At 46.4% G+C, this 144,179-nt stretch overlaps 3 protein-coding genes and 1 pseudogene across 6 annotated transcripts; 2 read left to right on the top strand and 2 right to left on the bottom strand.

The window, feature by feature from the left end:
- Nucleotides 1-54,603: 54,603 nt before the first annotated feature.
- On the top strand, nt 54,604-70,780 carry LOC126522610 (chitotriosidase-1-like). The gene is made up of 6 exons (XM_050171382.3): nt 54,604-55,130; nt 60,030-60,282; nt 63,222-63,577; nt 65,276-65,593; nt 66,880-67,055; nt 69,792-70,780. The coding sequence occupies exons 1-6, from the start codon at nt 54,852-54,854 to the stop codon at nt 70,297-70,299; spliced, it is 1,890 nt and encodes a 629-aa protein (XP_050027339.1). The 5' UTR covers nt 54,604-54,851; the 3' UTR covers nt 70,300-70,780.
- Nucleotides 70,781-72,835: 2,055 nt separating this feature from the next.
- Nucleotides 72,836-140,138, bottom strand: LOC126522607 (acetyl-CoA acetyltransferase A, mitochondrial-like). Of its 4 annotated transcripts, XM_055066492.2 has the most exons (15): nt 140,009-140,081; nt 139,493-139,526; nt 132,900-132,956; nt 132,286-132,403; nt 127,132-127,227; nt 110,196-110,296; nt 106,236-106,328; nt 105,558-105,608; nt 105,253-105,354; nt 97,300-97,447; nt 89,351-89,464; nt 87,307-87,371; nt 83,890-84,047; nt 81,779-81,895; nt 72,836-73,160 (listed from the first exon to the last, which is right to left on the bottom strand). In XM_055066492.2, exons 3-15 carry the CDS (start codon nt 132,930-132,932, stop codon nt 72,884-72,886), a joined length of 1,473 nt encoding a protein of 490 aa, XP_054922467.1. In that variant the 5' UTR covers nt 132,933-132,956; nt 139,493-139,526; nt 140,009-140,081; the 3' UTR covers nt 72,836-72,883. The 4 variants fall into 4 exon arrangements, with proteins under 4 accessions (XP_054922467.1, XP_050027335.1, XP_050027336.1 ...); XM_050171378.3 differs by lacking the exon at nt 139,493-139,526 and having other exon boundaries at nt 140,009-140,138; XM_050171379.3 differs by lacking the exon at nt 139,493-139,526 and having other exon boundaries at nt 97,303-97,447; nt 140,009-140,138.
- Nucleotides 91,005-93,531, bottom strand: LOC129382475 (uncharacterized; annotated as a pseudogene).
- On the top strand, nt 114,323-116,506 carry LOC126522608 (uncharacterized). The gene has a single exon (XM_050171381.3). The coding sequence runs from the start codon at nt 114,532-114,534 to the stop codon at nt 116,404-116,406; it is 1,875 nt and encodes a 624-aa protein (XP_050027338.3). The 5' UTR covers nt 114,323-114,531; the 3' UTR covers nt 116,407-116,506.
- Nucleotides 140,139-144,179: the final 4,041 nt, after the last annotated feature.

The following is a 144,179-nucleotide window of genomic DNA, read 5'->3' as shown; positions in this document are numbered from 1 at the left end:
GTTCAAATAAAACCTGTTGCCCCAACGGTAGTGACAACAATATAAAGGGCCTTCATTTCTAAGTTTTATCGCATTAAAAAAAAAAAAAAGAAATCAACCGTTTGCAGATAACATAATTTTAGTCCTTGAGCTGGATTATTCTGAGGGGCGGACATTACCTACATGAGAAGTCGAAACACATATTCAAGTAATTAAAAAAAATCGACTAATTATGTTGTTAACTAATTACTTTGCCGTAGATGTGCAATTTACGAATTGTAGCCGGTGAGATTGCGTGGCGTATCCAGTTGGAATTAATTTCTAGAATGCTGCCAATTAGGAGGTATAGGTCATCAAACTTGCTCTAAAAATGCACTCTTGTTCCATTCACTTTTTAAACAAAACGCTCTTCCAAGCAGTGAAGCACAAATGTAACTGGAACGTCCATGTATTTCGCTGCACACACTGGGAAATATCTCGAAACTGCTGTCATCCTGGAAATTCATGACAAATGGATACATCTTGCAAGCTCACCGGCTGTAATTACTAAATTGCAATATGTACAGTAATTAATTAAGATGTTAATTATATGTATTTGTTAATTAGATTAATGGCTTGCGATTTCTCATTCTGGTAATGTCCACCTCTCCGAATATTCCAGCTCAATGGAAAGAATTATGGTATCTGCCACAGGCGACTTTCAAACATTCTATAAAACTTCAAAATGAGCACCATATATGCTTTGTGGTAATTATCTGTAATATTTCTTATTAAACGATGTTGCACTGACTTCATTCTTCGGTCACCAGATTAATATACGATACGTTTTCATGGTGCTTTATTTATTAGTCGATTTTTTTATCTTGTGGCCTGCGAATAACATTGGCTTTAAAAAGCCTCATATGCCGCAAACAGCAGCAACAACAATCTGCTGTCTGCAGTAACGATCCGCACTTCGACGTATTACGCCATCCGACACTGCTTCTAAAAACAGTAAGGCACCAGCAGGGACACAGTGTATGTCGGAGACCTCGAAACCTCAATGCAGTCTGGCGCTGTCCTACTTTTTGCTTTATATTATTTTTCTTAGCGACTGACTTACAGAAAGGGAGTTGATACAAACTACAAAAGTGATCGCCTACGAAGCAAGACCGCTGGTTGCTCCTCTTCGTACGTTTCGCTTTCTTCCTTTCTTTCTTTCTTTCTTTCTTTCTTTCTTTCTTTCTTTCTTTTTTTCTTTCTTTGTTAACCTCGATCACTGAGCGCTTTCGGACAAGTGTAGCCTACACCTAGTAAGTCACGTACGAAGCGCGTGGCGTTTTCCGCGTTGGAGCAGCATTAAGAGCAAGACGTGGTGGAAACGAGTCAGAGTCATGCCTCAACTTAATCAGCTCTTCTATCGTTGTACGCCAGCGCACGCTGCACTGAAGCCCGCCCGAAAGATGTGTGCGCGCGTGGGTCGCTTGCTCCTGATCCTTCAGGGATACGTCTGCCAAACTTGTTGCTGACGTCATTTCAAAACGACACCGACGTGGCCAGTAGAGGAGGGTGGAAGGAAGAGTGCTTGTTACTGGAGACAGGGGGCTGATTGTGTTGACGGGGAGAGGGGAGGGGGAGTGGAGGGGCTTTGCCCCACTTTGAAAACTAGCATTCGCGCTTACGCAGAACTCTACCGGGATGCATTTTCGGAGTGTCCTTCTACGCCCGAAGGACGAGTCTCAATGTGAAAGTTCTAGGGAGCGCGACTTGTGTTTTCGTAAGTAGACAGATCAAAAGCGCGACGGCGGTTCTCGGCTGACAATAATGAGTGTGAATTGCCCTGGCGTTCATAGGAGAAACCAGGCCTGTGGCGCACATGCATGACATGCATGCATACAGCGGAGGTCGCTAGGACGGAAGGCGTTTCTTACACTGAAGTACACCGTTTAGATTATATTTAAACGGAAAGTAGAAGTCAAGATTATTCCTCGTCTCTTTTTTTTTTTGTACTTGAGCTGTTTGCAATAATCAACGATCACGACATTGAACGTCATTCAAAAATAATTTTGATGATGTCATCAACGAAAAATAGAGACAAGCTCGTATGCGTTGTAACCATCATAACAAATACAGAGCAAAAAATGAATAGACAGTCTCATAACTATATCGAGCAAGAGGCAGAACAGCTCTTATCATTCCAGAGGGAACCTGTTTGCGGGAGATTTCAGATAGTGATAATTAACCAATTCTGTGGGAGTAAACGCTGATTGAATGTTACTTACACCTACCCGTTCTGAAACGTGCGGGATCAAACTGTTGCAGTTCATGTTGATACTTGATTCACTGGTTCAAGAAGCAGTGTCAGCACCGCCGAGTCCATCTGGCACGGAGGTACAATAATATGTCGCGACCACTCTATCAAGGTTAAGGCCTCTTTAGGCCATGACCATTTCTCTCACTTCATTCATATGGCTAAAAGCTCTTAGCTCAGTCATCGCCTTTTAGAACCAATATCGGATCATTGCGTCGCGTGCTGTTCACTGAACACGATTCTTATATGTTGTCGACCCTGCGTGCGTTCTCCAGTCGCGACGACGACTGCCATCGGTCCACCGAAATTGCTTTAATAAATGTCCTGTTCACTGGTTTTCTGCACATGAAACAGGCTAGTACATCAATCCAAAGTTTAGATCTTTAAAGAGGTCGAGGTTCGTGCACGTTGGTGTACTCGCTACTTCCATGCTAGCGCCCAGGAATACAGGGACAGTAAAAGGATAAACGCGGACGCAGAGCTGACTTCAAAGCAGCGTTTATTTCATAGTCGGCGCATGTATATGGAACGATCACAGCTCTCGCAAGAGCATTTCTCCTACTTGTGTTTAACATTGATCTCAATACGAACAGACGATGTAGGCATGTGTATGTTTTCCACTAATCGTCAAATCATGTGTTAAATCATATATGTTCACGCTGAGTGCTTTATTCAGCCTCCGGTGATAGGGAAATGATGCGTACAGGAAATTATCCGGAAATCTGGGACTGATCCGATGCTGCAGGAAGTGATACGGTAATCTGGTATCGATCAGTCTCCACAAATTTCATGTATGGTCGAGAACGCATTGATGTCACGCTGGGAAAAAAGTTATTGTCGACTATGTAGAGGTCAGTTTGCTGAAGCTTTGTCAATGCACCCTGAAAAGAACTTCAGTTTGTCCTAGTTGGTGTTTACTGCATATCATATTGACCGCAAATAAAGACGGGGACAGCGGAAGAGAACACAAAAACAACACGGGCGGATAGTGTTCCCTTCCGCTGTCCCCGTCTTTATTTGCGGTCAATATGATATGCACCCTGAGAAGGCACAGCCATTTCACGCTCGGGAAGCGCACGCAGTCCTGACGCAGCTTGCACGAACATTTAATAACGAAAATAACAACGAATTTAAGAACGCGTTCCTGTGCGGACTAGGCGTTGTCTATGAAACATTTAAGCACGCGTTCCTAAATTCATTATTATTTTCGTTATTAAAAGTTCGTGCGAGCTACCCCTGGTGGTCTCGCATGAAAACCGTGGCAGTAGTACACAGGCGGTTTGTGCCCGCGGAAGTCCACGGGCCAAACGGCTTGAGAGTTTTGCGCAAGAACAGATGCCTACCGGACATGCAAAAGCTCGTTTATCAACAGTAACGCACGCGATGGGTACCCTGTAAACCTGGTTTACCAGGCTGGCCAAGCCGAGGTAACCGAGATAACGGTCTCACGTCGGCGGCCAGGTGCAGTCAGGGCGCCGCTGTGCCTCCGCGTTTTCGTTTGCTCTTGCTGGGCTTGGCTCGGTGCTGTATATGTTAGCGCTCGCCTTACTGACGTCTTCGTTAATATGTTTGCAGATGCGAAGGCTTCTGAGTATTAAGCCTTCTGAACGATAATATATGACTGCGGGACATAACAAAAACAGATTTGACATTTTTTTTATATGTGCGTCTAGCACAGCCACGGAACGCGCATATACATGATCTTATCAGCTCTACCCTCAAACGCCACCTTTGACACCTTTGGTTTATTTTTATTTCTCTCCTTTGCTGATAACTGTTTTTACATTCTCGGCTCTCCTGTAAAGCCTTCGTATAAGTATAGTGCCGCATATATCACGTTTATCATGCGCGTGCTAATAGAATATTGAACCAGTTGTTTCAGTTCGCAAAAGGATGGATAGGTGGGCTAGTTGGTAATGCATTATAATAAAAACTTAGAGTGCTAAAAACACAAAGGACGTAGAAGAGCGCGTGTGGTGTGTGTTTCTTCTTCTACGTCCTTTGTGTTTATAGCGCTCTAAGTTTTTAATATAATGTTTCAGATCGCTCCCCCAGTTTTATACAAAAATCGTGTAAGACTGCACACAAGCATAATTTTGACAATAAATGGTGATAACGGCGATGATAGCGCTTGACAAACGCCCTTAGGAGCGCTGCTGGAGAGCTCTGGAATGATAAGTCGGGGATGCCTTTCGGCGGTATGCCATTCGTGCCCCTGTGTCTGGTTGAATGCTCGACGGAAGCAATTTTTGTGGTCGTTGCTGTTATTGCTGTTGCTGCAGTTGTTTTATTTCGAGGAGCATACCGTATTAGATTTAGAGTGGCAAGTTTGACACGCGCTGAAGACACAATACATTATATGTCTGACGAGGGTTTGAACCATGCGCACCTTACCGACCTGTCATGCGAAACAGAAACGAGTAAATAAAGACGATATATCAACAGAATGGAAGGGAACTGAAGATGTGCACGGTGTGCACATCTTCAGTTCATGCATTCTGTGCGGGCGATTCTTGTGCGGGCGATTATCATGAAAGTAAACATATACTATCGTTCAAGAGGCAGTATGACTGGAACGTACGATATATTAAAGAGATAATATCGCTACAGATGATATAGTGGGCCTGATCACTACTCTCAAAATTAAACGACAACACAGGACAGTGGAAAGCGAGAGGAAAAAGATAACTAGCGTAACTGAATGTAAGATAGCAGGAAGACAGAACAGACGGAGTTCGCGATATCAAGCACTACAATGCAATACGATACGATATAATACGACTAGAACATAATTTTATTCTTGTTCTATATATGCAAGAAGCTGGCAAAAGCTGTTATAAGGTGTTACTGGATTTTATTATAAGTTGATAGACTAGGGCAGCGTGCGCTCGCTTCCGCAACTTGGTTAAAAAATAAAATTCAAAATCAATTGCACAGGAACCCTTGCGGATGATTGTAAATTTCAACAATTAGTCCAAACGAGCGAACGAAGGAACGAAAGAGAAAGCAGCGAGAGAGGAAGCTAACGCATGAATGAACGAACGAATGCACGAACGAACGAACGAACGAACGAACGAACGAACGAACGAACGAACGAGCGAGCGAGCGAGCGAACGAGCGAGCGAGCGAGCGAACGAACGAACGAACGAACGAACGAACGAACGAACGAACGAACGAACGAACGAACGAACGAACGAGCGAACGAACGAACGAACGAACGAACGAACGAACGAACGAACGAACGAACGAACGAACGAACGAACGAACGAACGAACGAACGAACGAACGAGCGAACGAGCGAACGAGCGAGCGAGCGAGCGAGCGAGCGAGCGAACGAACGAACGAACGAACGAACGAACGAACGAACGAACGAACGAACGAACGAACGAACGAACGAACGAACGAACGAACGAACGAACGAACGAACGAACGAACGAACGAACGAACGAACGAACGAACGAACGAACGAACGAACGAACGAACGAACGAACGAACGAACGAACGAACGAACGAACGAACGAACGAACGAACGAACGAACGAACGAACGAACGAACGAACGAACGAACGAACGAACGAACGAACGAACGAACGAACGAACGAACGAACGAACGAACGAACGAACGAACGAACGAACGAACGAACGAACGAACGAACGAACGAACGAACGAACGAACGAACGAACGAACGAACGAACGAACGAACGAACGAACGAACGAACGAACGAACGAACGAACGAACGAACGAACGAACGAACGAACGAACGAACGAACGAACGAACGAACGAACGAACGAACGAACGAACGAACGAACGAACGAACGAACGAACGAACGAACGAACGAACGAACGAACGAACGAACGAACGAACGAACGAACGAACGAACGAACGAACGAACGAACGAACGAACGAACGAACGAACGAACGAACGAACGAACGAACGAACGAACGAACGAACGAACGAACGAACGAACGAACGAACGAACGAACGAACGAACGAACGAACGAACGAACGAACGAACGAACGAACGAACGAACGAACGAACGAACGAACGAACGAACGAACGAACGAACGAACGAACGAACGAACGAACGAACGAACGAACGAACGAACGAACGAACGAACGAACGAACGAACGAACGAACGAACGAACGAACGAACGAACGAACGAACGAACGAACGAACGAACGAACGAACGAACGAACGAACGAACGAACGAACGAACGAACGAACGAACGAACGAACGAACGAACGAACGAACGAACGAACGAACGAACGAACGAACGAACGAACGAACGAACGAACGAACGAACGAACGAACGAACGAACGAACGAACGAACGAACGAACGAACGAACGAACGAACGAACGAACGAACGAACGAACGAACGAACGAACGAACGAACGAACGAACGAACGAACGAACGAACGAACGAACGAACGAACGAACGAACGAACGAACGAACGAACGAACGAACGAACGAACGAACGAACGAACGAACGAACGAACGAACGAACGAACGAACGAACGAACGAACGAACGAACGAACGAACGAACGAACGAACGAACGAACGAACGAACGAACGAACGAACGAACGAACGAACGAACGAACGAACGAACGAACGAACGAACGAACGAACGAACGAACGAACGAACGAACGAACGAACGAACGAACGAACGAACGAACGAACGAACGAACGAACGAACGAACGAACGAACGAACGAACGAACGAACGAACGAACGAACGAACGAACGAACGAACGAACGAACGAACGAACGAACGAACGAACGAACGAACGAACGAACGAACGAACGAACGAACGAACGAACGAACGAACGAACGAACGAACGAACGAACGAACGAACGAACGAACGAACGAACGAACGAACGAACGAACGAACGAACGAACGAACGAACGAACGAACGAACGAACGAACGAACGAACGAACGAACGAACGAACGAACGAACGAACGAACGAACGAACGAACGAACGAACGAACGAACGAACGAACGAACGAACGAACGAACGAACGAACGAACGAACGAACGAACGAACGAACGAACGAACGAACGAACGAACGAACGAACGAACGAACGAACGAACGAACGAACGAACGAACGAACGAACGAACGAACGAACGAACGAACGAACGAACGAACGAACGAACGAACGAACGAACGAACGAACGAACGAACGAACGAACGAACGAACGAACGAACGAACGAACGAACGAACGAACGAACGAACGAACGAACGAACGAACGAACGAACGAACGAACGAACGAACGAACGAACGAACGAACGAACGAACGAACGAACGAACGAACGAACGAACGAACGAACGAACGAACGAACGAACGAACGAACGAACGAACGAACGAACGAACGAACGAGCCTTTTCCTTGCCGTGTCCGGCCCCCGACCAACCTCGAAAAGTCGAAAGAGCCAAAGAAAGCCATTCGGTATAAAACAAAACACCCACATATTACTTCACCACTATATACATAGAGCGCGGTATACGTTCTTGCTCGCCGCCAGATGGTACGGCAGCGGCGGCGGCGGCGGCGGCGGCGGTGCGGGCACTGACCTTGCGCCACATAACGGCGGTGGCGTCATCGCGAAGACTCCAGACGACGCTGCTTCCGCACGTAAAGTTTAGAAGCGACGGCCGTGGCGGGATTACTTTTGCGGAGCTCCTTGCTCGCCGTCGCAGATAGCGCCGTTTCTCGAACGATTGTCGCCCCCCTTTTAATTCGTTCGAACACCCGCGGCTGATGGCAGTTTAAGATTAGGAACGAGTCCTGGTTCTGCGCAGTGCACTAGCCTAGAGGGAATAACACCACACTACGAATGCCGTATTTCGTATTTTTTTTTCTCACTCCTTTAGACTATTTCTTCACAGGTTCTTCATTTATTGTTATTGTATTTCTTTAATTTTATATACCGTCCAAGACGGTTATCTCTTAAGTAGCACGGAGTCTCAATCAACTCACGTAAAGCAGGTCCAACTATAGAGTGCAGTGGTTACAACATGAAACACTGAGATACTGTGTCGCAGTATCGTTGGCAGGGAGCATGCCGCTTCGTGTTTCTGCCGATGTGCCCATGGGGTTCCTTGATTCATGGGTGGCATGAGATATGGCATAGGATGTGGCATGATGATGCAATAATTGCCATAATAATCATCATAACATAAAAAAATCATCACCAATTAAATACTCTTCATAAGAAATATTGATAATCGCATTAACGTCACTACTCATCTTCAAAGGATGAATTAGCCGCCAATTTTATATGTGTATGGTTTAATTTTAAGAATTGCAATAGTGCAGTGGATTAGAAAAAACATTTGGATGCTTAGGATTTCTTCTGCATGAAAAAGAAAATAAACGTGTATTACCTTATCGTTGTAGAACTGTACTCGATGCTGCTTTGTGGTGAAGAATATGACCAAAATAATGGCGTGTGTTCTCCTACTCCAGACGTATGGTACTTATCACAGGTTTGTTTCTGATGAAAAAAAAAAAAAAAACGGTCGAACACGTTGTGTAGATGACACTGTCGTTTATAGTAACGATAACGGCCAGTGCCCATGGATGGTCCCATATACGGTCTCATACGCACTGTCTCCACGAGCTAGCACAGATTAATGCAGCTTGGTGAGAGATGGAAGTAAGACGGAATTTTCAAATTGCTTTAGCTAAACGCACCTTTTGTGATTACACGTGTATGAAAATTGGCGCGAGGACTTCGAAATAAAAAAAAACATTGACCGAACCAATATGGCAGACCTTGGGCTAGAGTCGTAATGAAACGCGTCAACATGGATGCGGGCAGGGAACATCATTGCTTCCGCCCTCCGTTTCTCGCACCATCCAAGTTTTCAAAACGGGTGTCTCAGCTTAAACTGTGCTACCAGTGTGAACGCGGCCATTTTGATTAGGGCAAGTTACCTGTGTTGGAAAGCCTTCTTGCGACGTGTTGCATGTCGTAAAATTCATCAGGCTGCTGCGGTTTCGCTGAAGTTACGACCAATAAGATATGGCTGCGGTCGGCCCACGCTCAACAGCCGCAATCTAAGCATCCATCACTGGCACTCAAAGTTTCAATAACAGAGTGCGCTTCGTCAAGACGTCGTTGCACGATCCGGCAAACGAAATACTCCACAGCGTCCGCTACATATACACGCAGCTGTTGAGCGCGTAAAAACAGGCCCAACTAGAAGACAAAGAGTCGGGGCGTGCCCGCATGCTAGATGAAGTGTATCTAATAAACTCGCTCCATCGATCGCATCAGGGCTCCACTCGATCCTTTCAATCCGTTCGCAATCATTCAAACAAGACCCCTACACGTGGCGTGTATTCTTCTCAGCAAGCACCGGCAGTCGCTGTCAGGGCAGTCCTGCACGGCGCTCTCGGAATGGGCGCATTCCATAGCAGGTGCCAGAGCACTAGAGGACAGGTGATCGAAAGAGATAACTGCAACACCGTTGCCGCAGGAATAAGAAGAAACACAAGCAGAGAAGAAGAAGACGAGGTAGAAGTGGCGCATCGTTCTCGATCCTCTCTTCGGCCGTTAGATGAGGCACGCGGGTCCATCTCGATTAAACCCTGCTGTGCGAATCCTGTTTCTACAAAGGCGCGGCGGCCACTGTAGATAAGCAGCGGCGGGTGTGCGTAGTCAACAGCTGCCTCACACCGGACCCCGTGTGCGAGATTAGCCCGACGCGCCGTTCTCGCAGATTTTCGTTTCGTCACCCGGCGCGTTAATTGGATGGCTTCGAGGGAAAGAAATCGCGGCCATCAATTTGAGTCTCACTTTAGCGTGCTTGCGTGCGTGCGTGCGTGCGTGCGTGCGTGTGTGTGTGTGTGTGTGTGTGTGTGTGTGTGTGTTTGTGTGTGTGTGTGTGTGTGTGTTTGTGTGTGTGTGTGTTTGTGTGTGTGTGTGTGCGTGTGCGTGTGCGTGTGCGTGTGTGTGTGCGTGTGTGTGCGTGTGTGTGTGTGTGTGTGTGTGTGTGTGTGTGTGTGTGTGTGTGCGTGTGTGTGTGTGTGTGTGTGTGTGTGTGTGTGTGTGTACCGCCGCTGTGCTGGCGCTGTCGGTTGCCGCTGCTGTATTTTGTCGTGTTTTGTGCTAAATGATGTGCGCAAGCTTGGCATAGCAGTTCGGGGGCGAAAATATCTGGAGTCATCCTCTCAAACACTGCAGTTTCATCATTCAGTGTCAGCTTCTGTTTGTTATTCATTCAAGGTGCAACTCGTTAGATACAAATTATATACAAGCAAGGGTCCCAGAGTCAGAGACATGCGCCGGGAGTCGCATTCCGAAGACATGTAGAATATTTTCTTTGTGTCAGAATAACTAAGTAAGCCTTTAAGTACAACATATTTTATACATATAAAGCACTGCGCTCACATATAGGTAAATCTGGACTGCACAGAAGTCATAGTCGTAAACGCTACGCTTACCATAAACTACGTGTGATCACACAGTGTGTCAGAAGGCTCTCCGTCTGTGCTGTGCCCTCTTCAGTGCATCTAGTGCGAAAGCAGGTCACTGCCACAGTGCCCCACCACAATTTCTGCCCACAATGAGGCATTTCGGTGAGACAATTTACCAGAAATGAACTATAAACGCAAAGCCAAATCAATATATTTCAGGAATGTAAGGAGGGCGCCATGAACCTTGTCGAGTCGAGACGCACAACCACTGGTGTACACTGACGTTTATCACTGCGAGGGTCGTACAACCACAGGCCAAGAAGATGACAGCCCCTCAGCAGGACACTAGAACTTCGCGATTCGTGAAAAATAATATAACGAGATAGCATGCCTCATCATTAACTGCATAGAAACGTAACAAGTGGCTCATTATCGAACTTGGTCTGAGCGAGAGTGGTCGCTTCAATGGGCATCGCCATTTTTCTCATCACAAATTTTGAAAGCTAAGCTCTCGATTCCCCGCCCCTTCCCCGCTCGCACCCCCCCCCCCCCCCCCCCCCTCCAACAACGCCCTAAATTGAGTCTCGTGCACGCGCACCAACGTTGGGGCGTCGAAACGTTCGAGACCCACATTGTAAGTTCTATCATGTTTTCAATGAGCCACATTTCGCGCAAGAAAGAAAAGTGAAGTGCGAAGTAAAGACTAAACAAAGTAAGCTGACGTGAACACTTCATCGGCCACTGAGCATCTCATCACGCTTGGTCAGCCCAGCGCGTATATCCGAATTTGACCAGACAGATTGGGTCTCATCGGGTCTTGCACTATACCTTCCTCGGGATTCATCGCGATTGCGTAGCGAATCGCCTCCTATGTGCGGGGACGCGTGCCTATATACCTACCCGACCCACGGGGCTTCAGATCACCCCGGCGCGCAACGGGCGAGCTCCGGAGAGCGGCGGGATGCCGCACTCGGCAACACAGATAGGCCCGCTTTGCTTACTGTCTCAAGGTCTATCCTTCTTCGTGGGCTCACGCGCCGGTCACGTTCCACGCCCGTGCGAAATTTCCGCGGCGTTTACACGCACGAGTAGCTCGCGTGTTCCGGGTCTCGTGCAGCTCCCGGCACTCTTGTTTTCCGGGCACGTAACGCACGATTCGTGCAACGTGTTTTGCAGTGGCACGCGCCCTCTTCAGACGGAGGAAGACCAGATCCACCGTGTCTTGCCAGCGGGCTTCGCAGAAAAACGCTTGCGCTTGAACCTATATACTGGTACGCTGCGTGCGTGACGCCGATCGTGAATTCACTGTTTCTGATCTCTGGAGCAACCAATAAAACACCGGAAGACACGAATGCCCAGCGTCCGATTAGATTATACCGTCGTGCGGAAGTGATTCGAGGCCACGTACACTCGTTCCTCTCCCTCCCGATCTGTGTTTTGCGTTTCGGCTGGTGCTCTCAAAAAGCGATCGAGAAGCTGCCATTGCAACGGAAAGCATGCATCGCATGCTGAGCGTGCCGTGGGCCTCTTTTTCATAGCAATATTTCGTCACAAGAGAAAAAATAACCATAAATTCGGACCCCACGCGCTGTGAGTCGGTTTAAGCGAAGCTCTCATTAGTGCGTCCGAAAAAAAATTTGTTCTTGTTTAGCGACCGTTTGCATGTTAGTGCGCTCGACCAAGTTGGACGCACTTATTTACCGGCCCGACCTATACGTGTGGCCCTCGAACATGCGCATTACACGCATCACAACGAAGTAATGACGAAAAGGTTATGTCGACGATCATGACGACGACAGGGCGTAGGAAGAAAATCTGGTGATCAGTTGACCTTAATAATGCTTCGCATAACATGAAATTTATATTTGCGAGTTAATACGTTCTCTTCCTAGCCTTTGTGACTCTGATGGGCGTCGCACTGCATATTCTGTGACAGAACGTAACAACCGCACTACGCCCCCACGTTTATTACTAGTGTGAGCAGGGGCAGGCATGTATAGAATTTAGTACCAGCGTTGTTTGCCTACCGCTCCCCCTAAGAGCAGCGAGTATTTGCTTTTTATGCTTGGGGAGACATTTTGTGACATTTTGACGTGGCTGCACTGTCCTTGCAGCGACACACTTTTTTTTTATTTATTCAGTACCTGTATCGCCAATAAGGCATTACAGAAAGGGGTATTTCATTCGAAATACAATACTTTGTAGAAGAGTATTTGTACGCTCAAAGCGCGGTAAAAAGCATCAACAGATGCAGTTAGTACAACATCAAGCGGAAGAAGATTCCAGGCGCGTGCTATCTGGACAAAAAAATAATACCGCGAAGCGTCACCTTTAAAAGCAAGTTCCTTGACTTTCGAAGGGAGATCCTTTCTTTGGTATATATGCGAAGGTGGTTTCATGTATTTCTCTCGACTAGTGCCCGTATGGGAATGATATATGCTATAAAAGAATTTCAAACGTAGGTTTCTCCTGCGAGTCTTTAGGTCCGACCATTGAAGGGTATGTTTAGCCTCTGTCATGCTGAATTTTCTGTCATAGTTTCCAAGGACAAATCTAGCAGCCCTGTTTTGTATTTTTTCAAGTTTATTAATTAATCCCGAGGTGTAAGGGTCCCAACATACACATGCATATTCGAGCGTTGATCGTACATGTGTGAAATACAATTGTTTCAGACCTTTGAGTACGGGACTGCAATTACGCCTCAAAAAACCGAGCACCGACGTCGCTTTATTCGTTAAATAATTTGTGTGCCCAGTCCATCGCAAGTCCGAGGTGAAGAAAACACCTAAGTAATTGAATTCCCTTGCAGTAACTAAACTAGCCTCAAGGATTTGATGCGTGTGCTATTGGTAGGAGCGCTTCGTTGTAAAGGTGACGCGCATACATTTGCTCACATTTAGCGACATTTTCCAACGTGCACACCATGTTGCCACAATGTCCAAATCATTCTGCAAAGCTACGTAGTCACTAAGATCGTTAGACTCTGTATGGGATACAGTCATCGGCAAACGTTTGAAACGATGACGTAATGTTATCCGTAATGTGATGAATGAACAATAGGAATAAGAGTGACCCCAGTACTGATCCCTGGGGTGCTCCGGAAGTGACTAGGGTCACCGTGACTAGGGCCCTAGTGACTAGGGTCACTAGGGCCACCGAAGAAAAATCACTCAGAACAACAGTCTGCTGCCGGAAAGAGAGGTATTCAGCAATCCGTTTGAGCCATCCAGATTATAAGCTCTAAGTTTTAAGCTCTAAGATTATAAGCTCTAAAATCCAAGAAAGCCCAGTCAACAACTAGTCGCCGGTCAATAGCCAGAGCCAAATCATGTGCGAATTCTACCAGCTGTGTAGCATATGAAAATCCGCGACGAAATTCGTGCCGTCTGTCATTTAGAAGATTACGCTTTTCAAGATACGACAGACGCTCCACTGCGTCACGATGACTGACGTCATAATTTTAGCTCCGACGTAACCAGGCACCGATAAACGTCATGAGACGCTGAAGAGAAATACATTTGCTCTGTTGCACGGAGTTTGGTCATACGACAACCGGGGATCGTGGGGCGGGGGAGGCCAATTCCGCAGGAATGTACGAGTGATATACGGAATGTACACGGCGCCCCCGTCCCTGTGTGTATGCGGCGTACACGAATATTTCACAGCGCGGCAGGGTCAAAAACCGTCTGGCCAGGCATGAACGCATATTCCTCGCGCTGAGTTGGACGTGTGCCGCCTGCCACGCAAGTATAAATCGCATAGGCGTGGGTGTATTGAAAAAGTAGAACTGAAGGTACGCAATCAACCGGAACGTGTAATTCAAAGCGTCGGTGGAGGCCAAGTTTGCGGCCTTTCAAAGGTCAGGGCCTCATATTGAAAGGCACTGCGGACGATCTTCCAGAAACGCGCGTTAAAGACGAGCGTACGCCATACATTACGCACCGTATAGGTGCCGCGCGGTAGTGTCCCTATGCGTACGAATGGTTCTTGTCGTAATTCAAACGCCAACGCGGAGCGTGAACTTCTTTTTTTTTTGTGTGTGTGTGTGTGTGACTAACGCAAGGACTTTTGGCGTCGTGACATTGACCTCGTCCAATCCGCACCATGATTCTTAATTACCCGTGCTGCAATCGTTTGCTTCTGTTTTTTTTTGTAACAACTGTGCGGACGGCAACCCTCTGCAATCCACAAGACGTGCACCATCTAGAGTCGTCGTTAAAGTTACTATTAAAAAGACAATTCGATATCAACGCAAGTGAGATCCTTCAGCAATTATTACATTTACAATTAGACTTATTTAATGGTAAAAAAAATAGCTTCCTGCAGGCAATGTCAAGTGCCGGCCGTCCATCGTACAGTCTGTTGTTTTTCGTCCATTCTTTTACCTATAGCTACGCGTATACAAAGGTTATTCTATAAAGACTAAATGTGGTGCTCTAAAATCTTTATTTCTGAAACTTGTCATTTGGCAGTTTTATCCCACTTAATATGCTCCCCATTAACATGCACGCGTCGCGCCGTTTCTACCAAATGTAGATGCCGAGAGTGAAGCCACTTTTTGATACCTACATAAAGTTGTATTCAATGTCTTAACTGTCCCTTGTTCCATGTCTTGTCCCATGTCAAAGCAATTTCCTTTTCTTTCCTTTCCCTGAAGCATCGCAACCGATTCCCTTATTCGTTCTACAGTGGAGAAGCGGCCCTCTGCGGCTTTTTTTTTTTTTTTTGTACTTCACGGTAAAAAAAGGCGTATTTTTGAGATCGAACAAAGGGTTTTTAAGACATTGGAGGTGATTTTTAAGTAGGTGTCAAAAATGACTTCACACATGTTATCTAAGCTAGATAGAAACGGTGGGACCCGTGAATTTCACTTAGTGGGGACCATATAGAAAGTTATAAAAGCGTTGATGAACACTTTTCAGAAATGAAGATTTCAGAGCATCAGTTTTAGTCCTTATTGAGCAACCCCATCGTAAAGGTAACAATCAAATATTCACTGTATTACAAATCTTATGCGGTATTACTCGACATGAACAAACTTCATTGTGTCGCCTGCGAGTAGGCGTTTCTTTTTACGAACGCCCATTTATTCCTAATTGCAATGGCCGAAAGTGTCAATTGTAACGCATGTGGCGTAGAATAAACTTTAAAACATCTCATATGCGAGTGTCCATCATGCAAAGCTCAGAAGCTTGGCTTTCGAATAATTTGAGACCAACTGGCAGCTTTTCCTTTTTCTTAAATGCGTGTGTAGGAGTAGTTGGAATTGTGAGTGATGCCACCTACTCTTTCTGCCTAAGACAAACAGTAAATAGCAACTGTAGGCCGGCCCAAACAAACAAATAAGCAAACAAGACAAATTGTTCATAGCAAATGTGCGCCGGTTTAGCAAACACACAAACAAATGAAGTCGAATAATACAGTAAAATGCAAATAAAGGACGGGGACATGCTAACGGGCAGTTCACATTAAGGTTAAAGTGGCCCATTGTGTGATGCAACGCACACAACATCAATTAAGATTACAGAGCAGTCGCTTGCAGTTGACTAGTATCTGCCCGCAAGGCAGTATAGTGTACAAGGTCACACTACCGTATGCGACTAGATCAAAATCAAGAAGTACTTCGCCGAAACCTTAAGCTGCAGCACAGTGATATTTCGCAAAACACAAACTACGCGAAACACGTTACATCGCTATACCCGTGTCTTCGTGCCTCTGCGATATGTGCAAAGCCGCAAAGGGGCTGCTGCGTTTCTTGAGATCAACTAGCCTATACGACTACTTGTGAATTGTTGCGAATACAACTATAAACGCTTCAATTCGTGTGCGCGCGCGCATAATGTGAATGTCTCTCCTTGTCCCCGTCAAACTACCCGCTTTCTTGTGGTAGAGAATCAAAGCGGGCTTCCTGGTTAACTTCCCTGCTTTTCCCTTATCACTTCTCTCTCTCTCTCTCTGTCCCATCTCTCTCTCTCTCTCTCTCTCTCTCTCTCTCTCTCTCGCTGTATCTTTTTTTCTCTAATACCATCTCTCCATAGTGCTGATGGTAGCAGGCTGACCATTATCGAAATAAATGACCATCTCTATATTTCAGCGAGCTCACGGAAAAAAATACCGCAATATCTGTGCTTTAGCTCATTACGAAGGGAACAGTCAGAGCCCTTCATCAATAAGCTCACAGCCTATAAGACCAAATCGCTTCACAGCTGTGGCTAGGTGGGCCTGTTCGCACTTTATGCATGCAGACGGCCTTTCGCAATAGCGCACATAAGATGAGCGACACCGGAAGGTATGGCTTGACAGACACGTCGCTGCTTGTGTCCAGTAGTGTGTTCCTTTATTGTTCCTGTTATTTCATGCCCTATTCCTCAAAGCACTTCACAAGCACCTTGTTCAGAAATCCGCACGGGCGTTATGAAACGTGTTTACAGCGACAAGGAGGACGAAGACTTACACACGAAGCGCACAGGCCGGGCGCAGGTGCTACGCCCTCATTCCACCTCATGTTAAAGAAATTGGGTATTTATGGAAGCCTGGACATTGTGGACTAGCACTTAATGAGATTGCAGACAGACTGGCGACGCCATCGCTTGGTGGGTCAGTAGGTTTCTTTGTACCTAACCTTACGCTGCTGGCGGTGACAAGATTTTGAAGACAACAATTGCTCGGTCGAAAAAGAAATGAGCGCCTCCTTGCTCCACCGGATGATGGACATTTAGCATTCGCCTGGAATGTCCGGTCGTGTCCCTACTGGCGGTTCGAAGATTCGATTACCCTAATACGATGTGAAATACCGCAATCACGTACATGAGTAGGTGTGGGTTCACACCATCGAGCTTTTGTGCGTCATGTGGGGATATAGAATCACAGGACCATTTCCTCCTCTATTGCTGAAGATATTGTTCCGAAAGAAAAACATACTAATAGCAACCCCTATCAAACCTGGGCCTTCCTCTTTCAGGGGTTAATATCTTATCTTTGGTGCAAGTGCCCCTGGTCCAGCCCAAAAGGAAGTGTGACGTCATTGCCACGGGGAGACTTTCACGTTAAACAGTTTACTCATTATTACCATTAGATCCCAATTTTTTTCTCACCATCTCGCAGCTTCGTAAAAAATTGGCATCATCACTTCTCAAAAGAAAACAGAACTACAATCATTAATATTTACGTATAGGTAGTACCAACAACTCAGTTAAGGGGAAGCAAGGACTAAATATACGTTTACATTGCGAACCACGGCCAACCCCTCCTCGCGGGTACGTGCCATGTGTTGAAGGCGGCGACGACGACGACGACAACGACAATCACAACAACAACAACAACAACAACAAAAAAGAAAGGTACTGCGCATTTCGTGTGCATGTCTTCATCTTCATTTACAGAATAATGTTTCAAAATGTAAGTCATCGACGAGCCAAGGTTTCAGCAGCGATACACTGGGGCGAGCATGTTGACCCCCACGGAAGCACACATGGCGTTGCAGAAAGACTCGAGGGCTGCGAATTAACATACGCTACAAGACGGATAGATCGTACTGTTGTGTACGATCGCTTGTTGTCCTTCGCAGTGTACTACGCGCTTCACTTGTCTTGAAAAACACCAGCGAACCACCAACTCATCATTATTGAAGGCTCAACGTAGCCGCAAACTGTTGATAGTAAGCTTGAATATGTAACGGGGATTATCTATTTACATACTGCTCGATACAGCTCGGTTTATCTAACAGCTAATGAATTTAGTTCGTCGAGACGGTTTTCCGGGCGTCTAAGCAAGTTTACAATCACAGCGTTTTTACGACGCTACCCGGTTCTACAAAGAACATATCCCGAACTCCGCGACCACCTTAAGAATTGCACAAGATTACTTGGACTGGATTTCAACGTGCTGCCTTGCTTGGACTCGCGTGCCCTTTCAAGGCTGTTGCCGGCGTACAATCCGAGTCGACATCAACGCCAACAGAAGCATGGCTAGCGCTCGCCACAGCGGACCGGACAGGTCATTGGCACCGGCCGTTGCATGTGGAGCGGTGTTCTTTCGTGCATCGCAACCCCTCCTCTCCCTCCACCTGGGAAACACAATCCCCCGGCAGGGACGTTGTGCCGTAGCATCCAGGTGACTTAATTGACTGCAATACGCTCCGTGACTCCGTGGCCCCTCGGGGCGTAATGGGGCGCTGCATTTACAAGACATCCGCACTTTAAGCATCCCGTTCGCTCTCTACAACCCCCCTCCCCTCCCCATCCCCGCACTTCACTCTCTTATCTTTCTAGATATGTCGTTTTGTTCGTAGCGGCTCGCTCCCTCTTTTATTGCCTCTAGTGAGTCCTTTGATCTCTCGCTTCCTCGTGCATTCTTAATTTGCACGAGATAGCGTACGCACTAAGCGAAACTAATGGCGGAAAGGGCGTAGATGCGACCAACAGCCAAAGAATCGTATGCAACACCGTTCTCGCTTTAAATTCCGGCTTGCACCCCAGTCGACGACGCTGTTGATGTATATTTCCTTGTCAGCATGAGTCACTCACTAGAAATGATAATGATAAAGAACGAAATGTCTGGATGCACTTTCATCAGATGACAACGACAACCTTTTCGTCATTGTAATTTCGCTGCCGGGTGAACACTCTTGCGAAAAACAAGAACAAGATCCTCCGCTGTAAATGTCACGCTCGGCTGCGAGCGATTCGACGTGGAAAATTGCGTTTTGTGAAACAAGCCCTACAATAACTAGAGGAGGCATTCGGTTGATCACTAATGCTGTTCAACTTGCATTTCTGGGATCCTGGGACCATGTTTCTTCAAGGTGCATTTTATCCGCTGCTTATTATACCTTCTCTATGCGGCTGATTCCATGTGCCTAGTTTTACAGGCGCACGAAGATCCCTTTTTGCGCGATGGAAAGAACACTTCCCACAAATATAGTGAGAGAAAACCAGGCGTCACCGCTCATTAAATTTACGAAAGGTAGACCCATATTTCCTAATACGTGACTAACGGCTATAGAGTTAAACAGAGCTCTAGCCAATAATAAATGCTGATATCACCCGATGTGCACTGTGGCAAAATAAACAGGAGCGTTAGAAATAGCGTCCCCAAGCGGCATTGCGTGCCCAAGACCTCACATCCCGCTTGCATTATTTTTTGTACGCTTGCATTTTTTTGTACGTCTGGCCGATAGTGTCCCCTAACATTGGAACTAGCAATTCTAATATCCCCTAATATTTACCGAGACTCGTTGTGCCTGTCTTAGCTGTACTATACCAACTGGCCAACTCCAATCACCAACTGGCCTACACAAACACTCTACTATGTACTACACCACCTATAGGTTAAGTCGATGGTCGCCATCTTCATTAAAAGATTGGAAGGGTAATATATGCCTCCTGGTTGCTACGCTCGGTGACACTAGACATCGCTATCAATCTGACTGTACTGCAGGACACAGTCTTTCCAGCCTGCTGTTAGGCTTCGGAAACCGAAGCTGCCCCACAACTGCTGATTTTTTTATCCCGTCACTGCACAGAAATTTTTTCCTACCTCGGCTATATTTCCCTCACCTTCGTATTTCATTCTGCGCTATATGGTCGATGCTCTCCTCGCTAGAGCTACGCAAGGCAAATTAATTGCAAGGCTAATTATTTACAAGGCAAATTTATTGCTCTAGCGTTGCGCCAATCCTGTTTACAGGACGACTTTGTCAGTAGTACAATAGGTTATGGGCAGAGGAGGCCTCCGCAAGAGCCGCTAATGACTGGATACCCATCTGAATTCTCTGCCAAGTTGAAATAGTCTGCAAACTAGTGTCGACTCTTTTTGATAATATTTAGTGGTACACACTTTTATGGGATGTATTTAGTTCAAGTCAAATTTTACGCCCGCGTCAGGCATATGACCGAAGCAGCGCATTCCATCTGCTCGCGTGCCAAACACTAAATTGAAACGCTATACACTGAACTGTGGTATAGAAGTTACAAACAGGCGTGAGGCTGCTCAGAAAGGCTGGTCAACGTTTCGAGAGGAGGACATATGTCTTCGTCAAAAAAGGTCGTCCTGTCGAAACGTTGCGCAGCCTTTCTCAGGCACCTTATCTCTAGCTCTCAGGCACCTTATATAGCAAACGACATATACAGTCACTGTCACGTGACAGTATATGTCGTTTGTGTCTCACTTCAACCTCGTCTGCTTAGCGCCTTACCTTTTGTCCTTAACACTTTACGCCTGTTAGTAACTTTTACACCACAGTGTGCTGCTCCATCAGTCGGCTTCCATCTTGATTTTCGGTAAACACTAATCTAGAACACCTCCGCGCATTTACGCAGCCAAACAATTGCTGCTTCTATTCAATCCGCGAGCAGCTACCCTCAAGTATAGCCCGGCTAGGAATACTGGGAACACGACTTCGGTCGGTCAGCCTGTAATCGCGCAGCAACCGCTGGCAATGTCAAACTTGTGCGTAGCTCAGGAACGCTTCCTTCTGAACGCCCTTCCACTTGTTTCGCACGCGTGCAATGACGTCACATGTTGCAATAAAGCGACTATTACGACCCCCGCGCATTCTTGACCACACAGTCCGAACGAAAGCACGAGGACTCCTGCTCCTCCGGGCGAAGCTCTCGCTCCGTGCTCGAGCTTTGCCCGAGAGGAACCGGCAATCAAGAAATCGTCCATAACCCTTGCTCTGGCTTGGCCGTAGTTCTGAGTCCATCGGTCGCTTTGCGGAACCGCCTATGGGTGTGCCAAAAGACAACGCATTCGCGGCATACAGAAATTACATGTAACCCTTTCAGTGACGCCGAACACGCACGTAAGCGCAGTCGTAAGTATAGCTGCCATAAATGTACCTTAATTTCTTAGTGGGTGGTGCCGTGTTTCAGCGCAATATATGCTGAGCGCATTTGAGACGCACGTTCGGAGTAGAAGCAGGATGTCTCTCCTTACGGGGCGTTCCTCCTTTATATGCCTGTGCCGTGTTATTTCTAGTTCCACAATGTCTATATACACGCTATGCTATCACTCCCTTCGCCGGGCCAATGGCGCGTCGTGACTATTGAGACATCACTCGGCCTCGTTCACACACCGCACTTGTCGTGTTCCCCTTAATTTGGTTTGTCACTCAGAAGAAGAACACAATGGCCTCCGTAAGAGCTGGTTTCGTTCGTTTTCTTGTGTTCTCTCTCACTCTCTCTATTTTCTACCTCATAAACCGTGGTTGTCCTCTGCTTTGTTAAAGCTGCAGGGACACCAAAGAGACGCACTAAATACGTTTAGATTGAGTCATCGCATTAGATAGAGATTGAGGCATTAAGTCATCTTTCAAAGCACAGCTTCGCTTTCTTTAGTGCTAATAGGTTCATGATTAGAAGGCAAAATGAAGGTCGTAGTCCCATTTCCTGACTTTCGCGCCGAAATCTCAGCGTCGGTACGTCAGTGCAAAGTCATGGATTTCAAAAATTTTTTTTCGCAATTCGGCCTGTTTGTGGCTCACTGAAGTCCTCGAAACTTGAGAAGTTCCGTTTTTGGCTCTCTTAAAATAGAATGCGGTTCATGCTTACCAATGAAGAATTAGGTAGGCCAGAGAAGATGCCGCCAAAATTCTTCACGTCATGGCAAGCTGGTGTGCGAATTTCAAAATGGAGTCGCCACCCCTTTTTGCGACATTGTTGGCCTACCAAGACTCTCATGGTGAGGGGTATTTTCTGTTATGGTAGAAGGGTAATCTACTGGTACATCACAACTGTGACTTTAATACGAAAGCGTTATACGCCCCATTACGCGAAAATCCGGCGTCGTCGGTGGCGTGACCGGGCGATGGTACCAAAAATGGCCGACGGCGCAAAGAGTAAAAACACGTCAAAAAAAGCTCGAATCGACGTCAAATTTCTGCAGACGGATTTACAGATTTCTGTAAACAAAGTAAACTACTGGCTTTGGAAAGCAAATAGGGTACATTTCGGTCTAGGTGGGAATCGAACCCGGGCCTCCTTGGTGCGAGACGAGAAGCTTCTCCGACGTCACTACGGCGCCACGGTTCTGGCTGACTAAAGGTGTGCCTAGTGCGTGCGTCACACACCCACCGAATCAACAGAAATAACCTTAGCGCATGTCGAAAACATCAATCGAAAACATTTAACCAAAGCGAATATAGTGCTTTCGCATTCCCACACGTAAGCACTCTTAAGAGTCTCTGCCGAATTCTTTATCTTTATAGTCCCTTTTAGCGCGTGCGCTTCTCAAAAGCTGACATCGAGGACATACAGTAAGGTTAGCACACACGCGTTAATACCCTAAGCACAACACAGGTACACTTACCGAGCGATTACGATTGCGACTCAATTTTTTTTTACTATTGAGTGATCAGCAGAAAAGTCAGCAAGCACTTGCCAGAGATGTGAGTGAAGCAATGTTGGGCGAACTCAAGCTGCTTGTCCTCATTGTCATGGCAGCATTTGTCAAGCAGCATACATGATATATTACGGACCCTTACATTTGAATAAACGAATATAGACACTTAAACTATTTGTCACATTCGTTTTTTTTAATGATTTTCCATCGCGAATAAGCACAGCTTCATTAATGCACGAGACAGCAACTGGAAAGTGAAAATACATGGAGCATACACATCGTGCTAGAGGAGCTCATTCCTCGTGTATGACAACAGCCATAACGCAGACAAATAAATGTGAACTCGAACTTGTTTCAGGAGTGCTTTAAACACGACGAAAACAGTACATTCGCCGTCAGTGAAATCTCCGCAATATCGACGAGCAGTAATGATATAAAATGATATATATATATATATATATATATCATTTTATATCATTACTGCTCGTCGATATTGCGGAGATTTCACTGACGGCGAATGTACTGTTTTCGTCGTGTTTACCATTAAGAGATTTCTCCCACTCTGAAACGGACACATCAATACATAAATGAATGACCTATAACGAACATGACACAGTGAGCTTCAAGATGACGTTATGCATCTCAAAAGGGAATTATTATAATCGCAAACTTATGCATTTAAAAGCGGATCCTAGGCACACTGATTGCTCACCTTGGTGAGACATTACTCGTGGCCCAACTGTAAGGTGCCAGGGCTGCTCCAGCCTCGTCAACCCCTGATGGCGATAGTCAAAAAGGGAAGCGAAAGTGCTTTGATAAATACGTTCTAACAACAATGATATATTTAGAGCAAATAAGTTCGTTAAAAATCTAAATACTATTGGATAATCTGAGTATTACTGTAATGAACGGCCGACTGGGTCGGTGTTCTTCAGCCAGCATTCTATAATCTTCTTGTCTTAATCATTTCTCCTCTACTGCCCTCCCCCAGTGTAGGGTAGCCAACCGGGCTCAAGAGATAGTTCTTTTTTTCACGAGAGAGTTCTTTATTTGCATAATAATAAGGTTACAAATGGGGATTATACATACATACAGAGGGAGGTCCCATAGTCAACAGACTGTACAGGGGACCTCCCATTACAAATGAGTAGGATATATAAATACAAAGCAGCTATATGAAAACACAAAAGACACCATATTAAGTTAGTCACTAGCTTACGCTGTAAAATATTTAACGACACAAAGCACTTATTAATAAAATGATAACGATCAAATTGTTATATTGAGTGCAAAAATTTACGAAGGTTTGATTTGAATGTGGAAAAATGAGAGGATATCTTAATATGACACGGTAATGAGTCCCGAAGTAGTGTGGCTGAAAAAATAGTAGTAAATTTACCATAATTAGTTCTAGGTTTTGGTAGTAAATAGCTGTTGGTAGAAGCGAAACGGGTAGACGTGGAATATGGATACTGGCTGGTAGTAATTATAGGGAATGGGAGCTTTCCGTTAACAGATTTATAAACAAGTATTCCAAGTGAGTATTTATTTAGTTTCTGTAACGATAAAATGCCGTTAGATCTGGTGAGACAGATCTAACGGCAGTTCTGGTTAACGTCACTGCCCTTCATTTATCATTTCTTTTCCCACTCTCTATACACTCTACAAAGCCTAGCTACAAAGTGAATGTGTCAGTGCAGTTGATCTGATTCACTTTGCATGTAAAGAGACAAAATGCGGTCAAGCCACGTGGATAGATGGAATAGGGAAATTGGCACGTGTTATAAAAGCACTAGGTATACATATATCCCGAGTGCAGCAACAAGAACAGCTCTAGAAACTTGGAAACAAGAGCGACGTAAAGAGAGAGAGAGAGAGAGACGAACGAAGAAGAGGGAGAGCATGAGGTTAAACAGAACATAAAATTCGGTTTGCTACCCTACGCTGTCGAAAATGGGAGAGGGAGGTTGAAAGGTAGAAAAGTACAGAAAGAGAGACAGAGACGCTCAGACACGCGATCACAGTTAGCCACGATCACCACACAGGATCGCAGGGCAGTGACCAGCACAGGCTAAACCCGCTTGCAAAAGTTTAGACGCACTCAAAAACTGTGGCAGTGCCTTCGCCGAACCTCTGCTGCGATCATTTGCCGACCTAAAACCGAACCAACAGAAGAAATGTTTGCACTGGTCCAGAAGTGCAGGCTCACGAACAAATTCCAGCCGCGGAGCTACTTTATTACACGGTAATGTACCGGCACATGCGAACGTTCGAATATTTACGTTACCATTCGCCAGCGTACTGTCCCTTCAGCAATGAATCGAACTCGAGTCCTAAGTAGGCAAGCGCTGCATCAGGCGGCCATTAACGCTTTCAAACACAGTTTATTCTCAAGGGCCATCAGGCCCATTATGCTCTAACTGCAGCAGGCGCGTTTTGCCTGCAGCGGCACAGAACGGGAAGCCAAAGGGTCAGAGGGAGCTCAGAGCGGCCGTTACCTGAGACGGAACTATTTATTTCTCGAGGATGGGCCGAGTGAAATGACCATCACGCTTTTACTGCAGCCACAATTCGCTGCGCCTTCAAATTCACTTCGTAACGTGACTGGTAGTTTCGGGGCCAGCGTCGGCAGGTCCGATCTCAGATAGCGAAATGACGCGAAACTGTCGTCGATTAGCGCATCGTAACCCCGACAGCGATAATTCTTTTGCTGGGAGGTCGAACGAGTGGCGGGTGTTCCCGGAGAACGGACAGAGCTTAAATGCGTAATTTATCACTGGGAGGTCGACGAATTACGTCGCAATAATTTCGGCAGCTCTGCATGACACGTTCCGCACAATCCATCATTCGCCGCGGCATTTAGGAAGCCTTCCGTGCATACAAAGCTACGCGCTCGAAATACGAAGCGCAGAAGCCACGCAACCATGGGCGGTCGAAAGAACAGTGCCTATGACCCTGTGAGAATATCAACGGCTTGATAAACTCTACAAAGAAATTAAAATATGTATAAATGCTGAATAATAAAAGCCATCAGTAATTACGATGGAAGTCGACCGGTACTGTAAAAAGCCATTCTTTGAGAAAGCGTTACCGTGTCCACTAGAATAGCCCTACGTGAAACACACCGGTCGCTCGTCGATGTCCGCTTCTTTTCCGGGAAAAACACTTTGCATAACCCCATCATTCAGGGGTGGGGGTGGGGTGGGGGGGGGGGGGGAGGCAGATTTAGGCTATAAGAACTGCGCGATAATTTTGTTACCCGAGAATCGGTTCGTGCAATTAACAGCTCAAAGGTTGTGCGCCGAAGACTGTTGTTTAAAGAACGTTCCGGAACTAGTTTTGCTGGTAGAACCTTGTTTATGGAATTAATTTCTTGCATCGTTAATACACTACTGCTACTGTTCGTTTAATTCACGCCAACTGCTTTTAACATTTGCTGGACGGCAGAGCCTTCACAGAAGAAAGAAATAGTATGACCCGTCGCTTATATGACCCGTCGCTTGCGCTGTGCAAGCTGGAAACTTCGTGAGCTGGAACTTCATATGAGCTGGAAACTTCGCAGGGGCAAAAACCATTGTCACGATCCCGTACATCTTCTTCAAGTGACGCACAGTGTCGGAAGTTACTAGATTCCACACCTCAATCACGGAATCTAACTGCTGAACAAAATAAACCCTGCGATAGCCATGCTTTCCAATCTTTACTGTAGATTCAAATCGTTCCTTTCTAATATAGCGGGCTGCGCATAGACGGATACACCTCCCCAAGCCTTTCTAGTAAAGGCCAATGTATTTATGCTCATGAGTAAATGAAGTATGTGCTTATTGCCGGGCGCCTCTTCTCTACTCGTGTATCGGCAGAAGCTTGCACGCTGGGAAATTTACTGCTCTATTCACTGTCGCAATTACAGTGTGTCTAAGCGGCGGCGCAACTGCCCCAGAAGCGCAGTCGCAATGATTCGCTTAAACTGCGAACGCCATTAACTGAATGTTTTTCGCATTAAGCACTCTGTAAGCACTTGCCAAAAAGTGCTCGTAATTTCGTTTGCTGCGTTACCCCTAATTACAGGCCGCAATACCTTGGGATTATCTAATGAAACCAAAACAAGAAGAAACCATATGCAGCATACGTTGCCTTTAAAAAAATGGAATAATAGCTCGCCGTTACGCAGGATGGCCACCCTGCCCATTCCAGGCCGCCCCTCACGTGCACCTCTGCCGTTATTTGTGATAGCATCGGTAATTTCGCTTCCAGTTCAGATGCAGGGAGATCACAAACTATTGGAATCAAATAAGTGAATAAATTATGAAAGTTCTTGCCCGTGAATTGATGTTTAACGCTGTAAGTGAGAGTGCGACGCCGCCTCACGCGCGTTCATGTGACTGTTAATTAAAACAAAACGTGTAATGCGCCTGACTTGCTGTCGCACATTTCTTCTATACCAAGCCGAAAGGTAGAGGGCACCGACCTACGTCAGTTTCGCAGTGGTTGGCCGGTGACAACGAGTAATTTAGGATTGAAATACGGGTTTGTACACCTCTTCCCATTCTTGCTGTTGGTGCGTTTAAAATAGGTGGGCGGGAAGAAGAAAGCAGTACAGCAGGCTTTAACATTTCCGTCTGCTCTGAACACCGGTACTGCGACAGCAGCCTTCTCCCACAGTAAACAGCAGCAACTTCTTCTTGCTTGCTTATTTCTCAAGGTTTACCCACCTCTCTCTGTTCTTGCTCTCTGTGTGGTCAAACTATGTGCGGAGGAAAAAAAAAAGAACCACCATGGTCGGTATAGCGTAAAACTATTCCAATCTGTTTTTATTCCAAATCGGCCATTAGCTCTCCATGATAGGTCAAAATGGCTGCCCATGTGGGACAGGCGCCCGCCCATATGGGCTGGACCCGAACCAATCTGACCTGTCACGGACGACCGATTTGGAATAAAAAAAGATTACAATAGTTTTATGCATAGCTTTTAGCTTTCTTTCTGATTTATTTATTTATTTATTTATTTATTTATTTACGGTGAAGGTGCATTAAAAGGTAGGTGCTGAAGGTGCTGCGGTGCATTAAAAGGTAGAATAAAGTGTAATGAAAGCTGCAAAAAAAAAAAAAAAATCGCACTACACTCTCTGTAACAGTCACATGGCCCGTATCAACCAAAGTAAGCAAGCCACAAGTTAAAAAGCGAACTGGTCGTATATTAACATTCCTGCATCATGACTGCGTTTCATGCAAATGCCGCCTAAGGGGGCAAATGGCTCACCGGACGCGGTAACAAAAATATTAGGTAAATTGTTTCACTCACCGATTGTGCGTGGAAAAAAATGATGACTGGAACATTATGCTGCAGCACTTAATTTCTCTAATTTTCTTGTTATTATCCATTTTTTTTAAATAGTAAGTGGGACCTTTCAGGTACTTTTGGCGATCGACGTCGACGTTGCCACGGGCAGAAAGAAAAGCGTGAAAAATTGTGACGGGTTTGAAATGGATCCCAAAGTAAACATTTATTGGGAGTATTAAAACTAAGGTTACGATGGAATGAATTAGTTGCAGAACGTCCGGAACGACTTTGAACTGCTTGTAACTTGTTAATGATCCCACATGCAGGCAGCGTATCCTAGAATGGGCCGCTCGTTGGTTGTATATAAAGCACTGTTTTCACAACATTCTCATGCGGATGTCTATAAAGATGTTCAGTTTCGTTTCCTTTTTTCAGGTGGTTGTGTACTACGGCAATATCTTGTCACAAAGAAGCCATCACTGTTACTCTCAGGCAGTTGTTTTATCAATGTCAACGTTATGCACATAAGTCTTTTCACCGTCAGTAATACTGTGCACACTTAGTTCTACCGAGGTAGAAGTGTTTTAAGATGTTGTTGCCACGCTGTGTTCAGAGCTACCTGAGTTGCTGTGCGACGCGTGCGTATGCAACGTTTCTAAAGTGTCTGCAAGAGCCTAAACAAGTATTCTGCCAAGCTCGCGTCTCTTCATTCAAAGGCAGCGCACAAAGGAGCCCGCTATAGTGATTCGGCTCGTGGGTTATAAACCAAATTTCCGAAGTGTTTTGCATGCGTCTAGCCGTAAACGTTGCCGTAACAACCATAAGCCTTGTTAAAGATCGGTACTGATATTAATACATAAATGAGTAATAGGCATACGAAACAGTAATTATCGCTCAAGTTGTGCGTGACATTGTCTCGGCCACTCGCCGTGCATGTTGACTGGTAAACCGTGGTACTGCGAAACAGAAATTAACATGGAGCATAAGTATGTTGTAAAAATGTGGAACCACGCAGTGCGTGAAAGCGCAGCTGCGACCACATGGGGCCCCATTGCATTGAACCCACACGGACCTCGGAAACGGAAGGGCTCAGCCCAACTTTCAGCTTCCGTTATCGTTACGCAGGACGGACCCAATATTCGTGCCAATTGTGTAATCATACTTCTATAAACTGGGTTGTGCATGAAAGAGACGGCCGAAGGAAAGGACAAGACGATACGAGAGCAAAATATCCTCCATTTCGCGCTGCTGTCGTGAAGTCATCTCTTTCGTCGGTGTGTTTCAAGCGTATGAATAAGAATAAGTACGGACACGCCCGGTTATAGTTCTTGACTGTGTGATCACTGCGCTAGGGACTATAGCCCGCTTAGAGCGAGCAAGGGAGTGCGCGCAGTAACTCTATTGTTGCCTTCTTTCCTAGACGCCTGTTGCGTGTCGCCACCACACGTCGTGTAGAAGCGGGCTCATTGCTTCCGCGCGATGCACCACGTAAAGCAGAGGGTGTCACTGCGCCTCGGTTCTCGGGAACGGGAGGACAACCCATCCAACCTTCTCAGCATCCGCAAATGTTTTGAGTCGCCCACTTCAAGTACACTACCGAAAAATCTGCAGCGCTTCCCAGAGAAGCTAGTGCACTTGGCTGCGCCGGCATTCTATAGATAGCTATATGCTTAACTTTCCTTTTTCGGGAAAGCCAATCTGCGCATATCCGTTTATTCATCGCGTAAATCGACGTCAGCACGCGTATGAGCATGTGGAGTGATATATGCGCCCAATACAGGCACTTTCAAACGAGGTGATTAGACCTTATGCACCGAAAATTATAACGGGCTTATATTACTTTCCCCGAAAGCCAATTTGCGCATATCCGTTTACTCATCGTGTAAGTTTGCGTGCGCACCTGCATTACGATGAGGAGTACTGTTAGCGCCAGACAATCGCTTTCCCGAGAAGTGTTGGACCACGATGAGCCAACACTGTAATGAGCTTTAGGCTCACTTATTTTTTTTTTTTATTCGGAAGGCCAATCTGCACATATCCGTTTATTCGTGCGGGGAATATGCGTACTTGCGCGCATTCGCACAAGGAGTGATGTAGGAGCTGAACCAACGCTAGAATTTACAGAGAAGTGATTGAACTAGGGTGTGTCAACATCGTAGTGGACTGGCCTTATCTTTCTTTTTCTCGGAAGGCCAATCTGAGCATATATGTTTGTTCACGTCGTGAATAGGCGTACACCCGTGCACACACAGGGAGCGATGTGTGCGCTGAACCAGCCCTTTCCGAAGACGCCATTGGACATGGCTGGGCCAACATTGTAATGACCCATATAGGCTTGCCTTTTTTTTTCCCGGAAGGCCAATCTGTGCATATCTATTTATTCATGGCATGGATCGGTATACGTGTGTGCATTAGCATGGCGAGTGCTGTATGCGCCAAACCAGCACTTTCCAGAGAAGTCACTGGACCTGGCTGGGACGACATTGTAATGGCTATAGGCTTAGCCTCTTTTACAGCTAAAGAAACTTTGTGCGTAACTGTTTATTCATCGCGTAAATTGGCTGGAGCTCATGTGTTAGCATGGCTAGTCATGTATTCGCCGAACCAGTACTTTCCAGAGAAGTGATTAGACATGGCTGGGCCGACATTGTAATGGATATATAGGCTGAACCCCTTTCTTTCAGCTAAAGTCCATTAGCGCATAACCATTTATTCATCGCGTAAATTGGCTTGAAAACATGCATTATCATGGAAGTGTGCATGCGCCGAAACTGCGCTTTCCAGAGCAGTGATTGGACCTGGCTGGTCCGACACTGTAATGACCTATAGGTTTATCTTTTATTTGGCGAAAGCCTGTGTGCGCATGGCCGTTTATTCATGTGAATCGGTGTAAGCTCGTGTATTAGCATGACGAGTGTGTATGCGCCGAACCAGCAGTTTCCAAAAAAGTGATTGGATATTACTCGACCGACATTGTAACGGCTACAGGCTTAGACTTTACACTGCCTACGAGGTTGCTCCTTGTTACGAACTGCATTAAGGCTCTCTTCACTGCCGGCTTGTTTTCCCATTTTCAGTATGCATCCATTCTACATCAAAATGAGTTGGATGCACCGCTTAAAGGGGGCGACATCTATCTAATATTGCTTTAGTAAAAAAAGAAAACTGATGCCAGGACACCTCAAGTGCACTAGTATCAGTGCACACCCACTCATCTTAAATTACCTCCAGGATCGGCCCATTTATAGAAGAACAGCATCGTCAACTCAAATTGATCAGTAAAACGGTGTCGAAGTTAAAGAAATTACCAAGAAAAGCACAGAAATAGGGAAACAAGCTTGCTTAATTAGAGCGAAGACGCCCTCTTTCAGTTTATTATTAGAAATAAGAAACTGAAAGAGCTGCAATATATACGCTTTTTGAATGAAATTCAAGTCAGAAACTGAGACTGACTGTATGCATGGTTCTCGGTTTCGGCAAAAAGCACCGCGCAAGAAAAAACCGCTAAGTTTCTGTAACCCAGTTCGCCTCACGAACGGTCAGTGCTATGACATGCGCAGCTTCAAAAGTATAATATGAAGCTCATTAGCCAATCAGAAACGCAGGACCCTTGAAACATGCCTACTTTCACAGACTGAAGAAGACATACGAGCGGGAACATTAGGGCAACGACCGAAGTAGAAACGAGTGCACAGGACAAGAGGGCAAGGAAAAGGAACAGGAGAATTTTCCTCTCGTCTACTCACTTTTACATCGATCCTTGTCCTAAAATTCCCGCTCGTCCGTCTTCATTGTATAGCCTGAACCATATAGCTGCACATCGGCTAGTCCCAAAGAAGAACCGCTTTCTTAAAAGGAAAGTGCGCCGTAAACAAGCAGCACTCAGTTGGACGTCCCTCGGGAGGGGGCCAGAATGTCTCCGCTCGCCCGTCAAGAGCGCATCTCTAGACGTCAGGAAGTGCTCGGATATCGAGCTCGCAAGAAACCCGTAGAGCAGCGTGGCATGCTTTCTTTCTTTTAGTCACTGGGATGGGAGGGACACACGCAAGAGAGTGGGCTGTCTTTCTCAGTCGCGAAGACGAACAAGGCTGCGTAAAGAGCATCCCGCTAGATGCGCCCCCGGGTGTAGTTAAAAAAAAAAAATAGAAGCGACAGCTCATGCGGCCAGTTGATGCAAGCTAGAAAACAACGTAAAAGAGAAAGCAGCACAAACAAACGAGGCAAGCCTCGACGAGTAGACACAAACGGCACCAACACCCACGCCACCAACAGCGAGGGTTTAGCGACCAGTGATCCTTCCCGCTCGCCAAGGAGCGAGTCCCAGCCCCTGTCACCTTAGAAGAAGGGACCCGCCGTTTAACGGATGCAGGAAGTTGCCTGGGAGGGTACGTGTCATCAACAAGGGCATTCGCTCCCATATACACACACCCCCTCCTCCGACTGTAATTTTTGTTTTCTTCCTCAACAGCGCGTTAATGTCATTTCTTTTTCGACACGGCGAGCGCGGTCGAGGACAGCCTCGCAAGCAAGGTGTGGCACAAACGCGTGTAGCTTGGAACAGGGTTCTTTATGTTTGTTCGAATTGCGTGTGCCCCCTACGGGATAAGTCGCGGACGTCTTGTGCGCCGTCATGTACGTGTCGCACGTGAGCCGAAAGTCTAAGTGGCGACGGCGACGGCAAAAATGCACCTGGAGTGTCCATATAGTTGATATCGCAATGAAAAGTGTCTCCATTAAGCGAAATTTCAGTTTCGAGCGCCGACGACAGTGTACTAGCAAAAAGAAAAGAAAAAAAGAACGCGGGCAAAGAAAAGATCAAGCCCATGTAGTATTTACGCCCGGCAAGCACCCTACCTCCTTCCTCGATGAAAAAGTTAACAGCAGACACGTACAACACTCAAACCGCGCTAAAGGCTGGTAAGTTTCACAACTGAAAGAGAGAGAAAGAGATTTTATTGAAGGAGAGGCGGAGAGGTCTGTCTGAGCTAGTATGCTCTAGCCTGCTACCTTGCACAGAAGTAAGAGAAGAAGGGAAAGAAAAGAATGGGAGGAAGGATGATTACGAGATTGAAGGGATGCTAGCACGCACGGTTTTGCAGCACTTTCGATTTAAGATTTAAGGCCCACATTAATGTTGTGGAACTGCACCACAACATCTCTCAGTGAGCTTTGTTGCATATCTTGTCAAGCGACCACTGACGCAAGAGCAGGTCTTCAAGACATCGATACGCATCAAAAGAATAAACTGGTGACTGGCACTCGTTCACGGGCGTACGAAGGCGAACAAAGTGCGAACTTCGTGAGTTGTTACAGAAGAGCTGCAATGAACGGCTCCAGTACGACAAGAGCCTATAGAGCGGATTTAGCATCCACGGCGTTTGGAAACCAGGAAGAAACGCATGCATTGAGTTCAGTAGACGTTTCAGCATGCGCCGAATCGCCTCTGTGTCGTTAGTTTCCGTCCCTTTCTCACTGAGAACGCCACTAGGTTCGTCAGCTTGCTTGTTCTTCTTCTTGTGCAAAGGAGCGGCGCGGAGTGGGGTGGTGGGCGCGGGTCTGGAGGCAGCGAAGGCCATTCCACATCCGAAATGGCCGGTTGTGAAGAATTGAAATAGGCAGCACACTGCATGCAGCAAGCGAAGATGAAAAAAACGAAGCAGACAGGCAGGAGATAACAATGATCTGGCACCCATCTGACGAGCCCACATGGCTCAACAAGAGCGCTCAGAGCCGTTAGATAAAATTGGCCGCGACTATAAGGCTGCCTTCACGCATTAGTTGCCCAAGAACGCTCCCTAAAGCTGTCCCCGCAGCCTGTCGCGTACTCTTCTCCCACCCTCTATTTCCACCCATTTAAGATCCTGCACGACTACCATAAAACAAAATGGTCGTAAAGTCAGTTATGTACTTTCTCTCTCTCTCTCCTTCATCACCCCCCCCCCCCCCGTCTGTACCCCATTACTTTTCGAGGCAGCCTGAGCGACGCCGCAGGCGACCGTGGACCTAGCGGGGTCAAGGCAGAGTTCAAAGGTTTAGTCACCAAGAGGTTAGATCGTAGAGGGAGGAGCGGCAGACCTGTGGCCGCGATTGTTACAAAGGAGGGCGCGGAGGCTGCGATGTATACGTCTACGTTTAAGTGCGCTAGGCCGCAGACATTTTGAGCCGGGACACGATGTCCGCTGGCGCCGCTGGCGCCGCTGGCTGACAGGTCGTAGCAAATGTGCGCCGGACGAACGATGACCATAAACGCCTCTCGTGCGTGCTCCCTGCGCGCAGAAGCGAGGACCGACAGCCTCCGCGAGGGTGAAACGCTCAGAAGGGTGCCTGAAAGCGCCGCTAAGTGGCTGGATACAGGTTGGAAGACACACTGAAAAAGGGTGCCCCTCGTCGCTTTACGCTGTGAACCGATCAACGGTGCGCGAGAGAAGGAAGCCCCGTGCCTTGAGCCGCCGCTTCGAGAAGTGGACGAAAGAAAGTCTCTGCCAAAACGGTGGCTCCTGGCTAGGGTGGCCAATTCTAGCCAACCCTGTCCTGAGCACTATATATATCTATATTCTCATTCTTCTGATTATTTCCGTCTCATGATCCGGATCCGCCGTCACTTAGGGCAGGTAGTGACGGCGGATCCGGATCATGAGACGGAAATAATCAGAAGAATAAGAATGGGCTGGGGTGCGTTTGGCAGGCATTCTCAGATCATGAACAGCAGGTTGCCATTATCCCTCAAGAGAAAAGTGTATAATAACTGTGTCTTACCAGGACTCACCTACGGGGCAGAAACCTGGAGGCTTACGAAAAGGGTTCTACTTAAATTGAGGACGACGCAACGAGCTATGGAAAGAAGAATGATGGGTGTAACGTTAAGGGATAAGAAAAGAGCAGATTGGGTGAGGGAACAAACGCGAGTTAATGACATCATAGTTGAAATCAAGAAAAAGAAATGGGCATGGGCAGGACATGTAATGAGGAGGGAAGATAACCGATGGTCATTAACGGTTACAGACTAGATTCCAAGGGAAGGGAAGCGTAGCAGGGGGTGGAAGAAAGTTAGGTGGGCGGATGAGATTAAGAAGTTTGCAGGGACGACATGGCCACAATTAGTACATGACCGGGGTTGTTGGAGAAGTATGGGAGATACCTTTGCCCTGCAGTGGGCGTAACCAGGCTGATGATGATGATGATGATGATGATGATGTTCTGGCTGAGGCTTAGCTTGTTTCGGCCATGTGTGCGTCAATTTTCTGAACGATGACTAAGTGGCGGTCATGGACACGCGAGCACGAAGTTAACGTTAAGAGCTCAAATGCACTAGCTGCACTAAATCTGAACAGCACCAAAGTTGTACTTTGAAGGCAATGACGAATCGCCTTGATGATCGTCTTTGCGGCGTAGAAAGGTTTATTATTATTATTATTTGTTTTGAACACATATACACATATACACAGGTATCAGGAAAGGGAAAGCGAGGAGCAGGCTGGCAACTGCCACCGGAAGGGGCACAACGCCTGCCTACTCCTCTGAAGGGAGGTGACAGAAACACAGAAATGGAAGATAGGAAGGAGGGGAGGAAAAAGGAAAGAGGAATGAAGAGCAACAGGACAAATCTAGAGACCAAAGTAGAACACTGCAACAGGTAAAATCTAAAGACTAAAGTAGAACTCTGCAGGCGTAGTTAAAGTGACGCCGCGTCGAACAGCCTCCACAATTATCAACCGCATCCATGGCTAGTTCGCTATGCGGCTAATTGTGTTCTCCACGATGAGACGCCAAGTAAAGCTGCACGTAATCACCGTTTCACCGGTAGTCGCTTGAGCCACGGGGTAACGCGTCATTGCAGTCATCAAGTATAAAACCTTTAATAAACTTCTTTAGTGAAAGTGATGTTGTATCTCCGTATTGCCATTTAGTACGTCCTTGTCCTTCTTTACTAAAAGTGGTACTGTGCCTATGTGATACTTTGTACGTACGTCATGGTGTTTATAAACTTATTTAATTTATTTATTTATTATTTTTATTTAGACAGACGTCACAAACCTGCGTAGAGGCATAGGGTCAGGGGGGCATATGGCACAATTTATCACAATATACAATCAATAAAAAGATATCGATGCATAAAAGGATTCAAATATTGGCCCTAAGCAAACAAATTTGCATATTTACAGAAAGACGTAAGACAAAAAGAAAAGAAAACGAAAAGAGAATGAGCAGATAAGCATTGCATAAAAACAGCAAGAACAGCAAGACGTAGTACATAAAAGCAGCAAGCTACTTTGCGTTGAGACGTTATACAAGTGCTGCGTAATGTTAAAAGAGCACATGCCATAACGCGTGACGATGCATTCAAAACGTAAACGTAATGGGATTGATAAGTACCCGTGTAACAACTCTGTCCTACGCACAGTGTGGAGAAAAATGTTTGACACAATTACTGCAAAAGGCATCATGATTTCTGAGCGACGCAATGCTACCCAGAAGGCTGTTTCAGAGACGGATAGCGTGAAGCAGTGGTGAAAAGTTAAATGCGTGCGTCGCGCCATATATGCGGGCACAGCTGAAATTATTGTGCACCCTGCGCGATGTGAAGACGTGGGGTTTCAAGCATGGTAGCAATAATCCGTCAGAGTGAATGAATTTATGGAATAATGACAACAATGCAATATTGCGGCGAGTACTCAATCACTACTATCAGGTCGCCTTCGCTCATAGTGTTCGCCGCAAGCATTTCCCGGCAAACATTGCGGTTGCATAAGCTGCAGTTGCCGGGAAGCGGCAACTGTAGCATACGAAGCAGGAAGTGACATAACTACACTTTCATATGTAAAAGAAGAATCCGCCTAGAGACTGATCTTACTTGTGTTTTGATAGCGCTATGGAAAGGCCACGCATAGTTGACTCCCGGAGAGCAGCGTGAACACGATGAGCGGCGCCAGGAACAGCAACGTCAATATGCACAGTGGTGTCGTGCTCAGGCTAGCTAGAACGCAGCGGTTCTAGCCTAAAGCAAGCCATGCATAGTTAGCACACCTGAAGAGCAGCGCGAATACGATGAGCGACGAAAGGAACAGCAACGTCAATATGCACAACGACGTCGTGCTCTGGCTCGGCAGGACCCAATTCGAGGCTACGTCACATTGGTCTATTAGATCAGGCGATACCACAGCTCCACTGGCGAGCCAACTTCAAATTGTGGATTGGAGCTTGTTACATTCTATTGACGCAGTTTATTGACTCACGTTTAATTGCAGAAAGCGCAGAATGTCTAGGGAATGTCCTTTGTTGTAGGAACGTTCTTCCAATCACCTCATTTTATCATCTATCGACCATTTAACAATTTATTGTTTGTGGAGAAGTTTCATCCAAATAAATCGCCCACAAGGTAAGATGCATTCAGGCTGCACTGATGAGCGCGAGCCTGACGGACAGCTTCTTTACATCTAGAAACTTCCTGAATATCTACGCACCCAATGTACTGTCCAGAAATTGACGGGAAAAAATGATAACTATAGTCTCGAATGACTAGCCAAGTGAACTAAGGAAAAGGTTTGCACGTGGTGCGGCTAGAACAAACATAACGATGTCGGGCAGCATCGCTCCTACTGGAAATCTTCTAATGAGTTGGTAAATCAAAATTCTTCGCTCATTCGCGCACTCTATAGCATTTTATGCAAGCACAAAACTAGCAAGTTTTAGTTCCTACGTCTACATGAACGCTTTTTAATAGTTTTATTTGTGCTAGTTAATTGTACTACGACGTCTTTATTCTGCATAACTTCAGTATATCATTACGCTAAATCTAGAAAGCGAAGTGGACGTAATTAGGAACTGTACTTTCCTCATGTACTTTCCTCCACCTTGCGGGCTTCCGCAGATCTGAATTGCCATATATTTAGGAAGTATTATCCCAGGTACCCCTCCGCACTTGAGCTCTTCAGGACCTCAATAAAGTTGTCATGTCATGTCACGAGCAGTGGCGCGAATGCGACGCAATTCTGACGGATTTTGGCACAGGGTCGTCGGAACAGCTTTACAGACGTTAGTGACACGAGGCCAGCCGAGGCGGCTAAGTGGCAGTGACCCTCTGCTGCTTAACGTGAGGTCGCGGGTTCAATTGCTGGTCTCGGCGGTCACATTCACTTTGGAGCGCCAGTTTAGGTGCAGGTGAAAAAAAAAAACACCTGTGGTCAAAATTCATCCAGAACTCCACTACGGCGTGAGTGTTGATTCAGATCCCCAAATTGGGAACGTTAAACTTCATGGCTTATTTTTTTATTATCATTAAACACGGGATGCGTGGCGCATGGAAGCAGTGCTGTTACGACTTGATGTGACAGTGGCGACAGCAGGATTTACTCGAAACTGTCTTGACCCGCATGCAGAAATGATCTCCTCGAACTCAGAGAGCGCGACCTACCTGCATTTCTCAACCTCATTCTATGTCGCTCTTTTTCCTTCTACGCATTAGCGGTCCCCAACCAACGTGCTTCTCACGTCATGCGTTTTTCATGTTTCATTTCTTCGCCGCAGGTGGGATCGCGCCAGCTCTTTCGTACAATTCGTATGTATCCCTTTGTGGTCATGAGCATCCCCAGAGCTTCGCAGTACTCGGGCGTCTACAGACGGAGGCGCCGAAGCGGGACATTCCACGTCCACGGTCAACCGGCACTCTAAACGCAGGGAACGAAAAGCTAGACATCAGAGCCTTTCAACCGCTTGACAGCCCGTCTGCTCGCATTAGACGGGGACGAGGAAGCTATGCGCGCGCGACGTGGTAGCGACGGCAGGCACGGCGCCCCTATGCGACACATCTCGGGAGACGCTTTTAGACAAAGATACATAGCTTCATCCTCGTGCGATCTTTTATACTTTATCTTTAACGAAGAGGGTGAGGCTACCATTTTGAGAGAGAGAGAGAGAGAGAAGGCAGGGACATAATTGTTTTGAAGGCTCAGGATATTAACTCAATATAAGCTACCGATAGGACTTGCGGAGTATTAGTCCGTCATATGTGTGTAGGCGAGGGCACTTCCGGAGCTCGCCGTGAGAACATTAGATCGGCTGGAATGCCCTGAGTGAAGTGCGCCATTCCGCCTGTGCGGAAGGTATGGGTGTGCCGGCGCATTAACGGTGTTACTGACATCCATTGCTATGAGATGCGAGAATTGTAAAAACTAAGGTGATTCGAGCCATCGGGGTTAACTTCCAGTATAACCGGGAAGCACGTGCAGTTTCTACGATCTCTGAAACGAACAATCGTCAAACTCGACGACCAATGAACGCGCCAAATTTGGGGCACCGATGGGCTTTGTGCACACCGCAAACGGGACCAGCGAAAAGCGCAGGACGGGCTAGCTTTCGCAAACGGTTCCAAGTAGAGCTGTGCGAATATTCAAAAATTTTGTATACTTTTGGAATATTATACATTTTATATATATATTTGTATTCCATTCGGAAACCAGGTGCTACTTGAAGTCCTTCGAATAATCAGTTTGATGCGAATATTCGAAGCAAACCGAATATATTCCTGGCCTTACGGGAGCGGACACGAATCTTTGCGCTTGTTTCTATCTAACCTGCGAAACGTGCGCCTGATTTTACACTACCAGCATGGCGTAATTTAGCACGCTAGTAAGGCTCAACCGCCGGCCGACTAAGCCACCCAGAAAAGCCAACCTTTCGGCGACAAGAGGCACGGGTTTGCGAACAGCGAGGGCGCAACTTAGCGCAACGAAAGAAAATGGTGACGATTGCGCAAAGCTGTCCAATCGAAATAAATATACTTTTCTAGAAAGTGCAGATCCTAAATGGGCCGAACCACGGCATCAATCCTCATCCACGTGGCCTCACTACGCCGGACATCCCAGCTATCACGCACAGTCTAAAAAAAGGGGGGAAAAAAGAACGCAGCCGTCTACGCAGATGAAACAACTGTAGGTTGCTGTACGGGAGGTATCGGGCAAACGGGCTGGGAGGACGACAGAAGAGACGAAGGCACAGTGCTACTTCAAAACTTTGCACGCCCTTCTTCCGGGACCAAATGAACGCACGAACCCGCCAAACAGCATTACCACGTCACGCGGGAGTCGCCCAACGTTCCGGGTACAGAAGGATAGCGAACGGGAGCGGCAGATAGGCGACGGCGGCAAGCGAGACGAGAACGCTTGAATCGGCATAAAGACAGCTGAGAGAGTCCGATGAACTCGAAACAAACTTCAAAACAACAGACCGATGGACTACTTGGTATTGCATATTATATGAAGGAATGGACGACAGAAGATCTTCGTCCTGCGTGCCCATTTGCGATATACCTCACGTGATGCGATACAAAACTAATCCATCAGTCTGTTCTTATGCAGCTGTATTGCGACTCTATCTAGCCTCAGGGCTGTATGCGAAACCGTTTACTCTCGTATTTTCGTATACGCAAGAACGTGCGAAGCGAGCAGCCATGAGAGATCGTGTCTGCGGGACGACGCAGCTGTTGGGACCTGCCACGCCCCCGAAATTGGCATCCTAGGGACCGGTGGTAAACTCAGCAAATTATTGCCGCAGTCACGCCTGTGTCCGAGCTTAGCTCTCTGGCTTGCATCTTCGTGCTCCGAGACGTTACTTTAGCTGGGGCCTCGCGCGTTAACCAGTTGTTTAGTTGATCTAATGGCGATGTAATTGAGAAAGCGAGAAATAGCTTTGTCGATCCTTTGCACAGCTTCACCACCGTGTTTCATTTTCTTTCTTACTTTCTTTTTTTTTTCGTTTTCGTTTTGTTGGTTTTCCCGTTAAGTGTACTGAGTACTAAGACGTGGACTCAGTGCGGCGAGCGCCGAGTCCACGTCAACGGTAATGTGACGACGTAAAGCTGTCGCGTGGGTTTTAATGTCGAGCTATAGTGACAGTGTGACGACTCTGGGTGACTCAGTCGCCATGACGTTCTACTCCTAAATGTGAAGTCGCGAGTTTGGTTCCAGTACGCGTGTCGGCCTGATTTCAGCAGGGACAAATAAAAACGCCCGTTGTATTCATATTTAAGTCTTCATCGAAGAACCTTCGGTAGCCAGTAATAATCCGAAGCCCTGTACTATATATGAAGTCTCCGATAATCCAGACGCTACTTTTGGACCTTAGTAACCATCAACAGATTTGTTTCCAATGTAAAACTTACTCGATGCTATGTCACCGCAGTTTGGTGTCTTAGTATAGTACGAACAGGTTGAAATAGCTGAATTTTTTTTTTCTTCTCCGCAATCTTGCTGTTCACGGCGGTGTAGACCACGCTCTGTTTGTGAGAAGCGCATATGTCTCATTATGTTCTTCGTCTTACGGAGCTTTATCTTCAATCACTAGGCGCAGCCAGACCATCGCCACCAGCGTCTGCGTAAGTTCGACGCCGAAATAAGCTTTCACAAATAAAATTGCTCCTCCCCGCGAGTGATTTGAATAACATACCTCATGAAAAATGAAGTTGGTAGTAAGAGTAGAAAAGTGCAGGGCAGTCGCAACGAGGAAGGGCTGTACAAGCGCTAGCGGGGTATACACGAGAGTGGACTATACGTTGTTCGCGCACGCAATCAGCGGGTCGCGAAGCGCAACCAAAGGCATCTACTGCGCAGGCAAAGATGGCGACGAGAAAGTTGCTTGACTCGTTAGCTCGCATTATCCTGTTCGGGGAGCAGCGCGCAGTCTTCGTGACAGAAACATGCAATCGCAACATCTCAACAAACGTCTGCGGCCAGGACGGAAGCGTTGCCCGTCGCCTCGAGCACGAAGGGAAGGCACGCGCACGACCCATGCATGCACAGTCATATATACGAGGCGGGCGGGAATCGTGTGCCTTGCGTAAGTAAATCCGTGCAGTGCTGTGGAGAGTAGAGCAGGCGTCGATCGTACGGAAACCAAATACACAGACCCAAGGAAGCGTCAGCTCCCATTTGCATTAATTAAGGTAAGAAAAAATTAACTTGCCGAGTCTCTGCAACCATTAACCAGCATACTTTGCGAGAAGGATACATCCTCTTGCCCACAACGCGTTTTAAAAGGGTCGATAGACAATGCTTCGCACGCGAACTTATAGTATCTCCGAAAAAGCAGTGTACTGCGTTAAGTCATTGTTCCCAGGGTGTCTCCCACAAATATTTAATCAGCTATTACTTATGTGAATCTTATCAGAAATCTTATGTAAACCGCACTTTTGTTTTATATATCTAAAACGTTATTCAGTGATTATCCGTTCATTCAGTGCATTTCGCGAAGGTAGCAATGTTCTTATTGTTTGCTGTATTGATAATCTTGATCTACGCGTGTTATGCGCTCGTTGTAGAAGTTTGTGCACTGTGCCAACCATGTACGAGCAACTGAGGCCCTGTCAGGCGCGAGATTTTGGTCGCGGTTGGCTCTTCTGAAAAAGAAAGAAAGAAAGAAATGAAGAAAGAAAGAAAAGAAAAGAAAAAGAAAAACATAAAAGAAACGCTTCAAACTTCACATTCTTTCGTTAGGAAACTACTGAACCGTTTGAAATGGAATCCGTCACAGCTAAAAAAAGATACTAAAATTGTCGTAACCCTTGGGATTAAGACCCCTTGGAACCAAAACCAGTATCCTCAAGTCATGTTTTTATGCTAGAACTGTTCGTGGGAGCCCAAGCCAGGCAATCGCGATCCTGGACATAATATTAGTGAAGACTACCAGCCAATAGCAAACGGCTGACTGCACGGCTGACTGCATATATATATATATATATATATATATATATATATATATATATATATATATATATATATATATATATAATCTATATATATATATATATATATATATGGTTTGCTATGGTTTCCAGAAAGCTTTATCGGCTAATTGGTGAATCAAGTTTTGTAATATAGCGAGTGCAAACTCAAAAGAAATTTTAACCAACAGTCAATCATCAAAACACAAAACTTGATTCACCAATTAGCCGATAAAGCTTTCTGGAAACCATAGCAATCAACAGAGTTTACGCACATCGATTCAGTGTTTGTCAAACTGGAGCTTTCTTTCTACGCGGAACATTAAATACGGAAGGCGAAGGTTAAAGCTCCCTTACAACTCTCTTAAACCTTGTGGTTACAGATACCGTTAACCAACATTCGATATCTCCTTCTTTATTACCTTTTTTTGATAACCTCGCTTGCCACGAATCTGCAGCATTATTCCCGTCCTTCATACTAAACAGTAGTAAACATGCAGCTTTGCCTAGGCGCCTGTGATGAGAAAAAAATTTTTTTTTTTCCGTCGTGAAACGCTTTTCGGTTCGGTTAGCATATATGGGGTCGCTTGCTAAAACCGCATGCAACGTAAACATGTTATACTATCATCGCTTATATCTTAGCAACCGTACTATACCCGGCCGCATCACTCTGCTATCGTACTGTGTCGCGTGCGCACATGGCACCGTTATCGCACCTCGCATGACGCAATCGGAGCTAAATTTAGCCTCTCGCTCGGCGTTCAGAGAAGGATTAGCTCGGCAGCACGTTTATCTATCCGAACGAGAGTTGTCGCGTTTTAGAGAGCTCACTCAGCCACAGTATAGGTATAACCCACTACATACTAAAGAATTGTGCTCATCAGGATAAAGCTTACAAGTGCGGGGGAAATCTGTTGCAGAAATTTGACGGTTGCTCAACTATGGCTCCCCCGCGTTCGGCACGTAGGGTTCAGAAATGGTGTAAAGAAACTCAGGCTACAAGACAATTCGCGCTCACCACATTTGACCCCGGCGGGTCCGCTGCGAATAGGGAAATAGCACGATCGCAAGACTAGACCATGCACTAGCCGTATCATAAGTTAATCATGTAAGGTTTGCAATGCGTAAACAAATGTCACTTGTGTATTTGGTTATGCCACTTCTGCACCTACCCATACACACTCAGCAACATGCACAGTGCATTTCACGTACCCCACTGCGGCTGCGTCCCCGATACAGGCTACCCGATTGTTTTTTTTTTTTTTTTTTCAGGTCGAAGTCTTATTAGGGAGTTTGCAAAGTGCCGAACAAAAAAAAAAAAGCTGTGAAAAGGAAAACGAGAGAAGAACTAATGTGAAAAGAACCAAGCACTCCAAAGCATTCCATTGTTGTGTTGTGCTTTACTGTATCTGAGGACTATTTTGCAGAATTACAAGACAAGCTCCAAGAATCGTTCCAGACTGGTGCTGATTTCAAGTGGCCATCTGAAATCCTGTTTTCTTGCAAACAGGCTTGTTTTTCTTTAGTAAACAATGTTTGCCAAGTACAGATTCTAACGTTTCTTGTAATAATAGCTTTCTCTCAAAAACAAGCTGCTGCGCATGAAAGACTCGAGAACGATTGGTCGCTTCTACATGTGGCTACAACTGGCAAGTAACGCTCTTTATCGTGATTGGCCAGAAGAAAAAATGACGACAGTCAAAAGCAGACTGATTTCTTGTCCTATAACGAGCATGATACTTTGCGAGTACGGTACATATATGATGGGCCGCGTGACGCCTACTCTACAAATTCCATAGCGCTGCACGTTTTTACTCAGGAGGGCCACAGGTAGAGGCGTCGCTGTGCAGATCAGCAACGAGGCGGCGGTTACTACACGCGGTGAAATTTATTGCCAGCAAAATAGTACAACAAATACCTGCGGCGATATCTCGTAAGTGCATGCAGTACGCGGCGTCCTCGTGTAATTGTGCACCGAACGACCGGTGTCGCCGTGGTGTTGCGCATTCGCTGCTTAATCCTGTCGGAATCGGCAATAAATACCAAGCAAATTGCCGCCGCTCCGACCGACGCTTTGAGCGGCGCCCGCAGCTCGACGAATCATGCCCCTGCCTATCAGTAAGTCGTCCGAAAACGAGGCGGCGTTGCCATAGGAAAGCGTGCGGAGCTGCCATAGAAGGTGCATTTCTCTCGCGATACCTCTCCCCGGCTTATCCGACCGTTCGGTAGTTTATAGACACGATTCTTATGATACCCCGGAGTCAGTGGGGCTTGGGAGGCTGCCATTCCGAAAGCGCTGGGCTGTTACCGTCCCCATCTTCCCACACTTGCGCGGGACGGCGCGCTTTTTCGTAGGCTTGCACGACTATCATTTCGTTCGAGAGTTCGCGCTCAGCAGCGCTCGTGAGATCTTAGAGCAGAGCATTTCGGTCTTACAACGACGGGTGCCGTAGGAGCTCTTTTACTGCCTCAAAGTGGCGCAAAGCGTTGAAACAACCGACGGACAGACGGATGAACTGAAAGAAAGAAAGAAAGAAAGAAAGAAAGAAAGAAAGAAAGAAAGAAAGAAAGAAATGCCGTCTCAGTATTCGTTCCTCTGGCAACCAAGCACGCTATTCGAATTAGGAATTCAAAGGCATGCAGGCATGTAACGAAAAGAAGGAATAATCGCCACTGTCCGTATTCACAGAAACCTCTTACGCGAGAATCGTTCGTCATGTAATGTTTCTGCCAATCGTGATGCTGGACATATTATTAGCGAAGCTGACGAATCAATGGCAACGAGCCCTTACGAACGAAAAGCTTTGTGAATTCAGCTCCGGATAACAGCGATTCCTCCGGTTCTGAACTACAATCTTTCAGAGCGGACGCTGCCATATTCTCGAGAATGGAATGGAAAAAACTTTATTGTTCTATATCTCAGAGAGATTGGCGGTGGGCCGGTGTCTTCATGTCTTGAGTCCTGGCCGCTTCACAAGGTCGGCGCCCCTATTCCAGGGCACCGCTGAGTCTTGCTGCCTCGCAGGCGTGCTGCACAATTGCCCGTTGGGCTGCGAGCTCGCTGCTGGTGAGCAGACCCTCCCATTGTTCCGCACTTGGGTTATTTGCTTTATGGAATGCGAAATTACGCTTGCATTCCCACGTGATGTGGTATAACGTGGGGGTTGCCCCGCACCACGGACATGTATCCCTGTACTGGGTAGGGAACATTTTGTGTAGTGTGTGCAGGTTGAAGAACGTACCTGCTTGCAGTCTTCGCCAGCTGACTGCCTCGTGTGTGAGCGATGTGTGGGGTGGGGGGTATTTAAGTCTCCTTCCTCTGTAGCGGTTAAGTATTTCTGCGTACGTCGGCTCCACCGTTAAGGGGGCCTCTAGGGTTTCCGACTGCCCTGCTCGGTGCGTGAGTTCGCGAACTAGGCTGTCCACCCTTGAGTTGCCCTCTATCCCGGTGTGTGCCGGTATCCAGAAGATCCTATGTTTAATGTTTTTTTAGGATGCTCTGTTTCGAGGAGGATTCTCAGTGCTTCCTTACTAACTCTGCCTTGTATGTAGTTCCTGCATGTTGCTTTGGAGTCTGTTATCAGAGATTTGTTCCAGATTTGTACCAGAGATGGAGAATTATCAGAGATTTGTTCCTGCGGTAACCTTCAGCCGCCACTAGAGCTACGGCGACTTCTTCGCCCTCCGTTACCGTGCAGTTTCTCAGGGTCGCGCTGCTAATTGGTTCTTCCGTGTGGTCTACCACTGCTGCCGCGACTCTAAACATTCTAGTGTTGCAGTCCCATGGGTATACGGCCGCGTCTGTGTATACTGTGTTTTCTAGTGTGGCTAGGTTTCGTTCCACGTAATCTGCTCGTGCCTGCCTTCTGGCGTCGTGGAGATTCGGGTCCATGTTTCTCGGTAGGGGGCTAATCTGCAGTGTCTGGCGAACGCTGTCTGGGATGCTAGCTGCCCGATCCTCTATTCCGTCTGTGTTATGCCCTATTCTTTTTAGGAGCTTGCGGCCGGTGGCAGTCTGCTGGAGCCTGGCGATCTGTGCATTGAGCTGCGCTTCCACGAGTTCTTCGAAGATGTTGCTTAGGCCCATCTGTAACAGTTTATCTTTGGGCGTGTTTCTTGGCAGTTGTAGCGCCGTCTTATACGCTTTCCTTAGTAGCGTTTCCGTCTGTTCTTTTTCGTGCTTGATCATGTTGTGCTACGGGAGCGAGTACGTGACTCTGCTGACCACCAGGCTTCTGACCAGCTTGATTGTGTCTCCTTCTCTCATTCCGCTTCTTCTTTGAGATACCCTCGTTATCATTCGGCTTACTTGTTCTGTCGATTTTTTTAGTAAGCTGATTGTGTGGCTGCATGTCTTGCTCCTTTGAATCCACATGCCTAGGATGCGTATTATGCTCCTTTCAGGTATGTTTTGTCCCTCTAGTTTTACTATTAGTTCTTCCTTGGTGGGGTTCTTCCCCCTCTCAGGATTTCTGATGTTTCGGTGGAGCACGCCAGGCCCCTTTCTCTGGCATATTCTTCCACGCACTTGGCCGCTTCCTGCAGTTTTTCTTGCTTCTGTCCTAGGGAGCCTCGATTGACCCAGACCGTGATGTCGTCAGCATATATTGCATGCTGGATGCCATCAACCTTGCTGAGTCTTCGAGCCAGTCCGATAATTGCGATGTTGAAGAGTATTGGTGAAATCACGGAGCCCTGCGGCGTGCCTTTGCGTGGGATGGTAAAGACGTCACTTCGCAGATCCCCCAATCCCACCGTTGCCGTGCGTTTGGTCAGAAAGGCCCTCACGTAGTCGTGGATTCTCTTGCCGCAGTTGGCGTTGTTCAGTCCTTCCATGATGGCTTCGTGGCTAACGTTGTCGAGGGCCCCTTTGATATCTAGGGCCATGATAACGTTTTTGCCTGCTCTGGGTGACGTGTTTATGATTTCTTCTTTTATCTGTAGCAGGACGTCCTGTGTTGACAGGTTCACCCGGAAGCCAAACATGCTGTGCGGGTATAGCTCCTTGTCCTCCAGGTGGTGTGTGTCCTTGTCCTCCAGGTGGGTTTAGGTATCATCGCCACGACAGCGTGCTTCCATTCCTTCGGTATCGTGCCCTCTGGCCACAGTGTGTTGAGGTATGCTGTGAGCTGATCTATCGCCTCGTCGCTGAGGTTGCGTATTAGGGAGTTTCTGATCTTGTCGGCGCACGCGGCTGTGTTTTTGGTTGTCGCTATAATTGCCGCGTAAACTTCCTCTCTTGCAATCGGTCTGTCGATGTCGGAGTTCTCTGTCCCCAGATACTCCCCATCGTAGCCTTTGGGATTGTCTTTGCCGTAGCATTTTACACGCACTGCCTCCAGTAATTCCTCGTCGGAGCCTTCGTGCTGGTGGACCAGTTTCTGGATTGCTTTGCCGCTTTCCGTTCTCGTTTTGGTTGGGTTCATGAGGGCATTTAGTATGCGCCACGTCTTGGCTGTGCTGAGCGTGCCGTTCAGTGAGCTGCAGAACTGCTGCCACCCTTGCCTGGCCAGCTGTATTGCGTACTCTTCTGCCTTCTTTGTGATCTCTGCTATCTTCTTCTTGAGTTTCCTGTTTAGCTCCGGTCATTTCCAGTGTTTTGTGAGCCCGCGTCTTGCCCCCCATAGCCCGAGTAGCCCCCGGTTCACCTCCGGCGCTTGTTCTGTTCTATCTATTTCCTGTGTGTAGAGTTCTTGTATCTGTTTTAGTTGTTGGCTCCATTCCTCTATCGAGGTGATTTCCCTTTTTAGTTGTTCGCTGTGCTTACGGAAAGCGTCCCAATCTGTGATATGGGCTGTGCCGATTTTTCTTTTTACGTTCTCCGCTTCGATTGTGGTTTTCAGTACATAATGATCGCTGCCTAGGTTCTCTAGCAGGTTCTCCCACTCGGCTTGCTCTTCCATTATCGAGAACAACTTTCTTTGCGATGCGCACGGCAGCGCCTCTTCGTCGGCTAGAGCGTTGCCAATTGTACAGCTTCCGAGATACGAGCGCAGATGCCACAACTCTCCGAGTCTGCGTGGCGCACAAATCCCCGCACAATGTGCCAGCGCGAATGTTGCGCGATAGTCCCGTGGATATAGCGCGTCCAACTCCCAAGTGCGAGGACATGAGTTAGAACCCCAGACGCACCGGTTGCCAAAGTTTAGTTTTTATTTGTCCTATCCTCCTGAAAACAGAAGACAGAACACTGTTATAAGATGCTTTTCAGCTCCGTTCTTATTACCGTCTTGTGTGTGTTAAGATCGTGAATAACTCGTTTTTGTTTAAATACCGCAGTTAGATGCTGAAGGCCGCGTCTCCTTGCAGGTGGCAAAAAGAAAGAAAGAAAAAGAAAACCCCTCCTTATATTTCTTAAATGATTGTCATAGAAGGCGTGTTTATTGATCTAAGCACAGAAACGAACGTGTAACGCCTGGTGGTGCTTGCACGTTAATCGGTGCTACATTTCGTGTCACCTCGCGGTATTCGAAGACGACGACGCAGCAGCCTCGGTGAAATCGGTGTCAATTTTCACAAAAGATGGTCGCCGCAATGTACTTAGACCGTTTCCATACAGTTCCGCGTGCTTTATGTCCGGCATGAATGATTTAGGTAATCGCTTCCGATGTGATTTTGAAAAGGACTAAAGGCAAGGTACCTAAGTGAGTACCATGAATGAGAAGAGCATATGGGAAGGGTGAAGAGGTGGTAATGGAAAGGACAGACGTACGGGACAGAGGAAACCCTTCTACAGCTTAGGCTGAATTTCTTGGCCCGTTAGGCTAATATACTTACGCAACAGCGTTTACATGTGACGCATCCATTTCGTTCGTAAGTGCTCTTTGCCATTGGCTGGCTGGCTTGGCTAACGATATGTCCGCCATCGTGATTGGCTGAACTTTTCTCTTACGAACAATTGTAGCGTAAGACATTTTTGTGGATGGTGGGCCCTGTTTACGGCGATTTGCGTTCCGTTGGCGAGTGGTAGAAAGCACATAGCGACAGTCGTCTCATTTTTCTTTTCTACCTGAATGTGAACGCCACCGTTTACAAGCACCGCGCGACACCCGACTTAACTCATCTCAACCTACCCTCACATGTCGCATAAATTCAATTCACCTTGCTAAGGCATTAGTGCCGTTTACATGGATACGATGCGCTAGGAATTTGGGGTGTCTCAATGCGCTCCCTCTCCCGAGAGAGGACGCATCGAGGCACTCGATGCTACTTGCCGCATTAATGTACGCGCTCTCAGCTGCTGTCGCCGTTGAATACTGCTAGACCACGTCTCCGAGGCGTGGTCTATTGCGGTTACTTGTGGTACTCACTAGTACAATAAGCGTCGAGTACTTGTTGCAACGAAACTGGCGGCGTCACCACGTTAAATCTGACACCTGTTAAGAATAAGTTACTATCCGCACAATATGAACGAACTAATGAATCTTGGTTGTGAATAAAGGTGGCTGTAATTTGGGTTAGGTGAAAATAACGGGCAGAAAATTCGCCTCTTTGGCGCAAAGAAAATTACAAAGTAAAGTGCACCGGTATTTTGCCATATTGCTGTGTGGAAGGATACAACAGAGAATACGATAGAACACTGCAGGGAGTTAAAAACCAGGGCCGTATTAAAGAAACAAAAGATATTACGCTAGAATTGTTCGTAAGAGCAAGTTCCATCCAATCCTGATACTGGACATATAATTAGCGAAGGCGACCGGACAATGGCAAAGAGAACTTACGAAAGAAATCCTTTGAGAATTCCGCCCCCAGAGAGCATTCATGGGCGTTTATTTAATATTACGGTGACATTAAAGCAGCTTGCCTCTAATTAAATAAAGAGCAATACGAAGCAATTGCAGGGTCCATCATTTCGACAGCACCTCTCGAAGTAATGAATTTGAAAAAGGGGATGCCAGCGAAACACAAAGGACGCGCACACAAGGTGTTTCCCTGGTACCCCCTTTCTCAATTTCATCATGCACCAAATAACCCAAGATCTTGTACTAATGCATCTCGAAGTAAGTTGTTGATTTTGGTACCTTCAAACGTGGTTGATACCTACGAGTGCTGATTGATACCTACGAGGTTGAGTGCAAAGAAATTTAGAAATAACGTGGCTAGTAACAAACAAGAAATTGAGAACGAAATCGACAAAAAGAAAGAAGAATAATGATTGATGTGGAATGGTAAAAAAAAGAAAACTAGAAAATGAGCCATATTTGAATGTCCATGTCCCATTAAGCAATTGAAGCAGAGGTGTCACCTATAACAAGGTAACTTTGTTGATGAGAAATGAAAACAGAGAAATAGAAGAAACCATAGCGGTGCTTACCAATGATTACAATCGCTATCGCCGCCAGTGATACGGACCTTTGGCGAAACTATCCATAATATTTAACGGTACGAGAAAGATACATTGCTCCTATATATTATCACATACACTGAACGATACCGCTGGTGCTTTGAAACCAAATCTTAGGTCACGCGACTTTGACTGTCAAAAATTCTATATAAATCTATAAAAGAGTCCTTTCATCTGTCATGCATGTTGCCTCGTTAGCCGTGGCCTATGAAGCTATTACTCCGATTCCCTCATAGCGCAACAACGCCACGTTGCTTTTGAATTTTTCGGTGCTATCCTTTATGATGATGATGATGATGACCAATGATTTAATGTAAATAATGCTGCATGTCACCCTGAGCTTTCTTTTTTCTTTTCTTTCGTATAAGGAATTTCTCCCTCGTGCTCCTGGGAATGCAAACAGACAGGTGTGTGTCCAATCTGATGGCTGGAAGGCTTATCAGCGAACTCACCTCAACAGTGTTCGTCGTAAATGGAAAGTTTCGTAATAACATCTCCGTTATATGCGATTGTATAAGGATGAAGAATAACAGCAGGCAAGTACGGATAAATCCGGCCAAACATGACCACCACCACCACCACCACCACCACCACCATCATCATCATCATCATCATCATCATCATCCTATTTTATGTCCACTGCAGGCCGACCGCCTCTCCCTGAGATCTCCAATTACCCCTGCCCTGCGCCAACCGATTCCAACTAGCACCAGCAAATTTCCCAATTTCGTCGCACCCCCTAGTCTTCTGCTGTCATCTATAGACCGTTTTTTCGTAGGCGCCGCCATATTGTGAACGCAGTGGCGCCGCCTATGAGCAGCGCCATACTGGCTTGGGTGAAAGCGGTCTTTTGCATGGCAGGTATGCGCTCGGCGGTAGGTTCTGGCGTTTGTTTTCGCGGTCGTGCGGTCTGTTTAGTATGACGTGCGTATTCTACGTGGTGAACGGTTCTGTGAAACGTGCTGAAGTGGTTTAAGGCGTCATGGCTGGAATTTCTGCTGGCGTTGAGGTGGACAGAACACGCAGCGCGATGTGTGCGTGCATATTTGAGCCCACAATCAGCCTCGGAGATCAATTGTGTATTTCTGAATGTTCCGATCACTAATGTGACCTTATTGCAGTATTATCCTCTATTTCTAAGCTGCGGTTTAGGAGCGATGAAACATACGCGACGTTCTGCTACGACGTTCTGCTACCGTTCTGCTACGATAGGAGCTGTGATGTTATACTTTGACAATCGTTAAAACTGTTCGCTGCAGGTTACATTGCGTAACTGCTTGGTTCGATGGATAAGGTTTCCGCCCCTGAATAAAATAGTTTTGGCAAGCAATAGTAGCATACCTTACAGTCTGGATTAAGCTTGTCCAGCAAAGGGACTCTTTACGAATTGCGCAAGCGTCGTAAGCAGTGGTAGGTGCTGGATTACAGATATCTTTGTTCTATATACCGCATGGTCCAGCGGTTATATATTATCAGCGGTTATATATTTATGAACGTTGTGCGGCGTGACTATGCGAGGTCGTATTGCGGCGTTAGTCCGTTTTCTCTTGCTTTTTCGAGAAAGAGGATGATAACCGAATTTTTTTTTCGGTTGTGTTCGTTCCGTTCTCTACGACGCACTCACACGTATTGCGAAAATTTTGTCCTCAAAAGTAGGCATCGCATTCTTTTTATGCGATCCCTCTCATATATTATGGCTATATACAGGCCAAAAAGGCAATGCTGAAACGCACAGCTTACATATGTATCGTGCTGGTTCACCAACCGCAGAGATCGCTGTGTTGAGCAGCGCCATCAGCCTCATGCAGGAAGGCTAGCGTAGACACATGGTAATTTAAGCCTACTAGACTTGAAATGCGCGAGAACGATGCTGGTGCATCACAAATATTTGATAGCGCCTGCCGCTAGATGTTTCGTTGTTGCCTTAGGTTGGCCGTGCACGAGCATGCGCTCTTATGCTTTATGTTTTACTTCCTACGCCAAGTGATCAGATAGTGAGCAGATTTACCATTTCATGCTGCTAATACAGAGACACCGGTTTTATTTGTTGAATTAGAACCGATATAAGCAAAATAGTTCACAACACATACATACACCGTGCGTACACCGCGGCTGATAAAGCGCGTCACATTTTTGCGCCCCCAAGAGATATTTCCGCCTACTGTAGTTACCGATGCATCGAAAAGCTTCCCTGACGACCTTATATGAACGGACATGGTGTAAATTTCACAAAGTACCATCTAAAACATCTCGGAATCGTTCCGCAGCACGCGACAGCAATACTTTCAAGTAGCGCCGCGCCGGCTCGCCCAAGCCAGAAAGGAGGAAAGGCTCTCCGCGCGCCCTATCCTCCTCGCCCGATGAAAAGGTCTATACTGAGCTTCCCTTCTCTTGGTACCCATTCTGTCACCCTAATGGTCCAACGGTTATCTAATCTGCCCATTTCACGACCTGCCCAGCGCCATTTTTTTCTCTTACTGTCTATTAGAATATCGTCTATAGCCGTTTGCGCTCTGATCCAAACCGCTCTCTTTCAGTCTTTTAAAGTTATGCCTAGCATTCTTCGTTCCATCGCTCTTTGCGCGGTCCTTAGCTTGTTCTCAAGCTTCTTTGTCAGTCTCCAAGTCTCTGCCCCATATGTCACCACCGGTAAAATGCACTGATTGTAGACTTTCTTTTGCAATGATAACGGTAAGCTCCCAGTCAGGAGCTCACGTGCTCACCAGATGAATGCTCGGGGCAGAAAATTCCACTACAAAATTTTGGAAGCACAGACAAACTCGAGACAGTTAATTAGAATGTCCGCGGCCTCTTCTTCCTGTTCCCTTCACGAAAAATGATAATCTCGTCTGGCACTCTCTTCACTATGCTAGTTTTGTAACGGGATCAAATTCCCTGACCATTTCCTGCTGACTCTTCGTCGCTTCACCTCCCTGAGGAGGAAGGTGTACGTTCCAAGTTTCTGTGCGCAGCCGCTGAATGTTCTTTTGCTGTTATGTTTTAGGGGATCCGCACTGGGGCGCCCTCACAGGAACGTATGAAATACGGCATAGTAAACTTCGCTTGCGAATCTCCCGCCGTCTAAATTGGTAACAATACTTATTATTATTTTTTACATTCCGTTAATTTCTCCATCTCTCTCTTTTTTTCTTTATAATGCGCAAATTCTTTAAGTCGCTTCTGCAGGCTGAATCGTCCTCTGCTTTTTTTTTCGGCTCTTCTTCATTTCATGTTTTGTCCGTTCAATCAATGCATTCTGCCTTCGAACGCCACCCGATTCTTAGCCAGTCCCCCTTGGTAGGCAGGTGCGCCACAGTATAGAGGTCATCATCATCATCGCCATCGTCCTCGAGGACGCGCATGCTTGAGCGCACGAGCATTAAGAAGAAGGCGACGCCATTGCCCAGCGCCAGGTTCAACGCGCCTTTCTGCAGGAAGTCAAGGACCGCTGCCCCCCGAAAATGCCGAAGACGCACCACAAAAGCAGGACATGCCCACACCGAAGGGCGTGGGTGGAGAGCTCTTACGTCGACCCGACGACGGTGCCCGAGACCGACCTCTACGACTTTGACCGCAGCTCGGAGTCTAGCCGCAGCCGCGGTGGAGACGCCGACGACGCCCTCTGCTCCCAGCTCACTACCATCAACACCCAGTTCACCACGGTGGCCACGATGGGCACCCATGATCCACCGCGACGGCGCGTCATGGAGCTGGAAAGCCAGCTGGAAGACGCCACCGATGTGAGGCTTTAAACGCGATTCCGGGAATGGGACTAGCACATGTTGGCTATCAGCTAATACTCCTGTCAGACGGGCAAATTTAGTGTAACTTCAAGCGAGTTCACTTCACCGTTGGTGTCGTCCGCAGGCTGTCAGAGGGAAATATTTATTCACAATCGCTGTAGAACGCACTCGCACGCGAGTGCAGTGCGTCAAAATTACATTTGAGAAGAATTGGCTCTGCATCCATCCTTTGGAGATGATTAGCGACTTTAACGCGATTTGGCAATCTTCTTATCATGAGGGTGTAATTGGTGATACGTTTTATATGATGATCATTACGACAAGCCGCACATACCCAGTGACCCAAGTTGGCGTCAAAGAGGTTCAGCGTCGGCGGCGGCGTAACTGAGCCAAGTGGCACCAGCGATTACGCTGGAATCTTCGACGAGTTATCTATAAAAGCCGACGCGCTTGACCCGTAAATCAGCTTTTCGACGATCGCCGACTTTGTTATGTGTCTCAAATGCTTTGCCTCACTATATCGCGAAATGAAAACACGTATAGAGCTGCGCTCAAATTTCGCATTAGGGAGTATCGTAATCGTCGGTGAATTTTTCTTTTCCTGTGTTTTTTTTTTGGTAAATGGTGGTCGTCTGACACTTTATCGGCGACGACGCTTTGTTGCCCTCGGCACCTGCAAACGCGCAGCGCGCACTCGGCTGTTGAATGCACTGTCGTTTGCCTTCGTTCGTGGCCATTGATCGTGGTAATGTTATTTCACAAATATTTCCGAAAATTACAAATTTACAGTACGCGGTTAAGCTACCGATCGACACTGCCATCAATCCCAAATGAAACTTTGCTTCCATTTAGCTGCGCACCGCCAAATTTGCTCGCTGCGGCGAAATGTCTAACCCGCTCATAGTGTCTAGCTGAGTTTTTAATCGGCATCACATCAAACAAAGTTGTTGCATATATATGCATAGATGACGGAGGCAACCTGTACTCGGTGACGACCTAAGAATTCGGTACAAGCTCCCCCCCCCCCCCCCCCAAAGAAAAACGAAAAAAAAAAAAATTACCGACGATTACGTTACTTCCTAGTGCGAAATTTGAGCGCAGCAAATAAGCTGTTTCACCTTTTCGATAGATTGAGGCAAAGAAATCGAGCAACACATGTATGCGCTATCACAGAATTTTTTTTTTTTATTTTTCACACGTATTCCTTTAACAAAGACTCCACTAACAGTTCTTGACAGTCATGAAGGAAGCTTTGTGGTCGGAGAAATAGACTGATATATGTTCGACTTGGTACACCAATGCTTGATTCTCAAAGACGAGATCTATACAAGTGCCTCGCGAGGTTGTCACAGCCGTGGGACGCGTTACGAGCGAGAGGAACGGGATGTTCTCCCGCATAAGTGTTAGGAAATTGCTGTTTGTCTTTATGTCAACATTAAAGTCCCCCACTACTAACATCGGTGTGGATCGATGGACGGTTAATGCGAGTTGCAGGAAGTGCACGACGTCTTTCGTGAGTGCGGTAGGGGCGAAGTAGGCAGCTACTACCAGCAAGATAATTTCGCAGTGGCGAACGGCAGCGGCAATTTCGGCTCGGGCGGTGCACATATACAGATCCGCCGCCACCGATCTGGCTCTCTGATTGCCACCGCACAGGGCGAACGGCAGCGCCAATTTCGGCTCGGGCGGTGCACATATACACATCCGCCGCCACCGATCTGGCTCTCTGATTGCCACCGCACAGGGGTTGCATTGGAGGAGGAGCGAAGAAAGGAATTAAGTTCGAGCCGGCGCTTTGACAACCGGAGACTCGCAGGAAGAGGGGGGAGGGGGGCGGCGTGTACACCCAGCGGCAAACGATGGGGGCAGAAGCGCGCGCAGCAAGCGGACAACACGATAAAGGGAGGAGGGAAGAGATAGCAGCGACTGACTGATGCCGCTGACGCCGATAGTGAGTCAACCCCAGCTGCGGAGTTGGTTTCAGGGACAACGCCGCCGATGCCGACACAAACAATATGATACCCTCGCTTCCGCAGCGCTAAGAACCAGGTCTAGCCGTGGGAAGGTGGTCACGTATTCGTCGACGTGCCGGGGCCTACGTGAAATAACCGGCGCGTCGGCAACTGAAGAGCACCCTATCCGCCACACAAGAACAGGGGGGGGGGGGGGGGGGGACCCTTTCCTCCTCTTTCTGCATGGCGGCGACGGTGTTCTATGCAGTCACGTTATCTTGACTCTCTAGCGGCGTCAGCGGCATCCAGCGGTATCAGTCGGTCGCTGCTAGCGCTGGGGGGATGAAAGGGGGGCGGAGCTGGTTACGAGGCCGACGACAACGCCGACGACGACGCGAAACCCAGGAACGGACGCCAAAGAGCTGCGCTCTAAAACGCAGTGCACCTGCCTTCCGTGGCTCCTCCTCTCCTAAGCATAGTGCCCGAGAGAGGCGAAGAAACCGCTTGCCCCCTACTTCGTGTCGTCCGAAAGAGAGCCACGGCAGAAGGAGTCTGCTCACAGCTTAAGCGATATCGCTTTGCTAATGTAAATGCTAGGATTATTGAGAAACAAAAGCTCGGTGTTTTTAGCTGGAATATTATTTTTGGCTGAGTGCTAATCGCAGTCTCCAATAAATCTTGCCAAGAAATTCAGGATTCACTCATAAACGAGTGACACAAAGATAGACTCGTATGATGAAAGTAGTCGCCTTAATCGTGAGGGAAAACAAAACGTTTAACGGTATTGGAAAGAGTTCGAACGTGTAGTAACACTGCATCGGACTTGCGCTTTCCGGGTCGTGTACTATACGGGGTGATAACTTTTAAGTTTTATGGAACTTTTAAAAATTGCCTATGCCATTTGCATAATTATTGCCCTTGAGCTGGATTATTCGAAGAGGCCGACATCCCGAGCACGAGAAATCAAAACAAATACTGAACGAGTTAACAGAAATTGACAAATTCATTTCTTAATTAATGACTTTACGGCCCATACTGCAATTAACGAATTGTATCCGCTGAGTTTGTAAGACGTATCCACTTGAAGTGAATGTCCAGAAGGCCAATCGCAAAGATATTGCAGTCTAAAGTCATTCCGTTGGGTATGCGCAAACTAGAAATATGGGCCGATTTCAAAGGTAGTGCAATCAAAAAAACTAAGCAGTCGGACGCTTTTCCCCCTCCCTTCACTTGAGAGGTGATACGATAGTGTGTCCTGCGCAGTGAATCCGGCCCGTTATCACCCCCAGCTGGCTCAGGAGGAAGTGTTTGATCGATGTCAAAAGCTCAATAGCATGCCAACACATCTCATTCTTTCTCTCGCCTTCGTTCCTCCCGCAAAATACATTTGTTTAAGGTCGTGTGGCTTTATATTGAGGCATTTTATAGCACAGCTGGAGCGGGCATTATTTCTGTGTTATTTTTTTTTTTTTACTTCGGCGTTAAACCCTAAATAAGAGCGCTGTCTGCCTTCTCACGTAACATCCCGGCTCAAATAGCGCTCATCTTGCGTTGTGAAAAACCAACGGCTCGATGACCTTGCGTTCCTACACGAAGTTCCTACAGAAGAGAATCGCGGAGACGTGTCGTTCGCCGCTAATGTTTTCTGTCGCATCTTTTGTGTTTTATATTCCCGCGGTTTTTTATTGCGATAGCAGTTATATGGGCACTCCAGGTGCATTTCTGCCGTCGCCGTCGCCGTGAGTTCCCGTATGAGTGAAAGTGAGCCGGCGAACGCGGTTCAATCTCGCGTGCGCGAGCGAGGAACGTGGCGAGGGAGGAGGGGCGTTCTTCTCCGGCGGCTGCTTGGGCTGCTACGGTGCCTCGATGTCCTCCTCGCCCGCCGCTCCGTACAGAGTCAAAGCCACCTAGAAAGTGGAGGCAACCGCGGCGTGTACTACGGCGTTGGCCATGCGAATCGCGGACGCCGTAGTAGACGCATTTGGCGGACGCCGTAGGAACGCGTTGCCGGCGCTTGTGTGTCTTGAAAGCGATCTTCAACGTGGCCAAAGTGCGCGCCCGCGCGGGCCTCATCTTCAAAGCGATGTGAGATGTTTGCAGAGTGCGCGTAGAGCCGATAGCTTTCGTATGCGCTGTGCTTTCGACGTTTCGTTCGCGTTGAAGCGACAGATGCACGGAAGTCAATTGGCTCGCGGCTGCTGCCGCGATTCCTAACTCCAGCGTTTTCAGAGACTGTTTCCACTGTCATGAGGCGAGATCTGTTCATGTTTACCTGTGCGCATGTGACACCGTGCTGGCTAATTTAGTTAAAACACGTTGACGGGTTAGTTGGTTTGAATCCATGATAGAATGTGTAAGCGCGACTGAACAAAGACGTAGAAAGAAGCAGACACACAAAGACTGAGCCGTCGCTGTGTGTATGTTTCTTTCTACGTCCTCGTTGAGTCGTGCTTACACACTCTATAATTGTTCATTTAGTTGGTAAGCAAATGTTTCAAAGTTTTTTACGGCCAATAAAACTACTATCCTTACTTCGTACAGCTGTCTACTAATTGGCTATCACAATCGGTGCTTCGCCTTTCGGGCGGAACTGCGAATTTTGTCTAACGCTTCACTCCCTGTACTTTCAGGCCACCAACGGCATGCGTGCATCGATCAGCATGAACTATAGCGTTCTTGACAGGAAGGTACCAGGCGCTTTCCGCGCTAATAAGTGCGCGCCAGCTAGCTGACGTTTGTTGGTTGGGGACAAGATGAGCCCCGAAAGGGCGTAAAAGTTTCTTAGAGTGTACTGCAGTGGGTGCCTTCATAGACCTTCATATATATCCCCGCCACAATTTTCCCCTCTCACTGACAAGTTTTCCCTTGCTTGTATCTATATGCTCCCATATCAGCGGGCTTTCGCAGAACTGATCTGCCATGTCTCACTGTATACCCACAGCAGCAGCCGAGTGCGGCGCATGGCGGCGGCTATTCGGCGGGCCTGGCTAGCCTGGCTGCCGCACTGCGGAAGCCGCTGCAGTTCCGCTCGCGGTTCCACGACGTCGGCCCGACTATTCGGGCCTGGAGAGACCAACTGCTGTCGTTCGCGCGCCGCAACAGCACCAACATGTTCACGACGTTCGTGGCCGTGTCGACGGTGTTCCTACTGTTACCCCTGTGCGTGCTCTACTACAAGGTCGGAACCATGGCCGCAGGTAAGTGCACTACGGAGTCAGAAGCGACAGAAGACATGCGACTATGCGACAGAAGACATTAGCGGCGAACGACACGTCTCCGCGATTCTCTTCTGTGGGAACTTCGTGTAGGAACGCAAGGTCATCGAGCCGTTGGTTTTACACAACGCAAGACGAGTGCTATTTGAGCTGGGATGTCACGTGAGAAGGCAGAGAGCGCTCTTATTGGGGTTTCTTACAAGTGTTAACTATAAAGGGGACCCTGGCGCTAGTGTCTACGGGAGGCAAGTGTGACAGTTCATCCATCATGCGAATGATGCGTAATACGTGGACTTCTTTTTGCCACTGACATGTTTCTCCAGAAAACTTTATGTAGGACTAGAAGAAAGGAAAGCGAGGGGCCCGATATTTATTTGTCATGTGATAAGATGTCAACAAACAAAGACACCGAGGACATCATAGCGGAAATTACTTGTGCTTAATAATTGTATTAAAGAAATCATAAATTAATGGAAATGAAAGTGGATGAAAAGACAATTGGCCGCAGGTGGGGCAAGAACTGATGTCTTCACATTACGCGTGTGATGCTCTTATCAATCCGGCAGTATTGATGCCTTCATATAGCATGTGTGGGTACATTGAACAGTTTTCACCTAAAAAAGATCACGCACATGTGATGCGCCGGCAGCAGAGAGGATGTTCCACATCCACCGCCAAGGCTTGTGAGTGGTGGCGCTGGCTAACTCTCAGGGTTCTAGTAGTAATTCATAAATACCCCAGAAAGTGGACGGGAAAACGGCGCCGCGGTAACTCATTTGGTAAGAGCATCGCACGTACGCGTTATACGAAGACCTGGGTTCCTATCCCACCGGCGGCCAGCTGTTCTTTCATCCCCTTTCATTTGCATTAATTTATCATTTCTTTAATTCAATTAAGTACAAGCAATTTCCCCTATGCTGTCCTTCAGGTCTGTTTTTTGACATCTTATGATATGTAGGACTAGCCATTCATGTCAATGTCTTTATTAAATGCCGTTGAACTGTACTAATGGGACTGGCCTTCGTAAAGCGCTTCCTAAACAGCTTTTCCCTACTCCCCCTCCCTTTCGCGGAGATAAAATAAAGGTTTCAATTGATTTGATTTAATTTGTTAATTTGCCGGACTTGAACCTTAGCAGTCTTCGGTCTTTCTAAACTCATCCTCTTCGAGAAACTATTGCGCTGTGAAATCAGCAGTTCGCACATTAATTATGCATGTGCGCAGGTCCTTATAGCCTTCATGCGCTTAGAGAAATATGATTTCAAAACGTAATAAATAACGCTAAAAGAACAGCTGAAGCTCCAAGCACGAATATCGAACAAATCCGCGCACTGACCATCATTCCCATAACAGAAGAATGATCGTACGAGTTCTCTCTAGTAATTTTTTGTAAGCATAAGCACCCTGCGTGCTTGTATACAAGTGTCGTTGCGTCGGCATGAGTTTTAGAATGCCGACTAAATTGGGAAACTTCTATTAGTACTATTATTACGCACCCTTACAACAAGATCGCTCTCTCCAACGCGCGCAGATTCACCGGTAAATCTTTCCTGATCACATGATGCTACAGAATCTTACTCATACACCTTAAAAAAATTTAGGAGTTGATATCACCATTAGAAAAATTTGAGGGAAACTAACGCGAATGTCAAAGTAATACACACCAATGAATTACGCTTTGGCACTATAGCAAAACGGCCACTCTTACTGAATTCGGCAAGCAAGGAACAATCAACTTAAAGCAACAACCATGAAAGTAATGCTTTGAAACAGTACTTTATCTGTCCGAACAGACTTAGTGTTCTTTTTTAGTGTTACTTTAAGATATCGTGTGCGTGAGTGCGTGTACGTTTGTAGTTAAGCTCACTGTCGGCCGTTTATTTTTTATATATAGTTTTGCTGATTTCCGTTTGTTTAAGAATACATGACTATCAAGGCACCGAGGCTAAACGGGACGACACGAGTCACCTGACTAGGCCTCTATAGCACCATGTGCCGCTTGAATACAGACAGAGTAAAACCATCAGGATATTGACAAGAGGACAGCATTTTACAGGATAGCTTTCAGCAGAGAAACGAGACAATATCTATAAGATAGATATTGACGCACGAATACCATACACTATAAATGTATGTTCAATAAGAGGTTCTACAAAGAAACCACTAAAAGGTAGGCTAACTCATAGTGCAATAAAATTTCACCGACGATTACGATGCTCCCTAATGCGAAATTTTAGCGCAGCTTTATACGCCTTTTCATTTCTCTATATGTTTGCTGGCGCGGACAATCTTTCTCGTACGGCACGTTGCAAACTGAGCGAAGCCTGGCACAATTGCCTCGCTATTCTGGAGATCGCGAGAACCAGCGCGTGAGTGACCTGTGGGCGCGATTCATAGCAGCCGACGACGCGCGCTACTTTGGCGCCATCTCGTAGCCATCGTCACCACACTTTGCTTTTCTTCTCGTGTTTCCGCTACACTCTCCTTCTCCGCTTTCCTCCTCGCGTCTTTCATCCACTGCTGCGCTCCGCGTTCGCTTTGTCATATTTCGCTGTGCACGTTCACTTGGTTACGCCAACGCCGACGCTCGCCGCAGGAACGGGCGCCATCTGCGCTCTAAAAACAAAGTTATCATTAACAATAAGGGTATAGGATGCATTACAATGCCATTTCCACAAGAAATACTACATCGGTAAATGCATACAAGCGCTGCAGGGACAGTAAAACAGTTCTTCCTACAAACAAAACATTAATGCAAGCTTTTATCACAAGTAACAGCAACAACAAATATTTAATAAATAGCCTAACTCATGGAAAGAAAAACGATTTCCGAGCGCTTTCTAAAAACAGTAAGTGAAGATGGATTTCTATAGAAAGGCCACGCGGTCGCCCATTCGTGAATGTGCGCCGTTTCATGGCAGGCATGCATCGGAAGGGAATATTTTTCCGCGACGACGGCCACGGCATCGCTGTCCAGCTGGGCTTCGACGCGGCCACCTGCAAGGACTTCCACCCGCTGGTGGACAGCAGTCCCGCGCACGCAGTGACGCACGTCGTCGAGACGGAGGACTTCGTGCCCTACCACACTAAGGTCGTGAGCACGAACCCCATCTTCTGCGTGTACCAACACGACGTGTTCCTGCGCTTTCCCAACCTGCACTACCGCGTCGTGGACGTGCCGGGCGCCTTCTGCACCCACCTCATCTACCACGCGGCCGGGGTCACGGCCGACGGCTCCATCTACAGCAAGGACCCTACGTTTGACGAGACCTACCAGGCAGGGGGCGTTATAGGCTATAGTCTTACTGTTGCTAAGATGTAGTGTAGCATAAACTATCTGTGGAAGATCGTCAAATTCACTTCCCGGTAGACCTGCCGAGCTATGCCGCTGAGGCGGGATACTTATCGTCTAGTTCTATTGGTTAAGTGCTACTATTAGGTGTACGAGCCGTTGTGACGTATACATCACAGCGCCCGTGCACCTTACAGTAGCATTCATGTCTATATATGTCGGACTGCACTCGGCAGGCGGTATTCAGCCTCACCATACGATGAGACGAGACACGCGCTGATGCGTTCATTTTACCGCCACCTATGGTTGTGTACCCTGAGTTCTATTGCGCAGCCCGTGTCTCGCGAAGCATTGTGCGCACTGGAAAGTGCTGTTACAGCAAAAGGGAGTTCCACGGCGGTTTTCGTGCCGCCGCATGTCCGATGTAAAATGGAAGCCAGAGAACAGGCCGGCAAAGCATCCACGAATCGGTGTTATGACAGCTGGCCGTCGGAACACATCGGTTGACTTGGCGCATACGCCGCATATAGCGGCTAGTGTCGATGTAGTAAACGCACGGACACATTCGAATAATCTGAAACGACGCAGGTATAACGAAGGAAATGAACCGGATAGAGCGAAGCAGCTGCTAAGAATGGGGTGATTCCAGATAGTGGCAAACAAGACCTCTATAGAACCTCCCGAACGGTGTGAGAACTCTGCATAATACAGCTTCGCTGTCTTCGATGCGTGAGTTGCTCGGGTCTTCGTAACGTAAGCGTTAACGTAAGGGTTAACGTAAGGTAAATATAAACCTAAGTGGTTAACGTAAAGTAACAACACACCTCATGGTGGCAATACTTCCGCTTTTAGTCACGTTTTCGAAGCTGCAGGCAGAGGACAGCAAAATGACCACAGTTAGCCAATGCCACCGATAGATCCATGGAGCAGCCATTGCGTCATCGCAGCGACATAGCAGTTCTCAAGATGACTGCACTTAGGGCGCACGTGGTCGGACGTTGAAGTGAGGAGTGCGGTGTGATGAGGTTTCTGCACATGAAGCGGAGCTCACCAGGAAAAAATTTATCGTCGGCTCTTCGAACCGTGCAGACGCCACCAATTGGAAAAGCAACTGGATGGTCGGGATTCACTTAATACGGGTGTCGAGACGCGGCTTCAGGAAGTTGCTTATTTACTCGATTCTGGCGTAGTTGCTTTCGTGCACATATTGAATAAATGCCTGAACACTCCAGGTGACCACGTGGAAATGCTAGAGACATTGGTATACCAATGTCTCACCAGACATATGGTTTATCAGAGTTATCGGCACACCTATTCTGTCGCTGAATGGTCTTGTTACCGTACTTTTCGAACCACTCTCGCATGATTGTGGGTGTTGGAAATCGGTGGTTGAAATGGAGGTGAAATTTGCGAATACATACGCTATTTAAGTTATTCATGTAATTTTTTATAGCTTCGCTATAACTTCTTTGCGCGGTTTCCTGCGTCCTCTTGTGATCGGACCATTAAATAACCTTTGGGTATTGGTCCGACAAATGTTTACACTTCCTTCAGCGTTTACTGTGAATGTAAAAATGAACGATCAATGACTCGATTCGAAAACAAATACCGAAAAGTATATGGGTATCTATAGTACCGCGCACTTTCGCCTTTGTCGACAGCAGTTCCGTTTTCACGGCACAGGGCTTCCGGCAGGCCTCGGAGCTGAAGGGCGTGTACCCGCACCTGAAGGTGCTGCTGTCGTTGGGCGGCGGGCCGGACGAGCGGGACACCTTCCAGTTTTCCAGCATGGCCGGCCAGCTGAACCGGACGCGCGCGTTTGCCGACAAGGCGTTCTGGTGGCTCGTCAACCGGGGCTTCGACGGCCTCCACTTGGACTGGCGTCAACCCGGCGGTCACTGCGGCTCTCGTGCCGACAAGCAGAACTTTCTCGTGCTGGTCGAGACGCTGCGCGAGCGCTTCGGGCTGCGCTACATCATCACCGTCGGCGTGCCTTACCAGGCACGGGCGCTTCATCTCTTTGCAAGGAAAAACGCCCACACAGTAAAAAGTGTTACACCCTCAAGTGTGCTGGTGTGTCCCACGGCTAACGTCCTTACCCTTATTGTTACAAGAAAGAAGAACCCCGACAGAGAGCTTGAACTATATCCTCTGATGGGAGAAACCGTACTTGAAAACTGTGCCTTAATCCTGACCACTTGATGCGGACCGAAATATCCGACACCAGAGTATAACAGCGATAGAGCTCTGCGAAATTTTATTCCATGCAGTTGTTGTATTGTATACCGCAGGCCACCATCATGTTTACTTGGAAACGGTTCTTTATGTTCCAGAAGGGCCCGCTCTGCGCAGGCTCCGCCCAGCCAGGTGTCGCCTAGCAACGGAGGCGCGTCTCTTCCGTATACACCTGTGTATTATTTTCCCCATTTGCTCCCACGGTACATGTTCTTTTATCGTATGCTTCATCACAAGGCTTTGCACGGAGAGTCCCTGCTAAGGCGAGCGGAGCGCCGCGCAGTGCGTGGAGAGGGACAGGACGCAGTTAGGCAGATGTCGGCTTAGCGGCCGCATACCAACGAATGCCATATTTTCTTTTTATTGTGGCATGTCCATTTGGAGGTCGTGTCCATGGCTGGGCAGTGCGTACGAGGAGCGGGCACTTTTTATACGCACTGCAAAGCATATCTCTTTCCACCGCTTGCCTCAAAAGGTCGCCAAAAAGGATAACATTATTTTTTCCCCATCAACGATTTGATCTCACCGTTCGAGACTGGCGGTGTTAGCCATGGGACCTTATGGGTACAACATTTTTTACTGTGTGCACATGCATTTCGATTACAAAACTCCTTCTTTTTTAACGTCTCGCCGGAGTCGAAATTATGGAAATAAGACCAACATTCTCTGGGCTAGTAGGTGGCAGCCATATTTTGCCGGGGACTGCAAGAACGTAGAATGAACAGCCATGATGGCGATCGGCCCGTCCTTCTCGTATATGTTTGCCGCCAGTGCCCGCGTGCCGCGGGTTTGCCGCCATCTGCCCCGCCATCCAACCAGCAGTCCCTGCGCAGGGGGCGCAGACAAATGCTGACTGGGTCGAGGTTCAAGTGCGCTTGCTGCAATCGCGGGTGCGGGAGTGAAAGATTCCAATCTGAAAGAGCAGTTCACTGGGCGCCATCCTTCCTCCATCCATGGTTGGCGTAGTGACAGGGTTGCTTGGATTGTCCTGCAGTTCGATGACCTTTTGCGCAATCATGCATCTGACCCTAATTGTGAGAGTTCTTGGGCAGGAGGACTATCGCCACCGTGGATATCACCTGCCAGGAATAGCGGACCAGGCCGACTTCCTGCTGGCCACGACGCACGGCTTCCACGACGCCAGCGAGAAATATGCGCAGTGCCCCAGCCCGTACACCGCACCCTCTGCAAATTCCACGGCCGGCCGCTCCAAGAACAAAGCGCCCAGGTATCGCATAAACGCCGCTTGCTCTCGTGCACAATGCGCTGTTTCGGTTCAAAGACGCGATCTTAACGCTACAGCTTTAAGAGCCCCGTGCAGCAGAAAATCCGGCGTCCCGCGCCGGTCGTCGCTTCGGCAAAAAGAATTTCGAACCAAATTCCGAACCACGCATGCCCAACCACTCTTATACCAACATGGTTGCTCAGACTTTGTCTTTCATTCTTTGCAAAGTTATTACTCGGGATTTCGAGAACGGCAGCCCACAAACAAATGTGATGAAGAAAAAAACACCGACAGCGCATATCTTCTATGTTATCTCCTCTCAGGCCGAAATATTAAAAGTGCGAAACAATAACAGGAGATCGACCCACGCAAGAGGCCGAGTTTCTACCCGAAAGCTTGCCCTTCGTGCATAGCGTTCGCCGTCAGTGTTTCCCAGTAAATGTTGCGAATACATAAGCTGCAGTTGCCGGAATGCATGAAAAGCAATCGGGGGTCTTTGAATGTTATCGCGTTCTACTCTTAAAGGCGAAGCTTAAGCGTCCTCCAAATTTTTGGTACATTTCTGTTATGGGCTGGCAATAACGCGATAACGTTTTTAGGACACCGCTGCAAGATGACTCTGGCCGCGCTTTACCTGGCATCGATAATGGGTCACTGCTGCTGCGGGCCTACGAAATCGCGGTTGAGGCGTGTAGAAATGCGCAGAACTGAAGTATGAATGCGAGCCACCCAGGGAGGGTCAGTGCAGTGATCACAGTAGTGAGGGCCTGGCGTCCAACTTTTCGCAATTATAGCAGCGTCATAAAGAATTCTGCCGAGCCATCTGCCGATGGTGTTTAATTGCGCGTTGAAGCGGAATCTAGTTGAAATAGTAGATCACTTAGTGGAGTGTTTTTGCTCCCTCTAAAGAGTAACAGCACCAATACTATGTTGGCGGCCGCGAAGGGAGGCTTGGTAAGCCCGAAAATAGGCAAACATGACATAACGGGTGGCACGATGTACCCGCACCAGTTCCCCGTGACGTGATGAATGAAATCGGCCTATATTATGATCACTACAGGACGAAGGCCCCGCACCTTTCATCAATCTACAATTATTGCTATCTTTAATAATATTCCCGCAAGAATTACATTGTCTTAGCACGCTACACATATCCTCTCCTGCGCTTGACTGCATTTTCTTTGCCTTGTCACCATTCTGTGCAATGCCGCAGTAGGAATGGCTTGAGCAGTGCAAGCAACCGGACATAGCTTGTGATGCGACTACTACTAAGATTGGCCTGGTTCCAGACAGACCAGAGCGCAGAATAGTGGGATACGACGGTTGAAAAAAACAATAGGTTGCTTTTCATCCGCATGCACGACCGACATCGCCTGTTCATGCCGTTTAAGACTTCTATCAGTCACAACCATTGATTCAGGTGCGGCGACGATAGGCTCTAGATCCAATGGTATTTCAGTGCCCCCGACGAAATTATAGGAATAATGTCACCAGTCGACTTTTTCACTTCAGTAAATATAAATATAAATAAATTCAGTAAATATAGACCTTTTATCATACCGCTACCAAGTGCTTTGTCCGCTACCATTACGGCGACATGCCAGTCTTCGCGCGCGTGCTAGCTGATCCGCGCCTGGCAGGTGACCGTGACAGTATAGCGGTAACGGCCCATGGTGGCAGCATGCTTAACTCTATTGACAATGAGGAGGGTGAATGGGGGAACTCATTGACGCTGTTGCTCCTAATGTATCCCACCTTGGTCGCTACATCGTGGAGGAAAGGAGAAAGGCTACAGGAGGGAGCGTGACGTCAGGCAGCCAGCCTCGGCATGGCAATTTCCTCCGACGCTCTTCCCTCCCTTCGGGGCCTATATACCTATCTGCAAGTTGACTCTTGCGAAATAGACCCTCATGGTTGCCAAAATTCTCGTCATTGTTCGGTTTATTTTTTTGTTTGTTTAAGTGACGCCCTCGTCGCGATCGGCACGCGCACTTATCAATCAATGAGTGCCAATTTCCCGCTAGCCTTATTGTCTTTATATTTTTAGCACTACAATTAAGCTTCAATATTGTCACGTGACGCTCCCCAAAGTCTTTCCTTCCTGCATGAATGCTACTCTTCACTGATATATTCCGCCAGGTTGGCGTTTTGAGCAGAAAGGCCGCCAGAGGCGCAATCAGAGAGGTAACGGAGCACGGTGGCGCTATGCTATACTTTCCCGACTTTGAGGGGCAAATCCATTGACTCAGTTCTTCCTAATATATCCCATTTGGGCCACTCAAGTCGGAGACCGGGTGCTCTTCCGCCCACTGTAAGATTCCGCCATGTTGCCGCAAGCAATGCGGGCCAACCAGAACTGACCAGATTGTGAATTTGACAGCACGACTGAATTCTACAGAATTTATAGACCTGCTCCAGGCCATCACGCCATACAGACGGCTGCCTACCGAGAACCTGCCGATTCTGGCAGGCGCGTGAGATTTGATTGGCGCGCTGAGCGTTTTATCGTTCCTCATGGAGAACGAGCTAAGCCGCAGATTACGGCGACTACGAGATTGAAGTGAACGCGACGGGAACTCGCAAAAGGCGATTCGATCTTTAATTATTGTTCCGTCCACGCATCTGCGCGCTATCGACGTCACAGGTTTCTTGTTCACAGATGTGAAGCCTGTCTGTACATATAGAACAGCATCCCCAAATCTAACCTAACTAAGATATTCGCGAACTACCCGTACACAGGAACGGCCCTACCGTGCGCGACGTGATGCGCATGCTCAAGCACGAGGTGCCTCGCGAGCACCGGCAGCGGCTGTGCTTCAGCGTGTCGCTCATGGGCCACCGGTGGACGCTGCGCTCGTCGGGCGCCTTCCACGCGGGCAGCGCGGCCAGACGGGCGGGTCCGGCCACGGGGGACAGCCAGGCCCGGGGTGTGCTCGAGTACCCGCTCGTGTGCCAGTACCTGCTGCGCGACAGCGTCGACCCGGACGGGATGTGCAGCTACGCGGTGCACTTCCGCGACTGGGTCGCCTACGAGGGCGTGCAGTCGCTGCCGATCAAGCTGTCGCGCATGCGCCGGGACATGGGCACGCCGGGCCTCTGCGTCGCCGTCTGGGACCTGGCCTTCGACGACTTTCGGGGCGACTGCGGCGACTCGCGGTCGCCCCTGCTCCGGGCCATACACAGGGCGCTCAGCTCGAAAAAGGTCTGGATCATACCGAAGCGGGCCGGCGGGAGGAGACGACCGTAGCCTCGCACCGACGACTACGGGAATTGTATTTCGAAGTGACGTCTCCGCTCGCCTTCGTATAGAAGCGAGCGAGTTCACCTTTGCGCGCTAACTTCGAGGACTGGACAGCACACGCAGTTGTAGTCGCTGATGAGTCATGCCTCCAGAGGTATGGAAATACACTTACCCAGAGCCAAATATTTTTATTCAGCGTCCCAACGCTGCACACGGACCTGTGATGACGGCAGTAATGAAACGATGTTGATATGAATGTTTTCGCTTTCTCCTCAAAGCGGTACCATTACAGAGGGATTTAAACTAGCAGCCGGACTACAAGAGGCCTATGAGGAACTTATCAGATTGCATTGCATTATTGAACCACTAGAAAGTCATCACGACCCAAGGAGCAAGCACACGTGCTTTTTCGCACACCATCACCGCTCAATGCGAGCGCCTTGGTCGCCGATCGAACCCACGGGGGGAGTCGACTGGCACTACTTACCTCGTGCAGGGCCACGTCTTAGAGATCAACATGGGCGCTCGGACCTTTTTTTCTTTTTGCCAATCACTGTTGTGCCCATAACCATATGCAGCGCGCGTAGAAAACGCGAATTCGCAGTATTTCGAGCAGTTGCGGATAACGGCGTAGCCAGATCTTTTTTTCGTGGGGTTGGTGTGAGGGGTCGCGTACTTGACCGGGGGCGGGGTCTAGGGAGGCCACATACTGAAATTTCGGTGCGGGGAGGTGGCACTTGTCAGGCGCGATGACCAGAGATATTAGGCGCATGCCACGGTGCACGAAGAGATCTCGGAGGCAACGTCATAACCACTAACCACCAGGCGCACGCGTCGTCCGCTTATGTGCTACTTCAAGGCTGCTAATAAGAAAATTTGGCAATTACCAGCCATGCAGCTTCGCCAAGAATGCTTCAGTGGTATATGCTACACGCTTATTACCAATTTGGCCAAAGTGAAATTTCGTTGCAGTTGGCCTGTCCCACAGAGCCCAAACACCATCCCACCACAATAAAATCCCTTTATTTCTAGCCATTAGGTGCACTGTTAAAGCCTAAGTACACTCTAAAAAATAATTAGCAATTACTTTTCTGAACTGTCGCAAATAAAACTTCACTACAGCATACCAAGAACGCCACCGTAGTACCACGTTTCTATTTGTATTTTGATTTGTACATCAAAATTATACGTTGAACTTTGTGGGGTTAAAGGCGCATCTGCAAATATGCAAGTTGGAAATCAAGATTTAGGTAAATACAGATAGAACTTCTGAATTTATCCAATATTTACTTCGAAAATAATGTACAACAGCATGCATTTCAATTTTGATGTGGAGAGAACAATGAGCGAGGACTGCTACAAATTATGCAGCACGAGAGCTGCCACACAGACGCGCGATTCCGAGCCAATGCAGGGTGCAATGATTTTTCTGCTCAATAATTTTTATTCATTCAATAAGAATTCTCAGCTAAATTGTATGCAGCCTATAAACATTTTTTTTTGTATATACGCATTTCTCTTATGCGATTCCGAAACTTCACTATTTCAAACGCTCTGGTCTCAAGATTCCTTATCTGGTGCCATTGACATTATCCGGGTGCCATCAGGAAAAAAAGATTTTCGACACTCCGTAGCAGTGAAGTATAAACCGCATGCAAGCGATCTTGCGCGCAACGGCGACAAGCGACACGATAGCTGTTGCTTTCGCTCATCACCTACAAGTCGAAACCAACGCGAGAGAACATTCAGCGACGCCTCGCCGTGTTGCCGTTACGACGGCAGCAAATATGTGCCGAAACCGGCGTGACGCCTGCTTTATTAATTTGATGTTTTCTTACTATAAAGAGCAGCAGCATTTCTGAAGGGCTTTCAGTAGGTTTTATCCTTGCATGTATAAAAATTCGGTCGTTTGCTCGTTCCGTGCGACGACAATCAAATAGTACTTGACTGTTGTACATCCAGTTCCGGCTTCGCGCTATTGGCTAGTCGCTCATAGCTCTTCGGTGCGGCGAATCCTAGATTTCCAGAACCGAGCGATCTGTTAGCGCGACGGCACATTTCGTCGCTCAAAAGCCGCCGCTCCTCACTGTCGTGCACGAAAACGCACTCGTAGGGTTTGGGCTTAAGGCTGGATATGACCACTGATCTCTGCTTTAGGGGGTACATAACTGAGATCAGTGGGTATGACATTTCTGGTGAAGAGTTACACGAGTGCTGTGTACACGTTTTTCCAGCCTTGGACTGAGGGCCTCCAGACTCCATCATTTATTGTCAATAAAGTGTGTCCTTTCCGGGTACGTTGGCATGCAGCATCCGCAATGATCACAGGGACAAAGCCAGCTAATGTAGGAAAACGTATCCAGCTCTTCGGTACCCGAACTGGTCCGTACATTAAGTATCAGAGTTAACTATTTACAGCATTCCGACACTTAACTATCGGACCTCATTTATTGCATCTAGATCTGCCACGTCAGTACTCCTTGAAGAGGTACCTAGTGGTGAAAATTGATTGAACATGATAGTCAAATAATAGCTACACTAATAAAACATGACAATGTTTATTTACAAAGGTCAAAGGCCCATTCAAAGCTTAGTAAGATGAAGCCAAAGCAGCAAGGCGCTCCTCCAAGAGACGTGGGTCTGCCTTGTGCTTCATGAGGAATTTCCCATCGAGGTGGAAGACTGGGATGTCGTGACGATAGCACCGTTGCCAAGCTTCATTTCCCGGTTTCTCTATGTCAACTTCAACTAGATGGACTCTGGGCAGTAGCTCCCTGAGCTGGTCCTTTGCGACGTCACACAGGGGACATGGGTGCTTAGTGTATAGCGTAAGAACAGGAAGACTGTGTTTGCTTTCACTGGGATGCCTGTGCAGAAAGGGGGGAGCCAGTATGTTGGCACATTTCTCCTCTAATACAAAACTTCATGTCAATGACACTTAGCTAAAGGCAGCTTTCTAAGCATTCAAACCCAATGAAAACATTTTCAAGCACATGACAAGATTTATGGGCTTTGAATGTTTCTCAAGAACTGCTATGAACCATATAGAATCCAAAGACGTTGATTGCTTAATTATTAGACTCGAATTACAATACCAGTAAAATACATGTTTTGGATATCAAGTTTGAATTGTGGAATCAAGCACTTGAGAAGATTTAAAGGTTTTTGGGATGCCTTTCAAGGACTGCTATGAAACCCATTCCTCATTCATTCAAATAACTTTATTGAGTGCCCTGCGATTTGGTTTTTCCTTTTTTTTTTTGGCAACACTGAAGAAAAACTATTGAAGCTGCAGAAAATTCAATTAGTGTAATGGAAAGGGCAGAAAGAGCCTTACAAGCACAAAATTTCATTGCACAACACTTAGCAAAAAAGGGTCTCTGACTAACATCTCCCCCTAACACGTCTGCCCTGTTTCACGTGAATAGGATCATGCTGTCTGTAATGCCTAACTGCAGGGAAGACCCATTGCAACTGTCATGTGAAAATTACCTTTACAGACAAGTTGCCATGCCACCTATCTGCAGCGTTTTGACACCATGTTAGATTGTGACATGTGATCAGAACATCAAACTGCAGCATGGCAAGCCTTGGCAGAGATGCTGCACCAAACCTGTTTCATATTGCCTGATTTAATGGAGTACTGGCACAAATATTCAGTCTCGTTTTCTTTTTTTGCTTTATGAAACTGTCAACTCCGTGCTACATGGGGCAGCAATTCACAAAATCTGCAATGAATATCGACATCGCTGCTTAATGGGGATTTTAATTATTCATATACCGAGTGCATTAGATATTTCAGAATGCAGCTTTGGATTACCACGAGCATTACCCTTCTATCAGCACAGAATTAACTTAGTCTTCAGCAAACTCTGTATCACCTATCCAGAACTTTGATTCCAGGGTAGCAGTTTATACCTGAAACAGTATATGAAACCACATGCAGTATTACTTACTCAACGTGCCAGTCACAGCAACCTGAACATCACTAGCTTCTTGAATTAGGATTCGGAAAAGAGCTCATGGTTCCTATCTGGCAATTGTACCTCTGACAAAGAGAAAATGCACTACCAGTGGTCAGAAGTCTTTCATGTGGTTTTGAGTTACTCCAGCAAGTGGAGGACATTGTTAGTAAAAACACTGAGAAGCCAAAGATGACTGCTGCCGAGCAGCTTTAGACGACAGTCAACAGTCAGACTTTTTCAAGCAGAGGGACACTAGGCTCCAGGCCTTAAGTGATGGAATTGCTTCCTGGCATAGGGCCCCACATAACCGTATTGACTGGCTGTAAACTCCTGAAGCCATACCAGTAGGTATCCTACCTTCTCATATAGTTTAGAGTACTGGAATGAAAACGTTGGCCAACTTTTTGTTTAGGTAGCTGTCCACCCCATTATTACAATACAAAGGCTCAATTCTTTGAGAGCACCACAAAAAATGACAGCACCTTTTATACCACCTGTCCAAAATGCACGTCAAGCAGAGCGGAGCTTTGAACATAAGAAGGGAGACTATTCACGTGGTGTCACAAACAACGCAAGAGCCCTGCAGTCAGTCTGGTGCGGTGGCTGAAGGCCATACGTTCATCCCGTCACCGAAATGCACCTTTTGGTGATGAAGGAAAATGCAATTCCCCTTAAAGCCTCGAGTGCTGAATGAACTGCTTTGGGTAGCACAGCGACCTGTACACATCTATAGTGTCTTGTACCACCAGTCTACTGCACCAGGTTTCTCCGATGTGAACAGTCGCATGTTACACTTTGAACTGGTTGCATGAAGTAGTGCGATTGTTTCACTTGTGGGAAACTGAAGCTCGACAGTGCAATTAAGGAGTTGGCAGCTATACAATAAATAAATGTTAAAAAATTGTCAGTACTCGCCTAAAACAGGTACAGTGCTGCTATGCTGGGCAGGCATCACTGACAGACAGGCTAGCAGAGAGCCATATAATGCTAAAAACTCTCAAAATGCTGCTGTTGTAGAAATTATGACAAGATCATCAACAAGTGTGACTTGATCCAAGCATCCAATCAGTACCTCAGCTGAATTACTTCATAGAGGAGCCGCAGAAATCAGCAATAAAAAAGAAATGCAAGAAATTTGGAGGAAATAAGGTCAAAGCCCGCAATAATGAAACCCCAAGACAACAAAATGCTGTATTTGTGCGAATGTAACTCAAACGAGATTGTAAGATGAGGGCCGACTTTCCTGTCTGTGAAATCAAAATAAACAAAGAGAAATAGTACCTTTAATCAAAGAATCAATTCGGAAGAGAGTTCTGTTCCCTTATCGTCATCTGAGGACGAGACGGGAGCTTGACTTGAGTGGCGCTCTCGGGTGATCACTTTCGAAGGTTCACTTCTGTCAAATTTCACGTGATTGCACCAAAAGCAGCCCCGACAAGTGTTTCTGGCACCATGCCAAGCTCCCAAGAGCGCTGTCAGCCGCACACTTGAGGGGTTTCAGTGTGCAGACGAGCTCAGCCTCACAAAAGTGAAACAGTCTCCAAAAGTTATCACCGGAGAATCAAGTCATCAGGTTTGGGCTCGACAGCACCCATGACTTGATTTATACCAAATGCCCTGTGTCGCCATAAGGCCACGAGTGAACAGAGTCAAAGCATTAAAGTCCGCAGAGTACTACACCACCGTAACTGTAATACCAGCCACAAGCACAGTGAAAACGGTGTCAATTCCAAAGAAAAAAAAAAAAAAAAAAAGTTTAGATCGACTCGACTACAAGTTGCGAATGCAACACACAAAAGCAGGGGATCTAGAAACATTAAGTTAGTCAATTTTGCTGTTACAAGAATGTAACACGAGGGTTGAATTCAAATGAAAATAGCCCACAACAAAGAAAAAGAAACCCTCCTTACAATCAAGTAAAGAGTATTTTCGTATCCCTGGGGAATGTTCATAGAATTATTGCATTACGCACCTCTCGACAGGCAATGTCACAAATTACGAATCAACAAAATTTGCCGAAGTGCTCAAATCACGTTGTTAGAAATAGGTGGAGTGACAACACGTTAAAAATGTGAGAATCCTGCACCATGCGGAAAGGTGGCGCCACGTGTCTGGGCTCACCTGGCTGTGCCCAGAGGCTTACGCAGTAAGGTTGTTGAGCGTGTTCAAAGCAATCATAGGGGCTTGTGAAGAAAGTGTGGTCGTGCTATATCGTGCGCATACATTAAAGATGAATTCTTCGAAATGTTTTATGCATAAGGGCTCAGTATGCAGCATTAAAAAGCTCAGTCACGCCTGGCCTTGGTAATGCGCCTCCCTGGGTAATAGATGGGCAGCCGATGCTGTGACCGCATTCTGGTAATTCTATGAATGCGCTAAGTGTATTGTATTTGCTCTCGCAAGATCACTTCTACGTATCTTATAGCCAGCGTCGTATAAAGAGCGGAAGTGCGCCAGTGCTGCGTAATGTGCGAGACATACTTCCACTCCATAGTATAAACAAACAGGTTCTGCGGGAAACTGCCACTCCTTTTGTGCAGCACCAAAGATGGTCTGCGCAGGAACATTTGAAGAGCATACGAAGACCACCTAAGTGGTGCAATTGAAGCTTAAATATTTATCAGAACGTAGCAAAGGTATCATATTGTGTTTACATCAACCTTGCACCTCAGGTCAACTGACCAAACAGTATATTTGCCATGCACCGCTAATATATTCGGTAATCCTGTAGACGTCTGCGGGAAGGAGAGTGCTTTAAGATCCACGTGGGTTAAGGGACAATGCAGTCAAGTGGACGACAGCTTGCAACGGATGGCTATGAAGCTGTTCTCTGAAGCAGGTGACGTGCTTCTGCGTTTGTAAACAAATTAATAGGAACAAATCCATAATAATTTCATTCACAGTGTTGACATTACCTATGCAATAAAGAATTTTGCCATAAGAGAGCAGTTATAGCTCGAAGATTGTGCTCTGTGGAAAGCCATACTGCATGGGGATGCTAAATACAGTCGCCGACCGTTTATTCGGACCTCACGGGGACTGCGGAAATGTCCGAATAAACAGGTGTCCGAAAAAGCAGATTAAGAAAAAAAAATGAAATCCTTTATTTCCACGCACTTATTCGGGCTCGGCAGTAGGCTTGAAGAAATCGTGAGTGCGCCGTTGCACGCTGTCCCGTTTACGCGCAATCAGATAAGCCTGAATCTCGGAGAGGGTCGTACGGTCACTACAGGCGGCTGAAAGCACAGTCACTGCCTGTGCACGCTCCGCATGCGACGGCAGCGTAGCACATGGTGCGTCATCTTCCGACTCGGAGTCATCGTCCGGCGGAGCAGCAGAAACCTGACGAACGATCTCGCCGTTGTCGAGTTCTGCGCATGTCAGTACAGCAGTGTCAGCACTTGTGAAACTGTCAAATGAGACGGTGTCCGGAATCACAATGCAACCACTGCGCAGGTCTCGGCAGAATATTTTCCGCGTCAGTAGGGAGCACATCGGAAGGCGACAAATCTTAGGCCTCCCGGCACCCGCTTGCCGGCATTCCCCAGCGCAGTCTGCGCGGGCACTGTCGGCGCCATTAGACACTTGACGCGATGTTTCCGTACGCCACGTTGGATCACCGAAACCTCGACACAGTACACAACGCAAACACCACCGTGCCGACACCAGTCGCACAAACGAAAAACGTGCTACTCGCAGCGTCGTGCGCGAAAGAAACAAATCAGCTGCTGGATTGTCTTGACATGGCTTACTAAGCTGAAACCGGAACTACTGTACGACCACTCTATCGAACCAGGCAGAAACGATGATGATGAGCGGGGATTTCCAGTAGCGCCACTTCGTGGGGCAGCAAGGAGGCTCCGTTCAAAACAAAAATGGCGTTCAGCAAGTCGCACTATGCGCCGCGGTCAGAGTTGGTGCATGATGCCCTCGAACGAGTTGGCTCAAGAAGTGTCCGAAAAATCAGACGAGGGGTTGCAGGGCGTCCGAACTTTCGGCAGTTGTTATACATTATGGTCTATGGGGAGAATGGCGGTGCCGCGAAGCTGACCGAATAATCGGGCATGTCCGAATTTTTGGAGTCCGGAAAATCGGTCGGCGACTGTAATGCGAAAGCAGAATGGTGCTAAATAGACCAGGAAAAGAAAGCTCACTTTGTTTATTGGATAGTGCATTATTTATGCCAGCACAGCACGTATAAAACACAAAGGTGTCAGAACAATGAATTGCAATCAGCATGTTAAAACAAACAATACTAGACAAGCCTCGAAAGCTTCTGCAGCTTCTGTTGCAGTACTGCCTTTCTGATTTCCACATAATAATGAAGCACTTGCGACATAACATCAACCTTGTGCTGACAATAGGGAAAAGATAAACTAATCTTCCACTATGTTGTCTATTGTTACGTCATATGCGTGCCTTTCACCAGCATGTTTGTGAAATATTTTTTCTACTTCCTTTAAAAGCATGAACAGAGAAGTGTCTGAGTGCACTAATCCTTATTGCCGCGTCTTGCACGCTACTAATGCTGCTTCCGGCCTTGATGTTGCATTATTTTTAGCCGTCAAGCCAGTGCGGCAACGTTGGCAGCTGGTGTGCTTCCGTATCTTTCGGCACAAGAATCATACTAGATAATTATGCAGTCAGTCACATCATCTGATGAGGATATATCTGAAAATATATTTTCACACTCAGCTGCTTCTTCCACTAAGCCATTTAGCTTCTGCTTCAGTTCCTCTAGACGTGACACCATGGGAACAGATTCCTGTTTGTTAGGTCAGAGAGAGTTAAAAGACGCAGCTCTTCAGTAGTTTGCACCTGGCAACTGCCAAACTTTGGCAGCTTCACATGACTATATACTGAAAGCATATTTAACTGTAAGAATGTAAGCAAGGGCTTACATTCTTACATCCTGTTTGCTTGGCGTATGGCACGAAAATTTTTTTCAAAAACACCTTGATTGAATTTGGCAGTTAGCACATATATAAAACCACACTTATCTAACACATACTTTGAAAGTTGGATTGTTGAACGTATGGTTACTCGCAGGCCTTTAGCAGTTGATAGAGACAGGAAGTTATGGGATAACTTGTGGGATAACTTTACCACGTTATAAATCGTTTTCCTAGTTTAGCCATTGCAAAGTTGATTCTAGGACGACAATCTTTGCAGCCTTCCTTGGGATGCTTTTGGTTCAAGGCACCAAGGAGGTTATTCAGCCTTACCGTAAAGTCAACTGCCCCTTTCATACTGTATAAGCCCAGTATTAGTTCTAGTAGGAACACAAATACAGTCGCCGACCGATTTTCCGGACTCCAAAAATTCGGACATGCCCGATTATTCGGTCAGCTTCGCGTCACCACCGTTCTCCCCATAGACCATAATGTATAACAACTGCCGAAAGTTCGGACACCTTGCAGCCTCTTGTCTGATTTTTCGGACACTCCTTGAGTCAACTCGATCGAGGGCATCATGCACCGACTCTGACCGGCGCATAGTTCGACTTGCTGAACGCCATTTTTGTTTTGAACGGAGCCTCCTTGCTGCCCCACGAAGCGGCGCTACTGGAAATCCCCGCTCATCATCATCGTTTCTGCTTGGTTCGACAGAATGGCCGTACAGCAGTTCCGGTTTCAGCTTAGTAAGCCATGTCAAGACAATCCAGCAGCTGATTTGTTTCTTTCGCGCACGACGATGCGAGCAGGCCGCGTTTTTCGTTTGTGCGACTGGTGTCGGCACGATAGTGTTTGCTTTGTGTGCTGTGTCGAGGTTTCGGTGTTCCAACGCGGCGTACGGAAACATCGCGTCAAGTGTCTAATGGCGCTGACAGTGCGGGTGCCGGGGGGCCTAAGATTTGTTGCCTTCCGATGTGCTCCCTACTGACGCGGAAAAAGTTCTGCCGAGACCTGTGCAGTGGTTGCATTGCGATTCCGGACACCGTCTCATTTGAGAGTTTCACAGGTGCTGACACTGCTGTACTGACATGCGCAGAACTCGACGACGGCGAGATCATTCGTCAGGTTTCTGCTGCACCCATTCTCTATGCTGCACCGCCGGACGATGACTCCGAGTCGGAAGATGACGCACCATGTGCTACGCTGCTGTCGCATGCGGAATGTGCACAAGCAGTGACTGTGCTTTCAGCCGCCTATAGTGACCGTTCGACCCTCTCCGAGATTCAGGTTTATCTGATTGCGCGTAAACGGAACAGCGTGCAACGGCGCACTCACGATTTCTTCAAGCCTACTGCAGAGCCCGAATAAGTGCGTGGAAATAAAGGATTTCATTTTTTTTTCTTAATCTGCTTTTTCGGACACCTGTTTATTCGGACATTTCCGCAGTCCCCGTGAGGTCCAAATAAACGGTCGGCGACTGTACCATGGAAAGTGGATGGGGAAATGGCACCACGGTAGCTCAATTGGTAAAGCATCGCACGCGTAACGCGACATGTGGGATCATTCCCCACCTGTGGCAAGTTGTTTTTTCATCCACTTTCAATTCCATTAATTTATAATTTGTTTTAATTAGTGAGTACAAGTAATTTCCCGTGTTGTCATTAGTGTTTTTGTTTGTTGGCTTATTATATTAATAAACATTGGGCCCCCTCAGTTAGCCACCTTTCTTCTCGTTCTCCCCACTTAAACCACATAAAACACCTTCACCATATTTATTTACAAAAACGGCAAACTGCCAGAAGCGTTTGCGTGCACCAAAAAAACATGGCCACCATCTTGTTCATAGATTGCTTGTTTCATTTCAAATGGCACGGCCACACCGTCTATATATGAAGAAATGCTGAGGTGGACTTGGGATGCTTCACATGGCGGCCACAGTGTGAGCTGGCACGCCTTCGGCAGTGATTGAGAACTGGGGCCTTATTGACTCTAAAAGTGGTCATCCCAGAATGTGTGTCCCATGTTTCAAGAACGCAGGTTTCAGTACCGCCGAACGGTCATTTACGAATGACGTGTACAGGAAGAATGCTGTTGCTTGTACTGTATGCATCTACGGGTGACAGTTCCTACAGTGAATGCTGTTTCCCGTAGATGCTGATGTGCCTGGTTCAGAGTTGAATCTCGTGATAGTGATTGCATCTCCGCTAATGACTGTTTAAGCAAATCACCACATGCTCGTGCCAGCATACTTCCTGACGAGCCCTATTGACAAGGGTTATGAAAGCCTACTAGCTCCATGGCCATGCTGCAGCACGACTTTAGATACTTGCAAAACATTTTCTCGTGTGCACCAAGAACATCAAACAAGGAGACCAGAGCTGCGTAAGAAAGTGCTATATTTATTTCTTCCAATAAAATCTGTACAAGAAAACAATATATTAGCGTGCCTATATTTTCGAAGCTTTAACTATGTGGAACGAATTTGTGATGACGCACATACTAAACACAGCCATTACAAAAAGGTACGGTCCAGATATCTGGCAAGTGGAGGTCCCACAATGGCACATAGGTTCCAGCCAATTACAGTGGATACATCTGCCCTCATGCAAACAGAGGCAGACTTACAACTTCTCAATGAGTATGGCAGAAGCACCACCGCCACCATTGCAGATCCCAGCCAAGCCATACTGTCCCGGCTTCAAGTGCAGCGCCATGCGCCCAGTTATCCGAGCACCAGACATCCTGAAACAGAGGCCACATAACAGCAAGTCAGAAGAGACTTCATATAACGAGGTTTGACTGTCCAAATCTTCTCACTTCAACAGTCTTTGCATTGTTGGCAACTGCCACGTAAGTTCTCTAGGCTCTGTGCATGTGCTGGAAGCTTTGCATTTACGTTGTGACCGATGACCAATGAGCTATCGAGCTGGCCATGCAGATGGACTTCAAAGTTTAGTAGGTACTGGCCTAGCACATTCACGCAGAGATAAAGATTCTCTTCGAAGACAAACAGATTGGCATTTGCTAAACACTGGAGAACTAAACACTTTTTAGCAGTATGTTACTTGTGCCACGAGCACAAGTGACACCCACTATACACAGCAGCTTAGCCACAATACATTTCTGTATGACCAAGATCAATTTTCCGGACAAGCCCAATCATTCGGACACATTTGGGACACTGCCATGTACTTACAGAAAGGCAATGTCTGAAATTTCAGTGGTTCAAATCCTTTCCCATCCATTTTTTTTTTTACTTTCTGCTGTCATTGAAGCTATGAAATGGCATTAAATGAAGCAACCACTGCCAGCAGTTTGATTACCACACCAACTGGAACCAACATTCTTGCATGCTGTATGTACTCTATGAGAAACAAAATTGAGTAAATGCAATATTTGCTGCAAAAATGTGAAGCTTTCTCCCCATGACACACTGCACATATGCCCCTGCTATGAAAGCAACTAGGCTGCAGCTGGCTGAAAGTACACACCGCCATGAGCTGGAGGCTATATCGGCTACGAAAGCCACCATGTGTCTACAGTCGACAACCGATAATTCAGATTCAACGGGGAACGTAAACAAGTCCGAACTATCGAATGTAAAAAAGAAACGAAAAAAAAAAAAAAAGCGAATGTATCCCAAAAAACTATTTTATATACGTTTCAAGGCCTCTATGAAAGGAAGAAGTGGTTGATTGATTGCTGCGTGCACTTCAGCTTACGTGCAATTAAGTCCACCTGTATTTCTGCCAGTTTTGTGTTGTCTCTGCACGTCGATGCAAGTACTCCAAAAACTAGTCAGATCCACATGTGCAGGCTCCAGAGCACACGGCACAGCATCATCATTTGGGTTAGAGTCACAGTTTGACGGTGGGAGAACTTGCTCAATTGTTTCATCGTCATACAACACCGCACTGTCGATGTCTGCAAAGTCTTCAAATGTAACAGTGGCAGCAATCTGCACACTGTAGCCTAGCAGGTCATCAATGATACCTTCATTTGAGCTCGTTATGGTAGGCTCTTGAGTTGCGGAGCCTGGCTCATTCGGACTGCGACTCAAGATTCATTCAGAATCTGACTGCGAGAGCACCGATGGTGCCATTTGATGCAGACTGTCAACAACTTCACGAAAAAGACTTCTTGGAGCCAGCAGAGCGCTGTCTGGAATGCATACTAAACAAACAAGCAAAGAATGGTGCAAAGCTGCCCGGAAGGCAAATTCAACAAACAGGAGCGGACCACGCACGGTGGGGCCTGAATGGATGTGATGATCGCGATATTGTTGCGACCTCACAACTCAGGCAAAGCCTTCAAGATCAGCATTTGCAGTTAAATCTATGAGGCACAGTGCTGCAACCAAGGCAAGGCCTCAAGGATCACCATCTAGCGTGTAATCTCTGAGGCCATACTTGATAACTTGTAGAGGTTGCCAGAGGAAATAATGGCAGCAGTCAGTGTATGCTACCAGCCAGGTATGGAGTCTGGATAATTGAATATAGAGCTGGCGGCAGTCTGAAATATCGGTCGTCTTGTCTTTACAGGTGTATGGGGCCATTGGCGGTGCCGCGAAGCTGTCTAAATTACCAAGCATGTCCGGATATCGGTGTCTGATTTATCGATCGATTACTAGTTCATAGCCCACTACAGTGAGTGCAGGTGTGCTCAACATAGCAACACATGCTGCATGTACAGTATGGGACAACTACAGAAGGCAAAAACAAAAGCAGCACACTCACCCAATAGGGTGTCCCAGGCTAACTGCTCCACCGTGAATGTTCACCTTTGATTGGTCCAGCTTGAGGTGCTTTATGTTGCACAGCACGACAGAACTGAAGGCTTCGTTGATTTCGAACATGGAGACATTTTCAGCCTTCAAACCAGCTGCCTTCAAAACCTAGAATGAGGGCGAAACAGAATCGCAAAGCTCAGGACTGCAGTGTTGCAAGTGCACCCACTAGACACTATGTCACACTCAAAGAACACACGTGAAGAACATTGGACAAATACTAGGGGTGTGCGAATATGCTAATGTTCAAATTGAATAGTGAAAGTTTGAATAATACCATTCACGGATGGAATATCTAATATTTGATATCTCAAATACCGGTACCCTCGGTGAATGACCCAGCTGTAGTTGGTGTATCTTTATCGGTACAAAGCTCAACCAGGCCGACCAGACAGATCGAAACAATTAAGGGAGGAGGCTACCCTGGAGACCGAACTTTTTTGTTTTTTAAGATATCCGGTTGAAACTTTCAGAGTACGTTCACACCACCGAACTATGAGGAACTGCAAAGTTTCAGGAAGATGTGTTTATTAGTTCCAGAGTTATTGAGGTCTAACTAGGTGGCTCATGTACATGCCTGAGGAAGAGCCTGGTGAAATGCCAGGACATCGTAGGAAGCTGAAATTCACTGTGATGATCCCTTGCTAGATATCCCAGGGGCTACAAAGCCCTTTTCTTTAATTTCCCCTCCAAGAAATTTTAACAACTTTGAATTTTGATGTAGCCAGTAATGACCACATTCATCAAGAATTAACTATAAATTACCTGCACCAGCTCTAAAAAAAAAAAAAAAAAAAAAAAAAAAAAAAAAAAAAGAGAAGCCTGTTACCCCTGGAAAAGTCATTCAGGAAGAGAATAAAAAAGAGGGCACACAAATCTGAAGAGCGGCTCCCCAGCACCACTACTAGCGAAAAAATCCATTCTGAGAAAACAGGCCTTAAAGTTGAAAACATTTTTTTTTATTAGAAAGCTCCTGCGGAGCTTCTAATTAGCTCTTGCGGCCCCAGGCGCACTCAATGTGTCGGAGTTTCGACTGGCGACAGCCGATAGCACAGTTCCGCTGCTGAAAGCGTCTATGCAGTCAGCACTTGCTGCGGAAGACCGGAAGTTCGATGCTCGTACAAATTGCATAATGCGCTTCCGTGCACCGAACATCTCCACTGCCTTCGGCTTCATTGCCAGCATCGCGTGCAGCAAAGAACTAGCAGAAAAAAAAAAAAAAAAGGAATGAAACTAAACGATAACGCAAGGCGATGAGCAGCAGCTCGCAAGCAGGCGTCTATTGAGGTGGACGGAGCAATGGGCAACAACAACATGAGCCCGGCGGGTGCAGTATCAAAGGAGCCGCCGCCAATGGCAGGTGCGCTTTAGCCCGCGGGATTTGAATGCGCTGCTCCGGCCAATCAGTGGTCGGCATCACATAGCGGGAAAACGCCAATAGCGCCTCAACCGCGGCGATGATGGCATTTTGCAAGGCGGCAAAACAGAGAAAGAATTCACGGTCAAAACGACCCCAAGATGGCGCAGGCAGGCCGCATTGGCCAGGAATAGCGTGCGCACAAAGTTTGACTTCATTTCGGCATTTGCGCGTGTTTTGTGGGCCGCGGTGGCCTCAAAAGTAGCGTTTTTTTTGTACATTGCGATTGAATTAGGTGCACATAATTACAGAACAGGTAGTTGCGGTGGCCTCAAAAGTATCGTTGTTTTGTACATTGCGATTGAATTAGGAGCTGATAATTACAGAACAGGAACCAATAATATTGTTTTTCAAAACTCTTTTTCGCGATTTTTCGGTTTTCGAGGGCCACGTCCCCCCTCCTTAAGGGGGGACGTGGTGCGAATGATTAACTTTAGCTGTACCCTACGTGTCTACAACATTTGTCCTAACCGTTGCAGGGGCCCTTTAAGTAATGTGAATGAATGAATGCATGGTTTTTATTAGCGCAAGGGCGAGGTATGACCAAAGAGTGCCATGCCAGTTTTAGTGACTTCGCAGTGTAGTGATGGATTCTATGAAGTTGAAGTGACGTGGCTGTAAAGGGGCCTAAAAAATAGTCGCTCCAAAGTGACTAAAATCTGCATAATAAGATTATGGCGATGACATATGACGTGTACTATAAACATTAGGATGCAGTTCAAAAAATTATACGAGCAATCAGGTTGATGAAGGCATCGAGGTGTACCGTATTTACTCGCATAATGATCGCACCCCTGAATTTTGTCGTCAAAATTCGATTTTTTTAATTTCCCGTGTAATGATCGCACCCCGAACTGGCCGCGGTGATATGTCACATGCCAAGTCTAGCTAATAATGATCGCGCTTACCATCTGTCGAATGCTACGTGAACGACTCTTCAAGACAAGCCAAGCGATCTGCACGCACCAAACATTCTTAAGTAGATGCCTCATTTCATTAATTTCATCACTTTCATGACAAAAAGAGGTACAACCAAACTTGCCTTTATTATGAGTAGGCTTTATAATGGTTGTGGTCAACAAAAACAAAAAAGGCGCCTTTCGATGCTTTTCACCTGCACTCGTGAGCACGCAACAAATCGCGTGCGGCAATGATAGTAGCCAGGTTTACACTGATACGTTAAAAGTGTACCCTATTCATACGCCGACGCTTGTAACACAACTAAGATATTCGCCCACCCTTAGCGGAAACGTGCCGTGTTAGGATAGTAGTGAAGACAGATGCCGCAGTTTCCGCACCACGCCGACCATGCGTTTGTCCCCTCAAAGTGGACATGGCTACGTTATTGCCGCAAACTTGCTGATATTAATGATATTATTCATCACTGATACGGAAGACTGTTTCAATGCACGTAATGTACTCACGAGAAGAAAAAAAGAAATCGCATTCGGCTTGCTCCGCCGGCCGCCATTTTTGTTTTGGTGTCCCGCAGCAAACGCGGGACGGAAATTTTTTGTTTTTTTTTTTCGCGGGAAATTTAACCCGCGTAATGATCGCACCCCTGAATTTGCGTCAATTTTTCCGACTAAAAAGTGCGATCATTATGCGAGTAAATACGGTATATATCCTTCGTATTATGTTTTACTTTGCCGGACAGCCTCGTCTCTTTCTCATTTAATGCAAATTTTCTGCTATTCGATTCGATATTAGTTTCTTTTTTCTTGGTTCGATTCAAAACCTACTCTGTATTTGCACACCCATAACGAATAGTGCTTCAGAAATTCAACGCACACCAACATAGCACATAAAACATCCTAAAAATTCACATGACACAACTTTGTCAGAGAGAACGCTTATATAACTTTTTTAAAAACCAAACCAATTACAAGCGCACAAGAAAAATGCAAAAACTACCATGCTTAGAACCCATCAGCACGTAACATTTCATACCTTTGGCATTGCATACGCAGGTGCAATGGAAAAGTGCACTGGCTCCACAGCTGCGTCACCAAAGGCTATGAGGAAACAGAGAAAAGAAATGCGAAGATGTTCACAAGGAGGGTACAGAAACCACAAAACGTGATTGAAGCATGTCAAATACTGTGCCAGCTCCTTAGAACCCTCCCAGAGAAGACAGTCTAGGGAAGGTGTTTCTTTCTGGCATTCTGCTTCTGTAGCAACAGCCACGATAAACCACAGGCAGAATCTGACTGTGGCAGGGTATGTGACCATGTTGCAAAGGAGCAACAAACAATGATTGGTATTTTTTTTTTTCACAGAGCCGTAATTAGAGTGAGAGATGGTGTAAAAGGATCGTGCACTACAGGAATCTCCATATGCGAGCATTTTGCATCCTACTCTTATCAGTGATGAAGAGCACGCTTAATTAATCTGCAGAAAACTGATCTGCACATGTACAACCCATGCGCAAATTAAACGAAAATTTCGCCTTGAGGTGTGGCTTCAAGGCAGTGCAAGTGGCACCGACGTGAAGCCACACCAGAAGGCAAGCTCTTTATCATCTCGAGTTTCATTACCTCCTAGGGGTTCATGCTGAAGCTCCCTCTCCCCTTTTTCATGGTCACTTATTCTTTTTGGATTACCCCTTTGCGTTTTGGCTGTGTGAGCAGCTGGCTAATAGTGCACATGGCACTGGCAAACCAAAACTCGAATCACGAGAGCTGCACTCGATGGCAGTCCTTCCTTTAAAGTGAAGCAGATTATCAGTATCATCGAAGATGTGGGGGACACAGCTGCTAGCCAAAGATATGGCGTGGAAGAGTTAATGCTGTTTTGTGCAGTTATTTCTGACAGTTATATGTGACAATTCTTTTTCTTTACGAGATGTTGTAATTGAGGGCGAGTTGTACGAGGACGTAGATTACACAGGAAATTATAGTATTTACTGTTTCTGCCATGCCTTGTATTGGCACAGAATATTGTCGACTGGCCATGAAACGCCACAAGATACCTTTTGCTGCCCCTTTTAGGCACCCCGCTTACGTTTCTTTTGCACAGACCTGATTGCAATCTTTTTGTGCTAATATCAGCATGCATAACAAATACAGTAGATCCCCACTGAAACGTTTTTCAGGGAACTGCACAAAAAAAGAGCGAGCAGTTGGGAACACGTAACCGTGAGGAAGGCAGCATATCATCACAGCAACGACATAAACTGCTCTGAATGGCTGTCAGTACAGTTATTAGATGTCTTGACGCTCGCACTGCGATTGGGGACGGCACATGCTCACATGTACAGTCGAGCTGAATCATAACAATCCCAGATATAACAATTTATTGTTTGCCACATCTTACAGCAGTTATGACTTTCCGACACTGCCTATTGAAACTGCGCCCAAATATAATAAGCATTTTCAACAGCGGCATAACTGTTACAACAAACGCTTAAAAACCAGTCGCAGTAAAAGGAGTGCCCACGCAAAGTTCCTGAGGCATGGCAGCGCGCACGCTGCAGCATGCCCCTCGCTCCAATCCAACAGCGACAAAAATAAGACTGCCGTGATGAGTGCCGTGCATGGCTTTCAAAATCCGAAGCAGAATGCTAAGGTAACCAAAGGAGAGTCCACATAACTACTGATACAGCAACTATTTTTCCCGGTATCATTGAGTTTGTTATAAATTGGTTGGACTGTAGGCTCAACTGCACTAAATAAAAAATTGTATTGTGGGTTTTAATGCTACAAAACTGCGTGGCAGCTTATAAGGAGCACCATAGTGGAGGGCTCTGGAGAAATTTTCACCGCCTGGAATTCTTTTATGCGCCATCCAAGCACATGAGCTTTTTTTTCGTATTTCACCTTCACTAGTGTGCCGCAGAGACTGTACCTTGGACCTTGACCTCATCAGCACATCCCTATAGCCACTGCAGAGGGTATAAGTACTAAAGAGGTTTCATTGCTATAACAGTGCTCCCGATTATCTATAGCTATGGCCACAAAAACAAGTGTAATGGACATGCTGTACTGCAACTTACCAACAATGCGTGCAATGGGCTTCACTCCAAGCCGGTCAGCTGCCTGACGGGTCATCAAGACACAGGCCGCAGCCCCATCATTCAGAGTGCTTGCATTTGCGGCAGTGATGGTGCCTAGAAAAATAAGACGGTAATAATCATGAGCATAAGTAGAAGCTCCAAACAATTGACTAAAGCTTTCTTGGCCCAATTCAAAATGTATGCAAAATCACTTCATTCGAATTGAAGGATAATTCAAACTGCTCTACTGGTCCCAGGAAAGTCCAATGCAATTGGACGGAGAAAAATTAGCAAATTCAAACTCCAAAAACCACGCAATGGTTATTTCAAACACTATTTCTCACTCCAGTGGACTGCTTTTCGGACAAGCTCAAGCCAAAAGCAAAGGTTCAATGCACCATAGCTATGGTAAAAAATGAAGCAGGAAGCCAATACGGATCCGGAGCAAGCTGAGTAGTTTACAACCCCCTTTCTCATCTAGCTCAAGGGGGGAGGTGAGGATCAGAGCCAACGTTTCTGTTCTTTGACCTAGAGCAACGAAATTTGGCAGCCACACTCGAAAGTGTCTTAAATAAAGAAATATGCAGTTTCGTTACGCCATCTTGACTAGGTTTCAAGTTACGAAATGTTACATGTGTTCCGCTTGTAGAAAACCTGGCACTGTAACGAAACATAGTTTCGTACACCTGTAGTTTCAATCTTTGCTCAAAAGAGCACTGCAGGGTACAACAGTCCCAAAAATTTTTTTAACTGCTTTGTTTTTTTTACACAAAACATGTTCACCTTCACTAATTGTACCAGAACTTATTCACAAATTAACATGCAGAAAAAAAAAAAGCTAAGCCCTCAGCAAGATATTGAACACTCATACTCTCAAGCACACTTCAGGGAATACATAAAAACAATCAGGATCAAAATTGATCCAGGCATTCCCATGCTACCCTTTCAGACAATGCAGAATGCCCAAGACACACTTTTGAGAAAACGTCTCAACTTTTTTGAGGCAGTTCACATCTTTTAAAATGCACCAGGATTGTAGTTTTTGCTGTCTTGGCTTGCAGGTGGTTTTTTGGGTCTCTGTCCTTTCATTTCGTGCACACGAGACGATTTTCTGGCTTGCTGATGCTCGACGCTCCATGTGCTTAGTTGCGCCGTTCGAGGTGCCCACGCGCGAAGTACCTAGCCATGCAGTCGGAGGTGCCGATGCGTGAAATGCCTAGTTGCAGGCTTGAGGAGTCGACAATTGATGTGCTTAGTCGCACAGTTTGAGGTGCTGACGCGCAAAATGCCTAGACAGAGGCTCGAAGACTACGCTCGATGTACGTAGCCGCAGTCTGAGACTCCTATGCGCGAAATGCTTAGCCGCGGGTCCGGGGATTATGTGTGCGATGTGCTTAGTCATGAATTGCAAAAGATACGAGTGCTGAAAGGCTTAGCCGCGTATCCGAGCATTGCACGTGTGAATCTTGGTCGCAATGTCCGCGTCGCCGATGCTCGGCATGCTTAGCCGCGGGTCTGAGACGTCCACAAACGTTTTGACACGTCGAGCACCCGTTTTGACACGTCGAGATTACGGCGAGTGGAGACTTCCAGACTCTCGAGGTGCAAGGAGCCGAGCAGATGATGCGAGCCCCGAACTAATGGCAATCAGTCACGTGGCGGGCACGGCCAATCGCAGACTCTGGCACGACCTTCGATCATTTGCTCTTTGTGTGCTTGTTTCTGTATGCAGGAGGTCGCTGAAGCGGCAAATTTGAAGACAGAAATGTGCTTTGCAATGAGACTAAGATGGCGACGCTTGGTTGTGCTGTTCCGGAGATGTTGTGGCTTGAAAAGTGGTATTCTTTCTTGAATTTTGCGAAATTTTTTGCCACCTTGGCCGATAAAGTTTTTAGAGCACTTCTACGATGATATTTCGGAATCTGATAGAAAATGTTATAGAAACTAAAAATGATTTCTTGGCCATTTTTTGCGGTGCGAAAGCCGCGCCCCCTTTTAAACGAAGCAAGAAGGAGCCCCCGGCACATGTTTAATTCCGTTACCATGCACAAACCTACACATTAGGCACTCTAAAGCTTCCTTGCAGTGATTCTGATAAACAAAACACTGGGCAACATTTTCTCAGCGTTTCATTTTCGGGCAGTTGCTGTCACTCATTCCTTCGCCATTTTGCAAATAATGAAGGTGGAATCATGGTTTTTGTATGTATGTGGCCGAACCATTCAGAAGTGCTATAAAACTGTCCATTTTTGTCTGCATGTCTTAAATATGTACAGTCGAACCTCGATATATCGAACAGCGCGGTGAGCGCAAAATAGTTCGATATAGCCAGAATTCGATATATAAAATCACATAGAAAACGCGTCAAAAACTAGCACAAATCAATCAATGAACCAATCGTGGCGCAATAGATACTCACATGAAGCTTCAAACAAAGTATTTATTTAATTCGCTGAAAGTACTGAAGCAGCGTAGCCTGCTTCATATTGGCAACCGCGTGTTTGATCACGGCGTCCTCAACATAGTCCTAACGGTCCACAAGAGATAGTCCAGTCCCTTCTATTGCGCCGCAGTAGCGGCGTACAACGGCCAAAGCAGCTACAGCCTGAGTTGCAGTAGGGAGTGCTGCAACATCAGCGCTTCCTGGATCAGCCTCGGCAGCGTCTTCGTTTGGCCGCTCAGCAGTCACTTCTGCAGCGATCTCCCCGTCTGTTAACTCCGCCACTGTTCCGGTGCTGTCGTCACTGCCAACGAAGTCCTCAATGCACATGCTGTGTGGCTCAGCACCGACAAAGCGCTCGAACTGGCTCCAGGTTTCATCAAGCTGGCATTTTTCCTCTGTGCCATCCAACGTCAAATCTTCGGTTGCTTCCTCGGAAGCTTCTTCAATCCGGGTCACGAAACCCGCATGCCGAAAGCAGTGAACTTCTCGGCGCCGAGAATGAACGCAAAGTTCTTGGCCTTCTGCTGTAGCATTGGTCTCGATATAGGAATATTCCGGCCCCTTACGTCGATAAGCCATTTGTACAGCGCCTTCTCGATGTCTTCAAAGGCAGCTTTGCGTACACGCCGCGCGCCTGAGTGCTGGTTCTGTTCCGCCTTGGCCTTTATGTCACTCTTATTTTTCAGCAGAGTGCTCAAAGTACTCCTAGGGATGTTGAAAGCTTCGGCGACGTTCACTTTCTTTTCTCCATTTTCAACGCGCTGTATCACTTCCAATTTCGCAGCAAATGCCAGGGTCGTACGCTTCTTCGCGTTTGCAGCCATCACACCAACCACGACAGGCCTACGCCACACACACAACGACTGGCGTAGCACAAACGGCAGCACCGAGACGCACGTGTTGTCGATGTTGTCAAACTAGCCAACCTGGCCAAGCCACGGCCATGCCAAGCCGCCGCGTGTGTACGCCGCTACGTTCAAATGGCGCCCTCGGCGCAACAGATGTGGGCAGCTGTCGTACGCAGCAGTCTGAAACGCCCATTGCGCCGCCGCTATCTTCGAGAGTGTTGCGGGAAAGCTCGCCTCCTGTCAACAGAGCGCACTTGGTCTGGGGCGGCGGAGTTCGATATATCCATTTTACATCCGGCCCCGTTCGAAATAAAAAATTAGAAATGCATGAGAATTTCCACGTGATATAGAAAGTGTTCGATATACGCAATAATTCGATATATCGAGGTTTGACTGTATATAATTCAACTCTTATGAAAGTCGTTTGTAAGGCAAAAGAATACTAAAGTTTGACCATTTTCTTTCTAATGCTTACAGTGCAGAAAATGTTTCGTGAACATTATCACAACAAAATCCAGGGCAATTTCTGGGGTTTTAATTTGTTGAGGGACGACATTTAGATAATGCGAATTGTAAATAAAAACTATAGCCGATAGCTCAGAACTTATATCACCATAATAAATTATTTTTCATCGCCACATCTCTTACAAGATTCTACTAATAAGCAAAAAGGAAAGCAGTAAATGAAGATACTCATCGCAGGTCAAGTCCTACCAAATCCAGTTTTGCACCTTCTAAGTTGAATGCGAAATAAGCTTCAGGTTTGACGTGCCAATGAAGGTAACACTTGTTATCATTCCTTTGTGGATAAAGAAAGGCCCATAGACTCTCTGACATGGCACATGATGCGAGCAAAGGCATTCGGACTTTCTTGTATGCTCCATGAATGACCAAAGATTAGCCGTCCACCACACTGACAAATCTGCCGAGACACTCTGCAAAATAAATAAAAGCCAACTGCAATTACTAGACTTTATCTGCACATTACGACAAGCAAATTGGGCAAATCATCTGTGCTAGACAATGCCCCAGCAAAAAATCCTGGATCAGATTTTCCAACATTTTAGGATTTCAAATATTTGACAAAGCCAGAAAACGGTAAATTTTGTTGAATAATGTCACAGCTTCAATGCTTTAAACCTTCACCATTTACTACAATACACTGACGATGTTCTGCTGAAAAAAGATACTCGGTAGCTTGAGCTAGAATAAAACACTGCCAAGTGGAAACTTTACATTCGTTCATAATATATTCAAACGGCGGAAATTTCAGTTGCCATTGTATGCTGGTTTTATGGAGTAGGCCAAGTTCTCCCAGTAAACACTAATAATCAAGGCAGTACAAAAAATTTGTTTCTGAAGTTTGGTCAGCGAATTTGTACTCTTCTAAATTTTGCCTAGACATGGGAAATAAAAAATCGTAAGGTTGCTAGTGTCAGTACAACAATCTTCAACCCTCATTTAAACATTGAACATGAGCCCCAAATTCGTTCCCAATTGTCATGGCCATCAATTCCAAATACAGTCGACGACCAATAATTCAGACATGCTGCATTACTCCTATAGTTCTGCGGGACTTCCACTGGCTCCACAGACAATGCATAAGAACCACCGAAATGCCAGACACCTAACAGCACAGCATGTGACAATTCAAGACTCTGACGGCCCGACAGTGTGATAATTTGGCCGAGCTGAGCACAAATAGTGATACTTTGCTTTTGATATGTCACCAGTATGGTCGTCAGCACCTCCTTGAGACGAAAACTAGCAATGCTTGGCTGATCTACTTGTAGTACTGTAGAACCTCGATGCCATCCCGTTTTGTACAATTTCCTGCCACCAATGCTCCTAACAGAGAATGAAAACTGACCAAATACAGTTATACTTTTTTACCAATAAAAAAAAAAAAGCCATATTTTCGTAATAAACTTTCAGTATATTGCCAAAGTGCGATCGTGTGATACGTTTCCCGGCCACTCATAAACTGAGGCCGGCGCGCTCAGAGTTTTTCACTTCGGTGTCAGGAAATCTCCTCCAAAGTAGCCATAGCCTGCATTTACCACTATCACCTCCAACCCTTGCAATAACCATCTTCACCTGTCTGTTTCACAGGCAAAGTGCCCATTTTATTAAAAGTACAGTGAAACCTCGTTTAACCGTAGCTGGCCGGAGCTCGGAAAAAGTATGTACTAAACTGCAGGACTGCTTAACCGAAATAGCACGAGATCGCCCACTTACCTGTCAAAAACAGAACTCTCAGAGGGTGCGATGAAAGGGGCAAAATACATGCAGTATTTATTCACTTTGCGCGAACGCGACATGTTATTTTCGTTTCATGCCGCGGTGGCCTAGCAGCGACGACAGTGGCTTCAAACTTACTGAAGCTGCGAGCCAGCTTTTCAGCCAGCCCCCTCTTCTCTGCAAACACTCACATGGCAGATTCCTCGTTGGCATTGCATGTTCTCCGCGCACACGAGCAGCAGCGCTGCAGAAGTCGCAGGGTGTCTTTTTCATTGCGGGGTGCTGTTCTTGTCGCGACAATTGCATTCATGAGGCCGACATAACGCGCAGCTTTTGCCACTGTCAGGCCTGAATCGCCCGTGCTGTCGCTTTCAGTGTCGTCCTCATCACTGTTGCTAGTTGACACTTCGGCAATTACAGAGGCAACGATGGCGAAAAGTCAAACCTCGTAGCCTACATCTCTTCGTGGTTGCAGCAGCGCCGCCAAGCAAGTTCTTCGCATTCCAAATGCCACACACCGTAGTCAAACAGTAGATGCCTGTCGCGTGCCAGCGTCAACTTCGTGTCACGTTCGATAGCATGAACAATGTCCAATTTTTCTTCTATCTTCACCCAGCATCTTTTTCTATCCAAGCTTTGGCATAATGCGAGTCCTTCTTTGCACGATGCCACAATGCTCCCTGGCACAGCGCCAAAATGATGTTGATGTGGCTTCACGTGAAAATGCACAGGGCACTTGGAGGTCGTGGTTCTCCATCGGGGGGTGCCCGATAGAGACGGCGCACCGCAGTGTTTGCGCGACGAAAAGTGGAAACGCTACGTGTTAACCGATATGTACACAATAAGCTGGTACGGTTTATGTGGATACAAAACGCATTGTTTAATAGCCGTTGAGTCGGGGATTAGACTTTACTACTTTTAAAATGAAACTACTGTTTAAGCGGGTACAGTTTAACGAGGTTTTACTGTACTGCACGTTTGTAATAGGCAATAACCAGAACGTGCCACCGTTCCTGGAACATCGTCACTGCCCAGCAGCTCAATTTCGTTTTGGTTTCACATCACCATTTTAAAACAACAATGTGCGTCTCAAGTCAAGTCACTTGGACCCTAAGAGCTCAACCTATGTCGGCATCTCGTGCCACAATACTCGGCGAGTGGACACATCAAAGCTTCCCGCCAAATTTCCCCGCCCAATAAAGCTGCCGTCAAGGATGAATTCGAGGAGCACATATGTAAGCTTGCCGAAGCCGCAATAATGACAACACATGCCTGTGGCCGCTCAGGCACCCACCAGATCAACATGCGTCAGCATATTGTTCTGCAACAATTCACTCAGCACTTTGCACTATGTAGATGTCAACTACAGTTGAGCCTGCCAAATTTTTAAGTGGCTTTGGATCGTACGTTTTCCTGGTTAGCACATTCAAGCGACACCAACTTGACCACCCCACCCCCTAACGTCCATGCTGACAAAGGTGTGTGTGTGGGGGTGGGTAGGGAGTGCAGTAATTAGAAATTTGCTTCTCATGTAGACAAGAGAGAGAAGCAAGCATGTTGCACTATCATGTCAGCTAAGTAGAACTTGTTTGCAGCTACTCAACTGTGCCAAATGATGTGCCATGTTTAGTGTAGCATCGTCTTTATTCCAGAAGACACAAGCAGGGTGCACTTCTGGGGAGTACAAGATGCCATGCCGAACATTTGGCTATCGCACTGCAGTTTTGTTGTGCTGTGTTGCCAGGGATGAAGATCCGGCGGATGCATTGGCTGTACTTTGTAGCGACAGCATGACAATGCTAGGATGCGGGCCACTATCTTGTAGTGACGCTTTCTGCTTGATTTTATGTTACTCTGATCATTCATCGTTCACGGCAAGGTAATCCCGCCAGATAACACAGGCGGAGCATCGCCTTGACCACCAACTGACGAAGCGTAAAAAAAACAGGAAAGGCATAGCTGCAAAATAGAGGCCGCGGACTGCCTAACCACAGTGGCAAGCACTATTTTGCACTGTTATCACCGGACGAGTCAACAAGCAACAGCATTCCCACCAATGTGAAAAGACTGCATGCTTGGCACTGCACCAAGAATGCCGTCGCTCGTATACGTCGGTGCGTCTTGCGCCACTTGTTTGAAATTGAATGTATCCCTGGAAGCAATGATCTGAGAATATGGCACACCTTTATTGGCCTTTTCTGAAAAGACACTAATTTTTTCTGGCTAATCTGGTATTTCAAGCTCCCGATTATTCCAACTTTTTGGCAGTCACCGTCGAGTGCAAATTGTTGGTCAGCAACTAATACCATTCCCACATGGCATTACACTACCACCTTAGCAGTATAGTAACACATGGTCACTAGGAACAGTGACATATATAAATATGCTTGGAATAAAACAGGCAACAGTTTACACACCACCATCCTTGAGGAAGACTGTCGGCACGGTGCCAAATTTTTCAAAGTTGGCCCGCGTGTACTCCTCATCTTCCGCTACGACGACATCTGGTTTGCCACGCTTGCCCTGGATTGTCACTGGCACTATTTCCTTGGCTAGAATGCCTTCCTGTAAACAATAAATGGCACAATGTTACACGGCTTTCTGGCGTGATGACTGCTCCAGCGCAGGGCAACACTGAATGGCTACGTTATGAAGGTGCTGAACAGGTCACGCAACATATATTTGGTTTAAAAATATAAAATTGAAAGACATAGAAAGCAAATCAGACAAACATACAAATGGAAGAGGAAAAAAAGAAAATGAAACACAACACATTAGAAAAAGAAATAAGATAGGTCACTGACCTAGTCTCAAGTTATTAGACGTTTCAGAACCCACACGGGTTACTTCATGCAAACAACAAAGATCACGTACTGGTTCCTAAACAACATTCGATTTTCAACTTTCTTCAGCCAGTACGGAACAATAATTTTCTCAACTTCGTCCTGCTGGCTTCAAACGACTCATCATTTTCAACAAAATATAGCTTAATAAATGCAACAAATTGTGACACATTATGCATGTGTGCAAAGGCTAACTGATGTGCTTATTAAAATATGACTTGGAAATATAGAAGAATAAAGCTCAATAAATAATGTCGCAAGAATGCTTGAAGTCATAAGCATGGAGATTAGACAAATCAGTGTACTAAACGTTGCTCCCGTTTAGTTAACGAATGCAGCAGCATGGTTCCCTGCAATTTTTGTTGAAAGCTATGGTTTGCATCCAGGCATTGAGCCTGCAACTTTGTGCTCTGCTGTAGGACGCAGCAGCCACAGCTATCAATGCCCACACGATTGTGTGGTCCAACGACAGCCCAAGAAGTACAACTTCTTTGTCAAATATGAGTGAGTAAGAAAGCGAACATGCAAATGCAGCCTTAAAAGCTTAGTGGCTTGGTCAACAATTACAGTTAAACCTGGATAACGAAACTGAAAAAAGCTTGTACTTTTTATTTATACGCAGTTTTTGAATGAAGACTAGCAGAGACCATGCAACTTCAAAAAGTGCAATGGATGCCAATCCTAGTTAACCCAACTCGTAAACATTTACTTAGCAGAAAAAAGCTGCGTGATTTTTACTTACTGTTTCAGCACAAGGGTTACAGCACAAGGGTTACATTATGCGGCTCTCCAATGAAGCTAAATCATCCAAGGCTACCTCATAATCTTTTGAGCCGACGCACAACATCCAACGCGTCCATTACCTCCCCCTGACAAACTGTCAATGCAATCTTGAATAGTTACACCAAGTATGGCGTCGCCGGACACACCCCCATTCGCACATAGTGCGTCCCTTGCTACGGTGACATCAGGTAGGTTTGAAGGTACCTCTTCGTCTCCACTGACTCCACCTCAGGTGACCTTAGATATCTTGGCCTTCACAAAGCAATTAGTGACTATCTGTTTTATGTCCTGCCAGGATGCAGCAAGCATCTCGATCACTTGATAGATTGCAGTCTTTGTCTGGCATTCAAAACTGATATCCAGGAGAATCTTGTCTATCAAGTGTGGCAATAGCAGCACTTAAAGCTGTTAATGAGCCCTTTATCTAAGGGCTGAATCAGCAATGTGCAATTTGCAGGAAAATACTAAAGCTCGATATTCGAGAGCTGAAGGGCTTTGACGTGGTATGCAGAGCATTTGCCAAGCAACAGCCATATTTGGCACTCTTGTTGCTTGACGACTTCGTTGAACTGCTTCAACGAGACAGAGAAGATTTCCTGTGTCATCCAGGCTTTCGAATTGGCCCCATATATCAGTGGCATTCGCTTGGTTCCTTTGAAACATCTTGGCCGGGCATTTCTCCCAATAACAAATGGAATTCTCTTTATCGCTAACGTCACTGTTGGCACAAAGCAAAACTGGCTTGTGCGCATGTGACACCATGCTTGTCAATTCAGTTGGTACCGTACTGTACAGATGCGCATTCCAATCGGCATGCGTTAGAATAAGAGTAAATAAGGTATTTCTGATTTGCATGACTGCGGCTTCGACGTATGGTATCAGCATGTATGGCAGGGCATTTTGGTTCGCAGCCTTAGCCCTCGCGGCTCAGTTCCACATTTGAATACCATTAGCTTGGTGCTTTTGCTAGCTTTGATAACGAATATAGGTCGACAGCTAATTATGGGTAACATTTATGGGGAAAAAAAGGTCGACCTATATTCGAATAAATACGGTATGTATATTCAACATTGAACAACCTCTTTATTATGCCTGCAATTCATTCACTATTGCTCTTGGACAGCTTCCTTTCACTTTCTGGACTACAGCATCTAGTCTGAAATGCCGCATTTTTGAACGACCTTACGGCCCTAGCCAATGGGATTCCAATCCAAGGTTCCGCCAATTACCTTGCCACTTGCTCGGTAACTGAGCACACCACAACGCGATCAAGACGCCGGATGGGAAAGGAAAGCAGCACGGTACATTAGTGTAGCTAGTGACACATCGAACCTTTGCCATTGGCTTGGGTTTGTCTGAAAAGCGTTGCATGGGTGTGAGATTTTGTTTAAAATAACCGTCGCATGGTTTTAGGAGTTCGAACTAACTGTAGTTTTTCTCTCCAAATACACATAACTTTGAAAGGAGCAACACAGCAGTCCAAATTATCGGTCAATTCAAATGAAGAGATTTCGAATTATTCATATTTCATTGCAATAAGACAGCGACTGTAGGTACTACAATTCTACAATAATTAAGAATTAAATTATGGGGTTTAACATGCCAAAACCACTTTCTGATTACGAGGCACGCCGTAGTGGAGGTATCTGGAAATTTCAACCACCTGGGATTCTTTAACGTGCACCTAAATCTAAGTGCCCAGGTGTTTTCACATCTTGCCCCCATCGAAATGCGTTCGCCGTGGCCGGGATTCGATCTCGCGACCTCATGCTCAGCAGCCCAACACCATAGCCACTGAGCAACCACGGCGGGCCCAACAAAAATAATTCTGTGAACTTATTTTGCCATGCACTGCCTTTTGAAAAAAAAAAAAAGAGAAGAAAAAAAGATTTTATCATTAATATTTCTCTTTTCACACTTCTTGTGTCCTTGTTTAAAAAGATCAAGTGGGGAGTGTAATTACTTTCAAGTGCACAATACAGTGAAACCTCGTTAAGGGGAGACACTCCTCAGAAACCTTTTTTTTTTTTAAATATTAATGCTAGACAAATGAAAACTGTACCACTTATATAGCTTGATATCCTCATTCCAAATCTGTTTTTAGTTTAGGATAGCTTGATGCTTTCATGTCCTAAGTGCCATGCATATGTGAAAAACAGTGCATGTTTGTGCAGCTACTGGACCTAGCAGTCGGCATGATATAGCAGTGCAAAATGGCTTTTCTTGTCCCTAACACTCCACTGATTGCTAATAACCAAGATAATGCAATTACCAAGATAATGCAATTCCCTTGACAGGCAACGTTTTGAGAGAATTTCATATCTGACGCTTCGTTTTCAGTGACTGGTACCCAAGGGTATTGAACATTTCCATTCTTAAAAATAAACTGGTTGCACTAAAATCTAGATCAGTGCATTCTACACATCTTAAAGATGATGCACACCAAATTTGGTCTTGATTGGACCACAATAAGTACATCAAATGTCGTGCACAAAAGCCATGTTTGGTCAAAAATATGAAGCTGAGAAAAACACAATTGAAAGTTATAAAAGTTCTTTATTTGTGTTGTAGCGCTGAAATCTATATAAAAATTGCACATAATGCAGGCCAGGGTATCTAGATCCAGTACACTACTTTAGATTTCACCTGCGCCATATGTTGTTCTCTCATAGAGTCTTCGTGAGCACCATGCTGACCCACTTCCTGCGCTGTTACTTTCCGAGCCAACTCCAAGTTCAGCCACTGCTCTTGTAGCAGCGAGGTGCACTTTCTTTGTTATGGCGGTGAACGATTTATGGTGCATCGGTTTTGGTAAACCAAGAACTGCACAAAATCTGACGAGCTGATTGTGTACAGCTCTAAATGCGCGCGCCGCAACCACTGCCTTGATATTCACGGCGAAACTCTCTCTTGGGCTGGCCGAAGGGCGCGCTCCACCGTTAGCGTCGTCTACCGGAGATGCACGCCGCGACGAATACGTTGACGAGATAACGGACGTGGTACACGCTGCATTGTTACAACACAACCCCGAAAACGACACGAGTCGTTTCCGTTTTTTGGCCAACTCACGGGGTTAAAAAGGTCGCGCCGTCCGCACGCCGGACATGCCGCGGCGCTCACGTTCCCGACGCCGATCTCGCTGATAAAGGTGCTTGCCGTCTCCTCGCCGCTCCTATCTTGATTGTCGAAGATTATCTACTTTTTCTCCGATACACTGACGAATTCGTCTGCGCTGTCAACGAAACTTGAGCGGCCGGCCGGCTCTGAACCGTCGAAAGCATCGCCGTCACCTAGGTTAGGCTTAGCTGCCGCGGACGTCCCCATTGCACGCCGCTTGACTTTGCGGCGAGTCCCCTTGAACTTGTGCTTCGACCGATACTTTCGAGGCCGAAAATTGCGTTTCTTCACGGGATCCATCGAAACAAGGCGCAGAAAAATGCCTGAAAGCCTGGGAACATGTCGAGAGAGCGGCGCGTCGCAGAAAGAGCAGACAACCTGCGGCTGCGTCACGGGCTAGCAGCCAATAGCGTGGCCGGAATCGCACCACGCGATTTAGAAATCCAGCGAAAGCGCTCGGTTTTGGCAGTGAAATGTTTTTATTATTACTTCTCGGGGAGATTGTGACGCGGCAAAGCCGACCTCGGAGAGAAAAAGCGTAGGCTTACTGCCTTGCACAAGCCCAATAGCTTGTGACGCTGCGATTTGACGCGTCACGCGCTGGAAAATGGGCCAGATTTGCACCTTTTCTCGCCACCTCGGGTGCTTTCACCGAGTTTATTTATAATTTCCCAATCATTTACGGCTCTGATTTCTTTATATGTGAAAGAGGAGGGATCAATCTTGCTGAAACAGTCGAAAACATAAAACTGACTTTTCTGATGAAAATCGCAGTTTTTCGACCCGCGTCTCCCCTTAAACCACAGTTGGCCAGAGCTTGGAAAAAGGACGTACTAAACGGTAGTACTGTTTAACCGAAATAGCATGACATCGCCCACTTACCTGTCGAAATCGGAACACTGAACTCGGAGAGAGTGCGATGAAAGGGGGAAAAGAAAACATGCAGTACAGTGCAGTCCACTTATAACGATACCACATATAACGATATATCGGTTATAACGATGGGTCGACATGAGAGTGTCATTTTATGCATTAGGTCTATGGGGAAAAAAACCATTTATAACGATAGGTTATTCACCGCATATCGGATATAACGATCAAAATTTTGCAGTCTGGACGGCGTTTTCCGTGCCAAATAATCGTAACGTTTGCGTTGCTTAGTTCCCTGAAACGAACGATGTCGAGACGAGGCGATGTTTACCTCCGTAAGTTCGTATCTGCCGCCATTACCGCGCAGCGCGTCTCGCCCCGCCCGCGCACGAGTAGGCGCAGCCAACGTTGGCGCAGCGCGCCACAAGATGGCGCTAGCTGCTTCATGCGCGTCGGCCACAGTCGCTCCCAAAGAGAGAGAAAGAAAAAAAGAAGCGACAAGCAAAGCGGCGCGGTGGCGCCCGTCCCGCGTCTCTCTCGCGATAGCAGGCTGACGCCACCGAAGCAGCGTGCAACTAACGGTTCAACCCAGTTCGAAGATAGCGCCGACAAAGCGCAAAGCTGTGTCGCTTGACACGAAGATGGATATTTTGCAGGACTCTCGATGCGGCTTAAGGTGAGCGCCCTCGTGAAGAAGTATGAGCTCGTCCAGTTAACGATATCAACCATCTTGAAAACCGGGAGCACCGCGATTGTGAAGGCAGGAGCTATCAGCGGCCATTCCGATCAGCGGAAAAGGGTTTAGAGACCCCTTGTACGCCGATGTTGAAGAGGCGCTTTACCAGTGGTTCATCACCAATGGCTTAAAGAAGGCGGGCTTTGTGCGTAAGGACGAACTTCCCCAACCCGCTGAGACCGACCCGGTGGAAGTCGCTGACATAACCGAGCTCTGGGAGCTCGTTCCTACTGGTGACACAGGTGGTGTGTCGAAGGAGGAGTTTTTGACTGCAGACAGTGCTGCCTCGTTCTGCGATGAGGTCACCGACGAGGCGATCGCCGAAGATGTGCTGTCTCGACAGACGCAAAGTTGTGCGACGGTGGCGACGGCATCAGCGACAGTGACAACGAGATCGACAGTGGCTCCTTGACCTCGACCACGATGTCCACGCAAAGTGCACTGTCGTCGATCGACTCCTTAATTGATTTTATGCATGCTAAAGGATTGCCGCCAGTGTTCGCGCAGCAGCTGGAATCCATGCACACCGCGGTTGTGAAGCTGAAGCTGCCGCAAAAGCAAGTGCAGATTTCGGACTATTTCGGCGCGCCTAATCCTTGACACGGTCATTGGCGCTAGAAATAAAGTGTTTTTCACGGCCTACTGTATACATCATCTATTCTTTAGAGCAAGTAGCGAATTCGAGTTCAGAGCTGCAAAAGTAAAGAGCGCAAACGCGTTTAAAAAAAATTTTTTTTTTTGATAACTGCAGTCCAGATATAGCGATCATCGGTTATAACGATCATATTTTTCGTCTTTATCGATATCGTTATAAGTGGACTGCACTGTATTTATTCACTTCGTGCGACCGAAGTAACATTTTCGTTTGATGCCGCGGCAGCCTAGCACAACGACAGCGGCCTCAAACTTACTGAAGCTGTGTGCCAGCTTTTCAGCCAGCCCCCTCTTCTCGGCAAACACTCGCACGGCAGATTCCTCGTTAGCGTTACGTATTCTCCGTGCACACGCACAGTAGTGCTGCAGAAGTCCCGGGGTGCCTTCTTCATTGCCGGGTGCTGTTCTTGTTGCAACGATTGCATTCATGAGGCTGACGTAACGCACAGCTTCTGCCACTGTCGGGCTTGAATCACCCATGCTGTCACTTTCCGTGTCATCCTCATCACGGTCGCTAGTTGAAACTTCGGCAACAACACAGGCAACGATGGTGAAAAGTTTAACCTCATAGCCGACATGTCTTCACGGTCGCAGCAGAGCTACCAAGCAACTTCTTTACATTCCAAATGCCTGACACCGTAGTCAACAGCAGATCCCTGTCGCGTGCCAGCGCAGACTTCTTCGCGTCATGTTTGATAGCATGGACGATGTCAAATTTTTCTTCTATTCTGAGCACCCGGCGTCTTTTTCATCCAAACTACGGCATGACGCGAGTCCTCGCTTGCACAACACCATGACGCTCTCTGGCACGGCGCCGAAATGATGATGTGGCTTCACGCGCAAACGCACAGGGCGCTTGGAGGCTGTTCCCATCTCTGAGGCTTGTTCTGCCGGGCCGCCCGATGGAGACAACACACTGCCGTGTTTGCATGACGAAAAGGGGAAACACCATGTTTTAACCGATGCATACGCAATAAGCTGGTACGGTTCTTGCAGATACAAAACACATTATGTTCAATAGCCGCTGAGTTGGGGATTTGACTTTACTACTTTTAACATGAAACTACTGTTTAAGCGGGTACGGTTTAACGAGGTTTTACTGTACATAAGTGACGACCAAGGTTACTTTCCCACAACTGCAACACTGAAATGTGACGAGCTCATGTCGTTCGGTTTTAGTAGGACGCAGAGAATGATGTCACTGGTCCTGTGGATCACCGAACATCTGTTTCTCTGCCAGCAATCTATTACCACCAGGCTAGGTAACAAACAGCCTGGTGTACTCAACATCCTGGCTTCAAATTCCCTGTTGAATACAAATCACACTAACAGTTTTTACTACAGTCTGAAAGTATACTATGTATTACCTTTGCAGCTGCTGCACTCCTCTTGTAGCTGTCTATGGCAAAGTTGTCCTGATCTTGTCGTGACACCTCATACTTTTTCGCAGTTTGTTCAGCACAAGCTCCCTGAAAAGGCAAGAACTTTCTACTTGTACCATAAGTAAAGACAGGATCTCGCTTGCAAACAGCACAACAGCACAGTCAGATACTATCTAGCAAAGGCAACTGCTCATAGAGATCACTGCCCAATTTATACATCACACCAGGCTTCCTTGTATATCAAATGCATGCTTTTTATAACAGCTTTGAGGACCAAGAAAACTACGCACCATGTGAATCTTGTCATACGCATCTGTCAGGCCATCAAACACAATGCCATCCTGAAATAAAAACGAAATCGTGAGACATGCCATCCCTAGTTGAAGTTAGCAAACTCAACCAATTGTATGAATTAATGGACAGTCATAATTATGCAAGCAATAAACTTTTCCTAAAGCACTGTTCTGCAGCAGGGCACCATGGTCAGTTATCGTATTTTTGTATGCCTAAACCTTAACTAAATGTACAATCCCTGGTAAAGAAATAAACACTACGCACAAGTTAATGTGGATAGAAGTATTTAATCAAGGCAACCTAGCATAAAGTCAATATCACGCAAAGCTCCAGATATGATTTCACTTGTGTAATTATTCATCACTGCTTTCAATGCTGCTCTAAGCCAAATTGTGTTGTACTTGCATGGTAATAATGAGGACATACGAAAAGACTGCCTTCCAATACAGCTTCAATGCAACACTTTTTGCATTGTTGTGTAGTCCTGCCTGAAGCAGGTTTTATGCTCGACACATTGCAACCTCACTACCTTACTAATATTTTTGGAGTGGGCTATACAACCAGGAAATGCAGCCTTGATAAGCCTCCTATACCTACACCCAGCACTCAATATTTTCCTAATTACACAGGTAGTCTAATGGGTAATACAGTTTTCAGTAACCGCAACAACTCACCTGTAAGTGAACCCCTCCATATGGCGTTTCCCCTCTAGCCATGTAGTAAGGAACGTTAGACATGCTCTCCATGCCACCAGCAACCATGACCTCCTGAAAAGTGAAGACACAGATGGTGAATAACAGAAGGGGAACTTGCCTATTACTGCAATGTTAAAGACAAGCAGCACATGTCGTTCGGTTTTAGTAGGACACAGCAAATGATGTTGCTGATCCTGTGGATCATCGAACTCTTGTTTCTCTGCCAGCGATTTATTACCACCAGGCGAGGTGAAAGCAAGCCTGGTGTACTCAACATCCTGGCGTCAAATCATCCGATCAGGCCTACTGGAGGCAACCAAGTGACAACTCTGGCCATCTAAGCAAACTTTGGTTTTATGGTACAGCACTTTCTGGGTAAATGGTGGGGAGCAAGGTAATACTCTATTGGCTGGGGTACTTGGACAACTAAAGAATGCTGCTCACGAAACTCGCAGGTCCTCCAGAATCAGATTTCAGAACCTCTTCTAAAACATCAAAACCTAAGCAGGATCAACAAACCCTCATCGACTCAAAACAGCGGTATGGAAACCCAGCAAGTTATTCACTGTTGTACAGAATAGCACAATAAGTGAAGGAACTAAGCAATCCTTACATCTAAGTTGAAACAGCTGTTTTCAAATAAACATTTTATGGTACTACTGCTACTATTCAACCAATATTGACACGTGTACTTGCTTATATTTTTCGGGTGACCACTGCCCACTGTCTAAGAAATGTTATTGCTCGGCACGGGATGCACCCGCATGTATCTGAAGTTTCTCTGTTATCTATGTTTCTACCCATTGCCTGTTGTCAAGCTTGTGTAATCTGACTGCACATGTGACGCAAAATGTGTAGGATTTTCTGGAAGACACGCATGCACCAGCGATAACTTTGGAACCTTTGATGACCCATGTATAAAAGCCAATGGGCTTGACTGGCAGATCAGATTTTCAATGATCACTGACTGTGTTCAATGTTATCGCCATTCTTTAGAGTGTAGCCCATTTTTGAGGGTACAGGTTTGCCCAATAAAACGCTAGTTTCGTCATTCCCAGTTTTGCTGCTTTTCTTCACTGCCACTACTACGTGACATCTGGTGGAGGTGCTAGTGCGTTCATGTACCAAACGCCACCGCAAAGCTGTGATCCAAGCCCAATGCCGGAGGACAACATCAACGTCGCCAAAGATCAGCGAGCTAGCCGTAGGCAGCAAGGTCTGGTACCAGAATATGGACCTCCTCCCAAGAAGACCAACGGGATCAAGCCCAAGTCAGCAACCGCAATGGCTTCCCTGGCATTCCCCATTCTGCTGCAACAACCACGGGACCCAACAACCCTCCATGGACCATCGCCTAAAGACCCAGAAACCTGGCTAGAGACCTATCAACGAATTGCGACTTTCAACTACTGGGATTCTGACGACAAGCTGCGGCATGTATACTTCGCCAATTTAACGTAGGTCAATTTATCGTTATCAATTTCAGGGCTACGAAATTTTGTTCAGCAGTTTTACTCTTTTTACGGTGGTCAGATATGATCAGTTATAACGATCAGATTTCTTTTTCTTGATATCGTTATAAGCGGACTGCACTGAAATGTGGGATTCGTATTAAGCTGCCACAAGGGCCAGACATTGCCAAAAAGACAAGGAAGAAGACCCTTCTTAGACAGAGAGGTGTTTCATCTCAGGAATCAGCTTATTTTCCAGAGTGCTGTTACTCAGACATTTTCATGCAAAAATGTGAATTCAATATATTTTACAATGACAGCAGGGCAGCAAATCCTTGTACTTTGGCTCAGTGTGGTGCTTCAATTTAGCTAAAATAGACTGAAGGTCACAATCTTTCCACATTTGTCTGTCGAAGTGATGCCGTGATGTGTGACCTAACAGCCTGATAACAGTAGTTCAGGCTGTGCAAACTTCAGCTCAGTGCTTTCCATCCACACATGAGCTTAAGTTGTTCTGTCCATTAAGCACACAGACAAACTTGGCAGGTATGCTTGCTGTAATTGTCAGCTGGTTGCTTGCGGGCCCTAATGCTGCTTCTGTGGCCCTCAACCAAGCCTGTGCTTCCTGCAATGGTTTGCCACCTAGCTTGAACATTAGGCCAAATGCTTAAGACTAACCAACAGCACTTCCCTGGTTGTCAGTGACAAAAGTTATGGTTTGGTGCCAAGTTTTTAGTGGCTATGCTGAATGTTGAAAAAAACCATCTTACTAATGAAAGCAAGAGTAGAGGGACAACCTGAATGGCATCAATTCTTTACACAGCCACCACTTTTTTAGCACTGTGGGCACATACAACGTCCAGGACATAGGGCCAGATGTCATGATGGCATTCAAAAGTTCGGTCGCCATTATATACTAGTTCAATGATGGAGGAATAAAAGAAGGCGGTGGTGCCACAGGGAGGTTTGAATAATCAAGCAGGTGCAAAAGTTGTTCATCAACTGTTGACGAATTTGTCTGGCTTATCTTGGCCGAGTCAGGTGACTTGCTTGCCGAACCTGCTGTTTCTAGTTGTTCTTCAAATTTATATTCATTCTTTTCAAATACTTCCAAGTACCAAAATTTGAGCCGAAGAAAATATTGAATACCAAAATAATTTAAAATATTTAATCAATAGACACAGAAGCCTGCCTACTGACAGCTGCACACCGAAGAATGTGTTAGGTGAAGGTTTCTTTTTCTTCACCACAAAAGCTATAAGTACAGCAGAAACTCATTCATATGTTTTGGAAAAAGCCTGTACTACCTGGGAAAACACACAATCATGAGTAACTAAAAAATTTGAAAGCCTCAACTACTGTTGACATCTATGCAATGTGAAGCCTTGAGTGGATCGTTGCCACATGTTGATCTAGTGGTGCTCCCATGTCCTAAGAGGCGTTTTCTTGTTTTAAGAGGGTGATGGAAAACCGAAACAAAATCGAGCTGGTGGGCGATGCTGGAAGCAAAACGAAATGTGATGCCCACATTGCACCGCCTGCAGCAGAGAATGCAGCAAGAAACAGCGGCGCGTTTGGATGATCGCCTACTAAAAGCGTGCAGTACGCCACATATACGCCGCGCGTTATAAAACAGATTCTTATCGCAATACGTTTCGCAGTGATAACTGAATGCGGCAGGTGACAACCTGGACGGAGATTTGTTGGTACCAGAATAAGAAACTGTGTGAACAGTCGTTTTCATGTGAGAGGAGTGGCTACATACGTTGTCGATCTCGTGCGCACCATGCCTTTTCTTGTTCACATGAAATCTATTGGCCGGGAAACGTACACTATCGCAGTCTGCAGCAGGGAAGAGCGGCGACACGATTCAGTTATTGCCTATTAAAACCATGCGCTACTCTTCCGACGGCACCACACACCGTGGAACAGCTAGGTGAAAATGCTTATTGCGATAGGATTGGCAGTGAGAGCTGTGAATGCCGCATGTGACGACCCCGGATAAGATTTGCTGGTACTGAAATGAGAAACTGAGTGCGCGCTGGCATTTTCACACTAGACGGGTGGGCGAGTATTGCAGTAAAGTAGCAGCAGCGATCAGCTATACACTGTTCTTGATCGCTTGCACCTCGCGCAGTTTCTTGTTTATGTGGGACCTAGCGGTCGGAAAACATATCATACGATTGCAGCCTGGCGACGTACTGAACGTTGTGCTTTCCATCGTGTGAACTGGTAAAAATTAGCGTGACTCTACTGGGTCATTTTTTGTATTCTCGATTGTGAAAATTGGTGCCAGTGAAACGTACGTAATAGGAACATATCAACGAGGTTCTACTGCAAATGCATACAACAAGCACAAGTTTTGTTAAATTGAAGTGTAAAATACAACTGCTCTACTACAGAGAAAACAAGTTTAAAAGCATGCAGTAATCTCTCTGCAGTGCTTCTACTGACGTATGCAGGCTGATCAGATGTGAAAGAACATTACCTGAGATCCACACATTAGGCTTTGGGCTGCCAGCATTATTGCCTTCATGCCAGATGCACAGACTTTGTTAACTGTGGTGCATGGTGTGGACTGTGAGAGACCTGCAATGAATGCAATGCAGCACACAATGACGAAAAACAGTACCTCCTTAGCGTTGGTTACAGAAGTAAAACCCAACCACAATCGCTGCACCGACTCAAGCACACAGATAGTCAACCACGTGGTCATAGGATGGAAATAATGAGCCTGCACAATTGGCCAAAATGTTTTCGCTGCTTTATGCTCTACTACCGAAGTGGGCAGAAGTATATTCTGCTGAGTACGAACAAGCGGATTCAATTGCCAAAGAACCGTCAGATTCCAATGGGGGTGGAATGAAAAAAAGTATTTATATAAACATACTGTTGCTGAGAAAAATCAAGACTGAAGCACTGTACAATTCTACAATTCCAATAATGCACACAAAGTCTAATGCAACAGCACTAGTGATCTCAGAGGTCATGTCGCGCTTTGCCAGGAAGGAGCTACCACATGGTTTCAGCCAGAAGCTCACAGGTGTAGTGTGCATTAAGTTTTTTCCATTTTTAGGACATCAGCTCCAAATAACATCGTAGTAGAGGACCAATTAATTTCTTGACCACCCACCTCGTACACGGTTTGAGCCTAGCTAGCATAGTCTCTGTGCGGCTGTAGTATGTGTGCTTAGGCAATGGTCCACCATCTGTCTTCTCGTTTTCTGCGTTAGCTCTATCAGCACGAAGTGCAGAGTTCATCATGATGCCATGTTTAATATGAAAGTGATCATGTGTGCAGAGACGACGGAAATCGGGCCACATCACAGCCGTTCGGAGTACCCAAAACTTGCTTGCAGGACAGGTGCAAATAGAAGACCGTTTTCACCAGCAAAGCAACACAGTGGGCCGAAGCAGGACGTACTTGCGACAAACTACTTCGGCGATACGATTGCCTCGGCCCCGTGTTGAAAGCAATCTGCGACGGGGCAGGGTCCGCCGCACGCTGTGTTGTTGCTGCTTATTGAAGCGAGAGGCAGGTGCTGCCGCACTTCCTTACTCCAGCGTTTTGACAGCGAGTTTCCACGGAGATTGAGTGGCACCATGCTTGTTAATTTAGTTAGCACTGTACCGTACAGATGTGCATTCCAATCGGCATGCGTTAGAATCTAGTAAATAAGGTATTTGTGATTTGTGCAACTGTGGCTTCGACATATGGTATCGACATCCATGGCAGGGCGTTTTGGTTTGTGGACTTGGCCCTCGCAGCTCCCGCGGCGGCTCTGTTCCACCTTGGAATTACATTAGCCCAGTACTTTTGCTAGCTTTCATCATGAATATAGGTCGAAATTCTTTGGTCATGAATACAGGCTGATAGCTAATCATGAATAACATTCCTGAAAAAAAAAGGAAAGGTCAACCTATATTTGAATAAACACAGTGAGCATTCTAGGTAAAAAAAAATTCTTGCCACAGGAAACGGCTAACGGATTAAGGGGGGAGGAGGGGATCAGAATTAACTTTTTTGTTTCTTGACAGAAAGGGCTGAAATTTGGCACACACACTACACATTGCAATAAAGAGACAAATCTAAAATTTCATTACGATATCTTAATTAGTTTTTGTTTTATAAGAATTTATAAGTTCCTTGCTTGTGGAAAGCCTGGCACAGTAACGAAACATGATAGGGAGCTGGGAATACTTTGCATGTTTGCCCAGATGTCTAATCTACATCAAGACAGTGTTCGATTTTTTTTTAGTGCGCTAATAATTTTTTGCTCAACATAACATGCACATGACTGTGCTTCACTGCATGGAGCCATGTAGTAATTGTGAAATAATTAAATAATGGAAAGATAAAGAAACATTTCAGGACTGTCTTTAAGTGCAGCACAGCTTGTGGATCACAGCAAAACAAACTGGGCCAAAATCGGTCCAGCCATTGTTGTGCTACGCTTTCCACAAGCGAGGTGATTGACAAAAAAATGCAATTGAGAAAACTGGCTGCAAAGTTTTAAAAGCACTGCAAATTTATTAAAAAGCACCAGGGCTGTAATATTTTGAATCATTGCTGTCAGGCATCTTCTTACACCTTTGCCTCATTGTTTGGTGGGCTTTGGATGCCTTCTTCAGGCGTTCTTTATCCTTTTCTCTCGCCGTCTGGAGTAGTGCATGACCACCATTTTCACTGCCAGACCGAGCCTGGTATCGCACTGCACACCCACAGAACGCTGTTGGCATCTTGGGCACAGAGCTTTAGCGATCAAAGAGTTCATCATGGAAACAGGCATAATAATGAATTCAGTCACAAGGGACCAAAATTTGTTCTTGGCATTGCTGCTTCCGCTCAGTCGCGGACACTGCGCGAAGGGAGTCGCGAACACTGCATGCCTGCACTTCTGCAGTCACCGCTGACACAAAACACGGCTCGAGGCGCGTCTGAATCGTGCGACGATTCGTCTGGTGAGCCTTGAGTCACCATACAGTATGTAGCTCGTCGACGGTTGAAGCTTACTCGCAGTGTCCCTGTCGCACGATACATCGGAAACGCACACCGTCTCTGCCGGCGATGGAGACCTTCGACCCGCGTCGCCTCCAACAACGCGATCTCGGTTGCCGACTCGCGCGGCCGTACGCACAGGTGCGAGAGCCTCCGTTGGCACGTCTTCCGGTGGCTTGGTTATCAGTGTCGATGTCACAGGGCGATTGTCGGCATCGCTGCTGGAATCAACGCGGTACGTTATCCGCGCGTTCAGTCGGGTTCTCCGCTTCCCCCGCTGGCCGCCGTCTTTTTCTTGCCGTAGGAGGCTTGCGCTTCCGTTTTCCGAAGGCATGCTTCATTTAAAAGTTCTTTTCGAGTGAGCGACGATCGATCACTGACCTGGGAGCTTTCATAAATCCGAATTCTGCAAGTGTCAAACGAAGAACGACGCCGGCGTGGTTTTCAAAGCAGACAACTGCGGTCCGCTGTGGTTGCCAGCTTGCCCGCTGCTGCAGCAGCAACCAATGGCGAGACGCCTTTCAGTACGGCAACCAATCGGAGGCCCGCTTTGATGATGATGATATGTGGTGTTTAATGGCGCAAGGGCCAGGTGTGGCCAAAGAGCGCCATGACAAGTGGTGATGTTGACGATGTATTATGGAGATGTGACTTGGCTGTAAAGTGGCCTAAAAATAGTTGCTGTAAAGTGCATAAAATCTGCGTGATATAAAGTTATGGCGATGATTAATGACGAATACTATGAACAATAAAATCCATCGTAAAAGAATGACACAGAATAGAAAATATACGAGATATTAAAAAATACCTGGAGCACTGTTGCCTCACCGGAGCCCTTGAAACACAAGAGCCTAGAGGCACGTGCTATACAAAAGAACTATCACAGCACTATCCTCTATAGAGAGGAGGCGCTACGAACGTGTGGGGCTAATAACATGCAATACAACATCTTTCAAAAAACCTAGGACGGCGTTGGTGTCAAAGAGTGGTTCTGGACCAAGTAACATAACGGGATGAAGGGGGATGTGGTGCCGGTATGCTAAGAGAAAATGTTTCTTTCTTTCGGATTCGGCTTCCCGACACTCCAGTAGGACGTGGAGGACGGTCAGCCTCTCCCCGCATCTACCACAGTTTGGAGGCTCGTTTCCCGTGAGTAAAAAGTTATGTGTGCCAAAAGTGTGTCCTATTCTTAGACGGCAGAATAGGACATCTGTCCTGCGGGATTTTGTTACAGGAGGCCAGAAACCTAATTGTGGCTTTATTACATGCAGTTTATTATTTATTTCTTCGTCCCACATGCGTTGCCAGTGGTTTTGTAGTTTCCTTCTTAAGGGGAGATGCGGGTCGAAAATCGCGGTTTTTTTCGAAAATTATCCAGTTTTTGTTTTTACTTGTTTTGTCAAGTTTAGTACCTCTACTTTTATGAAAATAAAAATCAAAGCTGAATTTAAATGGGAAATAGATTAAAAATGCATTTAAAGAGCACAAGGTGGCTATTAAAAAACCGAAAGTACGCTGTCTTCGAGCGTCTCGCCGCCGCCATCGCGCGGTTCCTCGCTGTTGCTGATTGCGTGAGGAGATCGGCCAAGCCTCATTCTCTGAATCGCCATGGTTGCCTGGGCGTCTACAGCGCTAGAAATAATAAAGAAAAGCATGCTATTGCCGCGTTTTCCGAGCGCTGCGACTGGTTTTTAAATCACGTGGTACGAATCGGGAAACGCCATTGGCCATCATGCGCGTACATGTGGCGAAGCCTACTTGCTGGCTCCATGTGTCGTCGAGGTGCGCTTCAGAGTGACGATCGTTCGGCAACTATATCTTCGTCATGGACGAAGCGGGACCAAGCAAGCGCAGTCATCATGGAGTGAAACACCGTTCGGTGCACAAATATCGAGGTCGCCGGCGGAAATCTAAGGCAAAGGCTCGTCCAGCGACAACTCGATCCACGGCCGCCACGGCGGTTAGGCCTAGCGCAAGCGGTGCCGATCCCGCCCGTGTTACGGATGCCTCCGGCGAGTTTGAAGCGGCCTTAGAATACGTGAGTGTGTCGGAAAAGAAGATTGGACATTTCCAAGCTGAGGAAAGAGCGCATGATGGGGTGTCATCATTCATTACTGATTTGGCAGCGCTCAACATTCTTGTGAGCGGCGCGACTTGCCCAACATGCCAGCGCTCAAAACTTAGTGTCCGGGAACCGGCCACGAAGCGCAAAGGACTCGCTTCGTTCCTGGAGCTGCAGTGCGAGAACTGTGCGTGCCCAAAAAGTGTTCTTTCCGCAACCTATACATCGCGGCGAGTTGCGGCGTGCAGGGACACCAGCAAAGGTGCGCGCCGAGACTATGACAGCGGGAGCTCGCGTGAAAGCTTCGCCATCAACGTCAAAGCTGCTGTGGCGGCCCGTTCGATAGGAATTGGGTATGAGCAGCTAGTGCGGTTTTCATCAGTGATTGGACTTCACAAACCGATGCATCACAAATCTTTCGCTGCAATCAGCCGGAAGATACACGATGCTGCGATGAGTGCAGTCTCCGAAAATCTCCGGAAATTGCGGGAGATTACAAAGAGAGATGCCGGCGGGGATAATATTGCTGTGATGTATGATGGCACATGGCATAAACGCGGCCATAAAAGCCACAACGGCATTGGGACAGTTGTTTCCCTGGACACCGGCCTTTGCCTGGACTTCGAGGTCCTTTCGAACTACTGCCTTGCCTGCAGCCGGCACAGGGTCCTGCCAGATGAGGAAGAAGTCTGGCAGGCATTTCATGGCCCTGTGTGTGAAAAGAATGTAGACTGTTCGTCCCATGCTATGGAGACAGAAGCAGCAGTGCGTATATGGCAGAGGAGCCGATCTTACGACACACCACTGTATTTCAGAAAGTTTCTTAGCGACGGGGACTCGAAAGCCTATGCAGCAGTGGTAGAGGCCAATGTTTACAGTGGTGTCCTTATTGAAAAAGAAGATTGCACTAATCACGTGGCAAAGCGCCTCGGAACCGCTCTCCGGAAGCTAAAAGAACCCCTGCCAAGAGGAGAGAAACTGAAGGAGCCTGCTATCCTAAAGCTGCAGACCTACTATCAGGTTGCTATTACTAGCAACAGGGGCAGCGTGAAAGGAATGTATAGAGCAATTTGGGCCTCATATTTTCATTCATGCTCATCCGATGGTGCTAGCAGCCATAAGTATTGTCCAGAAGGAGCAACATCCTGGTGCAAGCACCGGCGTGCTGAAGCGTTGGGTGAGCCTGCACTAACCCACACACCGCTACTGACCAAGGCCCAGGGAAAGGCAATACTGCCGATCTACAAGCGGCTCACCGATGAGAAGTTGCTGGCCAGGTGCATCCAAGGCAAAACCCAAAATGCCGCGGAGTCATTGAATAGCAAGATATGGCTTCTGTGCCCCAAAACGAGATTTGCCTCACGGTATGTAGTGGAAATGGCTACTGCCTTGGCTGTCCTCTGGTTCAACAGAGGGCACACCAGCTTTGAGCGTGTCCTCGAAGAACTAGGCGTGCTTCCATCTGAAAGTCTGGTGGAGCTTGGCACATCCAAAGACATAGCAAGGCAGAAAAAAATGTCCTTGAAGCTGACTGCGGAAGCGAGAGCAAATCGCCGCACACTGACAAAAAAAGCACGTGTTGAGGAGTGCACTCGCAAGCGCCGTGAGGGAGAGACATACGCTGCAGGAAGTTTCTAGTGGCAGTCGCTGTTTTATGAACAATTTTCTTCTTTTACATCAAAATTTGATTGGAATTCAAGCCCTCTTTTGTAAATAAACATGCAATTATAACTTCAAATGCGTTTTTCTCAAAATGAAATTTTGGGCAATTTTTTTAGTTTGCCCCTCATGTTTTTGGCACTTCTGATGCTTGGATTTGAATGAAATTTTGCACACATTTTCTCTGAAGTGTGAGGAGTGCCATTATCTCTCTCAAACATAAATATTGGCCGAATATTTACAAAAAAATTAAAATTTCCATATGGTGGTGTCATGAAAATATAGACTTGCCAGGTTCAAATTTTTCACATCATTAGCATATTTTGTATGCACTTTATAATTAGTTTTTGGCACTGTACAGTTTATATGGATCAAAATGAGCCATCAATGATCTGTGATTATGGAAGTTAAGTGTGACAAAAAGGGGGGCTAAAAAAGGTGCAATTTAGCACACTGGCATCGAATAGAACAAAAACTATGCAACTTACAGTGAAACTAATTGCAGGTTTGAAATCAGCATGAAAAACTAAATTAATAGGTGGAGTTTCATAGCTCTAAGTCAAAAATTGAAGAAAAAGTGTCTTCGAGTAGCATCTCCCCTTAAGAAAGGCTTCAGGTCTTTGACAGGGACCGAAGCAGTAGGACTAACTGCATGTAATGAAATTGATGTGGCCATCTGGTCCACTAGAACGTTACCCTGGATGCCCCTATGGCCAGGCACCCAGCATATAATCACATGCTGGTTAGATACATATGCTTTACATAACACGGAATAGAGTTCAATTAAAACAGGATTTTTGCGCTTACAGAACGATATCAAAGCCTTCACAACACTTAGGGAGTCCGTAAAGATAACTGATTTTTTGAGTTTTGTTTTCCTTATATGCTTCACGGTCGACAATATTGCGTAGGCCTCAGCCGTAAAGATACTAGTTTCCGGATGCAGTACGTCGGATTCCGAGAAGGATGAACCGACGGCTGCATAGGACACCCCGTCGTGTGACTTCGATGCGTCTGTGTAGAACTCCGTACAGGAGTATTTGTACTGGAGTTCCCGGAAATGCATTTGGATTGCAATCTCTGGAGCGTTTCTTGAAACTTCCATGAAAGATGTATCGCATTGTATCAACTGCCACTCCCAAGGAGGTAGCAGCTTAGCTGGATGCATTAGGCGAAGTTCGAGAAGTGGAACATGCATTTCATGACTACGCTCCCTCACACGCAGCGAGAAAGGCTGTCTTACGGAAGGGCGATTACGAAACAGTGTAGCATATGTCATGTCGTTAATGGTGTTAAAACAGGGATGTTCAGGATTAGAGTGGACTTTCAAAAAATATGTTTGGCTGATGTATGCTCTCTGGATATGAAGTGACCACTCATTCGATTCTGCATATAAGCTTTGTATGGGACTCGTTCTGAAAGCTCCTGTGGCTAAACGGATACCCAGATGGTGAACAGGGTCTAGCATCTTTAGCGCGCTCGGGGCGGCAGAGTTATATACCACGGCACCATAATCTAACCGTGACCGGATGAGGCTCTTATACAGATTCATTAGGCACTTCCTGTCACTACCCCACGTAGTCTGGGATAGAAGTTTCATTAGGTTCATTGTTTTCAGACACTTTTCTTTGAGTTGTTTAATGTGTGGGACGAGAGTGAGTCTATTGTCAAGTATAACACCTAGAAATTTGTGCTCTTTGTTTACAGGTATCTGTTGTCCACACATTTGTAAGCAAGGATCCGGAACTAGGCCTCTCTTCCTTGTAAACAGCACACAAGAAATCTTTTGAGGATTGATTTTAAAACCATTTTTCTCTGCCCACCCTGACACCTTGTTCAAACCATGCTGTACCTGTCTCTCGCATACTGCGAGGTTACAGGATTTGAAGCCTATTTGAATGTCGTCCACATAGACGGAATACAAAATGACTGGTGGTAAGGAAGCACGAAGCGTTGTCATTTTAACAATAAAAAGTGTGCAACTGAGCACGCCTCCCTGGGGTACACCAGTTTCTTGTGTAAAAGGACGTGACAGCACATTGCAGACTTTCACCCGGAAGGTACGATTGGACAAGTAGCTTTTTATTATGTTTATCATATTACCATGAATGCCCATTTCCGATAAGTCTCGCAATATGCCGTACCGCCACGTTGTGTCGTAAGCCTTCTCCATATCCAGAAATACCGATAGGAAAAACTGTTTGTGGACGAAAGCGTCGCGAATATATCCTTCAATACGTACAAGATGATCGGTTGTGGACCGCCCTTCTCTAAAGCCACACTGACAGGGATCTAGCGCTTTCTTCAGTTCAAGAAAGTGAATTAGTCGTCGATTAATCATCTTTTCAAATACCTTACAAAGGCAGCTTGTGAGGGCTATCGGGCGGTAACTTGCCACTAAGGAAGGATCTTTGCCTTGTTTCAAGGCAGGGACAACAATGGCTTGTTTCCATGCGGTTGGAAGGTACCCCACAGCCCAAATAGTGTTAAATAGTGCAAGTATTGTAACTTGCGTGTCACTGTGTACGTTTTTAATCATTTCATACATTATTCTGTCCGGTCCTGGCGCAGAGCTCTCGCATGCGTTCAAGGCAGCTCTCAACTCTGCAATACTAAAAGGACGGTTGTATGGTTCGTTCTGACGACATTTTCTGATTAGAGGCTTACATTCTTCTATTTGTTTGTGTTTGAGAAAGGATTGTGAATAATTTGTTGAGCTTGACACGTTCTCAAAATGCTCCCCAAGTGAGTCTGCCTGGTCTTGTAGTGTATCGCCCTGTGTGTTTACCAGGGGGAGTGAATGTGTTTGCCGCCCTCTAATCCTATTAACTCTGTTCCAGGCTTTGGCCTCATCCCTAAACGAGTTAATGCTCGATAAAAACTTGTGCCAGCTTTCTCTTCTGGCCTGTCGGCGGGTTCGCCTGCCTTGGGACTTTATTTTTTTAAAGTTCATAAGATTCTCTGCAGTGGGAGAAGCGCGTAGCAACCCCCACGCCTTGTTCTGATTCTTACGGGCGATCCTACATTCGCTGTTCCACCACGGTACACGTCGTTTGCATGCCAGACCACTCGCTTCGGATATGCATTTTGATGTGGCATCTATTATGAATGATGTAAGATACTCTACAGCAGCATCAATTTCTAGAGAAGACATGTCGGCCCATGAGATGTTAGTGAGAGTTCGAAATTTCTCCCAGTCGGCTGTGTCTATCTTCCACCTAGGAGCTTGCGGAGGATATTCGTTTTCTTTAGATGTTCTTATCAGTATGGGAAAGTGATCGCTCCCGTAAGGATTCTTCGTAACTTCCCATTCAAGTTCGAGCAGTATAGACGGGGAAACTATACTAAGATCTATTGAAGAAAATGTTCTGTTTGCTAGAGAGTAATATGTGGGTTCCTTTTTATTCAGCAAGCATGCACCGGAAGAAAAGAGGAGCTGTTCAACAAGACGACCTCGCGCGTCTGTACGAGAGTCGCCCCACAGGGAGCTGTGCGCATTGAAATCGCCAAGAACAACATAAGGTTCTGGCAATTCGTCTATAAATGACTGAAATTCATGCTTGTTTAATTTGAAGTGTGGGGGTACATAAAGCGAGCAAATGGTGACGAGTTTATTTAAAAGAACAGCTCGAACCGCCACTGCTTCAAGGGGCGTTTGTAGCTGTAAACGCTGACAGGAAATATTTTTATGAACCAAAATGGCAACACCGCCTGATGATACGACAGCATCATCGCGATCTTTGCGAAACGTGACATACGGTCGGAGAAAGTTTGTGTGTTGTGGTTTTAAGTGTGTTTCCTGTAGACACAGCACTTTTGGATTGTGTTTTTGGATAAGCTCTTGCACGTCATCAAGGTTCCTGAGAAGTCCTCTGACGTTCCATTGAATTATTGGTGTATCCATTTTGGTAGTAAATAAGTGCTGTGTATACGGAAACAGAAGTATTAATTACAGAGATTTCAGAGCTTAGGTTCCAGAGCTCTTTCGAGGCCCTGTAACCGGGGTTTTACTGTTTTTGAAGCGTTCGAGGGAACCTCGACGCTCGTTAGGCGCTTGGTGCGCCTTGAGGATGGGTGTAGTGTCCATTGCCTCTTGTGAGGCGCCGGACACGTGCTCTTGCGAGCGAGATGTTTTTCGAGAGAGTCCTGCCTTGGAGGGCAAGACCCCTGCGCCCACCAGCCCGGAGGTCGATGGGGCTCCCTGAGGGATCTGGCTGCGCCGGCTGTTGCCAGCGCTGGAAGGGGCCGGGGAGGTTGGGACAGCCTCGGCGGCGGCCACCTTCGGGGTCGGTGGTCCCTCATTCTGCGTCGACGGAGCAGCCATAGCTGCAACCGCCGCGGGGGCAGATGGCGTAACTGCAGACTCACTGCCTGTGGGTCGGACAGCCGCCGGAGGCCGTTGTGACGCTGCCCCCTGACGCGCCACATCGGCAAAGGTTTTCTTGGGCAGGTACGATACCCGCCTGCGTGCCTCCTTGAAACTTATATTTTCCTTAACTTTAACTGTTACAATTTCCTTTTCTTTTTTCCAGGATGGGCACGCCCGCGAGTACGCGGCGTGCTCCCCATCACAGTTTACACAGTGGAGAGCATTCTCACAAGCTTCAGATGTGTGTTCGTGGGCACTGCATTTTGCACATGTTTGGCGGCCTCGGCAGCTCTGCGAGCTGTGGCCGAAGCGCTGGCACTTGAAACATCGGAGTGGGTTTGGCACGTACGGCCTGACACGGAGCTTGATGTACCCGGCCTCGATTGATTCGGGCAAGATACTTGATCCAAAAGTAATTATTAGGTGCTTCGTCTGAATCTCTTTTCCATCCCGCCTCATCTTAATTCTTCTGACATTGATCACATTTTGTTCGCTGAAGCCCTCCAGTAGTTCCGCTTCAGTCAGCTCAAGCAAATCATCATCTGACACAACACCACGGGTGGTGTTCATTGTACGGTGCGGAGTTACTGTTATGGGGGTCTCTCCAAATGACACTAGTTGCGGTAGTTTCTCATACTGTTTTGCATCGCGGAGCTCCAAGAGGAGGTCGTCGCTTGCCATCCTGGACACTTTGTAACCTGGACCAAAAATATCAGTTAGGGACTTTGAAACAAGGAATGGTGAGATGTTTCGCACTGCTTTGTTTGGCTTTTCGGAATGAATAACATGGAAGCGGGGAAAGTTCTGGGTTTGGCGTCCAAAAAACTTGAAGACATCTTCGGTGCGCCCTCGTTTCTGAGGGCGATCAGTAAGGGAGGGGAAAGAAGTTTCCATGAAAAATGTATGCATTCGGCAACAGCGCCGACCGCCCACCACGGAGCCCAACGAGGGGACGCGGCAGAGCTTGCGTACAAGTCTGCACGACGCCAGTCGTACGCCGTCACTATAACCGAATATGGTGTACCCAAGGTTGGATAGCCACACAGGGTTAACCCTTGCCGCCAGGAGAAAGGAAGTAAAAAGAAGAGAGAAGGAGACAGGAAAGGTCAAAAGTGAGAGATAAAGACGAAGATTCGAGGAGGGAGAGACAGGAAAAGGCGACTGCCGATGTCCTCCAGGTGGGTCAGCCTGGAGGTGCCGTCTATGTGAAGCCGAGGCCGAAGAGGTGTGTTGCCTCCGCCGGGGGCCTTAAAGGTCCAGACACCCAGCATCGGCTCAACCCCCAGGATCCCCTTTTTCCCAGACACGGCTAAGCCGCGCACGGCTACACGCGGGAGGGTCCAACCCTCATGTGCTCGGGTACGTGGTGTCGCAACACACCAAACGCCTGCTTGCGCAGACGCCCCATCGCAGGGCCCGTGTGACCGCCTCTAGCAGACCCGCGCTTCTTTTGTGTTTGTGTGTTTGTTACAAGATGGCGACGACCGAAGAATTCAGAAACGAATGGCGAAACTTCGAGCTTTCGAACGATACCAAGATGGCGGCGTTCGGTGGCGGGAAAGACGAGTTAGGGCTCCGCGAACTGCGGTGATTTTACGAGATTTAAAGCTGTTTTCTCGCCCTACGCACTGATAAATTAATTTTTTTCGGGCACTTGTAGCGCGTTTTCAGTCAAACCATTTTGATACAATGTAGACTAGGCATTGCAGATACCGAAACGCGTCGTTGCCAAAAATCGATCTTTTTTGCGATTTTCGCGATCTGATCCCCGCGTCCCCCCTTAAAGGTGCACAGGAGCATATTTTATTTGCATTCCACCCCATCGATATGAGTCCAGAAATCAAATCCATCACCTTGTGCTCATAAGAAAAAGCCTTTTATTACTATTGCAGTCGAACTCATAACAATATTTAAGTGCCACGAAAATTCCATTGTTATAACTGGGTTGCACGAAAATATAGAAATAGGGGGATGGCAGGGCTGATGTCAGAAAACTATAATGGTGGGGAGGCCATTGCCCTTCCCACTACCTTCCTCCATCCGGCTGCCGATTCTGTTCACTCGTTTAACAGCTTCCTGGGCGCTCCGATTGTGTAACAAGCTGCAGCTGTTGGCGTTAAAGAATGGCACTGCTATAACAACTACAAAGCGGGGTGATGGGTGGCAAGCGATATGCAAGCACTGCCGAGACATCACTGCGGCGGCTCCAAAAGGGACCTTTTTAAAAATGCGAGAAGGTCGTCGCAGCAGCCTGTCAGCTTCAGAAATCCAGAAGAGACGCTGAGGCGAGATCGCCACAAGCATCTTGCCACGTACTTCCCACTGGCTTGCATGAGAAAACCACATGTATGTCAGCTTTGCTTGCTTTACGCAAGCTTGAGACATCCTTCGTCAAGGCATCCAGGTGCTCCACGTTGTGCAGCGGAAGGTTCCTCCCGAAAACAAAGCCCCGGAGGAAGTGATTCATCTACTGGGTTTCTCGTGATGACAACGTTGAGGCGGCCTGCCCTACCAAATTCTTGCTGCCATCGTCGCTACGGCTATTCAACACAAGCATGTTCTCGACTATTGCCTCATCGACTAGAAGTACAGTAGAACCCCGCTGTTACGTTCCTCGCTGCTGCGTTTTCCCGGCTGTTACGTCGTTTTCGTCCGGTCCCGGCATAGCTCCCATAGGATCCAATGTATTCGGTACCCCACTGTTACGTTGTAGCTGTGAAAACGTTCCCGCATGTTACGTCGCAACCTGGCACCCCGAACCCGGTCGGGCAACGCGCGCCAACCGCCATTTTGACGAGTCTTGGCCAGGCTTGGCTACAGAATTGGCTACAAGACCATGGCCTCCGAGATCACCCCCTTGCACACGCGTGGGTAATCTGAGGCCATAAAAAGCCGCACGCGAGTTGGAGAGATTGCCACTAGATGGCGACTGCCTCGTCAGCCGAAGCGAGTAAAACCCGCGGGCCCGCAGCAATCCAGTCTTTCTTGTTTATGCGGTTCAACCCATCCAAGTCGTCCGTGTCCTTCCGTCAACAGCTACGCTGCCTACGCCTCGTCGGGCCTCGCTAACACCGCGAGCGATTTGTCGTCCTTTGATGGCGTCGCGCAAGCGCAAGGCGCTTTCCCTCGAGGAAAAGCTGGATGTTCTCAACGTAGTCGACAGGCAGCCAGCGCGGAAAAGAGTCGACATCGCCAAGGATCTTGGTCTGCCACCCTCGACGCTTCACAGCATCGTTTCGAAGCGTGCCGAGATACAAGGGAATGCCGCGCTCTTCGGCCCGAAAGCTAAGCAGGCTCGTGGCACCAAGTATGGAAACCTCGACGAGTCGCTTCTTACTTGGTTTAAACAAGCTCGCGCTGCCGGTGTTAACTTCGACGGCAGCATTTTGCGCGAGAAGGCGATGGAAATAGCCGACCGACTGGGCATCAGTGACTTTGCGGCGTCAAATGGCTGGATCGACCGTTTCCGGAAGAGGCACGGCATCGCGTATAAGACGGTATCCGGGGAAGCAGCAAGTGTAAACTTGGAAACAGTCGACGATTGGAAGGCCACACTATCTGCCATAATTGAGGGGTATGAGCCTCGTGACATATACAATGCCGACGAAACGGGTCTTTTCTTTCGGGTGCAGCCATCCAAGTCGTTAAGCCTGAAGGGCGAAGCATGCCACGGAGGCAAATGCAGCAAAGAAAGATTGACGGTGCTCCTTTGCTGCAACATGGATGGCTCGGACAAGCTGAAGCCATGGGTAATCGGAAAATACCGAAACCCACAGTGCTTAAAGAACATTCGCCTGGTGCCATGTCACTATAGAAGCAACAGTCGTGCATGGATGATGGGTTCTTTGTTCGAAGAATTTCTTCGTTACTTCGACAATAAGATGGGCTCCCAGTGCAGGAGTGTTGTCCTGTTTCTGGACAATTGTGCTGCCCACCCGAAAGACCCGTCGTATCTTCGGAACATTAAGCTTGTTTTTTTTCCTCCAAACACTACAAGCCACTTGCAGCCGTTGGATGCCGGCGTCATAAAGAACTTAAAGCACTCGTACAGGAAGTCCATCGTAAAGCGCTGTCTGGCGCGTATTGATCGCGGACAGCAGCCTACGATCATTTCAATACTGGACGCTATGCACTACGTCGCTACAGCGTGGACTGCAGTGAGCGCGTCAACTGCACAGCACTGCTTCGCGCGGTGTGGCTTTCGCATGGATGGCGGAGAGGAAACTGCCATGGAAGCTGAAGAGACGGAAGCAGCCTCTCGTGATCAAGAACTGAGTGAAGCTTTGAATGCGCTGGGTGCCACGGGCGTCACGTATGACGACTACGTCGCCGTGGATGCTGCTGTCGTGACGTCCGAGTGTCGTAGTATCGCCGAGATCATTGCAGACTCGGTCGCGAGTGAAGTCTCAGACTGTGGTGACGACGAGGAGCACGAGCCGCATGATTCCGGGGAGTTGGCGGACCCGAGCTTTGGAGAAGCCGTCGCGGCTCTGGACCTCCTTCGCAGGTACGTCGCACCTCAAAGCGACGCTGAGAGCAATGCGGCTTTCCAGGCCATCGAGAAACGCGTGGTGTTTTCCAGTGAGCGGAAAAAACGGCAATCGACCATTCTCGATTTTTTTTAAGACCTAAGCTCACTTGATGTCAAAATAAATTGTTTCAAGGCAAAGTTGCACTGTTTTCATTAATTTTCGGACCTTTCCTCACTGTTGCGTTTTCCCGGCTGTTACGTTTTTTTTTCGCGGTCCGGTGAAAAACGTATGAACGGGGTTCCACGGTACTTAGTTCCCAAATCTATAGCCTTGCGCTTTCTTTTCACTGGCAACGTCGTGCACTGCCGATGAACAGCAGGCAGATCAGGCATCTTCTGTTTCGCCAGCAAGTCAAATGAGGCTGAGAAACAACATGGCCACGAATGATTTCAACGCAACCAACGAAGACTAACGCGAGCGATTATGCTCTTTGCAGAACTGCGCTGAATGAGGAGCTAGCGAGCAATATGCAAGCAGCGCAGTTGGTGCGGTCCATTAGTGTTTCGGAGGGGTGGAAGGGCGACAGGAGAGAGGCGCGCAGGAAAGGCTGGAAAACGAATGCCCCGCAACTGCTGAAGCAGCGGGGCCATCGTGCAGCAGCTCGAATTCATCGTTTTCGTTGTTTCTTTTCAACGATTTCGCATTTCACTACCTTTCAGCTCGAACACCCAGCAGCCAGACTTCGTTATAACCAATAACGCGGCATCGGGGCATTGGAGTAAACAGGTTATTTTACCATGGAAAACATACAAAAGTTGACGGTGCAGCAGCTTCTCAGTGTTGTGACCCAATATATTGTTAAAACTGGTATCGTAAGTGGGGTCAACAGTATTTATAGCATCATTATTAACGTGAACTCCATGTGCAATAGCTGCCACAATGGGGCAACATATGGACAACCATGGCAGGGAGCCATGTGACTACGAATGACACAAAGAAAAGTGTGTCTGAATTATAACAGAACAAGGCCACAGGTTCCTTTTACAGAATCGCATCAGTACTGTGGTGCCTCATGCAGCATGTAGTTCGGTCTTAGTAGGACACAGCAGATGGCGTTCTTACTGTTCCTGTGGAAACCGAACCAAGCTTTTTCTTCCAGGGATTAATAACCACCAGGTTGGAAAAAGGCTAAGCCTGGGGTAATCAACACCCTGGATGGGGTCGAACAAATTCACTGTAGACTTGTACCATCTCATACATGTGTAACAAGCGTGCAATTTTTTTTTATGAAGGAGTAGTTCTATATTACATGCTCTCAGTCACAATAAATCCTTACTGAACCGAATCACCGGAAGTCAAATGAAACTAAATTGCATGGTTTTTTTGTACATTCCAAGCTGCACAATGGAGTATCCGAGACACAGTAGGGGAAGGGGCTCTAGATTAACTCTGACCACCTTAACATGCACCAAAAAGCATGGCATTTTATTTTGTTTTTTATTTCGCCTTTTGGAATGCGGCTGTAAAAGCTGGGAGTTCGGCAGCATACCATAGCCACTGAGCTACCATGGTGGCTCAGTGGCAGGCTTCAAGTTAATTTTCAGTGCATATGGTAATGTAATAATGTGCACCTGAACAAAACATTTGTGCATTCTTTCCCATCGGCACACCAGCCAGAGCTACAAGGAATCAAACCAGCAACCTCATGCTCTGAAACAGGGGTAACACATGTTAAGCTTTCTCAACTCGCAGCTGAATATTTAAATTCATATCACAAAACCAAGTACTATCACCAAGGTCTGTTGACCAGATATACCATCATGATTATGAATCCAAGTTACTCAGTGTTAGAAGAATACTTGCCTGCTCCCAACGCCGCTTGCCTTGCTGGTGCCTGTCCGGCACCCGCAGAGACCACATTGCCCATGAAGACTTCTTGAACATCTTCACTCTTGATTCCTGCGATAAATCATCCAAAAAACGAAATGCCACACATTAGCAGAAAAGAAATGTCATTAAGGTATACTACATTCAGCCAGGAAAAGCACAGGGAAAATGAACTCATTCTTAATAGAAATGCATAAAAACCTAACAACGAAACGGGAAACAAAGATGAAATACCGGTTGTCAGTGAGATCCAAACCACATTTTACACATTATGTATGTGATGCTCTAGCACCGAGTTGCCACGCTGCATGTGGCGCATATGTATTTGTGTACTAAATCTAGCCCTGGATGTACTAGCCAGTGCTATATATGGCCATGGCGGAGCAGATACAGTACAGATGCGAATGAGTTACCAATAATATACATATAGACAAGGGTCCCAAAGTCAAAGATTGGAACCGAACCTTATCATGTATGTTAACTTAGGAGCATGTAACTGGCCATTAAACCATCGTATGCTATGTTTTTCTTTTGAAGAACCCATAAGGTTTTCACGTAATCCCCGTAATCATAGCAATTGCTACGATTACGTGGATGTCTCATCTTAATTATCTGTGTGTGATGAAACATAATGCCGGGGTAGATACGCTCTGGAAGAAATTCCTGATTCATTGTGGTACATATACTGAAAGAGCTTAAGGCAGATTCTTACGTTACTGCTCTAGAGAAACCCAGCCAAGACCTACCCTCATTTTCCGAACGCTTGAATACAGTCGCATTTTCCCAGGACAAACCTTCCAGCGACAGATTGTACACGTTCAAGAGCATCGATATAAGCACCATGAAAAGGATCCCACACACAACATGCGAATTCCAGGACCGACAACACATGCTTTACATTGCAATGTAATATTATTAATGTGTTCTGACCACAAGCAGTCTTGGGACAACTGCACTATACAGTCGCTGACCGACAAGTTGGACACCGATAATCTGGACATGCTTGGTAATTTGGCCAGCTTCGCGGCCCTGCCAATGGCCCCATAGGCTTATGTAGAGACGACCAATATTTCAGACAGCTACCAGCTCTAAATTCGATTATCTAGACTCTGTCCGTGGCTGTAGCATACGCCGTCTCTGCCGCCATTATTTCCTCTGGCAACCTCAACTAGACATCAACTAAAGCCTCAGAGATTACACACTAGATGGTAATCCGTGAGGCCTTGCCTTGGTCACAGCACTAAGCCTCAGATTTAACTGCAAATGACAATCTTTGAGGCTTTGCCTGAATTGTGAGGTCGCATCAACATTTTGATCATCACATCCCATTCTGGCATTACTGCGCATGGCCTGCTCTTGCTTGTTCAACTTTGCCTTTGGGATAGCGTTCCACCATTCTGTGCTTGTCTGTTTAGTTCGCATTCCAGACAGCGCTCTGCTGGCTCCAAGAAGTTTTTCTCGAGAAGTTACCGCCAGTCCGCTTCAAATGGCACCAACAGTGCCCTCACAGTCCAACTTCGAATGACCTCGAGCCTGAACTGCCACCTACCACAACGAGCTCAAATGCGGACATCACTGATGACCTGCTAGGCTGCGGTGTGCAGATTCTTGCCGCCATTACATTTGAACACCTTGCAGGTGTTGAAAGTGCAGTGTCATGTGCTGAACTGAATGGTGACAAAATCATTTAGTGAGTTCTACCATCAAACAGCAACTCCAACTCTGACGATGATGATGAGTGCTCCAGAGCCTTCACATGCAGATCTGACTTGAGCCTTTGCAGTCCTTGTATTTGCATACAGAGACAATACAAAACGCATAGAAATACAGGTGGACTTGGTTGCATGTAAGTGGAGGTGCGTGCAGCAATGAACAGACCACTTACTTGCACAGGGGCCTTAACATGTAAATACAATAATATATATTGGATATATTGGTTTCTTTCTGACATCCGATAGTTCGGACTTATGTTCCCTGTGGGGTCCGAATTATCGGTCGTCGACTGCATGTCTTAATTCCTGGTTGTTCAAGAATGATTTACTCATTTTGTTAATTTTCTTTGTAAAACACAAGTAAACTGGCGAGAACATTATTTTAACATTTCAATTAAAATGAGTAACATGACATCAGCTCTTTGGGGCTTCTGAACATGGCCAAATCCAAAATTAACAGGTAATTGGAGATCGCTGGGAGAGGTCTTTGTCCTGCAGTGGAGATAAATAGGCTGCTGCTGTTGATGACAGTATGTTGGTTTTAGCAGAACGCTAGCTCAGGCTGCACTGTAGTAAAATACACAATATGGTTGCTAACTGTAGGTTGTTTACAGCCTTCTGTGCAGTGTTAATATTCCAATTTTACCTAAGCAACCTGTTGACTCTAGAAAGCTAAAAACATTGTCATAGTGCACAAATGGCTTCTTTACGATGAAACCACACATCGGTAATATTTGCAGAAAGTTTGTCTATGCTTTACATGTTTACACAAACATGACCAGATATACGCCAGATCAGATACTATCTAGCCAAGGCATAGCACACCACATCGTGTTCACAGCCTCCCAAGTATGCATCACTTCTGGCAACCAAACTCTTTTCAAGATGGTCGTCATATACTTAACCTATAACTGAGCCATTAGGGATGCTACAGCAGAGGGCTTACAACTGCTCGTGTGACACTGATGATCTTTAAAGTGCATTCAACTCTCAATGCATAGGGAGTTCGCATTATGTCGCAAACAGCATGTGGCCACGAGGTTGAAACATTGAACATGAAGCCTTGCGCTTGACAAGAACAATATTGCCGCTGTGGCAGGTAGTGCACACTTCTACACAGCAGAACCCAAGGGCCTCCTTGAAGCCCTTGGGTTCAGCGGGAGCAGTGGTAAAGCAAACAGGTCCGCAATAGACATCAGTAAGAGGCGATTGGAGGATTGATGGAAGAAAAGTAGGGAAACGACATAAGACGGAGACGTACAAAAGTACAGTTCGCAATAGGGTATCAGAAAATTTGGACGTGGTAGTTCATAGTGGGGTTTTTATTTTTTTTTTCATTGGTTAACCTAGGTAGGATATTAGGCAGCATAGTAGCAAGAGCTTGGTGGCGCAAGCCACCGCCCCGTTCCAAAGGGGACGCTCATAACATCCATCCATCCATCCTACACTTGACATATACATATATTACACAGCAGTAAACAAAATGGCTCATTATGCTTCTTGCTTGAAAAATGTATCTGCAAATAATGACACTAAAGAGAAAAGCAGTTTGGACTGATAAAGTATTCTTTCACAACCATATTTGTTAATTTCACAATAAGTTGATCATAATAAAAAACAAACAAACGAAAGCTTAATTTCTTTAACTTTGCACAAAGTTTACGTCATTTGCAATCAATAATCATCATCAAACATCATTTACAACCGAGTAGGCTACACAGTGCACACAATGTGCTGGTCGAGTTAAAGGTGCCAGAGGCCAGTGCAGTGGAATGGTGCAGGGCCAGCTTTCCGATTATTTAGCTCAGAAGACTAAAAGAAGAAAAGATGCTAAATTCTACTTTTTTTTCCATACCGAGATGAACGTCACCAGCAGCTTTCGAAAACCAATGGGCAAATAATGGAAGCCTCAGCATTGAACAAATATTTTGTCGCCTGCCCAGACAATGACGAGTCTTAAATGAAATACTGGCTCAGCTCGTGATTAACTGTGTTCCTGCGACTTCTTTTCGCTTGTACCTGTGTTTGGGAGCAGATGTGAAGCTTCCACAAAAACGCAGAGAAACGAAATTGTGCTCTATTTTACATACCCACTTCATCATAAGAACTAGCAAAGAACAACTGATTCACCATGACGTCGATAGTAGAGAGCCTACACCAAAAATGGCCTGCTGCCTATTGTGTGCAGGTTACCAAGCATTACAGGGCCACTAAAAAGAAACAATAGATCAGTTTAGTCAGATAAAATAATCCTTCAAAACTCCCATTTTGCTGTATAAGGGGGTTATTAGAGAAAATGAAGGTCACAGTTACAACTTATTCAATCTGGGCTGCTGTGGCTCAGTATAAGTTCTTGAAGTTTGCTAAATTCAGCCAACTCTTCTCGAATACATTGTAACCCAACTTTACCAAGAAACAGTTAACTAGGTCCAAGCAGTTGCCATCCGCCAGTTCCACCCATCGTTAAGTTTGGCGTCTCTTCTGGCTTACCAAGTCTTTTTTTTTTAATCAAGAATTTTCTAATGCATCTCAAATTATTCTTTTCTTTAGTGTCCCTTTAAGGCAGAACCGTTTCGCAAACTCAATGTTCTGAACAATCTAATTTTGTTCCATGAATCATAATCAGTAATGTGAGTCTCCGTTCAATAATGGATGTGATGTGCACTCCCAGAGCAAGGTTAAGGCAAGGCTGCTCACTCCATTCACATTCAACTTGTTCACTACAAACTTCACTAATGACATAAGCAAAGAGCATAAACCATAGTGCGGCACCCGATCAACATGCACGTTTATTATAAAGCCCATGGCTCAGCTCTACGACCTCAAATTCTCTTGAAAAGTCATATGGTCAAACTAGTAAAATTGGCAGCAGCCAAAATAAGTAGTGGACACTGCTTACCCTTTATTCTACCGAGCAACATCACACACTAGCCCTCGATGTGTAAACTACTGCACTAATTCCGCAGTCGCAGAGTGCCAGCATGGCCACCTAACCCTCATGGATTCACAGTTGACACATAAAAATAGGGTTGAATTGTACTGTCAGGTGCCACAACAACAGTCCCTCTGGCTGTAATGCTATGAATGAATGTGGTAAATAAATGCAGCAGCACCATGCTTTATATTTTGTGCTAGCTTCTCAAATTTCGCACTGCTGAAACTGCCATGGTACTATTTTCAGGGAAAAATAAGGAACCTTTGGAGCAGTACAGAGCAGCTAATTCCAGTCGGTGTAGATTGGTACAGTGTTCTCGTCACTGGCAAGCAATGCTTGTGTTTTGGCAGCAGCCGCTCTCTCGTAAAACAGCAGATGACCTTCAGCACCAACAAACCCTGGTGGGCCACAAGATCGGTGCTTCTCTACTTAACTGTCCAGACAGTTGGCAGTAGAGTTTAACAGAGGATGTGCATCCCTCACCTGCTCTCTCGATTGCACCTTTGATCGCTACGGAACCAAGTCTTGTTGCCGCAACGGAAGCCAAAGAACTTCGAAACGAACCAATTGGCGTCCTAGCAAAGGAGGCTATAACCACTTCCTGCAATTAAAAAGAAAATACTTTTTTCTTCAGCCCATGTATGTAGAGTATTCTTCAAAAATATCATCGCCTAAAGAAATACTCCATTGGATGAAGCGAATGTGCATGCAGACCTATAAATGAAAGAGGCCACCTTCTGCTATTTATGCACGTACATAGTGCCAAACAAGCAACCTCATTTTATAAACTAATTTAGCAGACCTTGCTTCTCATTTGACTGCAACTTTGTTTCCATGCAATACGAGTTTGAAAAGCACTTTTATACATCTGTGCACGTACAGCTAGCATGCAGTCTTAAAAATGTGGTCCAAGGTGAACCATATGCTGGGCACAATGATGTATAAGCCCAGTGTGACCCAAGCAAGAGGTAGCTTGAGGTTGCAGTCAATTTTTTTTTCTTTCAATATATGCAGCAAGGGACTCAAGCTCCCTTAAGTTCTCCGATACCAGTGTGACTTTCCATGTATGTTAGCCCTCCAAGGACTCGAATACTTACATTTAATGTATGTGTAGTGCCGTTGCTGTACATCCTATGTAACAGAACAGTAGGAAGCTGAAAAAGACAAAATATACCATGAATATTCACAAAATATGTGTTCTGCGCATGTGCTCAGAAATACATCTGAGACATGACCATTACCTTTGGGTGTTTTAGACACAAAAACCTTTCGTAAGGTTAGTGAAAGACCTTGAAAGTGAGCATGCATACTTGTGCCAGAAAACCAGCCTTATCTAATCAGCCCTTCTTATTCAAGCAGGAACCTTACTAAACCCTCATCTTGACAGGTGCATGTGAGGTGGGTTGCTCTTTCCTCATTAGAAGCGTAAGTAGCGCTTAAAGGCCTCCCCTATGCTCAGAGGCTTATTTGTATGTATATATGTTATCTAGGCACGCCCATGTATTGCTGATCGCCAGACAAGGAGACCCCCTCCTTCCCTGTCTAAGCCCTGGGTGGGGTGCAAGCAACACCAGAGCCTGTTAATGGGCAAACCAGCTTTAGTAGGCTGGAGAGCCTTCAATGGTCTGTCTACCCATCTGCTCTCGCATTGCTGAGTTACCACGGTGAATCTTTGTACAGGAGGTCCAGTTAACCTTACTTATCACTTTCTCAGGTAACCTGAATTCCAAGTTCCATGAGCCATCATTGTCACATCTGCTTATCGTGTGCTTTCACGCTATAAGTTAATGACATGGTCATTGTTGCTGCATAATCAAGGGGCTGCTTCCTTTGTGTCCAAGCAATTCATAAGGGCAAGATATTCAAGTACAGCAGCAGACCAAAAGGAGGCACAGCATCCTGTTGTGGATTCAGTACACACTGCATTCTTGACTTGTCGCTGACCAGAAGCAGCTGTTACTAGAATGTGGCAGTTTTCGTGAAAGTGCAGGCACATATAATGATGCTGCTGTCTGCTCAGTTCAGGCTGTGCTAGACAAATCCCCATCTGGGCAATAGTCAATTATTAAAAGCCGATTGCAGCATTATCTCGCAAAGAAGAGAGTGATTCACTCATTTAAATCTAATCTGCTTGCTGCCAGTTTAACCCTTCCTCTACATATCCTACCAAACACAGGCATGTCAGAACCAACAAGCTAGAAGCCTGCTCCAGAACACAACTATGCATAAGGCTGCCCTGTGGCCCCGTCACGGCACTGCTTAAATGAAGTACTGCATTACAGCCCGAAGAGGAAAATGCATCTGTCACAAGGTGCTACATGTCCCTGTAGGGACTGAGGATTCCACTGCACTTAAAATTTGCAGCACCACACTACTCTCGTGCAAGTAAAGACGATCTGCAGCTTAAATCATGTCGTTCGGCTTTGGTAGGACACAGCGGTTGTACCCATAACTGGCCCTTTGGATAACCGAACCACCTATTTTAATATGCCAAGGCTCAACCGACACTTAACCACAAAGGCGTAGTGTCATGAAATCAACGCCGTGGCTCAGGCGACACTTAACAAGGCAGGATTTCTTTAGTATGAAACTCAACGCCAAAGAGGCGACCGAATGGCCACAATAGAGTGTGCACGACACAACAAAGGCGAGAGAGCTTTCGGCAATCCGAGAAGTTCGCGTACCACATTAAACATGGCAAAATGTTAAAAAGCCGTGACACTTGTCAGTGGAACACAGTGGATCAAGGAGCGATCGATTTAATCGAGGGCACAGTCAAAAAACGAAAAAGCTGCGACGCGAAATGTTACCACGTGGTAACACAATGGAAAAACTTCACCCTTCCCCGCCACCAAAAAAATGCAGCCTTTAGCACACGCTAATGCAAAGTTCCAATATATTAAAGGCTACGATCACGAAACAAGCTGTGTCGACAGAAAACCTACAATGATGTAGCAAGAGTCCTAGGCCAAGTGCAGAACTCACCACGTGGAGCACCTAGTGGACCTTCAGCAAGAAATTTTGGCAATGGAAACGCCACGTGTCTGAAGCAGGCACGACGACGTCCTGCTCCTCCCTCCGCCCCTGACATATTAAGCTGCATTTCCCTACAATTCAGCAATTTGGGAAAAAGCCAAAAAAACAATCACCGCCTGACGACCACTCCCCGCTGTGCTATCCCTTGCAATGCAGCGCAAGCCAACGTGTGCGCAAACGGTCTTTTGACGTCTTCCGCTCTGCCTTCTTTCGTGGCTTTGGATTCGCGCTCGCCGTCTACTGTTGCCAGACAGCGACCTTGAAACCGCTAACAACGGCCGTACGCACCGTACTAGTGCGCACTGCAACATTACTTATAGGGCTTTAATGAAAGATTAAACCATTTATTTGTCAGAATGGCTCCTACGCTTGAATAGAGCAGGAACAAAGAAAGGCATTAATAAGAGAAAATAAAAGGTGAATCGGTCGACATAATCATACGAAATGACAGTGACGCCAGGAAAAACATAGTGACAATTATGTTTAATTGAAATGTATAAATAATAAAGTAAATGACAATAACGCCAGATAAATAAAGCGAAAACAATTTTTACATTTGAAGTGAACTAATAAAGCATAAGGGAAGTTCATAGTTTAATAGAAATGTAAATGTCCATCTACCTTATCCTACATTTCAATTAATCGTAACAATTAACTTTCCCTACGCTTTCCACGGCTTGACTGACATTTCGTATGACTGTTATCAACAAAAAATTGAGCCCCTCGGTTCCCCCTATTATTGCTCATTTTACAGCATGTCAAACTGCTCTACCACTGACTTTGCCAACAATTGGCATTAATGTGCATAGACTTCTGCCACCTAGCTAAACAACGCTCGCAATGAGCAAGCCTAACTTGCATGAGTATACACAACTTTCTAGCTGAATTAATTATTTCAGTAGCAGATCATGTGAGTCACAAAAATTAAAGTTGCTGACCATTCAGCAGCTTCTCCATTTTTCATGTTCCTTTTGTGCCCAATTTCTAACAACCTTTGCTATTCTAACTGTGAGGCAAGTGCTGGTAAAGTTCTCTTACACTAGCTCCTCCCGGCTAAGTCACTAGTGCTATACTATTTATGGCAGTCTAGAAAAAGGAAGGCAAAAAAGCTCGAAAGGAGTAATGAAGCTATAATCGTGGTCACACACGCGACTCTCTTCAGATGGTGCAGTGAATGAATACAAATGTTATTTAGCGAGGAATTGCCCTGTGCCCATGCTCGGAAGGGGTATGGGGAACAGGGGGCATGGTGAAACGAGTACTGGAATTTCAAATGGCTTCAGAACCTACATCCTTAAACATGTAAATCTGGAAAGCACTTAACCTGCTGCTTAAAAATTAAGGGGAGCTCCATGATCAAATGAGACAAAAGAAAGCAGTGCATTTTCTGAGCAACATTCGATGCTGCAGTAATGCAGCATCGAATGTTGCATTACTTCTATTAATTACTTCTTACTTATATCATTACTTATATTAATGCCCCCTTCGGTACTACATATTATGCATGTATGGAATATGGAGTGACATGTCATCAGAAGTGTAGCTTAGCCTTTGGTCTTACCTCCACTTCACCTTTTTCTACCTTCCGCTCTCAATAAGCGCCAGTTATGAGCTTGCACTTATCCTGTTCAATTCTACGGATTTGCCTTAACGTCCCACTGTTTTACTATTACCGCAAGAGTGACATACAGTGTGATCATCTGTTAAGGGAGGAGCGTAGAGCATGTGCAAACTTTTCCTTTAAAAAATGTGAAAACGTTAGACTTCCAGAAGATGACTCTTGGCTGGTGACCCTGGCACCTTTCTACACACCAGCTTTGTGCATTGACATGGCTAAACTAAACAGCAGCTAAACTGTCAGAAAAGTAGGGGCTGCACATCAGAGTACCCTTTAACCATAAGCTGCACTGTATGTTTAACTAGCCATAAACAGTCTACTGTGCCTGCAATCTTACTTTTCCTAAGTAAAAAATTATTTGTTGCAAGAAGCATTGTCCCTACAGAAAGGCCCCAATTACCGAGTGTACATGTGGAGTAAGCAATGGTTTATATAACGATAACTGGCGGCAACATTACGACTGCCACACTGTGCACTTTTGATTGCAATGAAGCCCAAACGCGACGAAATTTCCCAGTTGTGATTGGCTCCCTGCCGCAGCTTGCGCGAAGGAGCCGACATGGTTGAGCATTTTCGTCCACACTGGGCTCGACTGCGATTGAAAGTGGCCGTGCGACACTGGTATTAAACAAGAATGCTTCATTTTAGGATTCCCCAGATATAAAGGGGCCCTGAAACAATTTTCGAGCATAGCAATAAAACTTTGCTATTCTGTTAATGGGGCTCCTGTGAATGCGAGCCACCTACTCTTGCACTGCATGCAGCAGGGAAAATTTACTATATGGTGCCAAAAGCTGTGAAAAATCACTCTCATTCCTGCAATGACATCATGCAGTGTCATCCCAAGCAGCTGGACCCACAACAGCTAATGGCTGATTTTGTAATCGCAAGAACATTCTCAGGAATACAATTACCACTCATGTGAGTTAAATAAATGAGAAATACATATGGCTGCGATCTCAAAAAGACAAAAAAAGCCATTTAATCTTTGCACTGCCAGTCTAAACGCGACAGTTGCGCATTGCGGCATCTGCTGCACATGGTCTCCAAGATGAAAAGCATAGTGTAGATACTATGGTCGCTATGGGGTGCCAGCGCGAACCGTCTCGCGCTCGGTATTTGGGTGGGGCCAGCAGGGCATTGCTGCCTTGCGCGCCCTTGCCATCTCCCCTGTGTAGCTTCCAACGTGTTAGTGAAAATGAATGGAGAGAGAAAGCCAGTGATTCATTCAATAACTACGTCGAACTTTGCTTGTCCTTGAAGGGTTAAAAAAATTCTTGTGGCAGGAGATTTGTGAGGTGATGTAATTTAATAGTGACGTCATTCTATGATTAGTTAGCAAGGTGTTTCAGCACCTCTTTAACACTAAAAAGAAAAGCTTTATTTTCCTGGCCTGGCTGGCCACGTTCATGTTGCCAACCTGATGTATGTATGGTATGGCGAATACCCTTACTTCCATTATCTGAACTGTTACCATAGTTGTTTTTTGCTTTCAATCTTACATTAGCATGGAAAAAAATTAACACACAGTGTGCACTTAGTGATGTGGCATGCCTACATATTATTTTTAATTCCTATTGCCGCTGTAGTGATCACACAAGCTGTACTGGCTATTCTCTTGTTCATCCCCATCCAAATACCATTGCTTAAATCAAAGAACACAAATCAGACTTTTTAAATGCTTTATACCTTTCTTTTCCAAGGTTTTGGAAGTAGAGAAAACATTTGGCACTGAGTGCGATGTTCTAACGCTGTGTCTTTCTAGTACAAATAAATACCATTTGAAAATTTTACCATTTACAAATCAGAACTTGCATGCCAAAGTGGAATTATTTTTACCTTAATTTCAGCACAATACAACCTTCAACCGTCGTGTTGCCGAACCATATATAAAAAGATTAGATTATGGAGTTTTATGTACCAATCTGATTATAAGGCACTACGCAGTGAGGATTCTAGATTATTTCCGACCACCTGGGGTTCCTTAATGTGCACCTAAATTTAAGGAAATGGATGTTTTTTGCATTTCGCTCCTACGGAAATGTGGCTGCCGGGGTCGGGATTTCATTTCGCGACCTCGTGCTTTGCAGCGCAACACCAAAGCCACTAAGCAACCACGATGGGTCACCTAACCTATATCTGAACAATCCATAAATGACTTGTAAAAGCACAAAGATGTGTTATTGCCAGTTAGAAATAAGTTGAAGCCTATTGTGGCATAGAAGTTTACTTAAACAGGGATAAAGTGCCTCAGAACGGCTGGCCAACATTTCGATAGGTGGACCCATCTTTGTCAAAGCCTATCACGGATTTTAATGCATCTCATAGCTAAGGAAATAAATTGTGCCACACATTCAGAGCCACTGGTATCACAATATCCTAAAATAAGCAATTAAAGAGAATGACAATAATTATATATTGACATGCCTGTAAATTGCACAGCAACTAAAAGTGATGTCATCATCAAAAAATTTTTATTTAATATTGCGTGAAATGCTTCTAAGCCCCAATCTTGCAAAAACTTCCATTGCATGTAAGGTTAGAAAAGTAACGCTTGCGCTGAACGTTTTCTCTAAAAGTAGCAGGGCTCATCTGGGGCAAGCAATAAGCTACCAAGGCTGACGTAGTACTTCGTAGTTTCTCAACAATGCTCTCAAAGTCGCCTCGGTGTCCGAAGCTTACATTATCTCATCTAAATAAAATCACGACGTTTACATTTTAGCTAGTAAGAGTGCGACCAAGTTAACCAGGTCGCACACCTCAAGTCAATGTCCTCTCTTTCACATTCTAATGAGCACCGTCTGAAACTATTTCGTCCGCACGGCATGGCAAGACTTTCGCAGGACCAGAAATGTCCTGCAATTACCGCAAAATTCAGTCGCAAATTCATGAATATTCTGCAAGGAGGTCATTCTGATTATGCCAATGACCCCGACCTGGCACGACGCGAGCGCCGGTGAACTTGACACTGAAATCGCACAACGAAACTTTTCTTTTTCTTCTTAGCTCTATCTCTACAGTACGGCACCGACATACCTTGAAAAAGAGGCAACGTTTTCTCTTCGGCGCGCTGTAGGATGAGACGTCCGTTCAAGTGATGTCGCACACAGGAAGGAGCGTGGAGAGCAAAAAAAGCCAAGGAACGAGGAAGAGCTAAACTGTGCATTTCTTTTATGTTTGTTTGTCTGGCACATGGGCGAGAGGAAGATATACAAAACCCCAACCGCCGATGCAAACCGGTTTCCTCGTGTGCTCCCAGATCTCCCGACGAAGCACATGCTCTCCGGCAGCGCCACGCCAGCCGGCGACGACGTTTGTCGCATACGAGGAGGTAATACGCTATGCATATGCTGATGCACAATTTGTCGTTGACAAATGATCCCAAGCATACGCCGAGAACGACGGCGAAATGTAAGGCGGTAGCGGAGAGGCAGCTAACGTATGCCGACATCGATGGACCGAGATGAGCAAGTGCAAGAGAAGAAAAAAAAATGGAGATATCTCATTTGAGAGACGCAAGCAAACCTCAAGAGACTACATCAAATTCCTCACCTTTCTGCTACACCTCCCCGTCACGAACAGAGCCATAACGCATTCAAAACAATACAAAGAAATCACGCCACAATTATGTACAAGAACTCTCCACAGCAAGCTGCAAGACGATAAGCCGATGGTGCCACTTTTCCACTAGGCCTAGCACGCTACTATATTACAGGTGGGCGTTGTCGCTATGGCGCTAGTAGCCAACAGAATTATACAAAGATAGTGGTTGCAGTGGTGCAGCTGTGTAAAGCCATGGTGTAAAACGTGTAATCAATTCTACGCTGTGTAGGCTACGCATTTTATCAGGAGCTAATTTTCGAACTATTTGGATAGAGCAGCTAAAAAAAATTGTTCGTGAACATTTTTTTAAGGTCAGCAGTACCAAGGGGATGCCGATCTCACGAAATACGTTTATGGTGACTACAAAAATAAATATTCTTTCTTTTTGTGTGTGTGTGCGGAAACCTTCATGCTAAAGCTATGGGTACGAGACAAATTGTACATTTTTAACTTTTTGCAATGATTTAGTCCGGAGCATATCCCCCATAATCTTACCGAACGCGAAACTCATAAATTTTTGTATTTGCAATGAATTACTGCCGTCATTTTCAAAACATTGCACTGCACATTTGTGTGGGCGTGCAAACGTGCACGCGCGCGCGTGTGTGTTTGTGTGTGCGTGTGTGTGTCGTTTTCGTCGATTGGTCTATCACTCATGTTGCACACCTCCTTGGTTACATGCAAGGTGTAAAAAGTAAATAAAGGGCAGAACAATAGCTATAATAGGATACAACTGAAAAACCAACTCCGGCGTTTTTTGAACCATATTAGGATATTGTCATTTTTAAATGTATTGACGGTCCTGTCACATGTATAGCGCATTTCGCTAGAATAGCAGCTTAGGCTTGTTTTCAATGCTGGTGTTAACAGCGCAAAACGTAGACGGGACACGAGACGAGAGTCAGCGCTTGTGGAGTCTTCTCGTCACGTGTCCCGTCTACGTTTTGAGCTGTTAACACCAGGATAGAACCTGCATAGTGGTTCAGTTTGCTTAGGACTTCATCAATAACTTTAAATAACCAATAAACGAGACAGCGAAACCAAAACGGGTAGCTGCTTTGTGTGACGTCACGGAGTGAATGACGTCAGGTCCTACAGTACGACAATGTACGCGTGCTGAACGCGTGCTGAACACGCAGTACACGTGGCGCTAACACCAAAAAAGCGAAGTTGATGATGTCTCCTGACGACATAGGGAGCTTTTACAGTTTCCGAACTAAACAGCGGCGATTTAAGCGACGATTTCAGCGGGAGTGGGGTGTAGACTCTGACGTAGCAAAGACAGGGTGGCCAGTACACTCTTAAGCAAAATTACACCGTTTGGGTCGTATCTTGCCACACAACGATAATCGTCATCTGTCTTGTCCGCATTTCCTTTCTTTATCGCTGCGAGCCCGGTTTTCCAAGTCACGAACGGCATCCGCGTCGTCAGCACGACAGAGCATTCTCGACAGGAAAGCAGTGAGCGCAGCGTTTTCATGAAAGGAAACGCAAACAAGACAGATAACAATTATCATTGTTTGGCAAATATACACCCCAACGGGTGTACATTTTTTTAAGAGAGTAGAAAGTCATGACTCCAGAACGTAACCAATTTTTAAAATTCATTTTCAGGAAATCTGAATGACTTGCAGCCATATAGTTTGGCACAAATAACCAGAATGCAAAAGAGAAGATATGTGCAAAATTTTGTTAACATCAGTGGACATCGAAAAATCGCCAGTGTTGCCCGTTAAAAAACAGCAGTTGGCAACCAAGGCACACGGACCACGTGGGGTTGTTACTCTGCCAGCCAATCACGGACGCAAACAACACCGTCGTCGTGTGACCGTTTCAAAATGGCGTCGTATTTGCTACCTCCAAAGCGTCTGCTGTTCTTGAGTCTTGTTCATCGGTGGAAGCGTTGAGGTGCAAGAGACACGGACAAAGTGTATAGAGTCTGAGCATTTCACTCTTCAAAAGTCCGCGGTACAGTTCATTTCACTGCTGAACCCATTTTACTCATGAAATTTCACTTCCAACTGAAGTGAAACTTAACAATAAATAGTTGCAGCGAGACAAGCGTTTTATTTCAGTTCGATAAGCAATTAGGCTTTCACCGTTCCACTAGAGTAAAGGAATGTAAACGCACAAAATTATGCGCTTATAGTTTAATCTTTGAGTCCTATATAACTACTGCAGCGCATGGGTGATATTGATTCTGATTTCGAGTGAATCCGGCTATGCGTCATTTCGGTGACTGAGTGAATTATATACATTTATGACCTCTGCATGCAAGTGGCGATATTTCCAACCCTGATAAATGTTGTAAATTATTAGAGGATTTTTTTTTTCGTGAGTTGTCAGCATTGCCTACTGGAAAGAGAAGCAATACTGAGACACATTTCATTCACGAGCATTTTACACGCCATTGATAAAAGACTCGGCCGAAGGGGTGATGAAGGGGTGACTGAAGTCACGGCATTTTTTTTTTTTCAAGATCAAACAAGCACGCATGATAATTTGAAGCAAGGCGCACCTACCGCAACATATTCATTCTCTAAGCATAGGCTATACATACCATGAGAAATAATCGTTAGTTGGCTACCTCCTGTTGAAAAAAAAATGTAATAACGTTGTCTTGTGTATATAGTTAATTATATTGTGTCTGTGCATGGTGTTCACAATGGACCTTTAAGAAAGATGTAGAAGTGGCAAAATACGAATGAAGTAGTCGCAACTGGTGCATTTACTGCGCTTGTACTCGTATTGCCAGAATTGGCAGATATAAAACGAAAGTATGAATGAAAGGCCGTGCACGTTCGAGGCCAACAACGAGGCAGTAAGCCTGTACAAACAATATAATTTTATGTGAAAAGGTATAGGAAACTCAAAAGAAACGTCAAATGATGTGGGTAACAGCACTCTGGTAGCGACACCTTATAGGGGGCGGGAGCTCTGCCCCCGCCCCCAGAAACTTTCAAAGGGGCTCGATCCCCGGATGTCCTTTGTCTCGACGTCCTGAGGACTCCTTCTGCTGGGTTCTTTCTCCTTTATTTTCTCTGTCGCGATGCGCCGTTAGCGGCCACCGTCGCAATTAGATTTAGGTTCGGCCGTGTTACTGAAACTTGTGTCTGTTTCGAATCATAGCTTAATAATTTTTATTTGTTCTTTCCGGAGAACTTCGCCTATATGGGCTCCCTTGCTGCGCGCGCGGGATCGCCTCCTCCTAGCTGGGACTGGCACATACATATATATTACATACTTGGCCTATTTTTGTTCAAAATCAGTCGTTTCACAAACGTGCTAGCGGCGACCGCACGCTGCAGACATGTGACAGGTACCCATGTCATCTATCCATAGCTTCGTCAGTCGTGGACGAAGCGTCTGCAGATGACACATGTTCGGAGGATTTACCATGACCTCGCGCCAGGCGCAGTTGACGGATCAGCTAATTAAAGCGTTATAATAAACCGTGTGACAAGACGGGACACGGAGGTAATGCGGGTGTCACACGGCGACACTTTCGCTCGCGATCTAACTAGATCGGGAAAACATTTCTCGGTCGCGATAGGCTCGAACATTCGCACGAGATGCGTCAAGGGAACCAATCGCGCTCGAGATGTTAAATCCTTACCAGGCTCGATTGCGGTTAAAAGAGCCCCACGTGACACCGGTATGAGAATGGGAACAGTCTGCGCTCGTCTGTTCCCATATTTTACCTTGTGCCCCGTGATCTCACGCACTTTGCTCCATTTGTTTTATACATCAGACTTAGAGCTATATATGCAGAAAGTGCGCAAATTATTATGCCCCCGTATACTAAACTCAGACAGCACTACCTATAATGTAAGGTGTGTGCAAATATTCGACATTTGTAATGCGAATCGAATTGCCTCTTGCACTTGATTCATAATCGATTAAATAATTCACTATTCAGCATTGTTGAATATTTGTTTCCTTCGAATGTATTAATACTAGAACCATTACTGGGAGTTTTCAAGGAGAGGAAACGCTGGAATTGAGGACTCTTCCGAATCATTCTATTGCAGAAGAACTGCGGTTGCCAAGCAAGGGAACCAGTTCCTCATCGAACGCCCTGGGGAAGTAACTTCTAATTTTCAGAGATTCAATAAGAATG

This window comes from Dermacentor andersoni, chromosome 6, assembly GCF_023375885.2.
Source record: "Dermacentor andersoni chromosome 6, qqDerAnde1_hic_scaffold, whole genome shotgun sequence".
Lineage (NCBI taxonomy): Eukaryota > Metazoa > Arthropoda > Arachnida > Ixodida > Ixodidae > Dermacentor > Dermacentor andersoni.
This window is presented reverse-complemented; position numbering and strand designations above follow the sequence as displayed.

Excerpts from the sequence above, each read along its gene's own strand:
- LOC126522608 (XM_050171381.3), top strand. The coding sequence starts at position 114,532 with ATGGACGAAGCGGGACCAAGCAAGCGCAGTCATCATGGAGTGAAACAC.
- LOC126522610 (XM_050171382.3), top strand. The coding sequence starts at position 54,852 with ATGCCGAAGACGCACCACAAAAGCAGGACATGCCCACACCGAAGGGCG. Across the intron at positions 60,283-63,221 it reads GGTCGGAACCATGGCCGCAG|GCATGCATCGGAAGGGAATA; the intron begins GTAAGTGCACTA and ends GTTTCATGGCAG. Across the intron at positions 65,594-66,879 it reads CCGTCGGCGTGCCTTACCAG|GAGGACTATCGCCACCGTGG; the intron begins GCACGGGCGCTT and ends GTTCTTGGGCAG.
- LOC126522607 (XM_050171378.3), bottom strand. The coding sequence starts at position 140,044 with ATGGCTCTGTTCGTGACGGGGAGGTGTAGCAGAAAG. Across the intron at positions 105,355-105,557 it reads CGTATGACAAGATTCACATG|GGAGCTTGTGCTGAACAAAC; the intron begins GTGCGTAGTTTT and ends TTGCCTTTTCAG. Across the intron at positions 89,465-97,299 it reads AGTCTTCCTCAAGGATGGTG|GCACCATCACTGCCGCAAAT; the intron begins GTGTGTAAACTG and ends TTATTTTTCTAG.